This window comes from Vigna unguiculata, chromosome 2 (assembly GCF_004118075.2).
Source record: "Vigna unguiculata cultivar IT97K-499-35 chromosome 2, ASM411807v1, whole genome shotgun sequence".
NCBI lineage: Eukaryota > Viridiplantae > Streptophyta > Magnoliopsida > Fabales > Fabaceae > Vigna > Vigna unguiculata.
In genome coordinates, this window is record NC_040280.1 from 28,544,023 (window position 1) to 28,683,880 (window position 139,858).

Genomic DNA, 139,858 nt, shown 5'->3' on the forward strand with positions numbered 1-139,858 from the left:
TAATTAATTAAGAAATGAAGAAATAGTAATTGATTAATAGAAACATGTAAAGAAAACTAGGAATTTTACTACTTTTCGAATTACATTTTTTCCTTCCTCATAATATTACATTAATTGTATCCTTTTTTTCAGTTTTCACCCACTATCACAACAAAACAAGACTTTAGATATCCTTTTGTCATAAATGTAACTTTAGTTTTTTCATCTAGTTTAATATGTAACTTTGATTGTAAATATATTTGGTTCACGTATTTAAAAAAATGTAATTTTGGCCAAATTCATAATTTTACATAAATTACATTCTTTTATCTTAATTCAATTCAATTTTTGACTTAACATGCCACAAACAACCTTTTGAATCGATTAAAATAAAAGAAATGAAACTGATATGACCGAGAGTGAAATATGGAGTTCGTTGAAGTATAAGAAATAAAACAACATAGTTGAGAATTATACGGGGTTTTGAAAAATAGGAGACTAAATAACTCTGTTCCAAACAATATTGAGAATATTTTTTAGATAATTATTTATATTAAGAAACTAAAATAAAACTCAATTATATGAATTAATTTAAAGAAGAAGATATTATTTTTAAATTAAATATTAAAATCATAATAAACACTTCACAACGAAAGAAATAACTCATGCAGGTTAACTTTTTATACCACTTTATTATTAATCACTGTTAATTATTAATTTATGAGACATATAAATAATTAAAACATGTACTTAAATTCATTAAAAACAGTGACTTTACTTTTAACATTTTTGTGATTATATTAAAATTTTTATCAAGCATAGTAAATTATTCGCTTAATTAATTTTGTATTTTTAGAAAAAAAAAATTGTTAACTCTTAATTCAGACCTATTTACGTTTCTATAATAATTTTATTGCTTATTTTTTAATGAAATTAGAAATATCTATAGAACAAACAGTACTTATTAGTTCAAACATACATGTATTATTAGAAAAAAAAAAATTATCCAATCAGAAACCATCATACATGTTAATCACAAACCAGTAGTCTCTTCAAAATCACATTGAAAATAGGTGTTATTAATTAATAGTATACACTGATAATCATACACACTTAGTTTATACTCTTTTGATTCAATGTAAGTACAACATTACATTAAAAATGAGTACCATGACGTGTTACTGTGGACAAGAACTCAAAGCGTGTTTCGAGACTCTATAGAACCTTAAATAACCAATACTCTTTAAGAAAGTGATTTAAGTTTTCTATATTTATGACACACTTCTCGGTCTTTGTTGGGCTCGTCTGTTCCCACTGAGTTTCTCCCATCCATTCGTTTTCTTGAAGGTTTTTATTATAAATAAAATTTTGACATTTTATATTTTATTATCATGCTGGATAACACATCTTTCAAAGTTCACAACAAACACTAATATGTTCTTACGTACATAAATATAAATATGAATAATTTCGACTCACAAAAATATTATTTCAAACTATCTACTTTGATTTATCCAAATTACAACACATTCATTCCAAATACTATTAATATTTTTAATTGAAAATATACTAAAGTAATGCACTTTCCAAAATCAAGAACTTATATATCTATTCTAAAATAAAGAAAATAAAATCACAAATTGAGAAAAATTGGAGAAATAAAATATAAATTACATCGTGATCTTCTAGTTTAAGGAAAACAAAATATTAAATTTGAATTAAATACTAAATGAACCATATTTAATTTTTCACAAACATAGACGTGACGTGAGGGATAAATAAGTCATACACATCAAATTTTATACCATTTTATAATAATCACTATTAATTATTAATTAATGAAATATACAAACTGATAAGATTTAAAGTTTAAGTTAATTACCAATTATAAATGTGTCATTAAAGAACATTTGGTTGATTAAGCCATTTTTGTTGTTGTTCATTTTAAGAATCAGAAATGATCCCACTGCATTTGGACACATCTATGTTCTTATTTTTATCTAACATCTACACTATACAAATAAAATATATTTTATTTTAAAATATAAAATAATTTTAAAAAGTTAAATAAAAAAAATTAAAGTATTAACTTTTTTGTTAGGTGGAGAAAAATTGAATGGTGTAGAGAGTGGAATCCCAAAGTCTATATAACTATCCAGGCCAACGACACCACCTCAAACCACAACACCACCATTTCGCAGTTCTCGCTTAGAACCAAACACCAAACATGGTTTCTTCTTATGTTTGTCTCAATTCCACCATGCTCAGCACACCTTCACCTCTCTTTTTCACTCCCCCTTCCCGCACTCTCACGCTGCTTCTCAATCCCACCAAACCACAAACGTCAAAACTCTCATCTTTCCACTCTCTCTCGGTCTCTGCTGTGCCTGCTAAGGTAGACACTACAGTGAAAATAGCAGAAATCGAAGATCCCCCAAACTTTGATTTCAAAGTCTACATGCTCCACAAGGCCCACACTGTGAACCAAGCTTTGGACGCAGCCATTGCGCTGCGCGACCCGGAGAAGATTCACAAAGCTATGCGTTACTCTCTCCTCGCCGGCGGCAAGAGGGTCCGCCCCATCCTCTGCGTCGCTGCCTGCGAGCTCGTCGGTGGCGACGAGGCCACCGCCATCCCCGCTGCCTGTGCAGTCGAGATGATCCATACCATGTCGCTCATCCACGACGATCTGCCCTGCATGGACAACGACGACCTCCGCCGCGGCAAGCCCACCAACCACAAGGTGTTTGGTGAGGACGTGGCTGTTCTCGCCGGCGACGCGCTGCTTGCGTTCGCGTTTGAGCACTTGGCGGCAGCAACCGAGGGTGTTTCCCCAGCACGCGTGGTTCGTGCGATTGGAGAGTTGGCGAAATCGATTGGCGGGGATGGCCTTGTGGCGGGACAGGTGGTGGATTTGGATTCGGAGGGGGCCTCTAATGTGGGATTGGAGAGGTTGGAATTCATTCATGTGCACAAAACGGCGGCGTTGCTGGAAGCTGCGGTTGTGCTGGGCGCAATTGTGGGCGGTGGGTCGGACGAGGAGGTTGAGAAATTAAGGAAATTCGCTAGGTGCATTGGGTTGTTGTTTCAGGTGGTGGATGACATTCTGGATGTAACTAAGTCGTCCGAGGAATTAGGGAAGACGGCGGGGAAGGACCTGGTGGCTGATAAGGTCACGTACCCTAAACTTTTAGGGATACATAAGTCCAAAGAGTTTGCTGAGAAACTGTTGCAGGATGCGCAGGAGCAATTGTTTGGATTTGATCCCAGAAAGGCAGCTCCTTTAATTGCATTAACCAATTACATTGCTTATAGGCAAAATTAATTAATAATTCATATTTCCGTTGTTAGTCTTAGTCTTTTATGCTGTGCTAATTTTTCCTATTAATTAGAAAATAACATGAATATTGATAAGAACGACATCATTTGCAAAATTATTAATATCAAAGATACATTAATATAATAATAATAATAATACTTAAAAAATGAACAAAATCAACAACAAAGATTAATTAATTTAATAATCTGAGTGAAAAGAGAGTAGCTTAGCTAGTGTAGTCTGACTGAGTGTGCAAAGTATCTGAAAACATTGGATACCGAGTTTTGTCTCTGGGGACGTGTCAAATAGATTTGTGTTCACCTCTCTGCTTCAATGCGTTACTTTTTTGGTAAGTTGTGTGCATTGTTGAGTGAATTTTTTGCAATAAAATAAAGGTCTGTTTTCTAGTTATGTACGCTTTGGCTCTGTGTGTGACCAGCTTTCGGAATTTTTGATAGGATATATTCTTTACTGGCAGGGGCAACTTGTCCTGAGACTCCTCGAACTACATTGGTTCTTCTTCTACGGGAACATGTGATCATTAAATGGTTTTATCTCTCATATTTACGACATCAATTAATTTTGATTAAATGCTATACAGTTTTTCTGATAAAGATTAAATTGATAGTCCCTAAAGTTACTCTCTCTCCGTTCAAATCTGTATTATCTCTTCTTTCTTTTATTTTATAACGTTTGAGTTACACTATTTATAACATTTAAAAGTTTAATTATTAATTTAAAACACCGTTTAATATATAAAGAAAATTAATTTTGTTAAATTAAAAAAATTATATTAATTTATTTTTTAATTTGAAATGAAAAAATATATAATTTTGCTCTAATTTTATAAATTAAAAATATATTTAATCAATTATTTTTTTACACCATTAAGATGAACCATTAATTATGATGTCACTGTGAGATTTTTTTAAGAGAAATTGTCGAAAGATTTAATACCATGAAGTCTTGAGTAAAATCAGAAAATCACTCCTAGCCCTCAACAATATATTTATGCGTATAGTTTTATATTTTTTTATACTCATTTTATTATCTAAGTGACTTCAAACAACCTTCATATTCCTAACCATTTTTAGCAGCTTTTATTGACAATCAATCATCAAAAATTGGTTTTAAATCTCAATCTTTATATTTTGTTAAATAAAAGAGTAAGTAGTATTTTAAGTAATACTTCTTTTTTTCATTTCATCTTTGCTTTCTGACTCCCTCAGTTAGTAGTTTTTTTCATGAAAAAAAATTATTTGAAAATATTGTTTATAATAAAAAACAAGGGACTTAAATTAGTTAGACAAACTTGTAAATATTTTTTCTTTATATTTATTACTTTCTAATGAAAAACCAAGAAAAAGTGAATAAAATTAATAACACAGACCGAGTTTTTCGTAAGGTTATCTTGGTTTTCATATACAAATATTACTTGTATTATATATTGTCTAAACAATATAAAAGTTCTGAATTCATAAATTTTAAAATGACTTTCCCCAAATAAACTTCACTTAAAGTATATAAAGTGTTATCAAACAAAAGTATATAATAATACCAAACGAAATATTGAATTAAGAAAATCAAATCATTTATTTATTGTAAATTTTTTTTTCGGTAACTCTTCTCCAATGTGAAATTTGTTCAACAAAAATGTATATAAAATAATATAAAATGAAAACTTTAAAATATAATAATATATTTTAAAACATTATGAAGACCAAAAAAAACAATCCACCTAACTTAATTAAAAATTTAAATTAATTGAAAAAAGTAAATCATATATTAGATTATTACAGACAGTTTATTTTTCTTAGGAGACAAGTCTTAAAAAAACCAAACCCGAAAGTTCATGTACTAATTTAGTCAACACATGTACTAATATAGTCAACAGAACCTGCAAAAAGTACAAAAATAACATATTCACAGTGAGTCGGTGACAATGTCCGTTAATTCGTTAACTACCATGGATTTTTTAAGCATAGTCATTGTTATCAACTTCATTAGCTACCCATTATATGAACAATTCCATCTTAAAGGCTATTTTCATTAACTAAAAAAATATTTATATTTAATTAATTTCAAATATATAAAGTGCTATTAAATAATATCATTTCCATCAAATTTGAGTACAATCTCAAAATAATATATAGCTGAAGACAATTTTGAAAATATACTATGTTTTAGGAAATTAAAATGTTTGACTAATAATTTTAATTAATATGAAATTTTATACTTTTATTTACCTTTAAATCCATACATAATATTGATTCAAAGCCCGATATTTTTACGTGTTGGTGATGAGAATTGTCAGTGTGCATGCACGCATAAAAAAAACGTGTACGGAAGGAAAGAGAAACCAAAATCTGAAACAATTTGGGATCACTTAGAAGATTTTGAGGGTGTTGATTGAGTTATCATCATGCATGTGTAAGCCACTCTTGTCGATTTTTTTGGATATTTTGTCGTCTATGTATCTTTTCTATTCATATCGTTCACGACTAGTAACGGTTTAGGAATTTAAGATTATTTGAAAGTTAATAAAAATAAATAACATAATTAATATGTAAATAAAAAAATTTATAAATTTATTATCTTAAAATTTTGAATACAAAATGATGTCTTTTCTTATATAAACTTATTTATTACTGTGTACTAATTTTTCTAATATCTCCTTTAGAAAAATATAATGTAATAAGTTCAATATAATGTATATTTTAAGTATATGATAAAATTTACTTGGTTTCTTATTCTTGTTGTTAAAATTTTAGATTTATTGATATAAATAATTTGAGTAATACAAGAACATTCTGGATAAAGTTAATAATAATGCATATAAAAAACAGTATATATTTGTATCAGGGTGATTATGAATTGAATTTTTAATGATCTAATCTATGTCTATTCTGGATCTGGATCCAAATAATTAGATTAGATTTTCAATCCAAATCTATTTAAAAAAAAAATAGATTAAATTTTTTTAAATCTAGATTAAATACTTGAATATTTGGATCAATTTCAAAATCTAAAATCTATTTTTCATAAATTAAATTTAAATTAAATTTTTTAAAATTTGTATCCATAAAATTGTCATCATAGAATTTGACATATTTTTTATTGGAGCCAACCAAGCTAAATTTTATTTAGTTATATTTTATGCTTTATATCAGACCGTTTTCATTATACTAAAATCATGAGTGGGTAATTATATTTTTTCAGGGTTTCCATTTTTTCTATTAATTGAAAATAATAAAGTATAGTGGTTGAAGACACACGAATTAGATTTGTTCTTATAGACGACTATCTGAAAAGGTTAGAAGCGCGAATTTTCCTAATTTTGAATTTTTGCTTCACCATTAATGCACTAGCAAATCTTAAATTTCTTTAGTAGGAAACTAAAAATTCCTTGTAATTTAAGCACCTAATATGGATTTCATGACACCCCGTGATCCACATGTTACATGCAGAGATAAAAACATGATAGTTGTTGACATTTATTTTTTTCTGTTCTAAGTCGTTGTTGACGTTTACATGTAAAGATAATTTAGGTATTTCCAATACTTTTTTTAAAACATTATATTTAATAATTTAACACAATTTATGAAATAATATGTAGAAACCGTAATTAAGAAGGAAATTTAAACATTCCTCCATCATAGTATAAATTGATTTGTTATTTGTTTACATCTCAATTATGAGCCTAACTTGAGCCTAAATATTACTAGTTATCCAAATAATAAATCTAATTATAAAAGATTTGGAATGATTTTATACAAAATCGAATGGTAAATGAAATTTCTTTCACTTTATCTTAGACAGAAAGTATTTTTTTTTTCTCAAGAAAACTTAATAGTCCCAAATAAATACGCAAATATATATATATATATATATATATATATATATATATATATATATATATATATGGTCATTTCATCAATATAGTGGGGTATTCCCTTCCAATTTTGGTGTTGACCATGGTTCGTTAAACTTCTCATAGAAACAAAAACACTATTTACGTTTCCGTTCAAAAGTATTTTAGAAAAAAAATATATTGTGATTTCATATTTGTTAAAATAATTTATTATAAGATATATGAGAAAAACTCGCATTATTAGTTGTTATATAGTTGAATTAAAGTATATGCATAGAAAACAAAACTCAATTTATAAATTACTTTGGTGATATTGGATTAGACCAAATGCTATATTTTTAAGATGGTAGTAACATAATTTCTTTGAATGATTGTTACAAATTCTTAAGTCACTCATTTTCATGTCATTATGTGATCAAAATTTCTACTAAAAATAATTAATTATAAACAGAGACGGTAACTATATATAATAATACGATTAAAAAAATACCAACTCATTCTCGAAAAGATTTGAAGATAAATCAAAAGAAAATATTCTATTTTTTTTTTCATCAATTTATATTACCGTTAGCACTAAATTTTGAAGAAGTTGTTTTTACTCTGAATATCATTTCTATTCTAATAAAAACTGTCTTTGATTCAATTTTTTTGTTTTTTAACTCACGTATTTTTTCAAAGAGAAGCCTGAGACAAACATTTACTTAAACTGTTTAAATGATGAGCTTAAAAAGTTACTTTTAATTAAGTTGAGAGAGGGACTTCTTTTCAAACTTTATATGGTCCTTATTTGTGTCAGTTTTACCTTTGAATTGTAACTTAACCTAAAATATCATATTTCTTATTTGTTTTATTAACTTGTCAACATTTTTTTAAGTATTGATTTTGCGATTTGAGTAGTTAAAATAAATCAATTAGATGATCAATTAGTTGAAACTTTCATTATCATAGGATAAAGAATAGTCCAAAAGCGAACAAAAGACAATCAAGACCATTGAATTTTAATTAATCTGTGAACAATACAAAGCTCATAACGTAATCTTATAAATAGAGGTGTGTTCTTGCAATATCGAATATACCTTGTACATATAACATTGAACTCTTAACACGTATCTCAAGCAATCACTCTTTTTCCTTAGACTAAGATATTTAGGTACTTGTTATTTCCAAGCGGATAAGGGTGTCGTAAAAGACAGTTTAGTAGTCTTGCTAATTATATTTTTGATATCATCTTTAATTAATTATTTTTCACCATTGTTAATGATTTTGCCATCAAAGTATCTTCTTGATCGATATGATATCATTCAAGCTTCGATATATGTTGGTTGAGTACATCTCAATTCAGATAGTTCAAGTATAGTCGCACACGTGTTGAATTGAGTGTCAAGAATATTTTTTACATGTACTCACTCCTCCCAACCTAAGGGCCGAACACTAATTTGATTGACTTGTCTCACCTAATCGAGACACAAACGTTAAGTGAACAATCAAAGGAGTAAAAAGAAGATGCATTGGTTTCATTTATAAAGGAAATTCGTTAGGTTCATCGTATAGTTAATGATATTTTTGATGTTATCAAATTCTCATAGGAATTGGGAAAGAAGGTAGTGAGACACTTGGTGCCAATAAGGTACCGTGCCTTAAACTTTTGGGGACAGACAAGTATAAGAAGTTTGCGTATAAATTGACGTATTTTCAAAGTCTTTCTCTCCACACTTTCCAAATTGGGGCATTTTTTTCTTGTTGTACTTCAGTTTCTCGGTTTTTAAGCACAAAACTTTTCAATGCAACTACCTCTTTCTTAATCTTCTCAATAAAGTTTACGATAGATGGCAGGTTTTGTTCCTTCTCTTTTAGTCCCTTATAATGAATGATTTTACATTGCAAGTCGCCAACCATTTGCAAGAGATTTCACATTTATTGTTCTTTTTTAGTTGAATCTTAATTAAATTTTTATTGACATTAAACACCCCTTTTTTTTTAAATGAAGACTAATCACAGTGTAAGATGCAAAGTGTTAGTTTAAAACTAAATAAAAATAATTTTGAATTATTTATAATAATATATAAAGTGATACGCTCTTTTATGTCTATATTTTGTTATTTCAGTTTTATTCTTAATTATTATTTTAAAAATTAATTATTTTGTAAATAGTTTATCTTGAACCATTATTTAAAAAAACATTTTTTATCTTTAACTATTATTTTAAAAATTTATTTTATGTAGATATTTTTTTTTCTAATTTTACATTTAACAACTACTTTAAAAATTAATTATATATTTTTTATTGATCTTAACTCAAATTTCTATAAAAATTAAAAAATACAACGCGTGTGACAAACTTGTGTTTTTGTTAGTAAAATATAATTAAAATCATATATAAAAAATATTATTTATTATAACCCTTCAATTATATATAACTTATTGAAAAAATACTATAGTTTGTTTTAATCTTAACTATAATTTTAACTCCTTGATTATCATATTGACTGTCAATTTCCAGTTGATATGTTGGAATTCAGTCCTTCCTTCACCTTCATATATTTTTTTTCCCGCACTTCTTTATTATTTTTATTATGTAATTTGACAATTATTTCATTTTTGAAAAGACTTATGGATTATAAAGTTAAAAATGTCTTTCAAATTGTATAATACAAACTGAAAGTAACTTTCAGATTATATAATTCAGAAACTATTTTTAATTTTTAAATTATGTTATTTTTAATTTTTAGATTGTGTAATTCAGAAATATTTTTAATTTTGGATTTTATAATTCAAAAATATAATTTTTAGAAAAAAATGATTTTTTGTGTGTAGCTTTTGATTCTATTATCGGAAAATCAATTTTGACTGCCAAATTGTATAATAATAATAAAAAAAATATTTTGTTACGTAAGGATGCAGGAAAGAAAAAATTAAACTACAGGAAGAAACTACCAAGAATTCAGAATGTTAATTTGAAGGTGAAGTTAGGCCCATGAGATCATCACGCCTTCGCCCCAAGCCCAACATTATGGTATTAAAACTCTCCAAATTAGAAACTTAAAAAATCAAAAACATCATAATATATACAAGTAAAATATTTAAAATATAAAATATAATTATTAATAAAGTATAATCTATTATTTCATTAATTTTGTAGCACTGCATTATTGTTTATATAATATCAATATACAATTTTATTCCTCGGTACTTTAATATTGCTTATAATACATTTTACACAAACATGAAATTAGAGAAATGGTTTACTAAATTTTATGCTGACACTTAATTTACACAATTAAAAACAGAAAATCAATATTGCACGATCATGTCATGGTAAATAAGACAGGAAAAGTAAAACTTGGCCTTGAAATTCAAAGAACGCGCACATCTTTGGTTGTTCAAGTCTCGTTCTGGAAGGGTAGAAGACCAAAGACGATGAAGCTTCTCTGAAGCTTCAAAAACCGAACCAGAACTGAGACCAAACTCTTTGGTGTTGCCGACCCATTTCTTCGTTCACTTCTTCCATGGTTCGGGAAATCGCGAACCCTCACACTTCTCAATTACGTTCATAGCCTCCTTTGCACAATCTTAACACCCATACAGTCAATGCATCAATTAAGCTTCAGCTCACTTTCGTGTATCATGGTTTGCACTTAATTGGAATGTCCGATTCTTTTCACTCACCTTGGGCGAAACTCAAGTGAGACACTCCAAAGTAATTCTTAAATTTCGACTGAATCCCAGGTACTAAGAACTTCTAATCCGGCCCTTTGCGTTTTTATACTTCAAAATTGCAGCTTTAATTTATCCTCTTTTTAGAATTTCTGTTTATACGTACCTATTCTGTGTTCTCTAGTGAGGATTGCCTTTTGGGTGCTGGATCTTGCCACATTCTGAGCATCTTTCTTGCTCTGAATCTCAAAGCCGGAATCTAATTGGTCAGCCCAAACTATGCCCTTTTTGAGGATTGGGAATATTGGTAATTGATTGTAAGGCGAGAGAGAGAAAGAGAGAGGATAGAGTAAGTTAATTGTAGTCCATTTGCCCTTCTAATTTTTCTGAAGTTGGGTTAGGTTTAATCTCTGTTAGGACTAAAATTATCTATGATGGGAGGTCAATCAAGTAAACCTAGTAGTAGTGATGTTCCAACGCCCATAAAAATGGGTACCCATTCTCTCTATGCGGATGATTTAAGTTCTTATGAAGCGGCATGTGTTGAAGATCCAAACTTGCAATCCCTTGATGCTACCATTCAGGAGCGCACCAACAAGGTGATCTCCTCTCTTGCTAGTGGGATTGAGGTTCGTTCCATATCCATTGAGTCACTAGGGGAAGTTACTGGTAGTTTGCTTGAAATGAATCGGGACGTTGCCAAAGTCATTCTAGAATGCAAGCAAGATATATGGAATAAGAAAGACAAGGAGTTGTTCTCCTTGGTAGAGGAGTTCTTTGAAAATAGCCTCCAGACATTGAAATTCTGCAATAATCTTGATAAATGCTTGAATCGAGCACGCCAAAGGCATGTTATGGTTAAGTCTGCAATTACCTATTTTGAAGAAGAGGTGCAAAATGGGGTTGAAGGGTCTACTTATTTGAAGACATTGCAAGAGCTGAAGGGTTTCAAGGAAGCTGGGGACCCTTTCACTGAAGAGTTTTATTCCTTGTTTCAATCAGTTTATGAAAAGCAAGCATCAATGCTGAAGAAACTGCAAATCAGAAAACAAAAGCTTGATAAGAAATTGAAGTCCCTCAAGACACTGAAGAGGGTCTCAAATGCCATTTTCGTTGCTGCCTTCGTGTCTGTTTTGATTTTCTCAGTGGTGGCAGCTGCAATTGCTGCACCACCTGTTGTGACTGCTTTGGCTGGTGCTTTGGCTGTTCCAGTTGGCTCAGTGGGGAAATGGTGTGACTCCCTTTTTAAGCGATATGAGACAGCTCTGAAGAGCCAAACAGAGTTAATCAGTTCTATGCATGCTGGTAGCTACATTACATTGGTGGACTTGAACAACATTCGGGTGCGCATTGACCAATTGGAAATAAAGATTGAATCCATGTTGCAGAGTGCTGATTTTGCTCTGAGAAATGAGGAAGGTGTAAGGTTTGCGATTGATGAGATTAAGAAGAATATAGACGCTTTTGCAGAGACCATTGAGGCTCTGAGTAAGCAAGCTGACGAATGTAGTCGCCAGATAAGAAGAGCAAGGACAGTGGTTGTGAAAAAGATTATTAATTACTCTGGTTGAGAGCCCCTTGTCATCTTCTTTTGCTCCTGCTGCTAAATTGTACTCATTAAACACCAACAACAACGCCACTATTGTGCTTATGATTATGAAAGAAACATAGAAATGTTAACTTGTGTATAACAGTTGTATTCTATTTCTGTGCTGCCTAATTGCCTATACAAACAGTTTTCCTGCTTAATTTTTTTCTTGTTACTCGTTTGCTAGATGAAACTGAACATCAAGTGAATATGTGTTGGAATGTGTGTATAGTAAGGAAAAGTTGGAAAAAGAATGAATAGTTATTTATCTATTAATTCTACCAACGTCGAACTCGTTAACAACCAATATTAGCTTGTATGTATAAAAAGTTGGAAAAAGAATGAATAGTTATTTAATATACGACAATCCAACTACTCTATTTCTTTTAAGAGTGTTAACTTTTTGGAATAGTGTTTTATTTATCTATTAATTACAAATTTTAAAATTATATTAATTACTTTTTTATGAGTTATACATTTTTAAATGTCTCTAATATTTAGATAATTTAAATATATTTGTTAGAGTAAGGAAAATTTATTATATTTGATTGTATGTATAAAAACAACTAGTCAGATAAAATAGATAACAGAAGGAGTAATGTTATCTGATATAGGATTGAATTAGTTTTCAATATTTAAGTGTTGTATTAATTGGGAAACAAACTACTTAAACTCCATTGCAACTAACAGATACTAGCTGTTATAGCTTGACCTTCTCTGTCAAAATATATCATTAAAACTACATTACAAATCTTAAATTAAATCCAACATTACAACGTCTTAGTGAATTCCATTGTACTATATAAATATAAGATCACGTAACACAATTTGATTTTTAGGTTGTGAAAATATAAAAAACAAAATTAACTTTGGAAAGGTATAATATAAGAACTTATGTTTTAGAAATGTGTATAATTCTTCTAAAAGAATTTATCATTCCCACTGTAGATTTTTTTTATGTAGATTTAATGTCGGAGTATGTATATAAGATGTGAAATGATGATCTTGGATTAAGACATCACTTCTGGTAGAAGGCAAAAACCATAACTTAGTAAAAGTAAAAAGACATTTAATTACAGGGTTTGATCTACACTTAGGAATTGAAAATTCAATGGCTTTAACTGCTGAACCTCTTTTCTAAATGCAACATGCAGCAAGAGATGAGGTGATGAGAATTGAGAAGGCTTAAAGCAATGAATGAATCTATTAAAGAGATGAAGGGTGATTGTATTAGTTACATTACAGTGCTATCGATCAAAAAGAGTACTCCACAAAAAAAAAAAAAAAACTCTAGAGACTTTCCTAAAAACATATCTGTCCTTTTTGGAGAATCTGCATATATGTTGTTAATTGCAAAGTGAGAGTGCCCAATTCCACAAACAACCTTCAATCCGTGATTTTATCTGGACTTCAATTTATTGCTATCTGCTTCCTTTCAAGCGCCAAAAACAGAGCAGGAACGAGCGATTTTATTCTCACCACATCCGTAACCACCCAAATTCTTACTAGGTTTCCTCTTCCTTCCTAAATACACTCTCATGAACAGCATCAGAATAGCACCGTTCAGCACGGAATTCATCACCCACGCGCCAATCCCGTTACACCCCCCGGTGAAAAAATGCAGCAAAAGCACCCCAACGTGGCACACCAAGTTGCACCCAAGCAGCATAATCTGGCAGTTCAACACCAGTGGCAAACGGGCGCCGGTCGTCGCGACGGAGGTCCAGAACCGGTACCCGTAAATGAGGAAAAACGCCAGCGTGGTGAAAAGGATCGCGAGAACTTGAAACGACTGCGAGAACTCCAACCACAGGAATGACATGAGCGTGGAAATCGCGTGATAAAACAGCTTGAAGAAAACCAGCTTGCGACGTCGTAGAACGACCGCCACGGTGCTCAACATGTGCAGGTAACGCGACAGGTAGAAAGCGTAGGACCAGAAGAAAACGCGGCCGGAGGGGCGCGTCCCGAGGGGGAAACAGAGTAGCCACTCGAGAGGGGTCTTGGAGCGCCGCCAGAGCCACCGCGTCTCTCTGATCTCCGACGTAGCCGAGAGCAGAAGGCCGGCGAAGATGGTGGCTGAGATGAGAGACATTGAGAGGCTATGAAGCGCGGGTAACGGCCCAAGCGGAACGCGTTGGCCGCGGCGAAGAAGAACCGCTAATATTAGGTGGAGAAAAATGGAAAGAACGAAGTAGAGAGAGATAGAGTAGAAGAGGAAGCACCAGGTAGAGCCCCATAGAGCGTGGTTCCATCGGAAACTCACGATGACGGGGTGCTCGGAGAGGTAGAAGTTAAGGGCCCGCATCACCGCCGTGGCCTTACCGAGGGTACCGCCGGACGGTGACGTGTACATGCCGTAGATTCTGGTCCTCTGGTCCTCTTCACATTACCCTCGTGCTCCCTGGTTTTGTCGTTGTCGAATGTTGTAAATTGGTTTAGTTTTGGATTGGTGGAGCGTAGAGACTCAAGGGGAGGAGAGAGAGAGACATTAAATTTGTGGTGTAGGCAGTAAATAGGGTTGTCCAAGTTGATACGTGGCGAATAGTTATTGATTTGAACCACCCGCTTCAACCACTACGCGCTAATCGAATAACAACTCTAGTAACGGAAAACTACTACCCTCTTCCAACCCTCTTTCAATTCTCAAAAACATGATCACATTCTTAATCCTCAAATTCAATACTAACTATTTTTATTAATTTCAATTTATTGTTTTCCTATACTCTTTCATGTTGAGGTAACATCACTACTACTTACAATTAAAATAAAAAATCAAATAAAATAAATAATAGTTAAAAAATATAGTTTTATTAAAAGTAAGAAAATTACCTATATGTGTTTTCATCCTCGAGACACCTGTTTATGTCAATGTTGTTATTATGATTATGTTATTGCTTTTATTTATTATCTTGAGGTATTGAGTTAATATTTTTCTTTTTTTATATGATATTTAATATTATCATTTTTATTTAATAGGTGACTTAAACTTAATTAGATTATTCTCATCAAAATGGATTGTCACCACTACTTATCACTACAAGAAAAAAAAGTTATTTAGACACTAGAATAGTGCAATCACATATTTTGACTGAAATAACCGTTGATTTTAACGAATGTAATAACGATTGAATAACTTGTTAATGAAATTAGTTCGTATAGTAACTGAAATAATGACAAAAAATATTAGTGACAAAAATTTGGTTGCTAAATCAATGACTGTGAAAATTATAATAAATTGTTTCATTTAATCATCGAATTAGTCATCAAATAAAGTGATTTTGTAGTGATCGATATGTTACTCGTAGCTAACTTCTTTTTTTTTTTTTTGCACCTTCATTTTTTCTCCTTTAGAAGTGAAAAAAAAAATAGAGAAATAGTTAGTAAAATCTTAACAAAGAACTATCGATAAAATTGTTTGTAGAAATACTTGATCCTTTTGTAAAATTTTAGACCTTAAATAAAAATTTAAAATAATTAAAATCATGAAATGAAGATCGAGATGTTACTCATATAGTTTCAGTTCTTCTTTTTTCACCTTCCTTTTCTCTCCTTTAGAAGTGAAAAAAGAAACAAAAATAAAAAAAAGTTAGTAAAATCATAACAAAGAGCTATCGATAAAGAGATATCGATAAAAGTGTTTGTAGAAATATTTGATCGTCTCATTAAAATTTTAGACCTTAAATGAAAATTTAAAATAATTAAAATCATGATGAAGACCGAGACGTTATTCATAGCACACTTTTTTTTCACCTTCATTTTTTCTCCTTGCACCCCTTAAATTCAAATATCCTCTTTTATTCTAAGGTTAATCTTTAGTCAAATCTTAATTTGCAATCTTCATTTCCGTGGCACCTTCCTCCATCTACCTTATGCCCCTTCCTCGTTTCTTTGCTAGACACAAACTTAATCTGCACATGAGGAATTCATATTACTTTTAATTTCAAAATTAAGAAAATAAATTTATAAATTTTTATCTTTATATAATACTAAATTTTTTGTACTCAATGTAAAACTTAAATTTATATTTAAGTTCTCAGTACATGATTCAACAACAAAATTTCAAAAATAATTATTTCAGAAGTTATTTTTGAATAAAGAAATGTATTCTAGAACAATCATTTTGAAATATTAACAAAATTTGTGAACCAGTGTTTCAAAAATCATTTTTGAATTTAAAAATACGTTCTGAAACATTCAATTGTACTGAGTATTCCAAAAGACATTTTTTGGATCTTGAAGTGACTTCAAAAACACCCAAAATTCGGAAAGTATAAAAAACAGTGAGGTTTAGTGATTTTTATTATAAATTTACTAAGGGTAGTTTGGGGATTACAACTTTTATGGTCGTACAGGGAAAAGAGTGGGGGTGCAGGAGGAAAAGGCCTCTTTAATCGTAATGCACAATGGCCCAAACTGGCAGAAAATGAAATGGGCCAAGTTGCATAGTCACTGTGATCATTTATGGGGCCTTCTCCCTGCACCTCCAACAGTTCTTCTGTACCCCCAAAAAATACTTTTATACCCTTATTTATTATTTGCGCGAGTGGATGAAATTCGTTGGGACGCAGTAAATTTCATTTACTGCGTCACCAACCTCCTGCACCCCCAAAACTTCACTCTTAGTATTTTTCTCGTGTTTCGTTGTTCTCCATCCCAGTGCTTTTGCTCTCATTCTCTTCTCCGTGGTCCCTTAGAGTTTTTTCTGTTTGCTCCGTTTCATAAACAAGAAAACCCGTTTGACGAAAAAAGCAAAATTTACTGGAAACGGATTACAGAATCCGTTTCATACACTATGAAACGGATTCTGTAATCCGTTTCTTAAAAAAATTAATTTTTTTATGAAACGGATTACGGAATCCGTTTCATACACTGTGAAACGGATTCTGTAATCCGTTTCTTAAAAAAATTTGCAAATTTTTTTAGGAAACGGATTACGGAATCCGTTTCACAGTGTTATGAAACGGATTTTGTAATCCGTTGCATAAAAAAATTTGCAAATTTTTTTATGAAACGGATTACAGAATCCGTTTCATAAACACGAAACGGATTCCACAATCCGTTTCAAAAAAAAATTTGCAAATTTTTTTAGGAAACGGATTACAGAATCCGTCTCATACACTGTGAAACGGATTCTGTAATCCGTTTCCTAAAAAAATTTGCAAATTTTTTTAAGAAACGGATTACAGAATCCGTTTCATAGTGTATGAAACGAATTCTGTAATCCGTTTCCAGTAAATTTTGCTTTTTTCGTCAAACGGGTTTTCTTGTTTATGAAACGGAGCAAACAGAAAAAACTCTAAGGGACCACGGAGAAGAGAATGAGAGCAAAAGCACTGGGATGGAGAACAACGAAACACGAGAAAAATACTAAGAGTGAAGTTTTGGGGGTGCAGGAGGTTGGTGACGCAGTAAATGAAATTTACTGCGTCCCAACGAATTTTATCCACTCGCACAAATGATAAATAAGGGTATAAAGGTATTTTTTGGGGTACAGAAGAACTGTTGGAGGTGCAGGGAGAAGGCCCCTCATTTATACGATAGAATAATGGATAGAATAGACTAGAATAAATAAATAAATAAATTAATAAATTAATTAATTAATTAATAAACGAGCAAATAGAAGAAAGCACGTAGAGAACCTGGAACCTTCCACGAGGTTTTCGGTAAGAACCAAATTTGGGGCTTTGAGACGCAGGATTTACTTTTCTATCACAATTCTTGTGCCTTTCCCAGCCATTTGTCATTCCCTCGACCAAATTGTAAGTTCATCTTTTGAGATCTTATTTCAGTGTCAATTCATGTTTATAATTTTCTATTTTCATATTCTGAGACCAGATCTGCATCTCTTCTCTTTTTGAATCCTGTTTCATGTTTTTTTTTTTTTTTTTTTTCGTTTTCTCGTTCCGCTAATTTCCACGTTCAATCTCTAGATTTATCCGTCGATTCTTCTATTGATTAATTTTAGATCTTAGTACAATTCGCTGATTTGTATTTTAGTACGGTCTTGTCGGTGACGATGATGTGATATAGCGTTATGATGATTTTCTGGGTGACATTGTAGGGTTTGGTTGGCATTGTAATTGATTTTATTTGTGAAGATCTGAGTGAGGGATTAGGCAAATGACGAGTGGTTTTGGGGAATCAACGAGAGCGTCTGCTCCGAGCCCGTCATGCTCGGGTAACAGTTCAAACGATGCTGGTGATTTCGAATGCAACATATGCTTCGATTTGGCGCAAGAGCCCGTGATCACTCTCTGTGGTCACCTATTCTGTTGGCCATGCCTTTATAGGTGGCTCCATCATCATTCCCATTCTCAGGAGTGCCCTGTTTGCAAGGCCCTTGTGCAGGAGGAGAAATTGGTGCCTCTTTATGGAAGGGGCAAAACACAGACTGATCCCAGGACCAAATCATATCCTGGAATGGAGATCCCCCACCGTCCTTCGGGGCAGAGGCCGCAAACTGCGCCGCCCCCACCTCCTCCCGAGGCTAACCCTTTCGGGAGTTATGGGTTTGGACTCATGGGAGGGTTCATTCCCATGGCAACTGCCAGATTTGGGAACTTCACACTTTCCACCGCTTTTGCTGGGTTTATCCCATCACTGCTCAACATTCATTTCCATGGCTTTCAGGATGCCACTGTCTATGGGACAACTTCTGGTTATCCCTTTGGTTTTAATAGCTTTCACGGAGGGGGCGCACGGGGGTATCATCAGGCAACTGGTGGCCAAGTGCAGCGGCAGGAAGACAATGTTTTGAAGAATCTGCTTATGTTGATTGGGTTTCTTGTCCTCCTTACTGTTATTTTTGTGTGGTAATGCATTTGTGTCGACGTTACAATACCTCTTGAGGAGTTATGTGTAAATATTTTAGCCGATTGAAGAGGGAATTCTATGTTTGGGAATGCTGCTACCTGTTTGACTCGTATTAACTGTATCATAAGCATCCGGTGAACTTGAATTGTACCTGTTTGATCTTTATGACCTGCCTGCAGTTTTACTGTCTTTTAGTAGCTTCTCTCAAGTCATACCATGTTCTTTGGTAGTAGGTTCACATAGCCGTGAAGTTTAAATAATCTCCTCCTTGAGTATTTTTAGAAGAAAAAATGAAATTAATTTTTCTAGTGTTAAAATTACTGTGTATAAGTTAATATTATAGCCGTTTTCACATATTTGCTTCTCCAATAGTTAATTTTTAACTTTCCCAGAAACTAATTTTTAGTATATGGAAAACCTAATTCCATTTTCCTGTTCTTTTCGTCTTCTAGAAATGTTAGTAAAAAAGTTTATCATAACATGCCCCTTACTAGGAAGGAACAAGAATAGTTGGTAGCTTCACTACTGTAGCATGGTCTTTAGCAGCAAGACTTTTGCTTTTTGTACCACATCTCATTATTTGAGAGTTATTGTGAATCTGTGATTGATAGCTGCAATTTTCCATGCTATTTGCCTCCTTCCTACCGTCAAATTGAGGGTGTCTGGTTTCAAAAAAATGGAAACTGTTGGATGTTTTAAAGATTCTGAATTTTTTTACAAATCTGGGTAATTTTTCACCACAAGCAGGTTTTCAAATTATATTACGAATCTATTCATGCAGCGGGGATCACGATTTTAAACATAGAAGATGTATACTCCTAATGATTTTTGTAAGTCAATTCATCAACATTCTTGTCATATTAGAAGTCGTGTGGGTATACAACTTCCATAGTAAGTAAAATTACCAACATCAAAAATAAAAGATATTAAATTTTAGTCATTAATAATCAAGAAAAGATGATAATTCAATCCCAAAATTAAGACATGATAAGTTATATACAGATAAAAATCACTAAAGTAACAAAAAAGTTATTTCTCTAGTTGTCTATTTCTTTCTTTAATATCCTTTCAGTAGAAATGCTTAACAATAATTTTACTAGACATTTTACTGCCAACAGAAAAAAGTGATATTCTAATTGTTGTGTTTCTGACAACTGCTCCTTGCATGAGCAGATAGATAGTGGCCACTTGGTAGAGATTCTTGCTTCTCTAACAAGGTGTGGTTTGAATATTGATTAGTCATTTAAGCGACTTACTTCTTTGAACTAGAATGTACCACTAGTTCAAGCAAGGACTTGATGTATTAACCTTGGGTTGACTTTGCGACTTCAGTTTGAATGCATGTTGGAAGTCGATTACCTTGCTGGAACAAGTCCACGGAATACATGAATATACATAATATTTACTCGATAGTCACTGAAAAGGATAGCAAAATTTTTAGTGGCTGTCATCTAAAACCCGTCCCCATCAGCTCGCTATTAGTATGCAAAGCATAGACTTTTCTCGATAGTACTCCGTGTGTCTATACTGTGTGGAAAAAAAGGAGGAAAAACATGGTAAGATATTTTAGTGGCTATCATATAAACTTTACCAGGAATTGTCATGGAAATTCAAGCGAAGATATAAAGAAGCTATGCATATATTATAATTTTATAATCAAAATGGTCACTACCATACTACTGCAATTAGGCCATAAAAGGCATCGACCACACAAAAAGTTATTATCATGCAGGAATGGCTCATGTCAAGCCATTTATCTCTCTTTTTAATTAATAATAAAAAGTACGCTATGACTTTTGCAGAGGATTATTTGGTTAAAGGACATTGTTTATACAAATCACTAGGTCTACATTCATGCTTTTCTGTAAGGAAACTTTCATCTGTAATGGCTACGCAAGGAAAACTATACCATGTAAACCATTACAAACCGAAGTCGTACGTCCCTAACGACTTCCAATTGGAAGTCGTATAACCCACACGACATTTTGTGAAAGTTGTACACGACTTCTAATATTACAAAAATGTTGTATAATTGACTTACAAAAATTGTTAGGGGTATACTCTTTTATGTGATCTGAGCATTTAGTTAACTTGCTTGTAAATAATTCCATCAGATATCATTGTTTTTACGTATAATTATTTTGTTTTGGATTTTGGCCAACGAACTTTGGAGGTTCTATGGTTTTTATTGGAATGTTTGGAGAAGAGAACGTAACTGGGTGGGAAAATAGATTAAAGAGAAAGTGGAAAGAAAAGCATACTTTTCAAAACAGGAGGGCAATGTTTTCTTTTCTCTTCTGCATTTTTATTTTTTATTTCAAATTTTAAAATTTCACCTTTTTATTCATGGAATCATAGGGCAAAGCTTTTGTTCTAAGAAGCTTCGACAGACATAAGGTTACTGATACAATGGTGTGGTAGTAAGGGTGAATATTGGTTTACAGATAATGGTTGAAGGTTTATTTAATATGAAAAAAATGAAAAACTGTTAATAAGATGCTAGAGAGGCTAAAAGACGGGTTTATTTTTGTGTAGTTCAAAGTTCCTAATCCCAATTAATTACTTGGGTTAAAGATGGAACTATAATGAAGACAGACTGTTAAAGCAAATCCTTACATTTCAATTTTCATTAGTTCAGAAGTAGATAACTAAGTTTTTTTCTTCACATGTTATGATTGATAATTACAGTATTTAATCTGATGACTTTTCTTGTTTCTTGTTCTTATTATCAGTATCAATCAAATTAATTTTCAGCATCAAACTTTCATTTTCAGATTATTTAATCTGATTAAAGAGTTCATTTTTATAATCATGCTATTGTTATGACTTATTTATTAATTTTGTTAATTAATTTCAATAAAAATCTAACGAGCTCTTTTAGTGATTTTTTTTATACGCAAGATTCGCTGTTAAAGAAGTTTAAGGAAATTAAATCTAGGTTGGCCCATATAAAAAAATATTGCTTGGATTAAGCAGTAATTTTAACACAAACAAGGGTAAATAATCACGTATGTTTTTTGTTTTGTATTTTGTTTGATGTATCTGAAGTTTGTTTGTGATTTTTTACATTTATTATTTCGTGAACAAATTTTCTGATGGTACGTCTGAGTTAACTATGGAAAATTTTCCAACATACTTTTGAAGCACAAAAGATACGCGTGCGATACTTCTAATTGATAACATATGCTAAATTTCATCAATTCGATTTTTATTTATGTAATTTGTAATACTAAATTTATATATTATGACTTGGAATAAAATTAAATTCTGACTAAAAAGTCTATCTGTTATAATTAATGAGTATTGAGACCTCAAACTAGGATATTTGAAGCTTTTGTATCATATGCTCTTTTCTTTTTTATATATTCATGAAAATATATTTTATTAATATTTTAATTAATCCGAACAAAAAAATAAAAAAACTCTATTATATCTTATTAATAAAATATCTTTTGTAGATGATAACTTATTTTATTAATTGCATGATCTTATTCAGTAATTACATGTTGAAATCTAAATTTCATGTTAAGAAAAAAAATGAGAAAGTTGAATAACTTAAATTAGGAACCAAATGTTAATTTTAAAGAGTGACTCAGACAAATTATTGTATCAAAAACTTGATTTAGCTTTATAGTTGGAAAGTTTCATAAATCAATATTTCATAATATACTCAACGTTGCTTTGACATAAAATGGTTGTTATTGAAGAAAAAAATATCTCCACAGTATGTGAAGCAAATTTATAGATGTTGAATTGTAAAAGGAAGTCCTTGGCGTGATTCACATTTAAAATAATTGAGGCTGAAGATGGATTTGGGCCAAGGTTGGCAGAAACAAACAAGACACAGAAAATGAAAATCAAGGTTTTTATTTTTTTGAACTAAAAGTCAATCCTCATTTATTAAGAAGTGGGGCCAATTTATTCTTTGGGCTACCAAACATAATGGTATTACCATGCCTCTTCCCCAATCTTCCACATGGTCAATTTAAGTGTGCGTGCGTACCACACAAACTCTTTATTTTTTAAATAAATGGTATTATAAAATTTAGTTCCCAAGTTTAAATTTTATTGTTTTTAGTAACCAGTAGCAGTTTCAAATTCAAATAATCAGCACTTTTATATTTACGGCCTTTTTAATTTCAAATAAAAATAAAATTCTAAAGAAAAAGTATGATATGTGGTCTTTTTGTCAAATGTACGATTACCGGTCATAAAAGAAAAGTCCAATAAAATGTTCTCCATCAACATTAATAAATATTTTTATTTATTGAAGAAAAGAAAAATGATCAGATAAGAATAAGAATTCTAAATTTAAATAGTAGTCAAGTAAATAAGTTATTTGAATCGTAATATATTACATTTCTGAAACTTCATTATCACCGACAACTACATTGGATGGATAAAAATGGTGTAAGATCTCCATATGTATTTTACTTTTTAAGGTATGTTAAAATTTAAGAATAGCTTTTGGTGGAAATTTGAATTTTACCAAAAGAATATAAATTTATGTTAACAAACTTAAAATCAAAGAAAGGTATCAAACTATAAGAAAAAAAAAACTGCACGATGACCATGTAACGTGAGTTTATATAGTAACCAAATCATTAATCACCGCATAATAAATTTATAAATCATTAAATTAGACTAACGACTACGAAATTAAATTTTTAAGGGTTAAATATGTTTTTGTTCTTTATCTTTTAATGAAAATTAGAATAATTTTTTTTTTGAAATTTTAGTCAAATTTAATCTCTTAGATTTTCACACCGTGTGAATTTAATTTCTTTTTAACCAAATATTATTAAATTTATTTAATATTTCAAATATATTTCATGATAATTTCTTAATTAATATTGAAATAAAAATGTGTTAAACTGTGTAAACAATTTAAATACTACAATGAAGCAAATTTAAAACATTAATTAAACCAAACTTAACCAGTTTGGTTAAAAAGATTAGATTTACACAGTTCTAGAGTTGAAAGACTAAATTGTATCAAAATATCAAATACTATGAAACAACTTAAATACTATAATAAAACACGTTTAAAACGTCAACTAAACTTAAACTGAATTTAACCAATTTGGTTAAAAAAATTAAATTCACGTAATTGTAAAGTTGAAAGACTAAATTTGATCAAAATTTCAAAAATGAATTAATTTTAATTTTTAGCGAAAGTTAAAACATCACGTATTTAACCCAACTTTTAATTACGTACTACCATCAAGTAAACCAATGAATTGATTAAAGAAAAAAATGAAAAAAATAACTAATAGATAATACCTAACTTGTCAATTTATTCATTAACTGTTTCGTAACCATAGATAAATAAAATTATGCTTTATTTAGGACCTTCTTAATTCAAATCCAGTTCCATATACAGGAACCTATCTTATAGGGTTGACCATTAGGATATGGCAAAATGCAAAATTCTTAATCTTTAAACAAAGACTTCATCTAAATCTATAGATTGAATCTCTGCTCCCAAACACCATTTTACCTGAATTGGGAAACTCTATGCACACGTGTGGTGTATCACGTACACACAATTTGGCACCTCAACAATTTACGCATTGCTTTTAAACCTGAGTTTGAATTTGTGCACGTAAACGGGAATTCGGTTTATACAGTTGTATATAGAAAACATGTCACGGTTTACGAGTTCATCCCAAGTTTTGGACCACATTAATTGTTCTTATCGTATTTTTTAAACACGCCGACAAAGAAGTTTTTTAAGACAGACATGTCAATTTTTTTTCACTCACTTCATCTAAAGGGTTAATTTGTGACTTTTCTTTAGTTACTAAAAGTTGACACATGTATAGAAGAATATTGTAGAACAAATTGAATTGGTAACTTGGCCAGGTTTAGTGCAACAAGTGTTCAGATAAAGACAACATACTAACATCATCACTCCACTGCAATACTACAGGTGAAGTTCATACAAATATCAAAATTTGAAAAAAAAAAAGGATTTTTAATTTCTATCTTTGTATCTTGACATCAGTGATTACTATAACTTATATTTTCCCCTTTTGCAGATTTTAATAATATGTGTTTTGTCTTTTTGAAAGTAAAAATTATAATGTTAATTAAAAATCCACTATATGTTTATTTGGATCAGACATGAACACCAGACAGTTTTAATTTTGTGAAAGATTTTCTAGGTGCCACTTTTATAAAGTCTCGAAGAAAATATAAATAGTAGGCTTTCATAGATTTGTTTTTTTTTAACCTATCTAGAATCAAAATATTACGAGAATGAACACGTCAAAAATATATTATTGATTATGAAATAAGTTGTCAAGAATCATAACAATTTTGACTTAAATGTATCGGTTTGTACGAGATTCGTTAGGAGTAATAATAATTTCAATTTATGTAAAAATATAAAAATGTTAAATTGTATGGAATCATGACGACTTAAATGTTTTGAAAAAATATTCTATACTGATAATTTATATGTACATTTAAAGTTGAAGTCGTCGTAACTATAGACGACTTATTACATAAACAATAATATTTTTTCGACTTATCCATTAAAAATGTAGGCAAATTTGTAAAAGATATGCGAAAAAACCTGTACTTGGTGATGGAAGTAATGAAGGAAAGGTGCAGAAATAGGTCAGAATATAGAGAAAAAAGATAAGTGGTTACTGTGTAGTCCTTGCCCTACGATATCTCTAGCTTCCATGTCCCTTTCCCTTTGAAATTAAACAACACCAAAACAACTTTTCTTTGGCTCTTTTTTTCTTAGAAAAAATTCCTTGTATTTTACTTGACATTTGATGTTCATGTGGCACAATGTTGGGGTTTTTTTCACGTAACGTGGCTAGTCTGTGAAGCCATTTGCAATAGGCCCATTGAACAAAAAGGTGGTGGCTAAACTTTTTAGTAATGTTACCAAATGCCCCCTCAGAGGAAGTGACTACTTTTTTGTGCATCCCAATTCCTCAATCACAGGGTTTCTTTTTCTTTTCTTTTTCACTTCTACATGCTATAAGTTGTTTATTGTTTCAAAGTATTGATTAGTTTTAGTTTTATGTTTATGTTTTAATATTTCTTACAAATAAAGTAACATACTGATATAAAATGCAGTATAACCAAATAGCTTTATATTTTATTAACACAAGAATGTTTAATAAGTTTCCTAATAATTATGCAAGTATTTGAAATGAAAGAGCATACATTAAAATAGTTAAAAATAAAAATAAATAAATAAAAACACATAACTAAGGTTTATTACAGAAGGGTTAAACGGATAATCTCCGTTTTAGAAATACCCTTCCTATTGAATGATGAATAAAATATGTAAGTTTTATTTGTTTAGAATGATGAATAAAATATGTAAATTTTCTTCGTCTAGGTGTATTGTTAAAAATTTTATATTATAGGACGATTTCATAATATATAAAGTACGGAAATATTACTTTAAAATTGAACAAGACACTTTAAGTATTCAAATATATCATGGTTTTTATATGTATGGCTTAAATATTTTCGGTCCTCATTTTCATAATATTTATTGCGGATGGTCCTCATTTTGACAGAATGTTTAAAATGGTCCTCATTTTTACCGAATGTTTAAAATGTCTTCATTTTCGCAATTCGTGTTTTATTTGGTCTTTTTCTATGGTGCCGTTTAAATCATTACTAATACAAACTGTGTTACCTATACAATGTTCGGTTAATGATTTAAACGGCGTCATAGAAAAGGACCAAATAAAATACAAATTACAAAAATGAGAACCATTTTAAACATTCGGTAAAAATGAGGACCATTTTAAATATTCTGTCAAAATGAGTATAATCTGCAACAAATACTACGAAAATGAGGACAACAAAAGTATTTAAGCCTACATACATCGATGGAAAATAATTTATCCCAAGGTTCAAAACTTCGAGACCAAGAGAATATCTCAAGTGCATTGAGACTTCTCCACTATACTTCATATTGCTATTATTATATAATCATCGTCATATATAAGTATATGATACAGGTTTATGTTTTGTTCTTGTTTTACACTTGCTAGAAAAAAGAAAATAAACCTTTTCCATCTTCTGTATTCACAAAGTGCGCACAGTGAATATTTCATTTTAAAGTATGTATAATTTCAGCTGCTTTTTAATGGGAAATAAATAAAAAAGTAAGAAAAATACTGATTTCGAATCAATATTTCATAAATAATCACAAGTTTGACCAAAGAAGGAGTAAGTTTATTAATTCCATGGTTAATTTAAATAGAAAAGTTATGTCGAACAGAAAGTAACATTTTTGGGTACACTTGAAAGATGGAGAGTAAAATTAAGTGGGTGTAAAACTATGGTATGGCGAAGGAGAGTAACAGAGAAGATGAATGAGTATGCATAAAAGACAGGTATTTCTGAAGGAACTTCAAATTTGGGTGGAGAAGGAGGCAAGGCAAGAAAGGCATAGAGAGAGAAAATGGTAGTTGTAGTATTGTAGTAGAGTAGAAGAGGATTTGTTATATCATATTCATATTCTCTCTCTGTCTCACACACACACACAGAGTACTTTTTCTCTGTGATGGTAGTTGTGGATAAAACCTTGGATCAATCATCAGAGTTTCATTAAGAGAGATCATGGCTTCTACTAATGCACTCAATTCATCTGCATTAATAGGTTTCTGCTTCATCCTTATCATTTCCACTCATGCCGCTGCCATCACCCAACATCGACAGCAACACTTCAAACAAGCACCCAAATTCTACAACTCCCCCACCTGTGCCACCGCCGAGCCGGAACACACCCACACGTGTTGGGACGCGGCAGTTCACGTGGCCATGACACTGGACATCACCTACCTCCGGGGGTCCATGGCGGCGATCCTCTCCGTCCTCCAGCACTCCTCCTGTCCAGAAAACGTCATCTTCCACTTCGTCACCGCCGCCTCCAGAGTTTCCTCCTCCGCCCTCCTCAACCGCACCCTCTCCAATTCCTTCCCATATCTCAATTTCCAAATCTACCCCTTCAACGATCGCCAAGTTGCCGGCCTCATCTCCACCTCCATCCGCTCCGCTCTCGATTGCCCCCTCAACTACGCCCGTAACTACCTCGCCAACCTCCTCCCCTCCTCCGTCCGCAAAATCGTCTACCTCGACTCCGACCTCGTCCTCGTCGACGACATCGCCAAACTCGCCGCCACCCCACTCGGAAACGACAACAGCAACAGCACCGTCCTCGCCGCGCCCGAATACTGCAAAGCCAACTTCAGCGCCTACTTCACCCCCTCCTTCTGGTCCAACCCCTCTCTCTCCCTCACCTTCGCGGGCCGAAGGCCCTGCTACTTCAACACCGGCGTCATGGTGATTGATTTGCAACGCTGGCGGGCCGGCGACTACACTAGGAAGATCGAGGAGTGGATGGAGCTCCAGAAGAGAATGCGGATCTACGAGCTGGGCTCCCTTCCGCCGTTTCTACTCGTTTTCGCGGGCAACATAGGCCCGGTGGATCACAGGTGGAACCAGCATGGGCTTGGCGGGGATAACTTCCGCGGCCTCTGCAGAGACTTGCATCCAGGCCCGGTGAGCCTCCTGCATTGGAGTGGGAAGGGAAAACCCTGGGCCCGCCTCGACGCCAACCGCCCTTGCCCCTTGGATGCCCTATGGGCTCCCTACGATCTTCTCCAAACTCCTTTCGCTCTCGAAGCCTAGCCCGCCACAACCATTTTTATTATCATTATTAGCAGCGCAGTAGTACAATAGTACATTTTTATTTTTTTTTGCTTTGCGGAAGTAGTTTTGATTTAGCGGTGGTGTCGTATATTGGTTGTCCCCGGGAGCTGGCGCCGGAGTCGCTCCTTCCTCGCCGTGTGCGGCCCCATGCCACGGCCGTGTTGATCTTACACTGTACATGTACAGCCAGGTACATATACCCTCCACTTTTTTTCTTTTCAGCCACTCAAATACTACTTTTACCGTTACGTCTTGTAACTACTAACACCGAAATCACCCCAATGCCAGAGTTTTTATTTTAATGCAGTTTCTTCTTCTTTTTCTTCACTACTTCTGTGCCCTTTTTTACCCCTACATGTGAGATTGCAATTTTTTGTTGTTAGTGGCTGTTTACGAAATTGGTGTTATGTATTACGTGTGTGAAATGGGAGTGAGAAACAATCATGAGACTCGTTAACCAACTTCAACAGTGGTTGCCAGTGCGAGAGGAAAATTGAAAAGGATGTGTTGTGTCGGTGAGGTTGGGTTTATTGTAGCTACGGATCTGAAAAGGATCGTGCCTTGTATTTTGGATATTTTTCTTCTCCAACTGAATCATCACTCTTTCCTCTTCTATTGTCTGCCCAAAGACCAACATTGCTTTTCGAGGTTTTGACTAGGTTGATTATGATTGTCTGTATCTTCTTTTTGGTGGTGCAAAATCTTTAACATGGAATCATCTATGCGTCTAAATTGGAGTCATTTGCTGCTACAAATAAGTAATCACTCAGAGAGACACTCTATTTAGTCAATTATAAAGTTTCACGCACTTCCATTTAGCAATTAATAAATAAAAACCACCCCCTCCCTTTAACCAAAAAAGAAAGAGAAACTATATAACTTGGAAAAATTAACAAAAGAGCATACCAACATTTATTTGACTTACCCCAATATCTTCTAATATTTGATTTTTTATTTTCCACAGTTTTTTCTGCTCATATGCATGCGTCTGCTATTACTTTTCCTCCATGTGACCCACATGAAAACCTCGTAATGTTAATGCTGTTATGATGTTTAGCAGTTCAGCGTAGAACATTGTTTTATTTGAATGAAATCTTACATTTCACTTGGATTAAAATACAAGCATTTTAAGCTTAACTATTACAACTTAAAAACAATAAAACACTTATGTGAAGAATTTCCACAAAAACCAACTAAATTATTGTAGAATCTTTGAGAATAGTAATTAATATATGATATAAAAGATGTCATTCTGATTACATAAGCTAAACTCAACCGTATGCATGAATTAATGTACTTTAAGTCATTCTTTTCACTACTATGATATGAAATTATATTTCTCTGAATTGAAAATTCAGATAACAATTGACTTTAAAACTATAGATGCATAGCCTCTTCATTTACACTTCTCTTAATTACTTGACGTGTGCTGAGAAAAAAAGTTACGTAAATACTGCATTAGAACAAAACTAATTGCAAACATAGAACATGGTATAAAGATAATCAATTAATTAGTCCTATAAACTTGTTTCTACCCAATGTTCATTGATTATACTGAGCAGAGTGTGTGCACCGTGGTGGTTATGCATTCTCTTTTCAAATCAAAAATTGTTGAATAGTCAATAGCATATGAGCAAATCGTACATAGGTGAATAAATGTGAAAAATAGAAACAAAAGTCAAGTTTTCTCACTAAATGAAAAAACAAAAAAGTACTACTATAAATCTTCACACGGAGGAATCAATGTCAGAATGTACGTAAACATTAATTCGTCATTAAAAAGCCTCTACGCGTCTAAATTCCATTCATCTCATGTTTTGGTTTTTGTCCGTTTAAAATGAAAAAAAAATGAAAATGAAATTGAAATTAAAAGGAAAATGAATATAAAATTTATTTTTCCTTGCTCATTTCTTTAACCAAACAAAAAATGCATCGTATTTTCATCGTTAAAGTTATTACTACTGGTGCTTTAAGGGGACAACCTGAAAAATAAGGTAAAGAAATTGCTCACTTGTACGGTACTGAAAAAGGTAAGATAACAGGACACTTGCCAATTTTTTTTTTTTAGGCTTAAATATTTTTTGGTCCTTATTTTCGTAGTGTTTGTTGCGGATGGTCCTCATTTTAACAAAATGTTTAAAATGGTCATCATTTTTACCGAATGTTTAGAATGGTCCTCATTTTCGCAATTCGTGTTTTATTTGGTTATTTTCTGTAACGCCGTTTAAATCATTAACGGAACATTGTACAGGTGGCACGGTTTGTATTAGGGTTTGTATTGGTCTGAATAGTGATGTTGAAGTGGAAGGTGAAATTGAAGTGGACATCCTTTTCCAAATCATTAATCTGCCTCATTTGTGTCATGATGATGACATCCTTTTCATCAACACCACCATTTGAAAAAGTTGCAGCCCACATTATTACAAAACCCACATTATTACAAGCACACACTCTGTAAATCAATCAACCAAAAATTAAAACCAATTTATTATTAACACAAAAATAAAAATAGATTGTACCCAAAATTTTCTACCAATATTCTTTGGAGTTCTTGCCATCCTCAAAGCAACCATCTCTCTGCAACTACAAATCGGGGTTAATTCATTTCTCGTTGAACCACTAATAGTGCACGAAGAAGTGATACAACACGGTTGCCTCCAACGATTACAACCAGAGGTAAAGGAAGAAGATTGGGACCGTAACATACCTATATAATGGGATGGGATTGCAGGAAGAAGAAGATTGCAGCAATACCAATTGGGAATGGAGGAACAAGATTGCCAAAACTCACCAACTGCCCAAACATTCCCTACCAAAACCCTAGCTCACTTATTTATCCCCAAATATCTAATTAAGCCACCTGTACATTACACGTAATACACCCTAATACAGATCGTGTCACATGTACAATGCTCCGTTAATGATTTAAACGGCGTTACAGAAAATGACCAAATAAAACACGAATTGCGAAAATGAGGACCATTCTAAACATTCGGTAAAAATGAGGACCATTTTAAACATTATGTGAAAATGATTACCATTCGCAACAAATACTACGAAAATAAGGACCAAAAATGTATTTAAGCCTTTTTTTTATTACGACGTGATATTATCTCTGGTTACTATTTAACCTTTTTTTCTTCTAAAAATATAAAAAATAATTGTTTTAATATTATTTTATATTTATGCAAATTATCAAATAGTGGTCGAGTAAAATAACATTTTTCTAAGATAGATAATATTTGTTTTCTTTAACCGTTATAAATGTTCCATATCTAAAGACATGTTTTTGTGAAAAGTCACTGTACCTAGATTGAATAATAAAAAATAAAAGTAAAATTAATTTGGTAAGCTTTGCGAGAACATGCAAATGGCAGATAGAAACATTAATAGAAAGCTAATATCTAATGTGCCACGTTAGTCGTCGTGTCTCGTGGAACCAGTGATGCTACCCATGCCTATGTGCATATCTCACCGTCACATTCACTTTAACGGTTGCAACAATTCTAAAATATAAGTAATTATGTAATTTAAATTGCCATATGACTATAACAATTACGATAGTTTGAGTGAGAATAACTATAATAATTTTTTCATTACTCAATATCTATGTTGGAAATTTTATATAAGAAAAGTTTATGTTGAGTTTACATAAATATGTGGTTATGATTCTGTAACATTAATTTTACATATTTGATACAACTTTTAATCTAAAAGCTTACGAAATAAGGTTATGGGCCTTCACTCTTATATAGTGTTTAACTTTGTCTCTATAATATATAAGTATGAGCAAATCTCATCTTAAAAATTAAATTTGCAATATTGAATTAGACTTAAAGTCCACTTCTTAATATGGTAGGTGAACCACCCAAAATCAATTCTAATGAGATTTTCTTTTTGTTTAGCATATTGTGTTACTCATTATCAAAAAACTTATTGTTTATTGGACCTATCATGTAACCGTTATATCAAATATCATTAATGTCTAGTTTCACATTTAAGATGTATATGCATCGACGTGAGATGTCTATTAGATATCTTATATCAATATAATTAGACATAAGATAAATCTACAATATACAAGTGGATACAAATATCATCTTACAAGCTAGTTTAGAAAGATTAATTATGTTTAAACTTTACTTTTTAACAATTTTTTTTTAAACTATAAGAGTATAATACATGTTTTTCTATTGTAGATGACATAATGCAGTCAAAACCATCTGATTCCTTCGCTGGATTATTTTAAATGACGTTTTTACTTTTATTTTTATTTAATTAGTGTTGCAAACTTGGAAGAAGTCCACATGGTATACTCAAAGTTTTCATTAAGTCAACCATACTACTTGATTCAAATCTGCTCTCTTACTTTAACCATGGAAATTATTAGAGTACAAATTTTTGGCGTATTTTTTTTTGTTCTAGATCCTAGATGAAGTAGCATGCTAGTTTCAGCGACCGGACGATGTAAGAGACTAGAAGTTCAAACAAAAGGAAGATGCCGAGACATTAAAAAGTGCAATGAGTCCACAGAAATATTTAGGCATGCCTTATTTTAATTTTTAAGTCAACTCGTTCATGTATCTAAATTTCTACGCAATACAGAACATGGGTTACGCGGATTACTATGGTGTTGTAAATTAAATATGAAAAGCATGGTATCACAATGGTTTTATATTATATGGTCAAATTAATTATCTGTTTTGCATGAACATTAAATACAGATGGAGAAATAAAGGGATCGAGAAAGTAGCACATGACTAGTAAGAGACGGAAAATGAAAGAAAATGAGATGTACCATTGAGATGAACAAACTCCCTAAAATTTCGGTTCGAACTAATGAGGCAAACGAAGTTAAGACACATGTTAATTGAATTTCTCGGAAGCAAATGTGGATTACTTCAAAAACAACATTAATTTTTTGATTACTTTATCGTTTTTTTTTTTTTAATTTCTTTGTGAAGATGTGTTGGGTGGTGGTTCATATCTCGTTTTTTACACCAAAAGCAACAGCGACAGGTGTTACAATCGATTTTGGTTGTTTGTTTCTTTCACCGCTAGAACCAACAATTGTGTTCTAAGCGACTTCAACCTCTGGAAGCTGAAAATTGAATCAAGAGCAAGATTATCACATGAAAGACACACAAACGTTACCAAACCCATTTTAGGTACATGCCAGCGGTTTCTTCTTTCTGACTATCATGGTTGTTTGAACTTATTTTTCATCTATAATAAAAAGATTGCAAGAACAGTTTTATAGTATTAATAAATCGTTAATACGAATACAAGATAATTATAATTAAAGAACTTTAGTGGCACATTCTATAATACACTCCTTCTAACATTTGTTTTCTATTTTCAGTGATAATAAATTTGAACCTCATTTTGGAGTTGGTTGAAAATTATTGGCCATCCTTCAACCTTGCTTCAGGGCTTCAGGGCTCCATCTTTAGGCCCATAAGCACATGGTGTCATTTTGTTAGGCATATGTGTTTGTAAAACAAAATAAGAACCGGGCTTCAACCCAAATTCAGAAGTGGGCTTCAATACCTAAACATAGAGCTGTCAAAATGGATCGCCCGACCCGACCCGACTCAACCCAACCCGGCTCACTTGTAAACGAGCCAAAAAGCTTCGAATCTGACCCAACCCCACCACAGATTGATGAGTTAAAGAAGTTGAGTTGATGAGTTAAACGAGTTGGCTTGCTAGCCCACTTAATTAAAATAAAATATATATTTTTTAAGTCATAAATTATAATTCAGATAAAAATTTAAATAAACTTCAATACAATCTAAGTACAATCCAAAATGATGTTAAACTCCAGTACAAAACAAAATTTTTAAAAAAAAAAACAAATTACTATCTAAGATCAAAACATTCTTGTCACTTATCCAACTATAATATTAGAGTCTTGAATGGATAAATTCAAAACATTTTCATCTCTTGAAGCATTAAAGCATCTTCTTTATCTCCATCTATTTGGAATTGAAATTAAGTTTCCATTTGCCAACCCATTAATGTGTATGATCATACACCAACTCGGCTCAACACGGGTTCAACCTGGATGAGCCGAGTTATTGGTGGATCGGATCAAAAATTTACCTGTACTGACATTTGTAAAAAAATTTCAACTCAAACCGATCCAAATTTGTAGTGAGATAGGTTAATCCACAGGTTCTGACCCACTTTAACAGCTCTACCTAAACATCTTATTTTGATCTTAATCTAAGATTTATAGTAGCAATTTCTTTTAGTAGTTAAATTTTCAAATCAAATTCTTTTTTATCTGTATAATTTACTATATATTTTTTTGTCTTTACACTTGGCCAGTCTAGCTATCCCTGTTCATACATGATTGAATACAAAATTATCAATTCTCTGTTACAGCGACATGAAAGAAAGGTTTTCAATCCGAGATTAGCAATCACACAGTTTGAAGAATGAATTATGATGTGACTGAAGGGTTCATAATTGACAAACTTAAGATAGGATATGAGTAATCAATTCCATCTTAATTTGTTTGCTGTTGACAGTGATTTGGGTGACAAAAAGTTGAATTATCGTATCGTGGAAGGTTAATAGTTCATAAATTTGGTAGCTGGTGTAAGAATCGTGAACGATTCATAATTCATAGACATATTGATAACTTTGACAGCTTCCTATAGCACATTTTAACGTGAAAATAGACACGTTTCCTAATGAGGCCACTTCAATATTCTAACCACGCCTTTACTAATAGCTAAATGTTATGGTCCAATTGAAGTGTTATACGATGGTTTCAGTTTTGGGAAGATTAACATGTTTCGTTACAGTTGGGTATATCAAGACACGAAACTTTTGGTGGCTTCCTTGTAGTTCCCGTAATCAGCATCATCACCACTTCTTGCTTTCTTCCGAATGTATCTATAGTTGGCGTACTGCAAAATTATCTGCCATTGTTAAGGTTTAACAACTCTGCAAGAATATGTTTGATGAGCATGTTCTGGAAAAAAAAGAAGCAATTTCTTATTCACAAATTCGTATAAAGGATACGAATAGGTCCAATGCCACGCAACCTATGGCATCCAAAAGCCATGGCATATTGGCTCTGATGCTTTCCCATTCTGTAGTTCTTACAAGAATACTGCACACATGACAGAACACAGAACAGCAGAGGAGTTAGAATAATGCTTAATTTCATTTTCTTCGTAATAACCTGAAAAACACATGCAAGGGAGGGAAATAGTAACCTTCCAACGTAAGTGGCATTGGCGATCAATGCAAAGAGAAACATCAGAGGATTTAAGCCCTACAGTGATAAAGAGAGAAATCATGAATAAATCAGTGGAAATACAATGTGAGTTATGATTTGAAAAAGAAAAAGGAGATTAAGATCAAACAGTACCTCCACACTCCCTCGTTTAATCTGGCCATGATTACATAGTCAACAACAACTTTATCAGTAATTAATTAGGAAAAAAAAAACACAACTGCAGAAGAAATGAAGAATACTCAGAAATAAATGAAAAAGTTGTGAGACATACATTCAACCATATTTGAGGGAGCCTGCCACCCATATAGATCACAGCCATAAACCATCCTAACCATTGACCCAACGCACTGTGCATGTTTTGCTCCTGTGATGAGTTCTAGAAATTAAGTGCAGCAATGCAACCCTACTCTGTGGAAATGATCATGCGTGTGTGTGAATAAATTAATTAACCAATGCCATCGCCAATGAATATACCTGCAAGAGTAGCTTTCTTCCATTGAATCTTTTGTATCCCTCCTTCAAAGCATTACCCTGGCGGGGCAAGTTCATAGATGCTGCTAGAAATGTTCCATAGCTTGCCTGAAACATCGGAAGTAAATATGTATAAGGAGATCAAGCCATACTACTGTGCTTCTAGCAAAAATTTGATGATCATGTTGTACACACAAAAAAATACATCACTTGGGAAAATAAATTAAGATAGTACTTTGATACCTTAATACAAATCTATTAACCCTAATTTCTTAAAAACTCACAGGGACAGATCGAGGGATGGGTCTAGGCTGTGTTACTGGCTTGGTGGAAAGTGGAGGTGCCTCATCATCAGAAGATGAATCATTGTTCATTTCCATGGCTGAAGGGACACTTTTAGCAGCTCTCAAGTAGGTACCAAATGGTGGAGTATCATTACCAGCCAGAGATCTCGCTGACCTGTTTAATTAACTCAAAAATAAATAATTAGTTGAATAATCTCTTAATCAAACCATTATTTAAGACTTAAGACTGCAAATTAACGCATATGAACTAGGTATTGAAAGATAATATTTACCTGTAGTAGTATTCCCGTTTAGGCGTTGCTTTGGGTTCGTCATTTGGTATTGCAATCCCAGACTGTGGCGCTGGTTTGGGCCTCAAAGGTTTTTTCTCTTCTTCCTGGGCCTATTAATAGTATAATAAAAGAATAAATTAAATTTCAATTTTATGAGCAGAGCCAGGCATAAGAGATTTGAAATTATTACTGCACCTCGTCGATGTCGATATTTCGACGACGCTTGTTCCATTTATAGATATAATCATAATAGAGACTTTGAAGTACTAGCACGATCGTAGTGATTGTGTAAAGCTGCACATCACGTAAACAAGCATGTTAAGAACTTAGGTTTAATTTCTATGTACTCACTCTACGATTTCTAAGACTGTTTATTTTTTATATAAATAAAAACTAAAAGTTTAAAAAAATATAAAGAAAATATTAATATACAATTTTTTGAGAACACAGAAAAGATGAAAAAGGTTAAGAGATGATTTCAGAAGAACGTTCCCGTGGATTTTTGTTTCTGGAAAGAACACAATAACACGTGTCCAATGGGTGGCCTTCAGCCTGGTGACATGTCATTAGCTTTGTTGTATTCTGTAACAAGTGGGTCTACCCTACTTTTGCAAATATTTGTTTATGTTAATGGATATGAATTACTTTCAAAAGTTTTCAAAGCTCATGATAGTCTGTTTCCCGGTGTTAACAGTTACATATATGCTTGATTGTAAAAAATCCAAATTAAGTTTAGTTTATGAAATACGTTTAAGTAAAATTGAGAAATGATTTTCTTGCGTTAGATTAATTTTTTTTATATGAAGCTATTGTAATCTTGTTTTGAAATACAAAAATTTAATCTTGTCAATAAATGCCTTAAATAAATTAATTGTGGACAAGAGTTTCAATACATTTAATTAAATATTTCCTACGGCAGATTTAAAAAAAATATATTAAATAATTTCTTAAAGGGGTTTTTTGTACAAGAAATACTCCTTGACTCTTGCTACTAGAAGCGCAACTCTCTATTGGAAATGCACCCTTGAGAATCTGGAAAATTTTAAAACAACCAATTCCCAAGACTAAACATAATTTAAAGGTTTGATAGCTACATTGCTTTAAGATCTAAAACACCCAAACACCCCAAAAAGAAAACGATAGAAATAGAAATAATATGCAGAGAGGAAATTGCGGTGCAGTAGTTAGTTACCAGAGCTGTGTAGAACTGAGTAGGCAACTGGTTTGGCAGCCATCCAAAAAAGCAAGAAGAAAAACAAAACAAAACACAACACAAGAAGAAAACGATAAGTAATAAATACAACATATTTTATATATATAAGAAACATTAAAGCGTGAAAGGTTATTATGGAACGAAACAAATGTTTTAATGATTTTAATGTTGATGGTTAGAAGTGTGGTACCGTGGCAGGCTCAAGAACACAACCAACGAGATTGAATATGTCGCTGCATAAAAATGGTTGAGCAAAGCAATTAGAGAACGTTGGGTTAAAATTAGTAGAGAAAAGAGAGAGGGAAAAGTTGACGAACCCAGCGACCCAAGTGAGGAGAAAGGCGAGGGAGACACCATGGCTAGACTTAGCTCGAAAGTTGGTGATAATCTGAGGGATTTCTGCTACTCCCCAGCATATGAGACTAACGAAGCCGAGGGCAAAGGAGATTTCATCTTTAAGATCGCAGAGACAATCATCGAAGTAACGCTGAGCCCAACCCACGCAGGGTTTACTCTCCTTCACGCAGTACGAGAGAGGCATTTCTATTTTATTTCGCTCCTTTTGCTTACACTGGGAGAGGGGGTTTAGCGTTGGTGGTTTTAAAGGAAGAGGCTACTCAATTTACCACACTGCATAAAAAAGTGGTGAATTCGTGAAAAAGCGCGTTTCTGAGATTGGACCGTGTTGTCCTTATCGGGTTTTCATTGCACAATTTGCGTAAAACAAAAATTTAGTATTGCTACGTGTGTGGGATATTCTCTCAACAGATGCTATCGACTGAGCTACATGTGATCTCAGTCTTTTCTTTTCTTTTCTTTTGGGTAGTGAACTCCATGTGAGTTTATACGCATAATTTCAATATTTGAGTAAATTAATAATATTCAGTGATTATTTGTTGGTACCCTTATCAAAATTGCCGCATTCAGACTATGCAATACATGTCTTGGTCATCATGTTACCGATGACAACACTAAGCAATAGTTGCTCAAAATCTTCTTGTACTTTCTTCCTTTACAGCGATATTATTATTTTTTGTATGGGATTGGAGAAGTTAAAGGGGACAGATATGTCAAAAAAATGTTGACATTATTTCTACTGTGTTCTCCGTACTGACTTCTTTGTTTCATCATCCTGAACAAGAAACTATGTATCGAAAAATTAAGTAGTTCTGACCCCTAGGCCCTGAACAGTAATTTACATTTGGAACATTCACAGCATATTCTAATTAATTCTCACAACTATTATAGTTTTTGTTAGTTAAAATTATTGAAAATTATAAAATTTTGTGATTTTATAGTTTTAAAATAAGTTTAGTCAATAAAAAATTTGTTGCCACCACTTTATTTTTATAATTTACCCACTTAACAATTTTGCTTACTGGTTTTCCGATTTTTTTTTACCTTTTTTTTCCTCAAAAGGCATATCCAAACAAAATAAATAATTTGCACACTACATCACAGGTTTTGTTTCGTTTTGTTTGAGTGCACCAAACTATTCTCTGTCGAATTTTCAAGATGCTGATTCCAACCTTTCTACTTCACTTTTTTGGGCAAGTCCTCTTAGAAAATTGCATTCGGGGTTAAGTGATCAATTTCAGCTATACGCACAATTTGTTTAGTTGCATTATTGGACAATCACCCAAAAATGGCCAAAAAAGAAAAATTCCCATGCTTGCTGGAATATGCTACTATACTATTTGCATAGGAACGAAGAGTGGAATGTTTTGAATTTAATGCCACATTCAGTTCAAAATCTTTATCATTACATTAATGAATCTTTGTCGTTGGTATATTTCTACATTTGTCCATTTTTATTAACATGATACTTTATATTTGAAATAAAAACGCAAACTTACAATGAATTCATCAATATTTTCAATCAAGTGATTCATTGTTTGGCTTTTTTTTGCAGTGTGAAGTGACAGAAGTAAACAAAAATGTAGGATATGAAGAGTTTGGCAATGAATGATTCCATTATTCCTTCCAAGTTCAAGATAACACTGGTGTTTGGAAGCAGCGGTGTTGAACCTGCCCTCTAAACTCTTCAAGGTTCATCTTCCAAAACCACTCCTCCCACCAACCCTTCTTTCTATTTTAACTAAAATATCAATAAATATTTATAACATAAATTGTTAATGTTTCTCGAAGTTAAAATAAAATTCTTACGACACAGTATATCGATCTCTTCAGATTCCTTGTCTCTTTTGACACCCAACATATCCACGTGGCCGTTATTTGCTCAGGCATCTACATCCAACATTCTTAAAACATCTCCACACAATTGAATTTTAGATATTATTAAGTCTTGTAACATAACTAACTCTGAATGAAAGTATCAAGAGGGTCTTAGATTTAAAATTCAGGTTTTAAATAAAAAGTGAAGTTTTTAAGTTTTTTTTTTCAATTTTAACATATAACATAAGAATAAAATTAATTTTTATGTTGTAACATAAAACAATGAAAAAGAAATAAAAATTATAAAAGTGTAGATAGCATAAAATCTTTATATTTGAGTAAAGTTTTTAAGGAAGTTTTAAAATTGATATGACAAAATAAGATACGTTTCAAAATAAAATAAGACCTTACAAGTAGGTGCTACGAGGCATTTGTGTTGAAGATTACCCTCGTCTAAGTTCTTTTAGATTTAAAGTGCTACGTCTTAAATAAAAGTATGAGTCTTGATGATATCTTTTAATTTTAACATATAAGATTTTAAAACTGACCTAAGATGAGACAAATTCCAATAAAGATATTGTGAGAAAGTTTCGTTAATGGTCAGTAGAAATTCTTATTAACAGATTAATATTATAAGTTTTCTTTTCCTTTTTGGGTTTGATTTTTTTTTTTTAAGTTTTGTCTAACATGTTACTTATTTTGAAAAATTTTGTTTTATTATAGGTAAATAAGTCACTAAAAAAAGTTCTTCATCAATAATTAAATTTTTTGTTTGATGACAAAAAAATTACTAATCACCATGATGAGAAATTATTACTAAAATACTTACAACTAAGAATAAAAAATTATAATTAATTTTTAAACTTTAGTATAATTCGGTTATCAATTATAATTTTCTATTTATAATGATAATTATTTTAATAATCAATATTTTTTATTTTATAAATTAGTATTTAACTTTATTATTATATTAACTAACAATTTTATCGTTAAAAGTATGTAGTGAATAAACAAGTTTTTGAAATTTGATTAATAAACAAATTAAGAAGGTTGGCCGTAAAACGAATAAATATATCTTATTAAAATAAATAAATAAAATATTTTTTATTTACTAGGTGAGATTTTAAAATCATTAAGATATTAAAATTATAATATTTTATATATAAATTTTTATCTTATCTGATTTAACAGACATTTTTATGAATGTGGTGTCGTAGCATATTAAATAAGAATAGGAATGAAGATTTAAAGAAAAAAGATGTGGTCCATTGTTCTGAAAAGGCATTTTCTTTTTGGGAAGAAATGATTATTGAGAAGTAGAAGTGGGTGCAGTGTGTTGATGTATACGCGGTGGAGATGAAGGTAGGTTTGTGTTGTAGTGTTTGGAACGAGTGAGTGAGAAAGAGAAGGTACCAAAATCTGATTCTGAAAGCAGTGACGAAAGGGACAGAGAAAGCGGCGTCTGTGCGTCGCAAATCGGTGATTAATCTGCGTTGTGCAGTTTGTTCTTGTCACATCGGCTTCATCATCTTTATCCTTTCTCCTAATCACCACAAACTACAACCACACTTCTCTTCTTCTAACCACTTGACGTGTACCAAGCCAATTATACTTCTATTTGTTCCCCACTAAAATCACTTGTTCGTGCCGTGCTTCCATTCAAAAGAAGTTATCAACTAGCTAAGTTTGCTTTTTAAAGATAAAACTGTAACAGAAATCCGAAAAACTCATATCCATGTCAATCGGTGAAACGATTTAACAGTATTCTATTCACATTAACTTTCATTAATTCAATAACAACAAAACGAGAATAAAATAACTTTCATTTGACCTGTAAATTGATTCATCAGAAAAATCATGCAGTATTCTGAATGGAAATGGTTGAGCTTTGGTTGAACTCCACTACATGAGTACCAACTGTTAAGAGTTTTTCTTCTCAGTTTTTATACTCATACGTGTTGATAATACATTATTCAAGGAGGAGAATAGATGAATAAAATCAAGTTGTTAGAGTAAACATCACTTAGAAATTAATGAAATTTTTGATAAAAATTAAATTATAAAAAACACAACATATCTTCTTCTTTTTTTTTTTTAATTATTTTTTCTTTCTTTCTGTGCCACCAGGCATAATAATCGTTCTCTTCATCTCTGTACATGCTGACACTATTTTTCTTAGAACTTCATCACAGTAAGGAAAATGATTGTTGAGTGGATTGAATTAATTTAGAGGAAACAATTTCTTTTGAAGTTTATTTGTTATAATTTTTTTTCCTACGGTCGTCATTTCATTTCTTGAAATGAAACAGCACTTGGCTGTGGGTAGGGATAAGAAAAATTTGTATCCGAATGAATATGAAAAAATCTAAGATAATTTTCAGAACACCGTCGGATTTTGATCAAAATAATGTCAAATAATCAAAAGTAAATAAAATAAATAAATATAGTTGAATTCGAATAGTGAAATAAATTTTATAGATACAAAACTTAACTCAAATTTATATTTTAATATTTATAAATTTTAAAATATATTAGTAATTTAAAATTTTAATTTTAATATAATATTTTTATTAAAATTTAATAAAAAGTTATATAAAATATATACTATTATAATAATTATTATTAAAATTATATATATTATTTTTATTTAAAACTTCACTATATTTAAATTATTTATTTAAAACAAAAATAACCTTTTTATTAACAAAATTTTATTAATAAAAATTCATAAAATTTAATTTAATTGACCCGCAACTTCAATTTTATTAATTCAATAAATTAAATCGTGAAATCTATATATATTAAAATATTAAATTTGGTTAAACAAAATCCAAATCCAGTGCAACTACCCCAATAACGCCCTAGACCTGGTTGTGGAAAAGAATACATCTTTCAAATGGCAGAACAGACAACTAAACATGGATGGTACATGTGTCTTTTGTTCCTAATCCACAATTCAGTCTTATCATTTTAAATTTGGTCGTATGTGAACAGATTAGTATCATTGCAACACTGACTCTTTAATAGACAACCTGGCAACCACAGCTGCTGGTCGCCGCATCTTCCTTCCCTTCTATCTAATAATACAACCTAATTAATTGTTGAAAACATCTTACTTTTAAATTAAGGACAATATATGATACAATTGAATAAAAAATATTTATTTTTATTCAATTATTTTAAAATTTTACCAACTATATATTTTAATTTTATATCACTAGCTTTCTGTAAGTACTTGGTTATAAATGCATTGTTAGAGCTATTTTTATCGAGAGTTAATTAGAAATTACTTTTTCATGTCTATATTTTGGTATAATTAGTTTATCCTTTTAAATAATTATTTATTTAAATTTAGTTATTTTTAAATTAAATTAGTTATCTATAATCAAAAAATACATATGTATAAATTTAATATATATATATATATATATATATATATATATAATTAAATATATAATTCTTTTTCTTATCAACGGAACGAGTTTTGAACATATCATGATTATTTTTTCAGAATAATGAGGTAATTATAAATTTAGATTCTTCGCTATATTTTTTTTTGTCTTTGTTATGATTTTAAAATATATTAATTTTAGTTTTAAAATATATTAAGAAAACTCATATATGAAAATTAATATATTTTTTTAATACAGTAGAAAGATAACATCTAGAGAAGAAAAAAATCTTAACTTATCAATTATGAAATTAGGTGGATGATCTTACATTGATTTCTGAGAATGACAAAAATAAATGAATAAAGGTTAAGATAGTTGTAGGAGAAAGGTGCCATTTTATGACTCAAAGTTCTTGGTTGAGCGAAGATAAGATGTGCATATCGTGAATGATTGGGCCCTCGTAAGTTGGGCTTCGGTGTATGAAAGTGGAAATGAGTAAGAGACTGTATCATGTTTATAATTTTTATTTTCTTTCTACCCGTAAAATTTTGGAAACCATTCATTTTCTTTGGAATGGATTTTCCAAAATATACTTTTCTACTCTAGAAAAATAATCGAAGATTGATAAATATGGGGTGCAAAAAGTTTTATCGAAACGCTAGAAGAAACACCACTCGGTTTATTGCAGGAATGTGAGATAAAATGATGTAATAAGTGTATATATTTTTAGTATGTAAATTTTGATGTGAAATGGAAATTTGCATTTATTTGAAATATTAGCTAAAAAACGTGTTTAAGTTATATTCACGTTGTCTTACCATATGTCAAAAGTATATTGCATTTTAGTAAATTAATTAAAAACTCAATGTAAAACTACTTAACTAATCAATTACCAGAGTTAACTAGATTTAACAACAACATTCATTGAGATAAGCTCTAACTCATGAATATAATACCATGTTAAGGAGTGAACTTTAAAACATAATTCAACCTTACAAAACTGGTTTGTAAGATAAGGTTTGTATACACATATATTGTAAATTGTTTTTATCTCTAGTCGATGTGAGACTTCTAACATAACTCAACCCTACAAATCCAGTTTGTAAGACGAGGTTTCCACATACTTATATAATGTATGATGTAAGTTTGTTTTATCTTTAGTTGATGTATGATTTCTTGATATAGGATTTTTAACAATTAATGATAAAGGATACCAGAATTTCTAAATTTACTATTATGGTTGGGAAGATTTAAGTAATTTTGTTACAACTTAAGGTTAACATTTAAAATTAATTAAGCTAACATAGTTAGTTATTTCTATTAATAGTTTTATGTAGAAATGAACAACAATTGACGTAATTTTGGAAAACAAATTAAACTAACTTTTGAAGACAAATTTTTTCTATATAATAACTTTTCATATTACATTTTTTTTCAAATTATACTATCAAACATTCTCTCTTTTTTTTTCTATACTTTTGTTATAATTCACATCTATTAAGAATAAGTATCTTTTACAATGATATCTTACAATATCAATTTTAATTATTGTTATTTTGCTTTAGTTGTTCTTGTTGTTTTCATTCCAAACTTTGGTGTTGCAAAACAATCTAAAATAGATGGAATGACAATGAATGTGATTGATCGATGTTGGAGATTGAATCCTGAATGGAGGATAAATCGACCTCAACTAGCAACATGTTCTATTGGCTACACTGGTAAGATGACAAACAACACTGGTAAAGACCTCGTTCATTATAAAGTTATTGACCCTAATGATGATCCTGTTAGCCCTAAACCTGGTACCCTGAGGTATGGAGCCTCTGTAATTCAACGTAAAGTGTGGATCACATTCGAAAAAGACATGCATATTAAACTTGAAAGACCCCTTCTTATTAGTAGTTTTACAACCATTGACGGTCGAGGCGTTAATGTTGACATTGCTGAAAATGCATGTTTAATGATCTTTAAGGTAATTATTTACTGTGATAGAATTTATATGCACTCACATAATTTAAAGTTTTATTTTTATACAAATTAACACTTTTTGAACAACTACATTTATTTATTTTAATTTTAGGCCACAAATGTAATCATCCATAACATTCGACTTCATCATTGCAAACCTCAAGCTCCAGGGATTGTGATGGGACCAGAAGGAAAGGTGATTCCTTTGGGCCATGTAGATGGAGATGCAATAAGATTGATCACTGCTTCAAAGATTTGGATTGATCATAATACACTTTATAATTGCCAAGATGGCTTACTTGATGTAACACGGGGTTCAACTGATGTGACTATATCTAATAATTGGTTTAGAAATCAAGACAAAGTAATGCTTCTTGGACATGATGATGGTTATATAAGAGACCAAAACATGAAGGTTACTGTTATATACAACCACTTTGGACCTAATTGTAATCAACGCATGCCCAGGTAATTAATTGTTCATTTAATACATAATATAAACAAATTTAAATAAATTTCACAATTTTGTATTTTCTTGTAAATGAAAAAATGTTAGGATTCGTCATGGGTATGCACATGTTGTCAACAATCTTTACCTAGGATGGGTGCAATATGCCATCGGGGGAAGTATGAGACCTAGTCTCAAAAGTGAAGCTAATCTCTTTATAGCACCAACAAAAGGGAGTAAGGAGGTAAACAATTTTAGCTTTTACATTTCAACTACTTGATATTCAATTAATAACATATCACAAAAGTTATATATGTATGAAGAAGTCACTTTAGTAATATTTTTTTATTGATTTAATGTGCAAAGGTGACATGGAGAAAAAATAATCACGCAAATGAAGATGCATGGGAGTTTTATTCCGTGAAAGATGCATTTGAAAATGGAGCTTCTTTCACAATGACAAGAGGAGGAGAAGTACCAAAACCAAAATATAGTGAAGAACAATGTTTTAATGTTGTTAATGTTAAGTATGTGAGATTACTAACTCGTTCATCGGGTGTATTACAATGTACTAAAACATTTCTATGTTAATAAGTAAAATAATTTAACATTAAATAAAATTTTAGTACATTACAGAAATTAATTTCTCCCAAATGTATTAAAATCTATTATATTATTAATTTAATTTTTCATCTATGAATATATGACATATTTTTTTCTTATCTATTTTAATATAGTAAATAATTTTAGGAAGAGACATAATAGTTATAATAATACAAGAAAGAAAGCTTATACATATATAAATAAATTGTTTGTATTTTATCTTTAAAAATTTGAACAAAATGTGAATATTCAAATATGTAAGACGTGTAAATACCCTTTTTATTGCAAGAAATCCATTATTATGCTTAAATTTCCTTAAGAAACACTTTTTAAAAGTTATTTGACCAGATTTCACTAATAACACTATAAATATTTTCTTATAGAATAAATTTTTTGATTAAATAAAAGTTTGTTTTTATATACAAATAATAATTAACGGTTGATAAATGTATTTAAATGACTCGTTATTTATTAATTATATAAGTTTTTGTTCATCTTTATTTGTAACACGAATCATACAACTAAAACTTTAATAGATACAATTCATGATTTGTATTCGATCTAAAACAATGAAGTGATAGAAACAAAAATGTAACCAACCAAATGTATTTGGCTCTTTGTGCAATTCATACGGGGAGTCTAACATTTTTCTTTTCTTAATAAATACTACATATATTAATTAATTATTATACTTACGATTTATTATTCACACAATGAAGTTTAAACGCCCTCGTAGAATTTATTGTATAAGCGAAAAAATATTTAAACTTTTCATATGAAAAAATAATCTATCTTGTCCAATTTGGACTAGTTTGATTTGGGCTTTCAAATTTGGAGATGTAATTAAACTTTAGTAATTTCTTTCTGTACCCCCAAAGTTTTCATGTACATCCCATAACGAGAGTGGTGGAAAGACCAAATTGATTCCCTTGCCTCTGCCACCTCCTTTTTATCTTTGTTTCCTTGCTTTTGGATTATGTAATCTAAAAGTAACTTTACATCATACACAATTCGGAATATTTTTATTTTTTTTTATGAACAAGATGACTTTCAAATTGTATACACCGAAAATAAAAAGAAATATTGAAATTACACAATTTAGAAGTCATATAATTTAAAAGTTTATTCTATAAAAAATAACTTCCAAATTATAAATTTTAGAAATAAGAAAAATTAAATTACATATTTTGAAAGTAAAAAAAAAATTAGACATTGTACACTTTAGAAATCAAAATAACTTTCATGTATATTATGAAATCCTAAAGTAAAAAAAAAATGACTTGCAATTTTAAAACTATTTTTTAAGGACAAAGTGAAAAATGTTCATATTTATGGAGATACATAAAAAATATGAGGATGGGAAGGTAAATCTCCTTAAGCTTCAATGAGGTGTTAGAGCCAATTATTATCCCTCCTTTTCTTCTTATATAATAAAATTAAAATGTAAACTGTACTAAAATTTTGACATATGATTAGTGGTCATTTTCGAAGAAATATTTTGAAAGTGTCAAAATAATGTGTATATAAAAAATTGAGAATGTTAAATATATAAAATACATTAAAATTAACAAATGTTTTTATTTATATATGAAATATTTTTGAAAGCCACACACAGAAATTCCATCACAAAATAAAAAAAATGGTGTTTTAACCAAATTAGTGTACCTTTCTATATTCTAAAACGAGTAAAAGTTAAGAAACTTATGGAATAAAATAAATTATCCTTGAAAAACGACTTAGATCATTTTTGAAAACATAATTTCTATTTAAGAAAAAAAAATTATTGAAGAAATACTACCTCAACTCGTTCTTCTTCAAAATATTTTAGTTTTATTATGATAACTAAAATAATTATAATTATAATAATAATAACAAATAGTTGATGATTTTATTATTTTATGGTAATTATAATAAATGTGTGAACCAATTTTTTACATACCCATAATATTATATCAGGAGGTAATAATGATATTATAATATTATTAAATTAATATGTAAAATAAATTTATATTTATTAAAAAATATTAATTTTTCATATGATTTGGTTTTATTATAATGATGATAGTAAATTAAAACTGTTTTTATTGAAAGCTTTAATTTATTATTGTTTTGAAAAAATATAACGGCCTTTATAGAACTGAAAATGAAATCGCTTTTTATGCACAATTAATTATTTTTTTATAATTTTATAAACTTTATTCATTTTAGTAATTTGAAAAAAACATATTCGGTAAAAATACTACAAAAAGAAGCTCTTAACACAATGCTCTACGAACACGATGAATTACGGTTGCGACTAAAACTGAGAAAACGCGGAAACAACTTTCTAATTTCTTGAGGATATTGATTGTAGTCAAATATTGCTGCTGTGTCTATTCTCAGCTTTTTTATGTTCATTTGTCTGTATAGTCAACCACTGGATTGGTTGATTTTGAATATCTCCTTAAGTTGTGCAATTCCTGCACTCATTTTCTGTGTTTGAATAAAACCATAATAATTACTTTCTCATTTAGTTCACCATTATAATATTGCTATTAAGTTGACCATGAACATCCACAAATAATGTCTCCAATTCTAAAGATATTTCGTGAGGAGCACGAACATCCTACGGAAGAAATTTAGAATAATGTCTTATTGAAGAGTACTAAAATAAGGCTTTAATTTTTATTTTACTAACTATTCAAAAGTCAGAAATCAGACCCAAAATGAAGTTTCTGATTAACGAGATTCTTTTAAGTAGGAGACTAATGCAAATACTTTTATATCATAATAATAAAAAATAAATTTAAGTTGAAAGCAAAAAAATTTATTATAAAGTTCATGCCAAACAATAATTAAATTTATTATATATATATATATATATATAAAATATATTAATAATTATCGTCATTAGAACTAAATTATTTAATAAAATTGAGTTTATTAAGTGAACATATATAAAATAGAGATGACAAAATAGGTCGATCTGTTTATGGTACGTCAAAAACGGGTCGGATCAAGTTGACCTGTCAAACAAAAACGGGTCAATAATCACAACCTGTTCCGTATAAGACGGGATAACAGGTCGGGTCGGGTTGGTCGGTTCACCTATTTTCTTTTACTTTTTTAATTTCTTTTTAAATTTTTAAAGTTTTTTATTTTTAAAATTTGTTTATATATACATATAAATTTGTTTAATCAAATAAAATATTTTTTAAACTTTTAATTGATTAGTTAATGTTTTTAATTAGATAAATTAAAATAATTATTAAATTTATATATTAAATTATTCAATTATAATTAATAATTAAAACTTAAATTTTATGTGTTAATGATTTAAATTACAATACTATTATATATTTACATATTTAAAAATATAATATAAAAATAATAATATTTTTTAATTATTTTTATTTTATTTTATTTTTTTAAAACGGGTCAACGGGTCATAACCGGCTGGCCTGTACTTTGGCCCATCAAGTTGACGGACTGAATGAAATAGATCAGAACGGATTGACAAATTAAAATTTTTAACCTAATACGTCCCTTTTACATAATGCCTTTATATATATATATATATATATATATATATATATATATATATATAATAACTATTGATTTAAACCAAACTCTAATAACATTGATTTACAATTTGCTAAACTTTTAATATACGCTGTTTGTTTAGATTGGTGCAAGCCAATACCTACAGTGATAGCAATTTTTAATAGAAAATTATGACTACAAGTACTGACTTAATCTGCTAACTTTTCAACATACTTTTCATCGTTAATTTCTGAAGGAAACAATTCCTTCAACTCATCAAATATACGTGCATGAGCTTTTTACTTAAGTCTTTCTACACGTAAATAGGAGGTCAATTTTGTAATGCATTCTCATAAATTTAAAGGGACAGGTAACAAACTTTCGAATTAAGTAAAATCAATAAATAAAATTTGTTTATATGAATGAATTCCTTATATTTTGAGCTTTGATAAATTAATGTAATACTGGAACTATAGTAATCAAAATTAGTAGTGCCACCACTCTAATTAAAATTAATAGACTGAAAATGATGTTATAATCTACTCAATTATTTAATTCAGTTCAGTCATAGTTTTCGTTACGAGGAAGTTGCAAAAGAAAAATAAACTTTTGAATTTTGAATCAGTCATTCCTCCTAACCTTAATTTTAAAATGATAAAAATATAGAAAAACTAAACTATACGATAAAAGAAGACCTGGAAGAAACCTAAAAGCTACACATGACTATAATTTCTGATCTTATGAATATATTGATATAGCTGAGAAAATAGTTCTAACGTCATAGATTGGTCTGGTAAAACGAACGAACGATATCAAAATTGAAAGAATAATTCAAATTGAAGATATATTTTTTATATTGTGGAGTATAATTTATTATACTCCAAATAAGTTTAGGTGGAGCTTCACAGAGCCATTGGCGAATTTAGGAGACAAAATAAACTTTTTAAAATATTTAATAATAATTTTAACAAATTAGGAGTGTGTTTATTTATCTTTGGATACACGTAGATCCGTAACATGATGAAACTGATAAACTTGCATTTTTTGGTTTTAATAATGATTAAAAAGTAAAAAATATATTGTTTTATTAAAATTTATATATAAAAACATTATATATTGACTTAATTTTATATCTCATTTAAGTTTAGAATTACTTTTATTATTCTTAAATTAATAAAAAGTTATCTCATTTTATCACGATAAGGTTAAGTTACGTGATATTTAATATGTTTCTGATTGATATTACTCTGAAATCTGATTTAACAAGTAAAAGAAATTAACGTTATTAAATTAAAATAATTATGTTTATTATTTTAAAATTTAAAGATCAAAATATATTAAAATGTAAAAGAATTATAAATTTGTTATGAATTAATGGTCGTCCATTGATTTATACAATTACTCATATGATTGATAATCATATTATTCATTACTCTTTATGATGTAATATTTTGTATTTACTATTTGATTTTATATCCTTTCTGGGTTACCATATTGTACCTATAAATAGGACTCGTCCTATCAGTAATTAGACACACATAAAACCAGAAGTTGCTCCCTACTCTCTCATTCTCTATTCTTCCTCTCCTTTGTCTCTCTTATTACCTTTATTTTATAACACGTTATCAGCACGAGGGTTATCCAACTGAGCGTGAAGGCATATTTTTTTTTCTTCTTTCTCCCTAAGAACAACGCTCTATATTCCTTAATCGAGGTTCTTTCTAATCTTTTTCTCATTCACAAACTTTATCTCATTTTTTTTGTTGTGTAATGATAATTGTTTGATTTATTTTTCTCTGTCATATTATTATTATTATTATTATTATTATTTGATTTTAATAATTTCATACATGAAATTTGATTATATTAATATTTTATGTGCTAGTTCTAAAACATGTCAAATCTTGCAAAGCTTGAATTTGCGGCCCTTGATATTTCGGGGGACAATTATTTATCATGGATTTTAGATGCTGAGATTCATCTAGATGCAATGGGTCTGGGTGATGCTATTAAAGAAGGAAATAAAGCATCTGAACAAGATAAAGCTAAAGCTATGATTTTCCTTCGTCGCCATCTTCATGAAGGGTTGAAAATTGAATACCTTACTATAAAAGACCCTTCTGTACTATGGAAAAATTTAAAAGAAAGATATGACCATCAAAAGACCGTGATTTTGCCAAAAGCTCGTTATGATTGGATGCATTTACGGTTGCAAGATTTTAAAACTGTAAGTGAATATAATTCTGCAATGTTTAGAATTACTTCTCAATTGACTCTATGTGGAGAAAGAATTACTGATGAAGATATGTTGGAAAAAACATTCTCAACTTTTCATGCAACTAATTTGCTTTTGCAACAACAGTATCGTGAAAAAGGTTTTCACAAATATTCTGAATTGATTTCATGCCTTCTTGTGGCTGAACAAAATAATGAGCTCTTGATGAAAAATCATGAGGCCCGACCAACTGGTTCTGCTCCATTCCCAGAAGTGAATGCAGCAACATCTGATCCATATAATCATGGACGAGGTCAAGACCATAATAATAATCGTGGTCGTAATTTTGGCCGTGGTCGTAGCCATGGTCGTGGTCGTGGTCGTGCTATTAATCATGGTCGTGGACATGGTTATAAAGGAAATTTCAAAGAGAAACTTCATCAACAGAAGTGGAACAAGAATGCGAAAAAGGAAAAAGAAAGGGGTGAAAATAATGGCAAAAAGGCTGAAAATATATGTTACCGTTGTGGTAGTAAAGGTCATTGGACCCGTGCCTGTTATACACCAAAGCATCTTGTTGAACTCTACCAAGAATCACTTAAAAAGAAGAATGTAGAAACACACTTTGCTTATGAAGATGGTGATTCTGATTATGATCATATGGATACTACTCATCTTGATATTGGTGATTTCTTTTCTAAACCCGATGGAAGCATTGATCACCTTATTGGTGATGGGAGTGTTAGAAAATAATTTTATTTTATGATTAATTTTTAAGACAATGTTTTATATTTAATTCATGTTGCTTTTATATGTACAAGTTTTTATGTTTTTATGAATAAAATCCTCTATTTTATTTTATTTTTTTTTTCTTTCTCTCCTCTTACAAAGTAATCTCTAATATTGATATTTATGTTTATATGAAGAATGAATATTGGCATTAACACCAATGATGAGGATCTGTGCCTTGCTGATAGTGCAACAACTCATACAATTCTCAAGAGTAATAAATTTTTCTCTACTTTGGTAATGCGAGAAGTCAATGTTAGTACTATTTCTGGTACTACAAATATAATTGAAGGCTCTGGAAGAGCTACAGTACTTCTGCCAAGAGGTACAAGATTGCATATTAAAAATGCATTTTATTCTCCTAAGTCCAATAGAAACTTATTAAGTTTCAAGGATATTCGTCTAAATGGATATCATATTGAGACAAATAATGAAGGAGATGTTGAATATCTTTATATCACTCAAATTGAGTCAAATAAAAAATGTGTATTGGAGAAATTATCAGCCTTCTCTTATGGCTTGTACTACACATATATTAATGCGATTGAGACGCATGTTATTGTAAGCCAGAAGCTTACAAATAAGAATGAATTTCTTGTTTGGCATGATCGGTTGGGTCATCCTGGATATATCATGATGCGAAAAATAGCTGAAAACTCATGTGGACATCCACTTAAAAGTCAAAAGCTTCTTCAGTCCAATGATTTCTCATGTACTGCATGTTCGCAGGGAAAATTGATAATAAGACCATCACCAGAAAAAATTAGAAATGAGTCAATCTCATTTTTAGAACGAATACAAGGTGATATTTGTGGTCCAATACACCCACCATGTGGATCATTTAGATATTTCATGGTATTAATTGATGCGTCCACTAGATGGTCACATATTTGTTTACTATCAACTCGAAATCAAGCATTTGCTAAGTTATTAGCACAATTGATCAAGTTAAGAGCCCACTTCCCAGATTATCCAATTAAGAAAATTCGTCTTGATAATGCTGGTGAATTTACATCTCATGCTTTTAATGAGTATTGTATGTCAATTGGAATTGAAGTTGAACATCCAGTAGCACATGTTCATACTCAAAATGGACTTGCAGAATCATTGATAAAACGTCTAAAATTGATTGCACGACCTTTACTTATGAAAGCTAATCTTCCAATGACTACTTGGGGATATGCAATTCTGCATGCTGCAGTATTGATTCGCATCAGACCAACAAGTTATCACAAATACTCTCCTTTACAGTTGGTTTTTGGTCAACAACCAAATATTTCTCATTTAAGAATTTTTGGGTGTGCTGTATATGTCCCAATTTCCCCACCAAAAAGGACTATGATGGGTCCTCAAAGACGTTTGGGAATATATGTTGGATATGATTCTCCATCGATAATAAAATATCTTGAACCATCAACAGGTGACTTATTTACAGCTCGATTTGCTGATAGTCATTTTGATGAATCAATTTTTCCAACGTTAGGGGGAGAAAGAAAGAAACTGGAAAAAGATATTGGTTGGAATGAATTATCATTATCTCATCTTGATCCTCGTACAAAAGAGTGTGAACTAGAAGTTCAACGGATAATTCATTTACAAAAATTGGCCAACCAATTACCAGATGCTTTTACTGACACAAAAAGGGTAACTAAGTCGCATATACCCGCTGCTAATACTCCAATCAGAATTGATATTCCTGTTGGACAATCTAATATAGCAAATGAATCTCAAACACGCCTAAAGCGTGGTAGGCCTTTGGGTTCCAAAGATAAAAATCCTCGTGTGAGAAAAAGGGAAAAAAGGCAAGATGGCCTAATCGAGGGGGTAAAAGTCCCAAAAGATTCTTTTGACATAATCAATGATTCGGTTCCAGAAGAACCTCAGGTACCTGAAATTGTTGAAAATGATGAGATCTCAATAAATTATGTCATGAATCATAAAATATGGAATCGAAATAAAGTCAATATTGACGAGGTTTTTGCATATAATGTAGCAAAGGATGTCATAAGTGACAATGATGATCAAGAACCAATGACAATTGAAGATTGTCGGCAAAGAAATGATTGGCCAAAATGGAAAGATGCAATCCAAGCAGAATTAGATTCGCTTGCTAAACGAAAGGTTTTTGGACCTGTAGTTCGCACACCTGAGGGTGTAAAACCTATTGGGTACAGATGGGTTTTTGTACAAAAACGAAATGAGAATGGTGAAATTGTTAGATACAAAGCACGGTTAGTTGCTCAAGGTTTTTCACAAAGACCTGGTATTGATTTTGAGGAGACATATTCTCCAGTATTGGATGCAACAACATTTAGATATTTAATTAGCCTTGTTGCACAAGAAGGTTTGAATCTGCACCTCATGGATGTTGTTACAGCCTATTTGTATGGCTCTTTGGAAAATGATATTTATATGAAACTCCCTGAAGGATTTAATGTGCCCAACAAAGCAAATTCTAAAAAGGATTATTCAATAAAATTGAATAAGTCCCTTTATGGATTGAAACAATCAGGACGTATGTGGTATAACCGTCTAAGTGAGTACTTATTAAAGGAAGGGTATAAAAATGACCCTATTTGTCCTTGTATTTATATGAAAAGATCCGAGAATGAATTTGCCATAATTGCTGTTTATGTAGATGACATAAACATAGTTGGAACTCCTAATGAGCTCACAAAGGCAATTGATTGTTTAAAGAAAGAATTTGAGATGAAGGATCTTGGAAGGACAAAGTTTTGTTTGGGATTACAAATTGAGTATTTAAACAAAGGTGTTCTTGTACATCAAGAAGCTTATATAACGAAAGTGCTTAAAAAGTTCTATATGGACAAATCACATTCACTATGCACTCCAATGGTGGTGAGGTCATTAGATGTTGATAAAGACCCTTTTAGACCTCAAGAAAAAGATGAAGAACTACTTGGTCCTGAAGTACCATATCTTAGTGCTATAGGAGCACTAATGTATCTTGCTAATTATACTCGACCCGATATAGCATTTGCTGTAAATTTGTTAGCAAGATATAGTTCTTCACCTACAAGAAGACATTGGAATGGAGTAAAACAAATACTCCGTTACCTTAAAGGCACTATGAATATGGGCTTGTTTTACCCAAATGATTCAAAATTAGATCTAATGGGTTATGCAGATGCAGGTTATTTATCAGATCCTCATAATGGTCGATCACAAACAGGATATTTGTTCACATGTGGTGGCACAGCGATTTCATGGCGATCTGTGAAACAAACAATAACAGCAACATCGTCAAATCATGCAGAAATTTTAGCATTACATGAGGCAAGTCGTGAATGCGTTTGGTTAAGGTCTATAATTCAACATGTGCGACAAACTTGTGGTTTATCCTTGGGAAAAATGAAACCAACAACGATATATGAAGACAATAGTGCATGCATTGCTCAATTGAAAGAAGGATATATTAAAGGAGACAGAACAAAACATATTCTTCCAAAATTCTTTTTCACTCATGATCTTCAAAGAAATGGTGATGTAGAGATCCAAAAGATTCGCTCATGTGAAAATCTAGCAGATTTATTTACAAAGTCTTTGCCAAGGAGAACTTTTGAGCAATTGGTTCATAGGATTGGACTCCGCCATCTTAATGATGTAAGTTTACATGAGGGGGAGAAATTAGAAGATGCAAAGAACAATATTATATAGAATGATGTACTCTTTTTCCTTCACTAGGTTTTTATCCCAAAGGGTTTTTCCTAGTAAGGTTTTAACGAGGCACATTCTTTTATCAATGGACACCCAAGGGGGAGTGTTATGAATTAATGGTCGTCCATTGATTTATACAATTACTCATATGATTGATAATCATATTATTCATTACTCTTTATGATGTAATATTTTGTATTTACTATTTGATTTTATATCCTTTCTGGGTTACCATATTGTACCTATAAATAGGACTCGTCCTATCAGTAATTAGACACACATAAAACCAGAAGTTGCTCCCTACTCTCTCATTCTCTATTCTTCCTCTCCTTTGTCTCTCTTATTACCTTTATTTTATAACAAAATTCTAATTCCAATAGCTTGTTCTCCAACAGATTATAAGCCTGATTAAAAATTATTCGAGTTAATACATTACAATTTTAAGTAATTAAGCGACCTACTTTTGAGATAATTCAATACTATAGTGACATAATTTTTGGAAAATAGTGATGTATTTTATTAACTAAAATATATTTACATATTTATTATTTATAATTAATGAAAACACATGCACCACACACATTGTGTCTATATATTTTTTTATTATGATAACAAGATACTAAAATTATTATTATTATAATAATAATAACAAGTATAAATAATTTTTATGATTTTATTGTAAATAATTTTTATTTATTTCGTAGGTAAGTTTTTAATCATAAAAATTTATTTTAATTTCAGAAATGGTTAAATTTAAAAAAAAATCAAATCAGAAAAAACAGTTAGATTTAAAAAAAAATATTTAAAAGTAAAATTGAAAAAGAATTGTGTATAAAAAATGAAGAATCTCTTTATATTTAGTATAGATATAAATTATGTAGTTTTTTTTAAAAAAAATGTTGATTTTTGTTAAGAAAAATTCAACATATTTTACCGTTTTTTTAATTATAGAGAAATTTATCTTATTTAATTTAATTATGAGTCTGAGGAATGATGATCTTGGTCACGTTGTCTTTGTTTCTTTGTTTCCGATGTATGGTAGGGTGGGAGTAATTATTTTGCTGGGACTTAACTTCAAATTAGATTTCACATACGCAAACCAGTTTCATACCAACTTTCAATCTATATTCGATTTGAAGTCTGAACTAAACTTATGTACCATTGCCTCATTCATATTCATACTATCAAATAAAAGCAGCTTCCAAGTTTTGAGGTTTGGAACGACGCACGCGTTCTTCAATTTTTCAGTTTGAACTTCGTAATTGTTGCTTGAACACAATTTATAATTAGTTAAATTGTTCCAAAACTTAATTTAGAGTAATCAAAGCTCATATCCGCGTTAGCCGGTGGAAATTGCGGTAGTGTACACAAAAATGGATTGCTTAAGATGTTATTATAAGATAAAATATTATCAGTGAGAGGTTAACCAACAATGTCGCAAAGAGAATACATAAGAAAAACTCAGACAACTGATTCAGCATCTCAGTCAATTGAAGTTGTCTTTTTTCTTCCCTTTTTAATTGATTTTTTAGTTTTATTCCCGTGAAGTGATAAGACAGGCAATAAGGTAATCGTATCATCCAATCCAAGTTTTGTTAATACTGTTATCCACTGTGTAGTCAACAACAATCCAATGTCAGAAAATATTTTAACTTCCTAGTCAACTTCAACAAGAAAAAACAATATACTGGTAATTTCTCAGAATTTAGCTTCTCTCAGAAATCATCATCAATCAATCAAATAATTCCAAAAAACAAAATTGAAAATGCACTCCCAAAACCATTTAATAAAAGTCCTACATAATTTCTAGGATTATTAGGCCTGCGTGTGTACAAAAGGAAAATAAGCTGTTCATTATTGCATTCACCGAGAAATCCGTCTGCAACAAAAATGCATCTCTTTCCCTTCACTCCCATAATCCTTTTCACCCTTTTGATTCACAATTTCTCTCTGATTCTGGGGCAGCAACCTTACATTGGTTTAGGCACAGTAGCATGCCCTCGAAGTGGTAACAAAAACTCTATTCGTGGTTACACTTGTAATGGTGCAAACAGCTGCGAAGCATTCCTTACTTTCAGATCTCAACCCATTTACAACTCTGTCTCCACAATATCAACTTTATTGGGTTCTGACCCCTCCCAACTTGCCAAAATAAATTCCGTTTCCCTCAATGACACCTTCCAAACAAACAAATTGGTGCTTGTTCCTGTCAACTGTTCCTGTGCAGGAGGTGAGTATTATCAAACAAACACATCCTATGTGTTCCAGAATTCAGAAACTTACTTCTTGATTGCTAACAACACTTTCGAGGGCCTCACAACATGTCAAGCTTTGCAGAATCAAAACCACAACCCAGCAAACATATACCCAGGTAGAAAACTTCTAGTGCCTCTCAGATGTGCTTGTCCCACAAAAAACCAAACCGAGAAAGGCATCAGGTACCTCTTAAGCTACTTGGTGAATTGGGGTGATTCTGTTTCACTCATCGCTGACAAATTTGGTGTTCGCTCTTCGACCACTCTTGAAGCTAATAACCTCACTTTGACACAATCCACGATCTATCCCTTTACTACACTTCTAATTCCCCTTCACGATAAGCCCTCAAGTTCTCAAACCGTTTCTCCAACTCAACTTACGCCATCACCCTCATCACCCCCCTCTTCTCATCATAAGAAAAAATGGGTGTTTGTTGTTGTTGGAGTTGTTGTAGGAGCTCTTGCCTTAACATCAGCTCTCTGTGCTGTCGTTTTCTTCACACGCTGTCGGAAAAATAGAAACGAAGATGGGTCGATGGTAGTGTCCAAGAGTTTTGAGGAAGGTAAGGAAAAAGCACCAAGGAGTGTAAATGAAAAATTGTCAGAGGTCATGTCTGGCATAGCTCAGTCGTTCAAGGTGTATGATTTTGAGGAACTAAAGCGAGCAACAGATAACTTCAGTCCTAGCTACTGGATCAAAGGGTCTGTTTATCGCGGTGTGATTAACGGTGATTTGGCTGCAATTAAAAAGATAGAAGGTGATGTGACAAAGGAGATGGAGATACTGAGCAGAATCAACCATTCGAATGTTATACGCCTTTCCGGGGTTAGCTTCCACGAGGGGCGTTGGTACTTTGTTTATGAGTATGCTGCTAATGGGGCTTTGAGTGAATGGATCTACTTCAACAACGTGGATGGGAAGTTTCTGAGTTGGACGCAGAGAATACAGATTGCATTGGATGTGGCCACAGGACTCGATTATCTTCACAGTTTCAGTTCTCCTTATATCCACAAGGATATTAAGAGTAGTAACATTCTTCTGGGTGCTGACTTCAGGGGAAAGATCGCAAATTTAAGCCTTGTGAGGCGTGTGGAAGGAGGGGATGACCAGTTTCCTGCCACTAGGCACATTGTTGGGACAAGAGGCTACATGGCTCCCGAGTATTTGGAACATGGTCTTGTGTCTACAAAGCTTGATGTGTATGCTTTTGGGGTAGTGATGCTGGAAATGATGACAGGAAAAGAGGTTGCTGCTATTGTAACAGAAGACGAGACAAACTTGTCAAATGTTTTGCGCGTCATGCTTGGTGAGGAAAGTGGCCAGGAGAGGTTGAAGGAGTTTGTGGATCCTTCTTTGCGAGAAAATTTTCCGTTTGAACTTGGTATGTTTGTGGTTGAGATGATTGATAATTGCATATCGAATGATCCAGCAAGTCGTCCTAGTGTGCATGAAATTGTGCAATCTCTGTCAAGAACCCTGAATTCTTCACTGAGTTGGGAAAGGTCAATGAATGTCCCACGAAGCTAAAGTTTCGGTGGCAGCCGCCTCTTGATGTTACAGCAGTTGAAACAAGATGCTTCTATCAGTCAACGATTTTCTGTATTTCCGTTTACTTCTGTTGTTTTCTTCGTCAACTATGCTGGAGAATAGTAGTCTTCGTGTGTTTGGAACTCTAGTTTTATCTTCAATAACTCAGTTGTATAATTTGGACTAGTTTCAGTAATTTTTGAAATATGAACGTGAATGACAGTGTGGTGCATACTTATTCTTTTATGATATCATAACAAGACAATAAATTCTCTGATATTTTGGTTTTTGTCATGGTCGAAAACAACCAAAAAATTAAAGAAACAACCTTCTCCCTCATCATAGCATGGAATTGCTTCCATGGACACGAGTGAAACTAAAACCAGGGAAGTGGTCCACACAAACTGTGGTAGAGAATGATTTGAGATGCCTTTTTGCTTCAAAATTATTAGCTATCTTAAATAGTGGAATACTATATATATGGGAGTGGAAAAAGCCGGAAAAGGCAATGGTTCTATCATACGGCGCTATAGTGGCAAAACTTGTTATTAAGGTTGTTTACTTAAAGTGTCTTTCTCTTCTCGTTCACCATTTTTTACAATCTCAAGATAGAAGTGCTATGGATTTTAATTTGACAAATGATGAATGGAGTATGATTTTAAACATGATTAAATTTTTAAATAATAATTCTATCTCTAATGAGAAAGGATCATATTGGAGATGGTGATTGAAGCAGGTGAAATAAATATTTTATCGTACGGAATATATAATGTCACAAACGAAATTTCATCGTAGACTATAATATAAATTTTATGTAAAGTTTGTTTGGAAGAATAATTTATATAACTTTCATAAAACATAAAAATGAAATAAATATATATTTAATTTTAAAATAAATTAAACATTAAAAAAAATCTTATTTACTTATATTTATTAATATTAGACCACAAATATTTTAAGTGGTGGTGCTATCAACCAGACAGCAAGAGTCCTGTGCAAGTGAAGTCCACCAGAACAACTCTTGTGGTATAAGATATGTGATAGAGACAACATTGAAGTCGACTTTTTAGATGTTGAATACAAAAAAGTCAAGACTCATCTTAGATTGGTTAATTTGAATTTCCCCAAAATTATGAAATAGAAAAACTCTATTTCCAATTCAGAAATGACTACAAAAATGAACATCATACCATGGAGGGTTCGTCGTCTATGGATGGGTTTCACCAGATTCATGATTTCTCATATATATATATATATATATATATATATATATTAATTTAATTTTTATATTTAAATTTTTGATTCATTTTGGTTTCTATACTTTTGATAAAATTAAGTCATAATATTTATTAAATAAGGTTAATGTGTTCATTTCTGTTAAATTAATATTCATGTTACTTGGTGAGTGACTATGTATTAGTCCAATAAAATATTTAATTAGTAATTTGGTTTTTATATTTTTTTTTTTTACTCAAGTTCTTATATTTTTTAAACAATTTGGTTATTTTTTGTTGGTGTTGTCTTCCACAGACGTTGAACTCAAAAGTCACAACTGGATTCATGTAGTTTTGTCTTCCACGGATGTTGGGAATGAACTCAAAAGTCATAATTGGATGTCCATCTCAGACGATGCAGTAGACAACAATAAAGATCTTGAATATGTTATCTTGGATTTGAAGGATGCAATCTTATATCTAAATGAGATGATATCGGTGGGATTGTGTGGTCGGAAAAGAAGGGGTTGGAGAAGGAGAAATTTTGATTAACATGTGTCACCTCCTAATAATGTTAATGCTTATTTTACATAAGGAACCACGTTGTTTCTATGTGAATAATATAGAAACTTAGTTCACTAAAAAAAAAAAATCCGAACAAAAATGAATCATAGACTTAAATATATAATCAAATTATTAATTAAGACTTTTATTAGATCCACATATAATAATTTTTCAAATGATATTAATGTCAATTTAATAGAAGAGATCATATCAACTCTATTTAATAAATATTAGAACTCAATTGAATTAAAAACAATTATACAAACCAAAATGAATTAAAAATCTAAATATAGAGAGTAAATTACAAATTAAGTCTCCCAATCTATCTTTGTTTATATAAAATATTGTCACAGCCAAGTAAGTATGAGCAGTAATGTCTACCCAAGATTCTCCATAGAGACATGACCCACAACTCTCACTGATTCCTATCGTTGGTACTTTTTTTTTTTTTTTCAACTAGAGTTTGGTAGCTCCGTCTATTATTGGAGCAACAAGAAAACTTTTATTTTTATTTTATAAAAAATATTTATTTATTTATTTAATATGGCCTTCCTGTTACATGAATAACTGGTTGACTTGCAGCAGCATCTTCTAAGGGTAGAGCTAGTCTGCTTTCTTTGGCGCTGTTTTATAAAATATTGTAAACCTAGGGCCATATTATTGTATTGCACAAATTTGCTTAGTCACTTCATGCATCATCTTAAGTTAAAAATGCATCTGTCCCTAAGAAGTACATTTTCACTACACAAATCAACTATGACATGCTTAAGATAAATACAGTCTTTCTAAAGATTCTCAATTGTCTAGCTAACTGTTTTAAGATTGGCCAAAAAGGCAACTACCATTTTAATTTATCGGTAACTTTATTGCATGTAAAAGCCTTTTAAGGTCTTCTTGCTAATGCTAATCCTCCCCAAGTTTCAACATTCACAGTTGGGTCTTGTGTCCAACCTCGTGACCAAACAACAAAAAGAATGGATGAATAAAATCCTGAATTCTGTCTCTGCAATATTGTGATTGAGGTATGAAATATGAGCTTAGTGAAATGACAGAAACATATACTTTAAACTTAATTGTCTTTCTCTCTTGAATTTGTTTGTACATGCAATAAACAACTCCATTGTTTGATTCAATTTCAATTGTCATAAAAAGTACAAAGTACAGAGAAATTAGCAAATTTAGTCTGAGGTGAGCCGCACTTGCTATTCGTTTTGCCAACTCTACCTCAAACTTTAAAGAAGAATAGGGACGGAAAAACTAAATGTTGAACACTCCCCGTAAACCAAGTTCATCAGTATTGACTAAGGTGAAATCATTATGTAAAAAAAATACCATCTTGGATTTGAGAAACTGGATTGGCTTTACTCAATCAACGAGCTGCGATGGAAGTGACAATTTGAGTAGCTTCTACATCTAATCCAGAAGAAGTCAAGGATCTCTCCAGTGTCGAGGGAGATGGTTGAGTTAGAAGGGAGAGACTGAGTACAATTTCTGCTATGGTTGGTCTGGACAAAGACTTGTCTGCAGTACAATTCACTGCCAAGGAGGCCAAGCTGAGAGCATAATCAATAGGATAATAATTATCTAACTTAGGATCCATCCATTTTCTGAGCCTTTCCTCTTTATTCTCTTCTTCATCAAAGATCTTCCAAATGTCCTTCCACAGCATAATCACCTCACCATTTTCTTTGGTTGTCATGGCTTTCTTGCCAGTAAGCAATTCTATCAGAACCACCCCAAAAGCAAATACATCTATTTTTGAAATCATGGGGTTGGTAAAAGTTCTGGCCATGGAAAAATTTGCTATCTTGGCCTTGAAGTTAGAGTCAAGAAGGATATTACTGCTTGTGATGTCCCTGTGGACTATTCTTGGATAAGCATGTTCATGCATGTACTGCAGACCCATTGCAACATCCACTGCTATGCTTATCCTCTGGCACCATGTAAGCGAGGTCCTTGAGTTTGAAGTCTCTGAACAAGACTTGGCGAAAAGCCAGTCATCAAGAGATCCATTTTCTTCATATTCATAAACCACAAAACAATTTCCCTCATTGTCTGATGAGACACCCATTAGTTTCACCAGATTTCCATGATTCACCTTCTGCAGAATTTTCAGCTCCTCCGTGACATCTTCCTTGAATCTTTTTATTGCTAAAACCTTACCCTCTATGTTAGCCTTGTACACTGATTCCCCAATCTTGCACTGCTCACTGAGGTTCATGGTAGCCTCCAAGATTGCACCAGTTTCATACATGGTAGGCTTACTTACGTAGCCTGAAACTCCAGAAAGTAGTTTATCTGCAGTTTCAGCTGATGAGGCACTCCTATTCAAACTCTTCATTTTCAGAGAACATACATACACCAGTAATATTGCTGAAACCACAACCAGTAGTGTGCATCCCAGGCTGATACCAATTATAACTGGAAGACCAATTCTGTGTTTTCTTCCATCTGAAGGAGATTGAATAAGATCTGGCAAGCGTGTAACTGGGATCAAAACTGGAAGGTTGTTTGCGGCAGTGAAGTTTTGGCCATAGTTGTTTTCACTTAATATGTCCTCTGGTGATGCACCAAACTTGTTGCTTACAAGGGAAACATTGTCACTGGGCTGCCACACGTGAGTGATCAGGTACTTTATCCCTCTGTCAAGCTGGTTCTTTGAAGGACACTTGCAGAATAAAGGCATTACAACTTTAATGCCTATTGGCAAAGTAAATGGACTTAGACCGGGGTTTAAATCCATCACTACATGCCAATTTGTGAGATTCTGGTATGAAGTGGTTGAAACAAAGTAGAAGCTATCACCTGGGTTGATCTCATAGGAGATATTGGCGAAAGAGCGGTTTCTCGTGCAACCACAGGTTACTGGTACCAGTAAGGCTTGGCCTGGAATCAACTTGTCTTCCTCATTCTTTAAGTTGCTGGCTCTTGCAATTGACAAAGGACTCGTGTCAAATATATTAGATACGCTTGTCACACTCAAAAAATTTGGAGACTGGGCTATGTATGTCACATAGGTTTCACAAGAAGGAGGTGAATCGGAAGGGCATGAAAAGTTTGTTCCATTGGTTTGTTGTGATTGAGCTGCAATAAAACTGAAAAACATGAGTACAACATAAAGAATCTGAGCACGGAGAGAAAGAGAAACAAACGAGGCAGCCATTGATGTGAAATTGTGATCAAATGCAAGTTATGAGGCAGTCTACTATCAGTGGTTATTGATATGTAGAGTTCTTTGTCAATAAAATTTCCTTTGGCTTAATATAAAAATATGGTCCTGTTTGTTTCATTAGCTTTAACTATATTTCCTTTTGGCTCTCCGAATCCCAGACACAGTGGACACGTCAATATTTAAATTAGACAAATTGTATGCAGTTCATGCGCATGATATATAAAAAATTGGCAATAGGGTACTGTAATGTCAAATCAAAGCTTTGGACGGCCAGTTAATGTTCCTACCAGTTCTATCTATGCACGATGTTAGCCAGCAACCCGACACCAATATACCAACTAAACTTGCTGATATCTTGGGATGGGGATAGGTTTACTTTGACTTACAAGACCATTAGAGAATCCAAATATAAATATAAATTTTATATTGAGTAAAAATGAGAAAGTTAAACACCATACGAAAATCCATAAATTCATTGTCTTGACATTGTAAAACTTAACTGAAAATAGACTTTGGACTAACTAAAATGCTTATCAAATTATGTTATCGTTTAAGGTAAAAGGATAGAAAGCAACAATTTCACACCAAAGGAACAAAACTGATTTTGGGTAGTGTAATAATGCAAAATTTAAGATGACTCCAAAAGAGCTCAAAGGATCTCCAATGGAGACCATTTTATAATATTTTACCACATTACTACCTACCAAATTTTGCTCAAATAATAATCTCTTATAAGATCTATATTTTTATAATTTTTATTTATGTTTCATCTTTTTAAAATTTAAAAAATAATTTCATTATTATAATGAAATACCACTTTTTATTCATATGAAATAAAAAAAAATATATAATCATGACTAAACAAAAGGAAAAAATGTCATTAGCTGCAGTTTACACTCTTTGTTTTGGAGTAAGCATCCTCTAACCGAACACTGATTCAAAATCATATCACACATTTAATTCTAGAGATAAAATCGGAGATAAACAATATAAAATAATGGGATTATAGTTGCAGTAATGAACCTGTATATCATTTTATATGTTCTCCACAATGGAGCATAGCCAAGTCTGATGTAATATAGTTTATCTTGGCAACACAAGCTCATCAAAAAAATCATCCATTTACTCTTGAAAATAAATCACCCATTTCGTCCTCAAATTGTTACCTTCCCTTCTAAACAGTCTTTAAAGTAACAAATAGTTTAACTAATTTTGAATACTTAGTTCACTCTTTAAATTGATGTATTAGAGTAAAGTCCAATAACCCATTTGAATGTTATTTTTTCAACATCTAAGGCATTACTTACATAGTTTCAAATGCTTTTTAAGTAATTTTCCTTACTCTAAGAACCATTGACGAGAGAACAATATTTCAGGGATCAAATTGATGATTCACCCATATACCGTCCGTATCTGTTTCTCTTAACGTTGTTCCGCGACCGTTTCTTTCACTACCTTAGTGCATCCCTTGTTTATTCATAACTGAAATTTGTAACCAAATAGTTTCGTAAGAAAAATAAATGGAATTGAAAATTGCCACAAGAAAACCAATAACAATTAAAAAATGATAATTATTAGATGCCCTGCAAATTGTATAAGTCAGCAGGCGACTCAATGCAGCTTTCCACACGTTAAACAAGAGCTCGATTGAGTGGATACAACGAAGCATTTCGTAGCCATAAGAATAAAGGCTCACTTCTGAGTATCAACCCACGTCCTAGCCTACAACAAATATTTATAAATCTAATAAATACAGCAACCTAAACTTTTGTAGTCAACCTCACCGTCTAAACAATCTCCACTACTATTGTTTTCATGATTTTAAATTATGGTCCAATTCCGATTGCTGTCACCACAATCCTTCACATTGCAGAAAAACACATACTAATGCGTGACAGGAGTTGTTGTCATGGCAATAAAACAATTGCGAACTTTTTTTAAAAATTGTTTGTAACCTGTAAGAATGTGTGCAGAGATTTCATGTACGAAGGAATTCACACCTATCGTATAGGCCGATGGACAACTCTGGCCCCCATTTTAAGCAAAAGAATTAGAATAAATATTATAAAGTCTTGTGAGATCTGCAGAGCTGACAGTCCATTCATGACCCTGCAATGTAAGTGGAAGAACCGTATTTATTTCCTCAAAACTCTCTTCTACTGCTGCAGCCTCTCTTCGTCTCCCCTCTTTCCAGAGACTCTTAACTAACAACTCTTTGGTGGCAGAGTCAGGCACTAAACCAGAATTCTTCATGTCTTCAAAGAGCCTCCATGCTAGTGCAGCTCTATTTGACGTGCAATAACCTTGGATTAATACCTTAAACAAATAAGCATCTGGCTCTAGACCGCTCTGCCTAACCATTGCAAAGAGCTTTTGCACTGTTTTTATGTCCCCAAGCTGTGAAAAGTACAGCATTAGGCCTGAAAATGTCTGGATGTCTGGGCAAATACCATTTAAAATCATGTCATCAAGCATATCCAAGGCATCGGAGTTTCTTCCACACTTAGTCAATGTTCTTAGAAGAGACGAATACAGAAGCATCAGGTTTACATTTGATATGGGACCGCAAAGTATTCGATCGTCATTGAAAACCTTCATAGCAGCATCAGCATTTTTTGAAATCCCATAAAAGTCAATGATCAGCCTGATGGTGCTGAATGGTAGTCTCATTCCCTCCATTCTGATCTTGGAGATGAGTGTATTAACCAAGTCAGTACGTCCATGGCGTGCTAGTAGGGTCATGATTCTTTGTACAGTGTATATGTCATGAGTAAATCCACTTTGATTAGCAACCCAGCAGAAAAAACTCCATGCAGCTTCTGGTGTTTTGAAACTTCTAAGCATCTTGCAAACCAACCTTGTTGTCCACACAAAGTTTGCACCCTCTAGTGCTGCTACCTCATCAGGACTCCAATTCCGCAAGGCACTGGCCAAAGCCCGTGGGTCCAGCCACGGTTTTAAATGAACTCCATCAACAAGATCACATTGACTAGCATCATTTATATTCTCGTCTTCAACCTCAATCTCATTCTCATCATCCTCCCCGTCACCACCATCAACAGAATAACTTACGCTTCTGATTCTCTCATCTGGCAAAATTCCTCGCAGTAATTGCTCCTTATCTTCAAGAATTCCCTCCTCCTTCATCTGCTGCAGCAACAAACTCACGCGTCTACTAGGAAGTATTCCATCAACCTGCATTTCATCAACTAAAATTTTCACTTCATCAAACCGTTTGCTACCTACAAAACCCTCTAGCAGTACGGAATACTGCTTCAAAGTGCGTTTGATCCTCATCAAAGGCAACAGGTTAAAAACCTCCAATGCTTCTGATAACATCCGGGCCTTCACAAGGTGCTCGATTATTATAGTGCAGCTCCTGCAATTCGGCAGAGACCCTTCATCAATCATCCTCTGAAAAACTTGTACAGCCTCCGAGTCCTTTCCCATTTGAGCATAAAGAGCCATAACAATGTTATATGATTCAGTGCAGAGATGGTTGCTCTCGAGTGTATACTGTTCCCACACTTGAAGGACAGTGTCGAGGTCCCCAGCTGCAGCATGCCACTGCATGAGATTCATGGAGCTGATCCGAAAAGTGCCGAATCGGTTGGCTCGGATAGCATCAATGAGAGATTTGAGCTCGGAGCATCTACCAGCCTTGGCAAGAACAGTTGCAAGTGCATGGAGTGTGTGGTCGGTGTGGGAAAAATTGGAATTCTTTTCAAGGGCATGGACAATGGAAAGAGCGGAATCTGCAGAAGGGGAAGAACGAAGGGCATGAGTGAGCACGAAAGAGTCAAAAAGACGGTGGTTTATGAGAGAGGGAAGAGAGGCGTCGGGGTGTTTAGAGCGTAGAGTGAGTCTAATGGAGTCAATGAGTTTGGCACGGTTGAGGTAGTGAGAAACTTTGGTGAGAAACGGTTCACGACGACGGATATATGAACGAGCTTGCACTTGCGAGCTTAACCTGTTCAACAGGTTAACCTCGCAAAAGAACGGCCTCAAGTGCATCCGCATTCACCACTGCCAAGGTTGTTTATGCTTACCATTCATAATCCAGGAACCGTTAAGATTCTTCGTTCGGTGACGCAAATAATCAAACACTTGGTGTGCGAAGCCGTGGATGAGCTGATGATACACGGACAAACGAATTACACAAGCCAGGTTCAGCGGGCTCAAATCTTTCTTTCTCAATTGGTGTGCTTGAAAAATCAAAACCTCTTTTACCAGGCCCAACGATAGTGGGACATTACGTGCATTCTGTTTTGGGCTTGTAAATCCTTGATAGCCCATTGGGCTAAAAAATATGTAGAGTAGGCCGTAGGATGATTAATGAACAAAGGCTGAATGCATTAGAAAGCATGGCTGTTACTTACCTTATCAATTTTCTTCCAACGTTCCATCATATTTTTCGAAATTATTTTTTCCGAAATTGGACGAAAAAGTGAGTGAGTTTCTTCTGAAAAAATATTTTCAGAACTAATTTAGTTTATTTAGATAATAAAATTTGGAATGATAGAGTGCAGGGAGAAATTTGATGGGATATAGAAAGAAAATTTCCGTAAACATTGGTTTTGAGTATGAGAATAAGGGTAGTTTATTTTAAGTATTCTTTTTTGTTGTTTTTAATACGTTTATATTATTTTAATTTAAAGGGTGGGTTAGGATTGGTCTATGATCTGGGTAAACCAGATTCATTCAACAAATCCAAACAATTATTGAGGCTACTGTATTTAAATTCGTATAACTTGCAATGTGCTGCTTCAACAAATGAGTAGAGTTATAAAGTTTGTAGAATGGGATGTGAACAAAGAATGATAAACATTGGATTGTTGATAACATTGGTCTTATCGAAACTTAAGTGTCTGCTTTTTTGAAATCATATAAGCACTAGAATAATTTGCAAACTTGATTGAGTTTTGAACAACTAACACCTTTTTGAAACAACCATGTAGAGATATATTTGTAAATCCTCATGAAAAACGTAGTTTATGCGGAGTTGGTGTAGATGCTAGTTGTTGGTAAAAATTGTAGACAACGAAGCCTTTTGGTTGATGATATTAATAAATATTCTTTTACTTTACATGTATACCAAATATATGTATATCTACAAATCTTTATTCATCAACTTCTTATCAAATTTCTTGTAAAATTGTGTGTTTTTCAAAAGTATATGAAGATGTTTTAGGAAATCATATAAGGAGACATTATGTTAATGATGAGTAACATTTCTAGAAATACAATTTTCCTATATTTAACTAGACAATTTCTCTTGCATCGTGTTTTAACAAACAAAATTGTATTATGTAGCTTTAAAAAAAGTTTTTTTACCATAATGTGTCATTACAAAGAAAATATTAAATTATGGATAAAAGTTATCAACAGGAAAAAAATCATTGATCAAACAAAATTTACTAATGAATTTTAGAATTTTAAAATTTTAATTATCGATGAAAATATTTGTTGAAAATAAATTCATTGGTAATATTCGTTAGTAAATATTTTTTTATTATAGTTGAAAATATTCGACAGTAATGGTTCCATAACATCTATCGATAACTTATAATGTTTATTTCCAATGAATATTTACGTCAGTAAATTTTGTTAGTAAAATAGGCACCAAAATTTTTGCTTTGAGCTTTGACTTTGTTGTAGTAAAATTCATCAGTAACTTAATGTTTTTAAAATCGACCAACAATATTCATAAGAAATTTATCATATTTAACACTAACGAATATTTTTGTTGTGAAACCCCTTACTAACTTATAATGTTTATTACCGATAAATATTTTTGTCAATAAATTTTGCTAGTAAAATGGATGCTAAAGTTTCTGCTTTGGGCTTTGCAAAATTTGTTGTTTTTTTTTAAATCTCTAAGTAATTTTGTCAATAAATTTACACTAATTTTTTTCGTCAAACTTAGACAAATATTTGTTATAAGTTAATTGGAGATGTCCGAGAAGGAAAAAAAAAAGAATAAGAGAAGAAAAAATTGGAGGAAGATGAAGTGACTATTGTCACAGAGGTAATGACATAGGTAGATGTGACAATGATAATAACGAGGAGGAGAAAGAGTAAGAGTAAGAGGAGGTGGAAGAAGAGATGGTTGCAACGATGAAGGAGGAGGATGAGAAGAAGAGAAAAAAAGAAAAATACCAAATCACAATATTTACTCATAAATGATTATTGTCAAATTTTTATATTGATTAATTAAATTTATCAAAAAGTATATTACTGGTTGATTGATTTTTTATCGTACAAAATTTTAAGGATTAAGTATGTTTTTAGTTCCCAAACTTTGACTCAAAATTGAGATTTGTCCCTATCTGAAACTTTGATACATATTGGTCCCTAAACTTTAGAAATAAATGAATATAATCATTTTAACCCAATTATGTTAACTTTTTTTGACGTGTCGAATGCTTTTCATATTAGTATTGGAGTTTTTTTACACTGTTTGACACATTCTTGGTTCAATATCGACTGAGGAATATGTTCGACCCTTAAAAAAAAATTAACGTAATTGAGTTAAAAGAACTATATTCATTCATTTTTAAAGTTTAGGGACCCAAATATATTGAAGTTTCGGACAAGAACGAATTTCAATTTCGGATCAAAGTTCAGGGACTAAAAACATACTTAACCCAAATTTTAATTTATCAAGGATTTTAATGATAACCCATATATTTTGTTTGTTGTTAAATCTAATTTTTTTAATTGATGAATGACATTGTTAAATACCTTTAAATTAATTGTTTATTTATATTTATATCGTTTTGTATATAAATGTTAAAAATAATTATCTTTTGTTTTTATTTGACTGCATATTCCATATGCTATTTTTTTATAATGATTTTTTTATTAAAATTGGCATTAAAATTATTCTAATATAGTAATATAGGATCATGTTAATATATTAATAAAGCAAATATTTTTATTAATAACTTCGACGAGAAATAAAAAAAGTAATTAAATTTTTAAATTTATACAGTTTTTTTATAAAAAAAAGCTTATTTAAATAAAAGAGTAAAGTAATTTTTGAAAAGTACTAGACACTTTTTTTTTATATTTGTACGAAGAATGACCTAAGGCCAAAGTTGTTTACCATTACATTGTACTTATCCATTCAAATTTTTAAACCTAAATTTTGGAAACATAACCAATCGAAATAAATTTAATCAGAAATCAAACACTATAATATATTCGGAAGTTCAAACTATATTTAATAATCAAAATAGGAAAGTCAAACGTCAAGTAACCACTAACTTACGGCCAAAACCACGGCAAGAATATGTTTTTTATTCTATATCTTCTCTCTCATCTCTTTTTATTCTTTATTCTCTCGCTTCTCTGTCTTCTTTCCTCCTTCTCTGTTACTTCATTTAAACACGAAAAATTAAAATGATTTATAAAACAAGTTAAAAAGTTAATAAATTTTAAATAAAAGCAATTCAAAATACGCATTTCAAATGTTAAATTCAGTATCCAGACCTATCCAGACCCAACCACGTATTTAGACGAAAGCATACTTAATAAAATGGATGATTAAAAAAAATTATAATCTTATTAAAAAGGCAAACATTTCCAAAGTCACTTTTACTTGAGATAAAAGAAATGATGAGTCTAATTTTATTTTATTTTTAATGTTGTTAGTCTTTCCACATTTAAAAAGCCATAAATTATGTTTGCGTAAAATTGTAAACAAGTTTGCTAAATATTAAACAATATGCATAATTTATTAAATAGTGATACAGTAGAAACTAATATTGTTTATATGATCACTTAATAATCACATATCTTATTAAAATATTACTTATATTGTTATTATTATATTATTATAAAATAATTGTGCAGGGTGGTATATAAAGAAGTTAAAACCGTCATTTTCGTAATTTATTTGTAAGAAAAAAAAATCAGCATGAGAAGATGAATTATTTATCAAAGATAATAAAAGTTATACTAGAGTTGTCACCTCTACACAACTACAGTAATTTTGAATTTTGGAAGAATTTGGTTGATATCTTCCCGATTTTTGAATTTTGAATTTTGGAAGAGATATGTTTCTCGATAGTACTTTCTTTCCAAGATCATTGATATCTTATTCAACACAAATAGACTCTATCATGTTCCATTCAGTAAGGACCAATCCTAACATTCTCCTTAATTGGAGACGCCAAAAATCATTTCATATTTATTTACATGTTGCAAAACATATTACTTTTTTATTTTGTTTTTTGTTTTTTTTTTCTTACGTTGGTTTATATTTTTTCAGCAAACAGTTTAAGGTACATATGTACAAGGATGACAATAAGTGAGATGAACGCTGATTTGACTGTTTCCTAATTATTTCTGAAGTAAAATTTTATTCACATCCCTTATCTGCATCATTAACGGTTCATTGTATAAACGACATATTTCCATTTCAGTTTCCATTCCATTCAAGAGAAAGAGTAGCTTCGAATAGAAAGAGTGTAACACAGATGCTTAGACGACAAATTATTATTAATAAGATGAATATATGAAAAAATGTATTTTGTTATAGAATCGTTAGAAGAAAATTAATTACATACTGCCACTGGATATTTCATCGGAAAAATAATGCATTATTTTCATTTATTTCCTTTCATCCTTTATTTCTTGACATACGTAAAGAAATAAATGATAAAAATTAAAAAATATAAGTCATACTATTATTCTATTTCATTTTGTTCAAAAGAGAAGAATACTCTAATGACAGTTTCTACTTTTACTTGGTCTTCAAGCAGACCTTGGACTGCAAGTTGTGATTTTTTTATCCCAAAATGCATCATGATTTACATAAACTATTGCTGGTGGCATTAATTTCTGCGACCTTACACAAAAACAGTAACCGTGAATTTTCACTCTTGAGACAGAGAGAAGAAGAAAAAATTAGAGAAAGATTGTATAAATAGGAGGAGCTCTGGGCAAAAGATATAAACACTGAAGAGGTCACACTCTACAAAGACATGGAGGTTCAGTTCTGCTTCTTGGTTATTGCCTTCTTCTTCTTGCTACTGAGTTGGCTTAAAAGATATTACAAGCTAATTAAACCTAATTTCGCTCACAAACTTCCCCCTGGCCCAAAGAAGCTACCTCTCATAGGAAATCTCCATCAACTAGCAATGGAAGATTCATTTCCACACCGTGCTCTTAGAAAACTCGCTCACAAACATGGACCTCTCATGCACCTTCAACTTGGTGAAATTTCTGCAGTGGTAGCATCCTCCCCCGAAATGGCCAAGGAAATAATGAAAAATCATGATGCTGCTTTTCTGCACAGGCCACAATCTATTGCTACAGACATTTTTACCTATGGGGGAATGGATATCGCTTTTGCTCCCTATGGTGATTACTGGAGACAAATGAGAAAAATATGTGCGTCAGAGCTTTTAAGCGCTAAAAGAGTTCAGTCTCTGTCTCACGTTAGAGAAGACGAGGCAGCAAAGTTTATAGACTCAATTCGAACATGGGAAGGTTCAGCAATCAATATTAGTAGTAGGATTTTGTCGTTGATAAGTGGTTCTGTTTCCAGGGCAGCGTTCGGGGAATACGAGGAGCGAGATGAATTTGTTGCGTTGATGCGAAAACTAATAGCAGCTTCGGGAGGATTTGACCTTGTTGATTTGTTTCCTTCAATAACATTCACGCATTTCATAACTGGGAAGAGGGCCAAATTGGAGAAGTTGCAGAAGCAGGTTGACATGGGATTGGAGAACATTATCAAAGAGCATCAAGAAAAGCACAGAAGAGCAAAAGAAAGTGGGGCTCAAGTAGAACACGAAGATCTTGTTGATGTTCTTCTCAGAATTCAACAAAGTCACAGTCTCGACGTCAAAATCACAATGATAAGCATCAAAGCTTTGATATTGGTTAGTAAAATCTGCAAAACTTCCTACTTTTTAATTAAATCTATACACCACATGAATTTTTTTATTTTTATGAAGATGGATAACTATGTTTTCATGAAAACTTTGCACCTTCTATTATTTGTCTGTTCGAAAAATAAAACCTTTTTTGTATAACAAAATTTAAACTATTCACACGCTGTTTTCTCAGTTATCTCATCAAGTAGCATGCATGAGTTACGTACGATTGCGATTTTTACTTTTTTTTAATTACGTTTTTGTCTTTGACTACTTCATATTTAATCATAAAAATTTAGTAATATTTTAATGTTTAAGAATAAAATAAATTTGACGAGTTCAAATCCTAAGTTTTAATGATCACGCGTGTTATCATAATTTCATTGTCACTTCATATGTTCTTCAGAAAAAAATATACGTTCAATTTCTTCTAATTTTATTTATATCTAATTTCCCTTTCTTTTTCTTTTTCATATATATTACTTGTTATCATTTATTATTTTCACTCTTCATTTATTCTATTTTTTCTTACTCTCTATTGCTGTACGAATTATTTTAAAGTAAAAAATAATAATAATCTCGTGCCCCAAGTGTACGTGTGTTTACTTTTCTTTCATAACAAAAAATAATAAAATTATAATTACAAAAATAAATATAAATAAGTTTTACAATTAGGTAGTTTTTATTTATTTTGTAGATGATTTTTATTTATTTAATTTACAAAATTAATTAAATTTTTAAAAAAGGGTCAAATTTGAAAAAACAGTTAAATTTAAATAAATCTGTAACTTAAAGATTAAAAATGGAGAAAAAAAGTGGATGGAGAATATTCCCTTTATATAGACATAGATAAAATATGTGTATTTACTTACAAGAGACACTAAAATTCCCTAATCCTTATACAAAGTTTGTGTAGTTGGTCTCATTTCCTAATATGAACTTACAGCTTTTACAAGTGTATTAATCCTCTGACAAGATTGTAAATAAATCATTACCAAAAAAAAAAAAGCTTACAATTTAAATTTAAACTCCCTTATATAATTTATCATTAATCGAATAGCGTAAATTATACACGTTAAATTCCATTGAGAATTTTATTGACCGAAGATAAACTTGTCCTACAATTTTCATATAGGAAGACAACAAGTGAGAGCACTAATCCTAAATATATACTTGACTCTTTTTTTTTTTGTTTATGTTTACTTTTTATATAAAAAATAGGTTTAATTAGTCGGATGTTACCCACTTGTGTTCATATATGTTAGTTTAGTACTCGCTTTAAAAAAAGTGTCAATCGAGTCTTAATTTTTGAAAAAGTATCTCAATTAGGTCCTCTGCAGATAAAAATTGTTAACGCCGTTAACTTTATTCATGACTTTTACCACTGAATTTTGATATAAATATCAATACTTAATTTTGCAAGTCATTTAAGTTATTTTAAATATCAATATTGTTACTGTCGTTAATAATTTTTTTTGAGAAAGAAACGTGATTGAGACATCTTTTTAAAAGTTGGGACTCAATTCACACATTTTTTAAAACGGGTATCAAACCGACACATTCAAATGAAAGTGAGTATCATCTGACTAATTAAACCTAAAAAGTAAATAACACTGTCTAATTTAATACAAATTATTCATCTTATTACCAAAAATTATACGAAAACTATTTTTTGATTAGGATGTATTTAGTGCCGGAACTGATACTTCAGCATCAACACTGGAGTGGGCTATGACAGAAATGATGAGAAATCCAAGAGTGAGGAAAAAAGCACAAACTGAGTTGAGAGAAGCATTTAGAGAAAGGAAAGTAATTCATGAAAGTGATGTTGAGCAACTAACTTATTTGAAGCTGGTGATGAAAGAGACATTGAGGTTACACCCACCTACTCCATTGTTGCTCCCTAGAGAATGTTCTGAACTAACAGTCATTGATGGGTATGAAATACCTGTGAAAACAAAAATCATGGTAAATGTGTGGGCAATCTGTAGAGACCCGGAACATTGGATGGATGCTGAGAGGTTTGTTCCTGAGAGGTTCGAAGGTAGTTGTGTGGATTACAAAGGGAATAACTTTGAGTATCTCCCATTTGGGGCAGGAAGGAGAATGTGCCCAGGCATAACATTTGGTTTGGCCAGCATTATGCTTCCACTGGCTCTGTTACTCTTTCACTTCAACTGGGAACTACCAAATCAGATGAAACCTGAGGATATGGATATGGCTGAACGCTTTGGATTGGCTATTGGGAAGAAAAAGGAATTGTATTTGATTCCCTCTGTTTATGATCTTTGAGTGCGTCTTTATCAAACTCACTTTCATGAGTCATATTTTAAGATCAAATTTTAGGTGTTTTGTGAACTGGTAAGTGTGTATCGTCTTTCTTTTTTCTTTCAGCGAACGGGTATATATACAATGGTATAATAGCTACTGCAGTTATTGTACAAACAAATATTTACATAATTTGAGTTAAATATATTTTTGTTTTTAATTTTCGGTAAAAGTTGAATTTTTTTTTTAATTTTTGTGTACTTTAGTTTAAAAAAAAAGTGTGGATTGAATTATTTTATTAGATTTTGTTACGATTCAAATTTAATTTAAAATTACGTTTAAATTATTTATATTATTTGACACATTTTTTTACTTTTATATTAATTTTAAAACATGTTTGAAATATTAAATAAATTTAACAAAAAGTTTCAATCGAAAAAATACTAATTTTAATTTATAATAAAAATTAAAAAATTAAAAACATATTTAACCCAAATAATTATTAAATATTTGATAAAAAAATCATTTTGTCCTCCCCTCATTTTATATCTTTATCTCCAGTATTTTTGTTTCCTATTTTTTATACTTTTACTTTAATGAAAAGGTATATTAAAATTCAAATAATTTTTAATTGTCTCATGACTTAAATTTTTATATTCACCAATATATATATATATATATATATATATATATATATGCAATTATTAAATATGGTTCATATATAGTATTTTTATAAAATAAAAAACATGAAATTTAAACTTAACGTATTGTATTCGTGAAACTGAAATTTTTTCCATATTTAATATTTGATAAAAGTAATAAACAGAGAATTTAAATTTACCCTGTCGTATTCATGAACTTGGAAGATGTAGTTCTTATTCAATATTTATTAAAAAATATATGTAAAGGAAACGTAAACATTACCTAATCCATGAAATTGGAAAACGTGTTGGGAATTGTCATGGAAAAGTCATCTATTAACTGTTAATTGACAGGAGCATTTTATTCCACAATAGAATCTCTACATTTTTCTTATTTTCTTTAAAGAATCTATGACTTGAATTGATTCAAACGATGGACTCCATAGTTTTAATACCTTATATAATGTTCAAATTTAACATATATAAAAGAACTTAGGGTTTATGTATTAATTGATTTTACACGCCTTAATGCTCAGTTCACTTTTACTTATTATTCATTTAACTTTCAGAAACGAGATTATTATTCAACTACATAATTTAAATACATATTTTATAATTTCACCGGAGAAAGTTTGTTTTTGCTTTCAGAAACGAGATTATTATTCAACTACATAATTTAAATACATATTTAATAATACAACCACAAATTAAATATATTTTTGGGATACTGTGATTAATTAAATATATAACAGCAATGAAATGAGTTCAGACCATACATAAAAAAACTAACACCACTTTTGACTCAAAATTTTAAAATAATAAATTTATAAACTTAAACTCATTCATACGTTTTCAACCCAACGTTACTTATACATGGTAGAATACGGTATAAAGCAGTAGGTTTTATTTTCCTAGCACCTAATGATTTAAAGCTAAAAAGTGAAGTTGATAAAGATGAAGTCAGGGATGATAAAGAGAGGGAATTAAACGCAACTCGTTTTCCCTGCTAATGACCACTCCGAAGTGTTCAGACATATCCATATCCTCAGCTTTCATCTGATTTGGTAGTTCCCAGTTGAAGTGAAAGAGTAATAAAGCCAGCGGAAGCATAATGCTGGCTACACCAAATGTCATGCCTGGGCACATTCTCCTTCCAGCCCCAAATGGCACATACTCAAAGTTATTCCCTTTGAAATCCACACCATTACCTTCGAACCTCTCTGGTACAAACTTTTCACCATCACTCCAATATTCAGGATCTCTTCCAAGACTCCATGCGTTTATCATAACTCTCGTCTTTTCTGGTATTTCGTATCCACCAACCTCGCTTAATTCACTGCATTCTCTCGGGAGCAACAAAGGAACTGGTGGGTGTAACCTCAACGTTTCTTTCATCACCAACTTCAAATAATTAAGCTCCTCTACATCACTTTCATCAATTCTTTCCTTTTCTCTAAATGCTTCTCTTATCTCACTCTGTGCTTTCTCCATCACTCTTGGGTTCTTCACAATTTCTGCCATGATCCACTCTAAAACTGACGCTGAAGTATCAGTTCCCGCCACAAATATATCCTACAGTCAAAATATTCAAATCTTTTCACAAACATTTTGGTAAGGAGATGAACACGTGTGACATATATTAAGGTAGATTTAGGAGACAAGCGTTTTTCGGTATTTATTTACTAACCAATATCAAAGCTTTGATTTGTGTCGTCGTCATTTTGAGGTTGGGATTGTCATTTTGTTGAATTGTGAGGAGAACGTCGACGATATCCTCATCCTCCACTTCAACGCCGTCTTCTTTTGCCTCTCTTCGTTTTTCTTCATGTTCTTTGACAATGTTATCCAATACCTCGTCAACCTGCTTCTGCAGCTTCTCCAATTTCGCCCTCTTCCCAGTTATGAAATGTATGAATTTCAACGAAGGAAAAAAATCTACTAAACCAAATCCTGTTGCTTCTTCTATCACTCTTCGCATCAAAGGCACAACATATTCTTGGTCCTTGTATTTTCTACCAAAAGCTGCCCTGAAAACAAAATCACTTATCAAGGAGTAAATTTTAGCAGTAAGATTGATGGGTGAACCTGCTGATTTTCGAATTGAATCTATGAACTTTGCTGTCTCCTCTTCTCTAATGAAAGAGAAAGACTTGACCCTTTTGGCGCTCAGAAGCTCCAACACAGATATTTTTTTTATTTGTCTCCAGTAATCACCGTACGGAGCAAAAACAATATTCATTCCTCCATAGGACAAAATGTCACCGAAAACAAATTGAGGCCTCTGCACAAAAGCAGTATCATTGGTTTTCAATATTTCCTTCGCCAAGTCGGGGGAGGATGCAACCACTGCAGAAATCTCACCAAGTTGGAGATGCATGAGAGGTCCATATTTGTGAGCAAGGTTGTAGAAAGCACGATGTGGAAGTGAACCTGCTCCTGATAGTTGATGCAGGTTCCCTATGAAAGGTAGCTTCTTTGGACCAGGGGGGAGTTTGTGAGACTGGTTAGGTTTTAGCTTCTGATATTTTGCAAGCCAATGCCACAGAAAAAAGAGGGAGATGATGATAACCAAGAAGTAGGTTTCAGCTTCCATGGCTTTATAGTTCATTGTCTGTTACGTGTTTCTATTGTTTGCCATGACTGCTTTCTATTTATAGAATTTTCGATCCGCTCCGCTTCGACAACAATTTTCTTATTATAGCTGAAAATATTTGACATAATGGATCCATAACATCTATCGATAACATATAGTGTTTTATTGGACAAATATTTTCAAGAGTAAAATCTAGCGGTAGTTTATAGTGTTTATTTTCAACGAATATTTACGTAAGTAAATTTTATCAATAAAATATACACTAAAGTTTTTGTTTTGACATTTGACCTTGTGGTAGTAAAATTTATGAGTAACTCAATATTTTTAAAATCGACCAACAACATTTATGAGAAATTTATCATATTTAATACTAACAAATATTTTTGTTGTGAAATCCCCTACTAACTTATAATGTTTATTACCAATAAATTTCGTTAATAAAATGAATGCTAAAGTTTATGTTTTGGGTTTTGCAAAATTTGGTGGTTCCTTTTTGTTTTTTTTAAATCGTTGATAACTGTATTTTATTTTAAATCTCTCAATAATTTTGTCAGTAAATTTATACTAATTTTTCCGCCAAACTTAGAGAAATGTTTGTTATAAGTTAATTGGAAATATCTGAGAAAAAAAATAGAAGAAGAGAAGAATAAGAGAAGAAGAAATAGGAGGAAGATGAAGTGACTACTGTCATAGAGGTAATGACAGAGGCAAATGTGACAACGACAATGACAAGGAGGAGAAAGAGTAAGAGTAAGAGGTGGAAGAAGGGATCGTCGCAACACGAAGGAGAGGATGAGATGAAGAGAAAAAAACAAGAAATTCAAATCATAATATTTACCCGTAAATGATTACTGTCAAATTTTTGTATTGATTAATTAAATTTATCAACAGGTATATTATTGGTTGATTTTGTATCGTAAAAAAATTTAATTTATCAAGGATTTTAATGAAAACTGGTATAATTTGTTTGTCGTTAAATCTATTTTTTTTTATTGATGAATAGCATTGCTAAATACCTTTAAATTAATTGTTTATTTATATTTATACCGTTTTGTATATAAATGTTAAATAATTATCTTTTGTATAATTCTTTTTATTTGGGTGCATATTCCAATTGCTATTTCTTTAAATTTGGTTTAATTACTTTTTTGTGTTTGTTTTTGTTAAAAAATGTCAAATTCATCCTCCAGTTTTTTTTTAGTCTAAATTTGTTTTTGACTTTTGAAAAATTGATGAAATTTGGTCATTTTCAATAAATTTATTAAAACATATTAATGAATTTTCATTAAAATTAACATTAAGATTATGTTAATACACTAATATAGGATTATGTTAATACACCAATAAAGTAAATCATTCTTCATTAACAAGTTCAATCTTAATTAAGGATTATTGATCCATTTTAAAAAATTTAATGAAAAAGACAAAAATTACATATGTTTTTTGAAAATCGAAGCCAAATTGAATGATGAGAGGACCAACTTAATTTTTTTAACAAGAAAAATCAAAAGAGTAATTAAATTTTTAAATTTATACAGTTTTTTTATATAAAAAAATGCTTATTTAAATAAAAGGGTAAAGTGATTTTTGGAAAGTACCAGGCACTTTTTTTATATTTGTGTGAAGAATGACCTAAGGCCAAAGTTGTTTACGATTACATTGTACTTGTCCATTAAAATTTTTAAACCTAAATTTTGAAAACATAACCAATCGAAATAGATTTAATCAGAAATCAAACATTATAATATATTCGGAAGTTCAAACTATATTTAATAATCAAAATAGCAAAGTCAAACGTCTAAGTAACCACTAACTTACGGCGAGAACCACGGCAAGAATCTGTTTTGTATTCACGGTCTATTATTTATGTTCTCTCTCATCTCTGTCTTCTTTCCTCTTTCTCTGTTACTTCATTTAAAAACGAAAAATTGAAATGATTTATAAAACAAGTTAAAAAATGAATAATTTTTAATAAAAGCAATTCAAAATACTCATTTCAAATGTTAAAATTCAGTATCCAGACCCAACCACGTATTTAGATGAAAGCATACTTAATACAATGGTGATTAAAAAAAAAATTCTAATCTTATTAAAAAGTCAAACATTTCCAAAGTCACCTTTTTACTTGAGATAAAAGGAATGAGTCTAATTTTTTGTAAATGTTTTTAGTCTTTCCACATTTAAAAAGCCATAAATTATGTTTGCGTAAAATTGTGAACAAGTTTGCTAAATATTAAACAACATGCATAATTTATTAAATAGTGATACAGTGGAAACTAATATTGTTTATATGATCACTTAATAATCACATGTCTTATTAAAATATTACTTACATTGTTGTTATTATTATATTATTATAAAATAATTGTGCAGGATGGTATATAAACAAGTTAAAACCGTCATTTTCCTAATTTATTTGTAAAAAAAAAAAAAAATCAGCTTGAGAAGATGAATTATTTGTCAAAGATAATAAAAATTACGCTAGAATTGTCACCTTCTACAAAACTTCATTAATTTTGAATTTTGGAAGAAGTATATTTCTCATCTCAGGATTTTTCCAAGATCATTCCAATCTTGATTCAACGCAAATAGACTCTATCATGTTTCAGTAAGGACTAGCTCCAATATTGTCATTAAAAATTTGATTGCAGACATAAAAAATTATTTCGGCTATTTGGCCACGTGCCGAAGAACATGGTTAGCAAAATAAAAAATAATTGCAATGAAATTTGGGGACTGGGAGAAATTTTATAATAACTTGCCCAGGATGTTTAGCAAGTTGTCCAAGACAGTAATCTAGGAAAAATTTCCCGATGCACAGGTTTTCCAGTGGGTTAATGTTAATGGTAAGAATGACGCATCAAACTATACTATATTTGTGTAAGGTGTGTAACGTGAGTTATTTTGTTATTCAACTTATGCATTTTGTAGCACCCCATTTAAATAATAACCTTAATTAAATGAAATATCATACAGATTTATATAAGGAGCAAAGTTGTGGAGTATAGACACTACTCTTTATAATATTTGAGGTACTAAAATAAAATACTGAGACACACTATGATGTCATAGACCAAATCAGATAGAAGTTGAACAGTACTTAAAATAAATGACCAAAGAACATGGCAGTACATGGGCTACAACTCTAAAGAAACTCAGACAAGCAAGATTTGATCCAATATCAACTAGGCAGTGGAATCTCCATTATCCTGTTGACCATAAGGAGTTCTCGCATCTGCTCACGTCAATAAATTGATGATCATCGCAAAAAGAGAAAACCACACACAGAGATCATACAACATGCAAAATGGGTAAGCTAGAGTAGAAAATGATTTATCATACCATTACATGCAATTTGATATCCAAGGATTCATACCTCAACCAAACATGTGATGACTCGCAACCAATACACTAAGACTCAAGACACGATTTATCCGGATACATATAAAATTAGTTGGATTCAGCAGATGTTTGCACTTGTGGTGGCCTTTACTGCTCTAATGAGCTAATAGTTATCGTGTTTCATCCCCCACACAAAAGGTTAGCCTTAAAGTGTTCCAGGCCTCCTACTACTCTCACCACTTGAGTCAGTACGCTCTACGTGAGACTAACTGACTCTTTAGAGTGTCAGGATGCAATCCTTACTAAATTATATAAATGAGGCACAAACTCCCACTAACAAGGCTCATGGAATTATGTCCTAGTCAAATGAGGCACCACCATGAGATCTCACTTAGAGATTCACAGAATTACGCCCTGACCAATGAGGCACCACCACGAAACTATCGTGGAATTACGTCCTAACCATACTAACATCATGTTCCATCAATCAATATAGAATCATTTTTCATGCCAATTCCATGCCACTTTCATAACCAACCATTCCATACATGTCACATGCCAAGATCATGTTAAATTTATCCATCACAGACCAAGCATCATTTTACTCATACATATTCACCTAATTCATGCTTTACAAGATTACTCAATCCAAACATATGGCAAACATCCAAGTATAGAGGAAAACAGAACTAAACACATTCTCGCCCAACTTCTCGCTTAGGCTGACAGGTCTCGCGAGAGGTTTCCCTCGTTCAGGCGAGCTCCCTTCACCTAGGCGAAAGCTCGAGGAGTGGGAACAATTGCTTCTTGTGATTTCTCGCTTAGACGAGTCCTCCTCGCCTGAGCGAGACTGCACCTCGCTCAAAACAGAGATTCGTCGCTTAAGCGACAGCTCGAGTAGGAAGCCTGGGCGAGCTTCTGTTAGTCTCGCCTAGGCAAGACGTGCTCGCTTGGGTGAGAAAACTAGTGCTCACCATTATTCTCTCGTGCAACAGCCAAATATTCGAATCAAATCATGCTTTAACATATTCCAAATCAAACACAACGATAACCAATACATACAAACACGAAACAAAAGTAAAGCGAGCAAAAAATCGCAAGAAATAGAAAACCATAGTTTCCCTTACCTGGAAAATGCTACCCAAGCTAGTAAGTACGACAGACCTCAGAGCAGATTCACGAACTAAAAAAATGGCAGAACGGTTCAAAACGGGTTACTAAGGTGAACCCTAGCTAGAATCATGACAATAGAGCCAGAAACAAAAAAGGTACGATTAGATAATCAACTTACGTGAGTAGGAGATGAGTTTTGAGTTGGCGCGACCAAGAGAGGACCAAACCCTAACAGAGTTTCTGTTGAGGGGAAAAGGGAAGAGAAGTAAAGCATTCTTTTTGCAAAGTGAACAGGAATGAGAGGGTTTGGTTGCTTTAGGGATCAGGACACTCTATGTAGGGATGACAACGGGGCGGGGCAGGGACGGGTTTCGCTATCCCATACCCATCCCCACAAAAAAATTCATCCTCATCCCCATACCCAAACTCAACGGGTATCAAACTTTTGTCTCATCCCCATCCCCACCGGGTAACGGGTATAATCTCGTACCCATACCCGTACCCGTGTTCTAACAACTTCAATATTAATTTTTATAAGAGAAAAAAATTACGGTAAAGAAAACATAATATTATCAAATATTCAATATTAGGAGGATGATTGTTTTTTCCATATCAAATACTTTGAAATAAATTATAATTGTCTACATGTTATACTTGAATACCAAATAAAATTTCATGAGAACCAAAACATTTATTAAATTTGCAAACTACAACATTAATGAAACTTAGTTTATAAAATTAAAAAATATTTCAAAAAAATATAAAAGGAAAACAAATATTCAAATTAAAATATATTTTAAATGTTTGTTTAGTTCAATTTTTTAAATTCTAATGAATCTCTTTTTTATACACTAATAAAAGTTATAATACATCATTTAATCAAAATGACACAAAGAACAAATAATAAACACAATAATAAAATTTTGACATAGATTTTGTATCTTTTAAACTTCAATATATGTTGGATAGTGACAAAAAAATATTCATAGCAATTACATTAAATTTTTATATCGTAGTAAATAAAAGTTGTTTATACAATTAAAGTGAAAAAATTACAATATGATTAATAATGAGTTATAAAATAAATAAAAATTAGATAGAATATATCAAAATATTATTCTATATGATGAAAATAAACAATAAATAAAAATATTAAAAAACTAACAAATGTGTGTTTTAGAAATAATTTGAGAGACTATCGAAAGAAATCGCACAAAGGAAATCAAATGTATAATTAAGGTATGATAAGATGAAAAATATCTTAGAGAACAAATTATTAAATTATGTTTGAAGTGGTTAAAATTAAATAGAAATATCATTAGTGCCCAAAAAATTTGTCACTAAATTACAAATAAATTAGTAATTAAATTGGTCACTAAATCAAGTACCGATTTAATCATTGAATCGGTCACTAATTTAATCACTGATTTAGACAATAAATCAACTACTACCACCAATGACGAAAAATAGTGATTGATATGGGTTAATGACTAAATCAGTCAATATTTCATGTTTTTCTTGTAGTGAATTATCATATATTATTCCTAAATATCATTATATATATATATATATATATATATATATATATATATATATATATATATAATTTTAACCACTTCAAACATAATTTAAAGTAAAAAAATTACAGTATGATTAATAATGAGTTATAAAATAAAAAATAATTAGATAGAATATATCGAAATATTATTCTACATGATGAAAATAAACAATAAATAAAAATATTAAAAAAACTAACAAATGTGTGTTTTAGAAATAATTTGAGAGACTATCGAAAGAAATCACACAAAGGAAATTAAACGTATAATTAAGGTATGATAAGATGAAAAATACCTTAGAGAACAAATTATTAAATTATGTTTGAAGTGGTTAAAATTAAATAGAAATATCATTAGTGCCCAAAAAATTTGTCACTAAATTACAAATAAATTAGTAATTAAATTGGTCACTAAATCAAGTACCGATTCAATAACTAATTTAATCACTTATTCAGTCAATAAATCAACTACTACCACCAATGACGGAAAATATTGATTCATATGGGTTATTGACTAAATCGATCACTATTTCATGTTTTTCTTGTAGTGAATTATCATATATTATTTCCAAATATCATTATATATATATATATATATATATATATATATATATATATATATAATTTTAACCACTTCAAACATAATTTAAAGTGAAAAAATTATAGTATCATTAATAATGAGTTATAAAATAAAAAATAATTAGATAGAATATATTGAAATATTATTCTACATGATGAAAATAAACAATAAATAAAAATATTAAAAAACTAACAAATGTGTGTTTTAGAAATAATTTGAGAGACTATCGAAAGAAATCGCACAAAGAAAATCAAATGTATAATTAAGGTATGATAAGATGAAGAATACCTTAGAGAACTAAGAAAACTTTTCAAATATCAACATATATACTCAATAGTTGAAAAATAACAAAAATTATTTTAATGAAACAAAAGAGTTCTTCAAATTAAACAAAAATTAATAATAATAAGTAAATAATTTTTTTTATATTATCTTAAATTGAGAGTATAAACATTCTCATGTGAAAGGAAAATATATAATAAATAAAAATATTAAAAAATAATAGAAATATTCAAATGTGAGGCATAAAAAAATTTTAATTAACATAAATCATTTTAACATAATTACATAAAAGTTATGATAAGATAAAAAATATATTGAAGATGCGAATGAGTTTCATGACAAACCAAATAATTAAAAGAAATAAAAAATAGAAAGTATATATATATATATATATATATATAGTTAATTAATTAATTATGAATATTTTAATAATTTAAATGGAGATGGAGATACGGCGGACACAGGTATTATGGCGGGAATATGTACATCCCCATACCCAATTGAAAAAGTCGGGGATTCCCTATACCCATACCCATACCCAGTCAATGCGGAGATTCTCCGTCAAAACGGGAACGGGTTCGGACAATACCCATGAAGACGAGTTTATTTGCCATCTCTATGGGTCAGCTTTAGACCCACCAAATTTTGAGGCAGTCTTTGAATATTGAAGCTGAAATAAGAGGACCTTACACATTTAAGGATTTAAATATTGCAAATATGTTGTTCAAAATATTCACTGAATTCTTTATTTAATCATTTTTTTTAATCCAAACATATTTCCAATTTTCTCAAATATTTCATTTAAAACTCGTATTTCTTAAAACAATATTAAATATAATGAGATATTTGCAAATTTTTACGAATAAATATAAGTTTAAAAATACTTAAATTAAATTTTTATATTTAAGTCATATTTTTATTGCAAGAGAAAGAATATTTATTTAAATGTTTCAAAACATATTACTTTTTTATTGTTTTTTTTTTTCTTACACCTGGTGTATATTTTATCAGCAAACAGTTTAAGGTACATATGTACAGAGATGACAATAAGTGAGAAGAACGCTGATTTAACTGTTTCCTATTTATTTCTGAAGTAAAATTTTATTCACATTCCCATCATTAACGGTTCATTATATAAACGACATATTTCCATTTCAGATTTCAGTTTCCATGGTCGCATTCCATTCCATTCAAGAGAAAGAGCAGCTTCGAATAGAAAGAGTGTAACACAGATGCTTAGAAGATAAATTATTATTAATAAGATGCTGAACATGGGAAGGTTCAGCGATCAATATTAGTAGTAGGATTTTGTCCTTCTTTGTCGATAAAAATTAGAATTAATTTTTCTTTTAAAATTTTGTTCAATTTATTCTCTTTAAAAAATGTGGATTCATTATTTTTGACCAAATTTTGTTATCTTTTTAACCTATTTCATAATAACATTTAAATTGTTTATAATGTTTGATATCTTTTTGTTTGAATGTTAATTTAAAAACGTGTTTGAAACATTAAATAAAGTTAACAAAAATTTCTATATTTTGAAAAATGACTAATTCTAATTTATAGTAAAAGTTAAGAAATACAAACATATTTAATTCAAATAATTATTAAATATTTGAAAAAAAAATCATGTTACCCTCTCCTCATCTTATATATTTATTCCCGGAATTTTCTTTTCTATCTTTTTATAGTTTTACTTTAATAAAATGGTATATTAAAATTCAAATAATTTTTTATTGTTTCCAGTGACTTAAATTCTTATATTCACCCATATATTTATGACAATATATAAAAAAATTCTCTCTTTTGTGTTTACATTTCAAAATATTAATTTTATCCTTTAAAATATAATTATTTATTAAATTTGTGAAATTTGTGAAATTTGACCGTTACTTTTATAATTTTTTTATAAAATCGTCTATTTCTGCTATTCTCTTTTTCTTTATTTATCAACAGTTATTCTCTCATCTTTTATGATATATTTTACTTTATTATTAATAAATATAATTTTATTTTATATATTAACTTAACAACATTACATTATCATCACCTACTATATCATGTATATTTAAAAAAATACGTACACACAGACACTGTATGCTAATAATAATAATAATAATCATAATAATAATAATACAATTATTAAATATGTTTCATATATAGTATTATTTTTTAAATAAGAAACATGAAATTTAATCTTAACGTATTTTATTCGTGAAACTGAAATTTGTTTCATATTTAATATTTAATAAAAGTAATAAACAGAGAATTTAAATTTACCCTGTCGTATTCATGAACTTGGAAGATGTACTTCTTATTCAATATTTATTAAAATATATATATATATAAAGGAAACGTAAACATTACCTAATCCATGAAATTGGAAAACGTATTGGGTATTGTCATGGAAAAGTCATCTATTAACTGTTAATTGACAGGAGCATTTTATTCCACGATAGAATCTCTACATTTTTCTTATTTCTTTAAAGAATCTATGACTTGAATCGATTCAAACGATGGAATCCATAGTTTTCATACCTTATAATGTTCAAATTTAACATATATAAAAGAACTTAGGGTTTATGTATTAATTGATTTTACACGCCTTAATGCTCAGTTCACTTTTACTTATTATTCATTTAACTTTCAGAAGATTATTCGCAAGAGGAGGTACTGGAAACGAGATTATTATTCAACTACATAATTTAAATACATATTTTATAATTTCACTGGAGAAACTTTGTTTTTGCTTACACCTCTTCTCCGGTGACTATTCAAAATAATAGCCTAATTTCCACCATCTTGAATTCGATTTTGTAAAAATTAATGTTGATAATGCAATATCTTATCCATACAAGATAATATATTTAACCAAAATGAAAGAAACTGAGACTATGTTTGATTAAAATATATATATATATATATATATATATATATATATATATATATATATATATATATATATATATGTCTGGATGACTCTTTGAATAAATGTTTTTGATATTGTTATAGAAAACGAATTATAATATAAAATTATTTTTTAGTGAGATTATTGTCATGATAATGTTTTTTGCAACATCATATTTAAAACAAAATGGTATATTGTTGTCATTTGTCTCCATTTTTGTATATATTACTTTATGTATGAATTGAAACAACCTAATTGTCTTTATTTAATTTTTTTTTTTTACTGATTAAAGAAAAAAATGCAATATCTTGCTCCATACAAGATAATATATTTAACCAAAATGTTGGAACAACTTTTACTGATATAACTTTTAGTTAGTAAACTTAAAAATATCAACATAAATACTTCAATAAGAAAAGTCGCGAAAGCAATTTTAAGAGAAAATAAAATTTAAACAAACTAATTTGAATAAATAAAATTTTTTTCATTTTTTTACTCGATCCAAACTTGAACTCAATCATAGATGGTTTAAATCAATAAAAAAAATTAATGATATACATAAAATTGTACTTTAAGGGGGATAAAGCCAACATACTTTTATCTAAAAAGTCAAACATAAGGGAAAACGGTATATTTAATATCGAAATTGTCTTGTTTATAAACAAAAAAACATATAAAAAATTATGGGCAGTATCTCATAAAACTTAAAGCACAACAATTCATGAATACCTTTAACGTCAATTATATTAATATTAATTTTATTTATTTATAATTAGTTTTAGTTAAATTTGACTAATTTTGATACTAATTTGATATTTTACTCATTAAAAATAGTTAATATCAACTTAAAGTAAAGTCTAACTCTATTAGTTTCTAACATTAATTGAATTCTATTAACTATACTAATCTAACCTAACACGCGTATTTTTTTGAATATTCTAAAAGAAATAATTTTAAATTAATTAATATTTCACTGTAAATATAATTGAAAATAAACTGAAGGATCACACTCTTGATAGATTTTTCATTTTCCCACTTAAACCTATATGCAAAAGTGAGGGAGTATACCGAGGAAAAAACTAAAAATCAATTCAAAATCCTTCTTTTAACGAGAGCAAATTGAATATATTAATATTATCTTTTAAAAAACTTTATGTTTAAGATGTTTAAATGTACAACAACAATATATCCACGATGTCATATTAATTAACAATACAACCAAAAATTAAATATATTTTGGAGACACTGTGATTAATGTTTTGAGAAAGGATAAGAAAAAAATATAACACCAACGAAATGAGTTCAGACCATTAATAAAATTTTAACACCATTTTTAACTCAAAATCTTAAAATAATTCATAAATTTTTATCTTTATAAGATATCCTAACTTTTTTTACTTTTTTAATGTGAAACTTAATCTCATACATATATTATCTCAACCCAGTATTAAGTTGATATATCAGCGGAATATAAAAAAGGAGAGACAAACAAAATTATATAAAAAGAAAAATTAAAAATAAATAGGTTTTATTCCTGTATATGCAAAAGTATACTAATACACCCAAACATACATGGTAATACATGTTAAGTATTAAAAGACTCGAGGAATACATATACAGGGTACAATACGGTATAAAGCAGGAGGTTTTATTTTCTTAGCAGCTAATAATTGAAAGCTAAAAAGTGAGCTTGATAAAGATCAAGTCAGGGATGATAAAGAGAGGGAATTAGACGCAATTGGTTTTCCCTGCTAATAACCACTCCGAAGTGTTCAGACATATCCATATCCTCAGCTTTCATCTGATTTGGTAGTTCCCAGTTGAAGTGAAAGAGTAATAAAGCCAGCGGAAGCATAATGCTGGCTACACCAAATGTCATGCCTGGGCACATTCTCCTTCCAGCCCCAAATGGCACATACTCAAAGTTATTCCCTTTGAAATCCACACCATTACCTTCGAACCTCTCTGGTACAAACTTTTCACCATCACTCCAATATTCAGGATCTCTTCCAAGACTCCATGCGTTTATCATAACTCTCGTCTTTTCTGGTATTTCGTATCCACCAACCTCGCTTAATTCACTGCATTCTCTCGGGAGCAACAAAGGAACTGGTGGGTGTAACCTCAACGTTTCTTTCATCACCAACTTCAAATAATTAAGCTCCTCTACATCACTTTCATCAATTCTTTCCTTTTCTCTAAATGCTTCTCTTATCTCACTCTGTGCTTTCTCCATCACCCTTGGGTTCTTCACAATTTCTGCCATGATCCACTCTAAAACAGACGCTGAAGTATCAGTTCCGGCCACAAATATATCCTACAGTGAAAATATTCAAATCTTCTCAGAAACATTTTGGTAAGGAGATGAACACGTGTGACATATATTAAGGTAGATTTAGGAGACAAGCGTTTTTCGGTATTTATTTACTAACCAATATCAAAGCTTTGATTTGTGTCGTCGTCATTTTGAGGTTGGGATTGTCATTTTGTTGAATTGTGAGGAGAACGTCGACAATATCCTCATCCTCCACTTCAACGCCGTCTTCTTTTGCCTCTCTTCGTTTTTCTTCATGTTCTTTGACAATGTTATCCAATACCTCGTCAACCTGCTTCTGCAGCTTCTCCAATTTCGCCCTCTTCCCAGTTATGAAATGGATGAATTTCAACGAAGGAAAAAAATCTACTAAACCAAATCCTGCTGCTTCTTCTATCACTCTTCGCATCAAAGGCACAACAAATTCTTGGTCTTTATGTTTTCTACCAAAAGCTGCCCTGAAAACAAAATCACTTATCAAGGAGTAAATTTTAGCAGTAAGATTGATGGGTGAACCTGCTGATTTTCGAATTGAATCTATGAACTTTGCTGTCTCCTCTTCTCTAATGAAAGAGAAAGACTTGACCCTTTTGGCGCTCAGAAGCTCCAACACAGATATTTTTTTTATTTGTCTCCAGTAATCACCGTACGGAGCAAAAACAATATTCATTCCTCCATAGGACAAAATGTCACCGAAAACAAATTGAGGCCTCTGCACAAAAGCAGTATCATTGGTTTTCAATATTTCCTTCGCCAAGTCGGGGGAGGATGCAACCACTGCAGAAATCTCACCAAGTTGGAGATGCATGAGAGGTCCATATTTGTGAGCAAGGTTGTAGAAAGCACGATGTGGAAGTGAACCTGCTCCTGATAGTTGATGCAGGTTCCCTATGAAAGGTAGCTTCTTTGGACCAGGGGGGAGTTTGTGAGACTGGTTAGGTTTTAGCTTCTGATATTTTGCAAGCCAATGCCACAGAAAAAAGAGGGAGATGATGATAACCAAGAAGTAGGTTTCAGCTTCCATGGCTTTATACGTGTTTGTATTCTTTGCCATGGCTGCTTCATATTTATAGAATTTTCGATCCGCTCCGCTTCGACAACAATTTTCTTTTCTATTTTTTTAATCGAAGAACAACGGTTTGGGCGTTGAAGAAAAACAACAAGGAAATCAATTTTCTGCTCTTCCTCTTGAAAGTCAAAGCAAACCCTTTCATTTCTACACTTTACATAATATCTACACAATATATAAAATACATTAAATACTTACTACGAAAAGAAAAATAGAAAACTCAATAATCAATTTATATTTTAAGTTCGATATTTTCACATTTTCTTTCGATCGCTATTATAGGTGCCTTATGTGCATTGCATACATATGAAATTTTTCATTAGCACTATTACATAATATATATATATATATATATATATATATATATATATATATATATATATATATATATATTTATTGATCGGAAGTATCACTGTTAGTTTATACAAATAATTCAAAAGTTTATCCTAAAATTACATTAAAATATATACTGATTATATTATTATTATACTGTTAATGTCACAATTTTATTAAATAATATTTTGTCTTAATTTTTGTTTTATAAGCGAATGAAACGAAATGATATAATTTAAGAAATAAAAAAAAAGTAAAAGAAAAAAGAAAAACAAGTTGTTACCATTTTCTAATCTCGTGAAATAACGTCAGACCATTATAAAGTCTTTTATTTCTTATTTTCAAACATTACTTACGTACAACATCCTCCCTTTTACGCTAGTAGAAAAGGGTTTGATTTTCTACATAGGTCGAGGGGCTTTAGCCCCATTAATTTTTGCAATTTAATTATATATAATAGAAAATAATTTATGCTTTGAAATTAAATATAATTTTTTTTATAAAATATTTATTTCATTGTTACTATTAATATTATTATTGTTGTGAATATAATAATATATATTGTTTGTACAAGTGCACTATTTTGTTTTATAGTTTTTCATGTTTGTGATCCAGTAGCCACTACAACGTGGTTAAGTCTCTTATTGTGTCACTTGTTACTTAGGCTCTGTTCAAATGCAATATAGAAGCAGAATGAAAAGTGATGAATAAGAAAAAAAGAGATGTTCTTTTTATGGAAAGACAACCATAGAAAAGATGTTAATGGGATTAGTAGATAAATAAATCTCTCTTTTTTGAAGAGATTTGAAGGATAAATGTGACAAATTACCACAATGTCTTTATGAAAAAAAATCATTTTTCAATAAAAAAAAATGGTTGCATCCAATTTCATTTTTGCATTTATCATTTTATATCCGGTTACATGGTTGAGTATCTAGATACATGTTATTTTGTATCCAGTTACAACTGGTTCAATATCTGGATACATGTTACTTGTATCCAATTACACACCACATTTATAATATTTTTATTTATTATATAATATATGAAAAATTAATTACAATTTATCTAAATATCATTTAATTATATTTTTTTAACACTAAGGACAAATAGGTCATTATATATTTTCATCTATTAAATTAAATATCTTTTACTCACATCAGTCAAATCTTTCACAACCGTTCACAAAAATTATTCTTAAATCCCCTCTACTATCACTCCCAAATCCATACAAAGAAAAAAACAACATAAATATCACTTTCTAATCAACCCAAATCAATTTTCTCCCTCTCTCTCAATTTATCACTCCCACAAAAACGCACCCTTAGTCACAACTTATTGTTCTAGTTCAGTTTAAAAGTATGTGTCGTGAAATTAATAATTTAGAGACATTCTTCATCTATCCCACAGTTTTCTTCCTGGACTCCCAAATTTTACGGTTATCCCTTTTAACCCTACACATTATATATTATATATTAAATAAAAGATTATATACTATCTCTACCTAGTTCCTTGAACATTATTTATCGAAATAATGATATTTTGATCAATACTTTTATTTATTTTTAATTTATTATTTCAATTCTTACATCACATCACTATAAAATAATTAAAATAATAAATTAAAAATTAATAAAAAAGAATAAATTAAAATATCATTAATTTTTTAGTATCACCATTTTCACTCTAACATCATTTATTCCCCAATATCTATACCAAGTAACTTATTCCCCTTCTTTCCCCACTAACATGGCAAAGAATTAAACTAAAAAATAATAATAAAACAGAATTTTGAAATCTCGTGTAATGCTTTAATTGAATTTTGAAATTCGGTAACCAAAACAAATCAAACAAAATCATGTGACCAGAACAAATCAAACAAAATTGGATTTTGAAATCCGATTTATAGATATATTTAACCAGATTCTAAAACCTAGTGCATAAAATCATGACACCAAATTTTAAAATTTAGTATCATGCACAAGATTATCCTTAATCCAATTTCATATTTGATGCACTCATCCAAATTTGAAATCCAGTAAATACTCCAAACGAACCGGATTTCACAATCGGATAAATACATCAATTCCCAAAAGAAATCTAGTACATTTCACCCAAAATGTCAACTCATTCTTATATATCTCATCAAGCGGATTTCTAAATCTTAATTTCTCTGAAATTTAATATCTTAAATACCATTTTAGTAATTGATGACACTGACAATGATTTATTAAAATAAATCAATTTTATAACATTTGATATATATATATATATATATATATATATATATATATATATATATATATAATATTATTTTATAAAATTGATCTCATATATTTGTTTCTGGCTCGTCCATGTAAATGAGCACGCTTGTGACCACGTAGTTCATTTGACTTAAAAAAATTAATAAAGGCCTTCATGTATTACTTAGATAGACACATTATTACAAAAGTAATATTTTATATATTTCTATTTACATGAATTCAAGTATCTGATATTGAAAACAATAACTGACATTTTTATAATTATTTAGTAAATATTTTCATATTTATTACACCTAATCTACGTAAATCTATGTAAGATTGTTATTTTACATCGATTAAATTTTCAATAGAAATAAACAAATTATTTATACACGGGTTAAATGCTAAATCAATGTTATAATGAGAAATTTGGGTTGAATTCTCGTCTGGTTCGAAAAGTCATCTTATCGACTAGAGTGGACATGGAAAAACTATGTTGAATAGAAAAAGAAAAATCTTTAGCCAATGTTTACTCAAGAAAAAAATAATTATTTTGTAAAGTGTTGTTTATCTTCCTAATAATGTTGAATATTTTTTTCATTTTTTCTACTGTTCTATTATTATACACTTGTGATAAGAATGGTTGAAATAGTTTTTGAAGATTTGTAGTTTTTTTTTTTTAGATTTGATTATTTAGTTTATGAAGTGTTTTTTTAGTCTTTTGTTTAAAGTAATTAAAGTGACCATCATTAATGTATTTATTTGGATGATTCAAGGTTGAGAAAATATAGTAGATTTTAGAATTTAATTGTTTTTTGTTATGCTATTCTTTAAATTAAGGAGTTCGTGTATATGATTGGGAATAAATGTAAGAAATATATGAGTAGTATTGAATTTGATTCTTTGTTATTGTCAATTTTCTATATTCAAACTAGGAAGGTTACGGTGGTTTCATTTATGGACATAATATGAGAAATTCCATTTGCTAATTGACTTAAGTCATATATTGATGGTGTAATTAGAGGTTGTCGTAATTTAACTTCATATGCTAATATTTTTTTAGAGATAATCAAGATAAATATGTCGATAATTTTTTCAACTTTTTAAGAGGTACAAACTTCTATTATAAGTTTATAGAGATCATATATGTTTTGAAAAATACTTTCAGAAACTTTAGTTGAAACATAATTTTTTTTTTAGTCTATCATGATATATATATATATATATATATATATATATATATATGCGTGTTTGTTTATATGTACACAAGATATATATCAGGATGAATCGACTAAATTTTTAGTTTTATTTTGTTTGAACGCATATGTTGATTTTGGAAGGGTGTTTGATGAAAATTTTTACAAAACTATTTGAGCTTATACGTAATTTTTAATAATTTTTATTATGAGTTTATTACGAAATTTACAGTTTTTAGCTTATATGTAATATTTGATAGTTTTAAATTTTGAATACTTTCTAATTGTAGCATGAAAACATAGCAATAGACATTTTTTTTAAGAAGTCAAAATATATTTATTAACACGAAAATAGTGCAGTTACTAAGAAAGAGATTGGTGTTATTAGTAAATAGACATAATAAATAGACATAATAGAGCTAAAGGAGTGTTTGGCATGGTGATATCAGCAATGTAGAAAACGTGAAATGATAGATGAACCATTTTCTAAACAGAGGCACATGACTTCAAATCCATAGCTCCCTTACAAACTTTTCAAAACATGTGCTGTTGACATTCATGAAACCTAACTCAGCTTCCTTCTATGAAAGTGAAATATTGGTAGATTCTTTTAATTTTGGATCATCAGCCCAATCAGGTGGCTGATCAAAAAAAAATTCAGCCCAATAAGAATATCTATGTATCGTTCAACAATAACACATATTTGAAAATATACTTTTATACTTCATTCTCAGTACATAACATATGTACACATGTTTGATGTAAATATAATTATATTGAAATATTTTATTTTGATAAAATTAAAAATATTCAGACTATAAACGTAATAGAGTAGTTAAACAAAATACGTGACTGTAATAATTACAAAAATATACTCTAACAATTTTGATCATATCATTTTATTTAGTGGAGAATCGAAACTTAATATCTTTAAAAATTAAATATTTTTTTAAATTAGAAATGGATTAAACTTTCGTTATCAATAAAACTGAAGTCTAATATTTTTTTTCTATTTTACATTATTTATTTTTGGTTTTCATACCGAAACTTAATATTAAAGTTTATTTTTCAGTTCATAATCAAAGTTAAAAAGTCGTCTTTTTTTATCTTGTTTGAATATATTTTTGTTGTCGAATTAAAATACAATCTAAAATAATCGGTGTCAAAAAATTTTGTTGCATTAGTAATTTTCTTCTTTTTTTTTAAATAAAAATTTATCATTATTCTCATTTTCGTATTTAATAAGTATAAAAATTTTGTCTCGTTCTTAGACACTCTACCCGCATGTCTCTTTGATATTTAAATATTAATAAAAAGAATCTTTCAAAAAATAAAAAACTACAACCAATAAAATATGATACTATTTATTAAATATTCAATGTGAAAAACATATATTAAATAAAAACATTAAATATACCAAATTATTGTATAAAAGTATAAAATAATGAAATTTGTGCCTTGGAAATAAGTTATGATAAAAAAAATTTAATATAATTATTTTAATTTGAAATGAGTATCAACATAGTAATTCATATCTAATTTAGAATTTTTCAAGACGGAGTATGAAAACGGAGATATGAATACAGTGATTCATATCTAATTTCAAATAATTGGTACTATCCATAAAATGCCTGTACATAATCTATGCTAAAAAAAATTATAAAAGTTTGTAGATAATATCTCCAAAGATTATTCGTACAAAATAAAGGAAGAATAATTCTTTTACAATTCCTATCTTGAACATATTCCCTTTTTACCACTGGCTTTTCCCTTTTCTCTAACTCTTCAAGCAAAACAAATCATCTCATCCTCCTTCATCTTAATTGATATAATAATATATAAAAGTCAAATACGAATGCATTTATTTGTTTCAAAATCGCAATCAATCTAATTCCAAGTTTATCACTGACTATTTTTAATGCAAATTTCAAAGATTGGTACAATTAAAGAAAGTGATAGATAACTTTAAAGTGGTTTCGTGAAGTTCCGAAGGGGATGAAAAGGCTAAACTTGTATAGGTAGCAAAAACAAGAACTCTATTCACATTGGAAATCACTAAAGAGAAATTGCTTACAGAAATTCAGAAAATTTTCTTAAACTGTCGTAGTCTCAATATAAAATGGCTTCGTTTTCCTGTGTTTCACGCATTCAGATTGATGACTTCCTTGGTTTGAAAACCAGGGATGGCCAAACAACAATGATGAAATTATGCACATCACATATTTTGAGAAGACCTGAAATAAATCAGACATAACATATTTTTCTTTATAAATTACAATTAATTAAGCAACAAACTTGAAAACTTAGGGCCACATCTCAAATATTCCTATATTTAATCTTTTGGAAATATTAGTATAAAATTAAAAATAACAAGTTTTTATCGTATTCTCACCCTACTTCTACATGTCAATGCTTTTTAAAGTTACCTTTACAAGTAAATGAGTGAAAACCTAGCTCCAATTCTTTGTTTTAACATGTAAAATAAACAACTCCTACAAAAGTTTTCGTCTTTTATTTACTTTTTTTAAAAGTTGTCATTTTGTTTATAAGATTTGAAGACCTTTCATTTCAACCGACCAATTTAATTGATTGTTGTATCTTGAAAAAGAATGCATATTATTTTATTTTTGTCGTATGTGATGAAGACGTTTATCTAAAGACAACATTGTGTAAATTTCAATCAGACTTTTTCTAATCCCTTCAAAATTAATAACCAATAATATGTAAGTAGTATTTTATAAATAACCATTGAAAACAAAATTGTTTTCTATTTTATTTTTCTTATTAATAGGTTGCAAGATACTCCCACACTCCTATACTTTACGGTTCTCTTTCCTCTATACTCAATAAGAATTCTATCGTAATATTTATAAAGAAGATTAATATAACAAGAAAAATATAAAGTTTTACCGCACATCTTTCTACCATCAAAACTTATAAACATAACATTCATCATATAAAATAAGGCTATATTTTTTTAAAGTTTCACAAAAATAATAATTTTTAAGTTTATATATATATATATATATATATATATATATATATATATATATTCTACATCCATCATAATTTAGGGTCATATTTTTTTTTCTAATTGATTTTCTACCTGCTTCAAATAATTCATGTGTATGATTTATTAAATATATAATAATATTTGGAGAAGTCATCAATATATTTTGACTCATTATTACAATTCTATACATCACTGTATATGAATTAGGTTTTTTTTTTCATGTTTCTTTCCTCACGGTATAGAGACTTGTTGATATTATTTCATAATCTCACAATTAATGTTCAGAAAGTAAAAGAGTGATTATGTATAAACAACTTCATACATCAACATTTATCATAATTTTTCTATACTATATCACCTATCATTGTTATATTTCCCTCTTTACCTCTATAGGTGTTAAATAGTCTATTTTTCCAAAGCATAAAACATATATGACACTTTTGGTAAACATGGACGAACTCAAGGATCATAAACAATGGGGATCAAACACAATTCGTTTTTCCTCCCAATGGCCATTCCAAAGCGTTCAACCGTGTCTACAGTCTCAGGTGTTATGCCATTTGGAAGTTCCCAGTTGAAATGATAAAGTAATCGAGCCAGTGGAAGCATGATACCTGCTAAACCAAACGAGATTCCAGGGCATATTCTTCTTCCTGCTCCAAATGGCAGATACTCAAAGTTATTCCCTTTGAAATCGATAGAACTTCCCTCAAACCTTTCTGGCACAAACATCTCTGCATCACTCCAGTATTTGGGATCCCTGCAAATTGCCCATACGTTTATCATGACCTTAGTTTTCACAGGTATTTCATATCCATCGATGATGGTTCGTTCAGAGCATTCTCTGGGGATCAACAATGGAGTAGGTGGGTGTAGCCTCAATGTCTCTTTCACCACCAACTTCAAATAAGTAAGTTGCTCTAGATCCCTTTCATGGATTATTTTCTTCCCTCTTAAGGCTTCTCTTAACTCAGCTTGTGCTTTCTTCATCACTCTTGGGCTTCGCATCATTTCTGTCATTGCCCACTCTATTGTTGATGCCGAAGTATCAACGCCGCCAGCAAATACGTCCTAGTCAAACAATATAAACATTTACATATATATAATTTTGGTAATAAAATTGTATTACTTTCGGGAGAAGAAACAAAGACTAAGATGGAGTCTTTAAAAATGATGTTATAAAAGACTGAGACAACGTAATTTTGAGAAGTTTTGACTGTTTTATATATACCCGTCAACTTTTTAGTGCTGAGATTTTATTGTATCCTTCTCTTCTTTCTCCATTACGTTTGTTTTACTTGTTACATTAATCATTTGCTGTGTCTTTTCCTTTTGAATATTATATATATTTATAGCTGACTCACCTCAACATTTTAGTTGGTTAAATGAGTTGACCAAAAGGAATCAATTCAATTCTTCAATATAATCAAAATTTAATATATGAACATTTAATTTCCCACTCTTTTTTCAATGATCAGACATATATGCTCTTTGTAAAACAAACCCCACCTGATCGACTAGGTTCAAACTTTGTTTACTGCAGACAATAATTTTTTTTTTTCTGTAATTGAATATTGAATTGGCGAAGAAGAAACGCATACATATCTTCAATTACTTTCGTACTAGTATACTCTTATGCATTTTTTTTTTCAATTACTTAACCGGTTCATGTTCGTACGTAACTTGGTAAGAAAAAAAAGCCATTGAAGGCAGTTATATATATATATTTCAACATGTTAGAAAAAGGTGTTAAATCTTTTTTGTTACGCAAGTAGTTTTGTGCGTAATTTTGTAACGTTGGAAGCCAAGAAAAAACAAAGAAAGCACATGCATATGCATATATGCAAAGGAGATTTAAAAGACAAGTATTTGTCGGGATTTACTAACCAATATCAAAGCTTTGACGTTCCTAGTGGTGATTTTGATGTCGAGAGCAGCGTCGGCTTCTTGGAATCCGAGAAGAACATCAACAAGATCTTCGTCCTTTATTTGAGTTCTCCCTTCTTTCGCTATTCTTTGCTTTTCTTGATGCTCTTTGACAATATTTTCCAAGACCCTGTCAACCTGATTCAGCAGCTTCTCTAGTTTGGCCTTCTTCCCAGTTATGAAATGTATGGATTTCATCGAAGGGAACAAATCAGCAAGGTCAAATCCTCCGACCGATCCTATTACTTTCTTAATCAAAAACATAAATTCATCCTGGTCCTTTGATTTGTTACCAAATGCTGCCCTGGAAACAGTCGTGCTTACCAACGAGAAAATTCTGCCAGTAACATTCACCGGTGAACCTGCTGATGTTCGAATCGAGTCTATAAACTTTGCCGTCTCGTCTTCTCTAATAAAAGAGAAAGACTGAACTCTCTTGGTACTTAGAAGTTCAGAGACAAATATTTTCCTCATTTGTCTCCAGTAATCACCGTATGGAGCAAAAACAACATCTATTCCCCCGTACGACAAAATTTGTCCGGAAATAAACTGAGGCCTCTGCACAAAAGCGACATCATGTGTTTTGGTTATTTCCTTGGCCATCTCCGGGGATGATGCAACAACTGCAGAAATCTCACCAAGTTGGAGGTGCATGAGAGGTCCATATTTATGAGAAAGTTTTTGGAGAGCATGGTGTGGAAGTGAACCTGCTACTGCTAGTTGATGGAGGTTCCCTATGATGGGTAACCTCTTTGGGCCTGGGGGAAGCTTGAGAGAGATATGAGATTTATGCTTGTAATGTTTTGCAAGCCAATGCAATAGAAAGAATAGGGAGAAGGCAATAACCAAGATGCAGGTTTGAGCTTCCATGGTTTTGTACAGTCAGCTCTCAAGTGTTTATATTGTTTCCCTAGCGCTACCTGCTCCTATTTATAGAATCTTCAATCCTCAAGGACAACAATGGATCCTTTTATTTAATCTCAAATCCATAACTCTTATGACTTATCCTTTTTTGAATGGATCCTTTTATTCTACATGTTTTTTCTATTTAATGCATTCAAAATATAAAATGTGTTGAATGTTTACTTTTAATATTCTTCTACATATTTATATTTTTAGTATAGACTATATTTTTTTTAATGACAATTTGGTTTAAATTTAATATAACTTATTTAATATTTAACTATTCATGTTTGATATACTCATATACATATATATATATATATATATATATATATATATATATATGTTTGTGTGTGTGTGTGTTTTTGATCTTGTCTATTATTAATTATGAGATAATTAAAGTAGTATAGTATAATATGTCTTGATTAAGTTCGTTACACATTATATGCAAAATTATTTCTTTTTTATTATAAGTATTAAAAGATGGCAATGCGGGTTAATTGGTTTCACTTTGATCAATTTGACGATTGATTTGTAAAAATTGGGTCAGGTTGCCTTTCCTGCAATAGAATTGCGAATTACTGTTTTTTTTTCTTGTCCTACATAACGATTAGCTATGAGGTATGCTAACTCTCGCATAAACAAAATTTTAAAAGAAATTTTATATAGTGTTGTGATAATAATAATAATAATCTTGTTTTGATGTTCCTATCTTTATTGTATTGTAGTAGTCTACCTCACAACAAAAAACCAAGTAAGCATACACATCAAATGAATATATCAAAATTAAATCTTTCTTGAACAAGAAAATATAAAATAAATCAATACTAAATGAAGAGAATTAACTTAAGGATTCACTATTATAGTTTATAAGTTATTTTAGTGTTTCTCATGTCTAACATTCACAAAAGGAATTTAATAATAAGTTTAAAACTTAACTCGTCATATAAATTAAAAAATGTATTTCATAATTTATATTTACTAAAAATTGTCAAACATATAAGTAAACATATATTATCATGTTCTTAAAGTAAAAAAAAGAAGTGTACTTCATATTTAGTATTTGTCAGAAATGGAAGACATGAAGTTAAAAAATAACCTATACAATATTTACGAAATTAGAAAACGTGTTTCGTATTTTGTCGTTCCGTTAATATAGGTTATGACGATGTCATTCTCATAACGTTGAAAGTAAACAAGTACGTTGATTTAAAAAACAATAAATACGACGAAAAAGAAAAGAAGTTCATTCACTAAAAAAGTATATTTTATAAATTTCGAGTGTATGATTTTTAATAAATATCAAGCATGTGGTACATTTCAAATTTAAATTTATATTTGTCTTTTCTAAAGAAATATGCGACTAGAAACATTGATTATTCTAAGTTTTTTTTCTTCTTTTCATTTATTAGATTGTACGAAATCCTACCTTACACTAATACGATGTCGTAAAAGGATAAGGTTTGAATCTCTTCAAATTGATAATTTTCACACCATAAAGAGAGGATGCAGTTCTTAGGCCAATTGAGTTCATACTTTATTATTTTCGCTTTCATGTTTGAAAATTCATATAAGGAATAAAATTATCTTATAATGTATAAATAGAAGCAAACGTTATTTTATTCTAATTTTATAAAATTGAGTTAAAATTAAATTTTTTTATTTTAATAGAATATTAGTGTCATAAAATTTTATCATTACTAAATTATTTTAAATGATTATGTCTACTACTACGATAATGTGTAGGCGTTTCTACATGAAAGTTCTTATTTTCCCAGATGTATGCAATACGGCTTTTGTTGTATAATAAAAATCAGCATACTTTGCATGTCGTTTTTAGAGTCTATATTAATCACGAACGAGTTTCTTACTTTATTGTTCTATCAAATCATCAATGTCGGCTATGACAATACCATTCTAGAAGCATAATGTAATTTGCAAAGTATGTTGCTTCTTTCTATCAAAAAAAGTTTATGTTGATTTCAGACCGAGTAAACACTAGCATATTTTTGGAAAACAAGAACTTTCTAATATCATGATATTTAAATTATATTTTAATTAATTTAAATTTATTTGTTCAAAAATATTGATATTTTTAATTAATTGTAATATTTTCCATAGATTCATATCGTTGAAATATGATGTTTTTATTTATTTATTTTTATATAAATTCAACTTTAGGATTTTAGACATGTATCTTGTCTGTTATAAATAAATCAATAAAATATTAACGGTATAAGTTTAAAATATTATATTTTTTCCATCTCATTTATCTAAGTTGGGACGAAAAGTTCTAGTCATCTCTATCCATGATTTTTATATGTCATTTTTATCGTTGTCATCATATATCTTTTCGCCTAGTTAGGATTAGGTGCGTCTCAAGGAGTTTAATCTATCTCTAGTAGTTGTTGACTCATAAATATATTTAAAATGTTGTCACTCATCGTCTATTGTTGGCTCTCACATTAGGCGTGTGTCTTCCATGTGTCACTTTCTCGATGTCAAAATTACACCAGACCACGATTGTTCGTTTTGTTGGCAGCTCCTGGACTTGTTTTTGTCCTTGTCCTCAGTGGTAATAGCTCTCATGTAGGGTTATTCCTTCAAGGCTAGTTTTTTTTTCCTCTTCTCTTCCGTGGTCTTATTGATGAAGTAGATTCTTAAAGTTCATTTAGAAGATAAGTGATACACTCAAGTTTATGATTTCAACTTCTGTGATATTTTTCCTCTTGTAGCTAAGATCAATATTGTTTATTTTTTTCTTGCTACGATTGTCATTCGACAATGGTCTCTTTATCATCTGAACATTAAAAATGCCTTTTTTTTTTGCCGATCTACAGAAAGAGATTTACCTGGAGCAACCTACTAGATTTGTTGTTTGGAGGAGTCTGGTTGGTTTGTAAATCATATCGTTATATCTATGATTTTTCAAACATAGTTTAAGTCATATAGTGTAGATTTTTATATTGAAACAAAGTGAAATAGATATTTCAATTTTTTATTATTCTAATTATCTTGACAAGTATGTTTATTTTATGGTTTATGTTAAAGGTATTGTTATTACAAATTGAAATATTGTGGAACCTTGGAGATAACCTTGTATTTTAGAAAAGTAAAAGATAAAGTATTCATGTTTGACCTAATGCAAAAATTTAAACATGATCAATGACTCTAATTATATGTGAACTTGTGCGGATTAAATAACTCTTTAAAAGTTAAAATTTTGTAAAAATAAATATACCAAATTGTTTTGGCAATCAAACAACTCTTTATACTACCTTCAATTCGGTATTTTATAAAAAAACAAAACATATAGATATGTAAGAAAGAAATTATTGTTCAAATATCTTATTAATGGATTTGCTAGCTCTAATTACCGACTCTCAAACATTCTAACTGAATTTTTAACAGTACTTAAATTCTTTTTATATGTTGTAAATTTGGTACATATGATCTATGTGCTTCAATTTGTGAAGAAATATTGGAATGTAATGTTTTTTTTTTTATTCTTATATGTAAACCCAACTTTAGAGTAAGTGTATTGACTATTATTCTATAAATTCATCGATAAAAGTCTGTAAGTCGAATAAAATGTATTTTCTCATCTCATTTATCTAAGCCATGTTAAACACGAGACTCCTCGGTCCAACTTCTTACTCAAATTTTTAAGGTTCCATAATATAATTAATCTATATATTTTAATTTGTTTTTATTATTATTCTTTTCACAGCTCCATTGGTTGTTAAGAATCATAGTAAGTACTGATGAAGTCCACTTATTATGTTTGGTTGTTCTTTCTGGACCAAACTCGAATATGTCCAAACGATTCTGCTTTTATTTTTATTCTTTTTTGACATTCCAAATGAGCCCGTAGCTTTCGTTGTGGACTATAACATCAAATATATTGCATATTAAGATTTTAGAAAAGGACTTCTTATTCAAATTCTAATTGAAATGCTTTTGGATGAATTTTTTAAGAAATACGTCAAGAGGAAAGGATAATAAAATAATTTATGAAATAAAATTGATTTATACAGAAATTAAAAATTAAAAATTAAAAACTATACAAAGGAACATATTAGCTTATTTGTAAACTAATTTTAATATATAAAAATATTTGTATTTTTCTCTCCTAAAATTACATTAGAAAAAATTATCTACATGTATATGAATTAAAAATTTTGAACTAACTAGCTTCATTTTCTTTTATTTTGTTATAAGGATATATTTTCTAATTTGTCTATCAAAATAGTATAAGTTATTTTTATAGATCATTGAATTCAACGTAAACTTTACTTGTTCGATACCGTTTTTATCTGTTAAATTTTTTGTAGAATTATATATGTTAAAAATAGAGCTAGTTACCTTAAAGAAATAAAGTTAATTAGTTGTATATTAAATATAAGTTCGAATTAGTTGTAACCAACAACTATTTTGTTTTTATATAAAAAGTTATTAAAACTCCCTTTCTTGCCTTTGTTTCTATTCATGTATAGTTCTAATCCTCTCTCTGTATGACCATAGTTTTTCATTTTCTATTCTCTTTACTCTCAGTTTTGTTCATATATTTCAATAAACTAATATTAATTATTTTTGTAATTAAGACTTTTCTAAGTAATATTTATGAATATATTTTTATAATTATTTATTAAATGAAAATGAAAATTTTCATAAAAAAATTAATTTTTTAATAAAATAAAAAATAACCACATTTTGGAAGGAATTGGCTAGAATTAGAATGTTATTTTGTTTGAAGCTATTGTTACTTGGTAAGGTGAACGATGCTATTCAAATCTATACAGAACGTGGGTCTACGAAATTAACTTTTGATTTTTCATTTTTTAAATTTATCATAAACAGTTTTTGAAATTTTCATAAAAGTTTTTAATTAATTTATTAAAAAATAAAACTTTTAAATAATGTCAAATTAGGTATTACAATGAACTTTATCATCTCACGGATTTCAAAACTCATTAATCATTTATTAATATTATCACATAAAAATTTATTAAAAAACTAAAATAAAATAAACAAATATAACGGACGAGAAACCACGTCATACTCAAGATAAAAATTACAAATATAAACAAATTATACCTATTATAAAAAATATATAAATAAATACATTAAGATAAAATATTAAAACACTTATATTTTATATTGTTATTTATGAACAAGGATTAAATTAACTAATTTATCCACACGATAATTTTCTTCAAAATAAAATGAAAAACTATAAACTATATATACTTATAAAAATACAAATACTAATGTCATTATCCTCTAAAATTCTAAAGAAACCCAAAAAAATCATAACATTAAAAATAAGTACTCTAATAAAAGTTTTTGAAAATCTTTACTCTAAACATACTCCAATATATAAATATACAAATGATCTCATAGATTTAACATGAATAGAATTTGGATATTAAAAAGCTGATACATTTATTTATTTATTAATCCAAGATGACTTTAAGCCCGGTTGATTCTTCAAAAGGAGTTGGATTCTGGAAACGAGGTTATTCTACCATAAATATTACCCATCTAATGTAAATAAACCATTTATACTGTATACTAAAAAGTCAGGTGTCAAAACGTCACCTAACGTTACGACCACGTCATAAAAAAAAAAAAACAATCACGTCATGGAGTTTTTATTCCATTGTGTGAATGGTGCTATTTACCAAGTCCAGTCAATTATTGTTGATCTCATAATGCACTATCTTTCTTTATTCACTCACTAATCCAAACTAAAGAGAAGATAATATATTTAACCAGAAAATATCAAAATTAAAGTTACAGCCACTTTTCTTGAAGCAGAAAAGCCACTTTTTTCTTCATTCGAAAAAATAACTAGACTTTACAACGAAAATAAATTTAGACAATAAAAAAAAATAATGAATATAAAAATATGATTTAAACATAAAGAGAACATTTTTTCAAACATGATTTAAAAATTATCATAAGTAATATTAATATAAATATTGTTTATAAAAAATATAACTAATTCACAAAAATATGATCTAAAATATATTAAAAATTAAAGTTTTTAAATTAGAAATATTTCTTTTTCTTTTTTATTAAAAATGCAAAATTCAATTCTAAAAATGTGAAAGTTTGAATTTTCTTTTTTTTATTTTTAGATTAAAAATGCTAAAAGCTCATACATGTAAAAATGTAAAATTTTAAAAAACACGTATATCAAAATCAAAATTATTGTTTGTTATGAGAATTTTAAACAATAATATTAAAATTATTATTGTATTGAAAATCGTTATTTATGACTACGTCCACATATATCACACTTAAAAGAATTATTATCTACACTTTAGTCCAAATTTTTATGATGTGAATCATAATTTTTTGTTGTTGAAGCAATTTTTGTTGTAATGAGATTTTAATGTAATAAATATCACATGTAACTTAGAACATGCGATGTTACATTGACTGTAATAAGCTGCTGTTATTTCTACTTTATCCACATCAAGCTGCAGTTATAATAGCCAGTAGATCATTTTGTGTTGTTATACCCCAACATAACGATTTTATGCTGATGAATTCATCTTCACTCTGCCACTCACACTGTATCGGTACTTCATAATTAACTGAAAAATTTTGGACTATGGAGCCTGTTATGTGGTGCATTATATTCTGTTGAAAATATTATTTAATATTTTTTAAAGTTTAAATATCTTTTTCGTCCTCATTTTTATAGTATTTGTTGTGGATGGTTCTCATTTTGACAGAATGTTTGAAATGGTCCTCATTTTTATCGAATGTTTAAAATGGTTATCATTTTCGCAATTCGTATTTTATTTGGTCATTTTTTGTGACGTCGTTTAAGTCAATAACGGAGCACTGTATAGGTGACACTGTTTGTATTACGTTGCATTAGGGTGTGTTACGTGTACTATACATATAGTTCCATTACTGATTTAAACGACATCACAGAAAAGACTAAATAAAATACGAATTGCGAAAATGATGACCATTTTAATCATAGGGTAAAAATAAGGATCATTTTAAACATTCTGTCAAAATGAGGACCATCCGCAACAAACACTACGAAAATGAGGACGAAAAAAAGTATTTAAGTCTTTTTTAATTAACTTTTATATAATATTTTAGTTTTAGAAATTAGTTATTATTTTAGGTTAAGAATGCAATATTCTGAATATTTTATACTTAATATTCTGTTATATTTTTCTCTATATAGTATATCTTTCATATTTATATATATATATATATATATATATATATATATATATATATATATATATATATATATTTTAACTCTTAATTCAATTTCGTACAGTATTATTTTATTTTATTTTTTTTAGTGTTATCCATTAATTGGGTCAGAATGGAATTAATTTTGTGGCACTTAAATTATGCAAACATCACACACGCATGATGTGTTATATATTAATGACTTCTTTTTGAAGGAAATGACTTCATCTTTAACAAATTTTAAAATGCAACAGATATGATTGCATATTATCCAGGCATTTAAAATTAATGTTTTCGTGTCAACGTTTATTAACATCTGTTTTGCTTTGTGCTGTGAACATACATATTAATTTTTAAGAAATATATTGCAAACAGTTCTACCCTTCATTGTGGTAGGGACTAAAAAAATGAATTTTGCGGCAAATGTACCAAGCGATTCATATCACGACTTTCATGTTTAATTTTTGTAGTTATTTGGATCTCGTTGCTGCCACTTTCTTGGATTCTCAAAGAGATGTTCTTGCTCTACTTCACTGTCACCTTCTTTTGCTCTTGTTCGTTCGTTAATCTTTTCCAATGTTTTTGTCTGCATACTTTTGAATTTTGTCCAATTTAGCTTTCACCCAGTAAGCATTCATGAAGTTGGGACCTCTACACAAAATCACTGATTTTGATTTTGTTAAAATTTAAGTGTGAATTTAAATTTTATATTAAATAAAAGTAAAAAAAGTTAAATATTATAAAAATTTATAAATTTATTATTTTAAGATTTTGGATTAAAAATTATATTAATTTTTTATATATGAATTGATTAGTATTTTATTAGTATTATATTTGTTGAGTATTCAATAAATTCATGACGTGAAAGTGAATCAACTAATGCTGGTTGATGTGAAGTGTCTCAGGAGTTCACTGCTGGCTGCGAATCCTGATATACCGGTTCTGATGGAATTTTAAATCTACTAGGAAAATGGTCAGTGTACATACATTGATCTTGAAAACAATTTATTATTATTTTAACGATGACTCACTATTTTTAAACGTAACACACTGATTAATTTACATATTCAAGTTATTAATAGTACTATTGTCTTATACCTTTACGTTAGATTGAATCTGTAAAACTAAATTGATTTATGATTTGTAATCTTAGGAATTATTTTATTATTTGTCAATTTCACATATTAATTTAACTAAGGATTATAATTTAGTGGTTAAAATAATTGACATATCGAGACGTCTATAAAGTAAGTTGCTATTGTATTAATTATATAAACTAAATGGTAGACTAATATAATTTTAGGGACTAAATAAATATTAAGTCAAAAAAATCTATATCCGATGCAATGATTTGAACGAGTCTTGGTATTCCAGTGTTATATAAGTCAAAATAGTAGGGTTTGAATGTATAGAAGTGGGGCAGATTTTGAATGTAGGTTCGATATGTATTCTTTCTTTATCAAATACCAGTGTCTTTTCTTAAATTTTTAGTAATTAGATACATTATATACACACCCTGTGCGTTAAAACATGTTGAATTTTGTGCCACATAATCGATGAGCTCTAGTCAACTATAAATGCATATTGTATATAACAAATATACAATAAAATAGTAATATCAAAGATTTACCATGAAACCTCTATAAAAGATTAAAATACCACTTTTAATTTAAAGTCTTAAGACAATAAATTTATGGTATTTTTATTTATATATTAGTCATGTTGTTTATTTTTAATCATTATAAAAGTTTAACTCTTTTTAAACTTTTAACAATTTCTCCTTCAAGCATAAATCTCTCTGGGACACCTCCCTCTCAAGTGAGTATTCAGTGGTGATTATTCTTTTGTACTACTGTTCTATAACAAAACATACTTTCTTGAAATGGAAACTTTTAATATAAGAAATCCTTAAACTTTAGAATCTTTCACCTATTTTATATTGTACTCGTCTGAATTTTTAAGATAACCATCAATTTTAATATCATTGTTAGATTTTCTTATGAGAAAAAATATTGGGAGATTTAACGTCAATAAGTCGTAAACAAAACCTATATAAGAAACTATGATATCCCTTTCAATCCAAAACTTTGACACAATTATATAATGTCAGTTCACTTAAAACTATTAACACAAACACTACCTAATTGTACTCTATGAGTAATCAAATCATATGTGCATTAGGTTTAAAATTAATTAATTGAATTGATATATATAATAAAAAAATACTGTTAATTAAGTTGTATATAAAATATTGTTAAGAATCTAATATCATAAAAAGGCAATTATAACATGGTTTATAAAAAAACTAGTGAAGTTTGAATAATATGGTAGCACCACGACACAAGGAAATCTAATCGCAAATTTTATAGTATTTTGAATTAAAACATTTTCCTAGTAAGTTAAAAATTTTATAGGCGTCGTTCTACATATGCTGATAATTATTTATAACTAAATTCGTTTTATGTTATTTAATCACGTTATATTTTGTGTGGAACCATGTTGTCATTTGTGATGATGTAAACACTGATGATTATAAAACAAAGATTATATATTATTAAATTTCAAAACGAAATTCACAATCTTACGGTAAATTTAAATAAACAATATAATTAGAGAATTTTTTTTTGAAAGTCAATAAATAAATTTCTCACTTGCTTATCTGTAGTTAAAAAAAAAGTAAAAAAACAAAAACAAAAATCAATTTTTCACCTACCAAATTATGCAGCCGTTAAAGTCGTCACGTGTGATAATTACAAATTCATTAGGTTTCATCGCCATTAATGTTATTTTTTTTTATTGGTTTGATTAAGATTGTTTATTAATTAGGAAACGTTATAATATACTTCTATAACATTAAATTACGAAAATTACAAACATCCAAAAATATTCTAAAAAATAGAATATTTAGTAAAGCAAGAGGTTTTGTAAAGCATACTCTTTAAAGTATATGCAATCGTCTTTTGAATTAGATTATATTTCTGTATTTATATATTTTTAATCAAGAAAAGTTGAAATGTTGTATAATGCATATAATAATTAAAAATCATAAATAATATATATTACTAAAATAACTTTAATAGTTTCACGTTTTCAAATTTACTGAATATAAATAGTTAAAAATTATCGTAAATAGTTAACTCATATTTTTTAAATGTAATTGTCAAAATTATTTTGGGTTGGATGGTAGAACATGTTCAATGGGCAGGTTTGCAATTCAGCTTCTTTTTGCTTTTACATCTGACGGTCAATCTCAATAATAATAATAATTTTTTTATGAAATAAAATTATAGATTAAGTATGTTTTTACTCCTTAAATCTTAATTCAAAATTAGAATTCGTTTATGTCTATAATTTTGATATATTTTGGTCCATATATTTTGAAAATGGATGAATATAGTTCTTTTTATATAATTATGTTATTTTTTTTACGTGTCGAACGTGTTTCATATTAGTATTGAAGTTGTTTACACAATTTGACATATCTCGGTTCAATTTCTGTTGAAAGATGCGTTGATATCTTAAATCAAAGTTCAAGGACTACAAATATACTTAATCCTATAATTATAATTAAAATTATACCTTATAAAAGAATCGAGATTCCTCTTTACCGATAAATCATCTTCACAATTCGAAATTCTAAAATCATAGACATGTACCATTTATAACACTAATTCAATCATCCTCATAATAAATATATATTATCACTAAGTCAGTTTGAATTGCTTTGAAATTCAATGAAGATGACATGAATTTAATTTTCAATCGATATCTCAACTGAAAATGTTCATTGTAATCGTTTTATGAGAATCCTTGACTAACTGTACCAATATAAATTAATAATGTATAGTAGATGTTCAACTATCTGTCACGCTCCACTATTCACCCATTTTTCTTTTTCTTTCTTCCAGGATTAATTTTCAATCCATAGTCATAAGACAATTTCTTCGACTTTATCGAAAAAAAGACCATTTCTACAAGTTAATAATGGTGGCCAATTTAAATTGAGGGGAACTGAGGGTTAGGGTTTATAGTCTAAACCCTAAAAAAAGATGACCAATATTAAATTGAATATGTAAAAAAAAAATATTTGATCTTTTAAAATCGTCTTTCAAAATTTTTAAAATAATATTTTATTTTTTCAGTTTTAAGAAACTAAAAAAGTTTTCTTTTTTCAAATTTGAAGGACCTTTCAAAGTCAAAATTGAAAACTAGCTTCTTTCAAAACGTAAAAATCGTCAAAATTGTTATGTTGTCTAAAAAATAAAGTCTTCTTCTTACACATTCTAGAACCAAATTTTGACTGCATATTAAAAAGTTAGTTATTTTGTGATAACATTTAATGTTGATTTTCCACTATCTTGTGATGTTTGTCAAGTTCGTAAAATTATTAAATTGATTTATTTATTTAGAGACAGTTAGAATTTTTCATACCATGAATAGAGAAGACTTTATGTTACCCAACATTTTGATTACGTAAATGCTGGAATCCAAATCAAATTGATTACGTATTAAATGCATCATTGGTAAGCTGGATATTGCATTAACTTTTGTAGTTGAATATTACGTTAATTTTGTGAATGCATTGAAGATAATTATGTGAATTGGAGAATAATAAGATGTTTGTGACCCTTAAGTGCATCCCTCTGTTATTGGATATTATTCCCAAAATTCTTCATTTTCATTCAACCAAATTAAGTTAAACTTCACTTTAATCATTAAATTAAAAAAATATTAAAGTTTATTTTAAATAATTGGTTCATTCTCTAAAATATAGTGTGTATAGAGAGGAGGTGTATGTGTTAGATAAATTTTTCGGTATTATTAGCTAGTTTCTTTCTGTAACGTCCCATTTAATTTATAAACGCAATTAAAGGAAACGCCACACATAAGATAGCACAACAACGCAGTCCTGGGATTCTCAACATCATCTCTACAAAACTAGGCACACCACGATGCCAACAAAAGTAGGATAGCTGTTTAACTAAAAGTTTACAATCTAATAACCACGAATACAGGGGCCATAGCCCTAAAGAAAACACGAAAGAAAGAAGTGTGAGATTCAGTCCTGATGGCTAAGTAGCGGAGTCGTCATTCCCTTGTTGACCACGAGAATCTCGCCCATCTGCTCCCATCAACCAAGTTGATGATCATTGCAAGAAGATCAACCACATACATCACAACCATGCAACATAACGGGTAAGCTAGAGCCAACAACATATTCATCATGCAGTCAAATATATTTTCATCATCTCATATCCACACAGCAACCAAACATGTTATGACTCTTCATTCAATACACTACGACTCGACTCGACTCATCCGGATACGTATAACTTAGTCGGATTCAGCGGATGCTTGCACTTGTGGTGGATACCTCTGCTCACCCCCAAGCTATGTGTTACAAGTGTTTCAGTGAATCAAATCTCCCTCACCACAAGGTTAGCCCTTAATGAATTACAGGCCTCCTGCTACTCTCACCACAAGAGTCAGTCCGCTCTAAGTGAGACTAACTGGCTCCTTAGAGTGTCAGGATGCAGGCCTTACCTTGAATCCTTACCTAGTTATACAGATGGGGCACCACCATGGACACCCACTAACAGGGACCATGGAATTACGTCCCGACCACTGAAGCGCAGCCCTGGGAATCTCACCTAGAGATCCCCAAGGACTTATGCACTGACACAGACCCAACAAGCATAAAATCCACAAATAAGAGAATAGCAATCATGCTCACAATCCCACGTCAATCTCAACAAAATAGCACCTCTTCCGTATTGCATGTTGAATCTGTACCATTTATCACCACTTCCCCATGAGTATAGGGCCTCACCTCATATCGATAACGTGCCCCATAAGTTCCAACTCACTCATAAATTTCACATGCCGAACTTCCATAATACCCATCATTCCATTCAAGAATCATTTCACACACACATGGCGGTCCCTCATATATATATATATATATATATATATATATACATACATACATACATCTCAACGTACAAGCAAACCCAAGTAATTACCACTCAATCCAAGGTAACATAACAAGCGAACCATACTCTGTCTCGCCCAGCCCCTCGCTCAGGCTGAGGGGTCTCGCTCAGGCGAGCCTCCCCCTCGCCTAGGCGAGGGCTAAAAAGGGGAGCAGGGGCACATGCGGGATCTCGCTTAGGCGAGACCCCTCTCGCCTGGGCGAGATGCTCGCTCGCTCAAACGTTGAGCTGGTCGCCTGGGCGACCTTTCGCGCAGAAGCCCTAGGCGAGCTCCCTGTTTCATCTCGCTTAGGCGAGACTGACTCGATTGGGCGAGATTAACAGGTCTCGCCACTGTTCTTCACTGCAACAGCCATGTTTTCCGACCAAACAACACATGCAAAGTACCTTCACACATCAAAACGACAGATCCAACCATGCAATCAACTATCAGCGCATAAACAGTTCCAAAAAGACTCGAAAATAGAACCCTAACTTTTCGTACCTGGAAATGGGTTCGTACAGACCTCGGCACTGGACTTCGGAGCATAGCAGTTCGGGAGATGGGTCAAGAACTGGTGTAACAGCGGCACAAAAAGGAAGAACAGAGTCATCAACCAACATTAAACGGTGGAATATGAAGAAGGAAAGTGGAGACAATAGGTTTTAGGGTCACTTACGTCGTGCAGGAAGTAGGACTGAGTTTGAGCTTGAAGGAGGGGGGACCTTAGGGTAAACCCTAACAGAGCTTTTCGTGAGAGGTAGTAAGAGATGGCGGCTGGTTTCTGAAAGAGTGAGTGTGAGATGGGATTAGGGCAACATAGCAGGGCTTATATACATTGGGCCAACCCTTAGACCCACTTACAAAGGCAGCCCACCAACTCTAGGGCAGAAAAGAAATGGGGCCTTACACTTTCTGCACCTCTATATATTTTTTCTTCACTCCATCTAAGAAAAAATACAATTTTTCTTTTGCTAGATTGTGGAATATATAATTAGGAAATTCATTTTTTTCTAAAAATGTATTTATAGATTACATAATTTAGAAGTGAAAAATAATTTATGGATTATGCAAGTCAAATAATTTTTAAATTATATAATTCAGAAACTACATAATTTTTGGATCGTGCAATTTAAAAGATAATTATTTTTTATTTTTATAATTTATAATTCATAATTCATAATTTACTATTGTATAATATTAAAATCATTTTTTATCTCTTGAATTATATAATCTAAAAAAGACAATGTGAAAAATATTTTATAAGAAAGTACAAAGAAAAGAAAAAAAACTAATAGAAGTGGAGGAAGAAACTAGCTTATTATTGGAATCAATACATTAATTTGGACGGTATATGGCGAGACTAAATAAACAGAGACTAAATAAACAGAATGTGAAACCAGCTGATAAAAAATGTGAAATCAATCTACACCAAAGGAATAACAAATTTCGCTTGTAATATGATTAACGTGGCAATTTTCAGTATATTTACAATATAACGATTCTAACAAATAATTAATTCTTAGCACTTATTTAAAAAAATAATGTAAGAAAAGTAGCGTCTAAGTTTAGTTTGAATTCATCCTAGATCTTGTTTTGATTGTCATTCTTTTGGAATGACACTATAAAGTTGTTAAGAATATTTAGGTAATATTTTTATTTAAATTATTTTTTAAAATTAATTTTTATATAAAGACAAAATATATTTAATTATTATTTAAATTTTAAATATCACGATTAATAAATTATAAGTATTTAATGTTTTATTTTATATATATATATATATATATATATATATATATATAAAATAAAGTAACAAGCTATTTCATACACTTTTTTTTATAGAAAGGCAAGATGTCATAAAAGAAAAAATGTCTACTCGCTTTCTTTCTGCTTATTAAACAAAGGATAAGAATAAGAACATGAATAATAATATTTTAACTCTTGTTTTTTTTTATCTATTCTTAACCTACAATTTCAATCACTCTTCAATTATTTAGTTTTGTAGATTACCTTTTTCAACAATGTTATGCTGTCTACTTTTATTTAGTATTCACACCAGAGTTCTATTTCGTTCTTTCAGTATTATTATTCATATAATACCATTATGATTTTGTGTATTTTTCATATGTTTATTCATTACGAAATACATCAACAAGACACATTCCGAAATTTTAGTTTCTGAAATGTAATTATAGTAATGTTCTAAACTTTTCTTGCAACCCAAAAATATTTTCAGAGTTTAACTTTTTAAAATGTAAAATTATATTTCGAAACAAAGATTTTAAAATTCGTGTTAATATCCACAATAAAGTTACAAAAATTATTTCTGAAAAAAGATATATTTGACAAATTCGCATGCAACACTGGAATAATAAGATTCTATATAGCTTCAGCTACTCTAAATTCCTCAGTAGTATTTAGTTTTACATATAGAACATGAGGTGCCACATTTGACACAATTAAGGAACTGCAACGTAAGAGGAGCAATTTTATTCCTTAGTGTTGTTAAACTATATGATGTTTGAAATCTTTGAGCTATATGGTTTATATGACGAAGCCGCAGTAATGATGAATATATAGGTGAGAAAATTATACCTTCTTTAAAATTTTCAATATGGAAAACTACCTGTCATATGGATATGATCAAGGGTGCTTTTGAGCCCATACTTGAGCATTGCTTGGTTACCCGATCTGAATCCATCTCCATAAGCTGAGGAGGTATCTGACTCAATCTGGTGTTTAAAAAACTCACCAAGTTTCTTCTCAAATTCGGAACGTTTACCCTTCTTTGATGATGCAGAAGAGGAAGGTGATGATGAAGACGAAGATGAAGATGATGATGCACCGCTATTCCCAGATCCTGAATACAGCTCTGAATCTAACCACATATGAGCCAAAACTTGGCAGATTCCTTCTTCAACTTCTGGGCTGAGGTTAGGGTAGCCTGTCAAAAAACCAGAAACTTTGTCCAACTTGGCATCATGAGAAAAGAAAATATAAACTTTCTGCTCCATGTTAAAGGCTCAATACCTTTAAGCCTAAGCCATGCATGCATCATCTCGTGAGCTAGGATTGATCCTGTTAACAACCTATAAATATAAAATTCTTGAATTATATATGGGGAATGTCATACACAAGTGCTGTAGAGTGCGAAAGTAGATTGCATACGAAGGATACCTAGGAAGACCATACAAAACTAGAATGGCTGTCACTTCACAGCGACGGATCAGCTTAAAAGGTTCAGTTATCATGTCGGTGACTCGGTAGCCGGCTCCAATCCTCGGCCTCCTTGAAATCTAGTATTATATGAAGTATATTAAAGTAATAAAATCAGTATTTGATAAACAGATCTTCTTCAATAGCAGAATTAGATGTGTGAAGATTCAGTTTGCAAGGGAGAAATCCTACAGTAGTGACAGTTTGCTCTTCTGACAAGCAGAGTCCTCTGGTTTCAGGTAAGTGGTGATGACCCTACATTCAATAGAGAGAAACACGTGAAGAATGGATAGTAATAACATTCCATGAATGAAATTGAAAGTTGAACACGTGAAGACTTGCATTCTTTTCTCCCTCCATGGCCTCATTCAGAGCTTGTCTCTCAACTAAGAGCATAGGAATTTGCTGCTCCAATTTCATATTTAAACCTTCATAAAATTCTTGTATTTCAAGGTAGAGAGGTTGGCATTCATGAGTATCCATAATTGATGAGTCTAGACACTCTAAACATAGCTTTCGACCATCATCAAGCAAAAGATATTTAGCATCCCTTGGCTGCACTGATTGAAAAGACAAAAAAGGCAGAAAGGTGGGGAGAGAGGAAAGGAACGGATCCATCAGTTATCTCCTAATTGTTAATAGTAGGATGAAATGTTTTCGGAGCTAATATTACTGACCTCCATTCTTTCACAGCTACAGCAACGAGGAGTGCCATCAAGCTCATGAGATGGACAGTATTTTTGTAGCCAGAAAGGATGAGCTCTATATTCAATGAGGCCAGATGAATTAGTTGGGATCTGCAAAGAAAGAACCAATCATTTTAGTTCACTCAGCAATATATATAACACTTATAAAAAATAACTTAAAAGCCAAGACTTAGGGTCTGTTTGATTCTCTTCTCACTCTTACTGTTTTAAAAACTGGTCTCTAAACAATTCTATACTACCCAACAATCAAATTGCTCATCCAAAATCTATGGAATTCCTAACATTGATTCCAAAACAAGTTTTTTAAGAAAAAGAAAGGGAGATGTTCTTCATCCTCTTCTGTTTTCTTCATCTGCTCAAGAGACAGACTTCAGAAAACAGAAATGCGCTAAGGGGGCAAACAAATTTTAGAAAACAGAAAACTGTTTTAAAAAAGTAGTAAACAAAACAAAGACTTCGCTCTTTTCTTTTAAGAGGAAAAATAGCACAAAAAATTTACCCCTGGGGATTGCAGACTTTAACTTACACCTTTTCTATCATCACACAAGGAAAAATGTTTGATGTAGATTAGAAAATTAAGGTTTGGTTTTAAATTTCCTTGAAGATCTCAGTTAACTATGCAGGATGATGAGATCGATCTTGTAGCTCAAGTATGACAGTAAATTACTATGATTATCAGTTAACATTTGTTAGCTTAAGTAGCTGATCCAAGAATTCCTGTAAAGTTTAAAGCTCCCGTTAGATTAACTTTTCCACTTAAATCATGAGTGAAGAAAATAATAAAGTAAAATAACATTTGAAACATTGGATAGAAATTTCTAAATTTCTAAACTTGAAAGAGAACAAGCACAGAGTTGACAAATAGACAACTGTTAGTGCAAAACAACTGTCAAGATACTTACAAAGTTCTTGCAAACATCACATCTGGGGTGATGCTTCTCCCTATAGCATGATTTGTGGTAAGGGCGATTGCTAGACATGGAAAACTGTAAAGGAACAAATTCAGCATAATCAAATGAAGATTGACCAAAAATGATATTTGAAGACCTTCATTTATGAAGCTAAGATTAATTTTCACCTTTTTTTCTTGAAAAAGAAAAATGAGGTTTCAACTAATTGTTTTTCTAAGCAAGCAGCAAAAGCAAAAGGACACTCTTAGCCTCTAACCTCATAATCAGTGATTGGCCGACGACATGCGTTGCAGCAGAAGCATTCTGGGTGCCAGACACCTCCCATGCAACTTAAAAATCTTCCATGGCCAATCTCAGCCTTGCACCCAGCACAGATTCTGAAAGCAGGTTTACCAAAACCTATTAAATCTATATTTTTAACCATTAAGAAAGTTTCATGAAACCTTGAAAAAATAATCTTTACTATATAGATCCATAATATTGAGATAGAGGAGAGAACTTCAATTTTAGTAGGTGACGAGTAAACTCCAAGATATTCCTCAGGAAGTGCCAACGAATCACCATAAACAAAACTAGCTAAAACATTACAGAATATGTTCATTTTAATCACTACCATTTTCTAAAATTTTCATCTAAGTTAAAGGTACTTAATAATACTCAGGAAAACTAACAGACACCAAGGTATCATTCATAAAATTCCAATCCAGTGCTTAGCCCAGTTCAACGATCCAGATGAGAATCTTTTAAAATAATACCTAGAATGAAGTCCAGATCAGTTAATTGTATTACCAAACACTCAAACCAGCAAAACTTAAAACTGAAGTTTCAAAACATATTCTGCTTGAAATGTCAGAAAATTCAGCATAAACGTACAAGGAAGGATTTGTTATATAGACAAAAGATGTAATTATACACACAGTTACCTATATCCAGGGGGAAAGAGGTGAGGATAAGATAGAAATGAAGAATCATTGTCAGATCGAGGAGGAGAACCAATGGTCAAACTTTCTTGAATTGCCCGAGCAAGTTGCTCGTCTTCCTCAAGTTGAGCTTTAGCCAGACGTTCAACTTCATCTTGTTGAATTTTAGCCAGACGTTCATCTTCATCTTGTTGAAGTTTAGCAAGACGCTCATCTTCTCGTTGAATTTTAGCAAGGCGTTCATCTTCTTCTTGCTGAACTTTAGCAAGACGTTCATCCTCTTCTTGTTGAATTTTAGCAAGATATTCATCTTCTTGCTCAATTTTAGCAAGATATTCATCTTCCTCATCATCAATTTTACAGAGTTTATCATCTTCAGACTGAGAATCATCCTCTAGGATATTATGAGACAAAAACCATTAGACATTTTGGTTATGCTTTGGTGTGGAAATAATAATTGATTAATGCATTATTATCTGAACACATAAACCATACGGAACAACAGAATTTCTTCAGTTGACATTTTTTTGTACTTTTTTGTATAAGCTATTGAATGGACTCTTAACTATAAGAAATATAATTTGAAAACTTTTGAGTAGCAACTTAAGTGAAACACCAGAATCAGAATATCATCACAATTATTGTATACATATTATATTTATATTTTTAAAAAAATCAAGAACCTGATTCTAATAATCTACTTTGATTCGGATGTAAATGAAAGAATCAACAGATAGCATCATAGCCTTTGATCAACAGAGTATAATTTACTTAAACAATAATGAAGACTCTGAAATAGGCATAAACATGCAGGAAATAATACCGGTATTTAAGAACTTGTAATAAACCAATGAGCATTTTGGTTGGGTTCAGATAAGTTTGGGTACCTCATGCAGTGTGCAGAATCATCATGGTATTAAATTTGAGCCCAAGTAGCCAAACTAACCAGAAAATTAACTAAAACTACCGATATGCAAGAGCATAAATCTTACCAACAACTTTTTTCCCTTTAAGATGATCCTCCTCTGACAGAGAGAGTGCAATCGCACGGTCAATGTCTTCTTTCTCTATATCCGTTAAGTCATCCTGCATTCGTTTGCAATTATTACAAATTAAAATTATCAGCTTACAGCTCAGAGGAACTAGTACCTTGTTAGCTCTTGCTAAAGTAAAAAAAAAAAAAAAAAAAAAAAGGCTACCTCAATGACATGATAAGTTGTAACTTATGACAACGATTTTAATTCTCAAATAAGGAAAACTTTGATTACCATTGAATTACGATGGTTATCCCAAATTCTGTCCTCTCCATATTTGCCTTGGTATTGTCCACGTGAAATATGATCAGAACCTTTAAGCAACTTTCTAAACCAACCCATTTCATGCAAAATTATTCACCTTCAGGTTGGCAAACTTTTTGTCAGAAAATATGTCCATCGAGTAGGCACAAAAATATATTCCACGATTTATATATAGAAGGAAGCTCTACCGACTAATAAGCTCCTTTTGAAAAAAGTAAATGTTATGCCTTGATTCCAAACTTCAAAATTCAGACGAAAAAAGTATGTTATGACACTAAGGTAAATAGTAATGACAGAAACAGTCAGACAACTAGAGATTGGGAAGACATACATATGTAGGAAATGTATCAAGTTCGAGACCAGAGTTTGCGAAGAGAAAATCTCAATCTTGGATAGTTAAGATTAGAAATAACCGAAACAACGTTGATTTTTTTTGTGTGTGTGGCTGCAGGAGTGAATCTTGGCCATATAACTGAAATGGATGAATAAAATTTAGTTTTGATTACTCGTCTGGTTTCTATAAAAATTTCCTTTCTAGTTCCTGTAAGCATCTCTTGTAATCCATACATATACCCTTTTTAATTCGTGGTGGTCTTATAGGGACTAAAATAGATTAAAATGATACAGATTGAGACTAAAAGGGATTAAAAATGTTAAGAGCAGAGACTAAAGAAGAGGCTTTTATGTATAAAAACTGAAAGGAAAAGTTTACGTAAATATGGGGACAATGAATAATTAAACCTTCAAATTAAAATTAAAACAATCGCCATCACCTATATGCGATTGTACGACAATTTATTCGTCCCTTAGCACCTCTCACTCCCGTTAGATATGCCAATATTGTGTGTGTTGCAGGGAAAGTAAAAGTTAACGAGAATGACAGAGAGACTATCACACGACCGATATATATGGTTTATCAGAAAAACTTGCAATATGTGTAAGTTCAAAAGGAAAAACTCTTAATGAAGAAAATATAACTGCAAAAAAGATGAAAAGCAAATTTCAACATCTAATCTTTCGTGTAAAATCCCAACGATAAGATATAAATACAGCCTCATTCACGCACACCAGCATCGTCAAATCTCAAACTAAGCAAACATGAACATCTTCGAATTTCCGGTTACACGTACCTGTTTGCCGAAATCTCTTCACTTCCGCAATACCCAATATAACGTTTGATGAATAATTCAAACCCAAGTCAAATTACTTCAGAAAAATAAAATACTGCACCACACCCACGATTAAAGATAGCGAAATCAAGAAATAAAAAGGAAAAATAGTGAGTTAGCAGAATGAAGTGAGAAGTGAACTGAACGGGAAGAGATTAAGAATCTGTGGAACAACGGATTCTGATGAATCAGAATTTAATTAGTAATGGAAAAACAATCACAAAGGGACTAGAGTAAAGTAGTGTATATACCCTGGAACCCAGTGACTGTTGGAACCAAAAGAAAACAAAGAAAAAAAAGGAGGGGTACTTAGATTCTACGCAAAAAAGGATAAGAAAAAAGGTAAATAGGAACAGTGGAATCTTTTTAAGGTAATATTATAATTAATAACGTTTCTTAAAAGACGAGTTGGGGTTGAAGACGGAGAGAATCGAAGAGAGAAGAGAGGCAGCTGAATTTCAATGTCTAATAAAGCATGTGGGTCCTCTTCCTCTGTCAATAACCCAGTAAGTAAAGTTGCACCTTTTCTTGTTCAGGGAAAGAAGAAGAAGGAGAAGAATGAAGTAGAATATCGTAACTGAAAATGGGTAGGAAAATAGAACCGTGTGATCAACTTTTTTTTTTCTTGTTCCTTACTCATTAATAATGTATGAGGAATTAAAAAAAAAAACTTAATTTGTTGTGATTCATATCAACAATAATGATACAATTATCGATTTCCTGTTTCCTCGTATCAATTTACGTTATACTTTATTTTTTTTAATTTCATGCTTTTTTACTTTTTATTTGTCTTGTTTCTTACTCATTAATAATGTATGAGGAATTAAAAAAAAAAAACTTAATTTGCTGTGATTCATATCAACAATGATACAATTATCAATTTCCTGCCTCCTCGTATTAATTTACGTTATACTTGTTTTTTTTTTTAATTTCATGTTTTTTTTCCTTTCTCACACTTGCATTTCTTCCGTTTATTTCGTATACAAAATTTTATGTTGTATGATGTACTATACGTTTAACAAGTATTTGACATGTGATACGTTTATTTAAAAAAATAATAAATGATACATTATATATAAATATCAAAAAGTGTATTATAATTCTTAAAAATATAATAAATATATAGATCGGTATTGTGTGAATGCAAAATAAAATCATATGTATTAAAATTGTCAACATAAATTATTATTATCATAAAAATATTACTTTTTGTAGTTTATATATTGTATTAATAAATATCAATGAAGTAACTTAAAGTATTGGATACTAATACATTTCTGACATAAATACATGTCCGATACGAATATGTGATCCAAATTGAAGTATCGTACATAATAAATGTTCGTATTATTTTATAATTATTTGTTTAACAAAAACATATGTCATAACAATTTGTATATTATTTTAAAAAATTATTTTCATAAATATCATTATGATTATCGATGTAGATGATGAAATAAGATTATGTACATTATGTATCTCGGCTAAACAATATTTCAAGCTATTATATCATTTATGAATAAAATTTGTTGTATATTATGTTAATTATCTTATAATAGGCATAAAATGGATTAAGTTATAATTAAATAGTAATGTTTGGACAATTAAGTTTAACTAGAGAGATACCTTTTAAGTTAATAATAAGTAACTAATCTAACAATTAAGGTAAAGGATTATCAATTCAATTCTTAAAACTTTCTTCTGTAGAATAAAACACTTATTATATAATTCTTTTATAAATGTAAAATAGAAGATGTAGTTAATTTGAGAACATATAATTTGTTATTAAAAAGTTTAAAGGTTATATATAAAATAAAATATAGGTTAAATTACTCTTTTGGTTATTGTATTTGTCAAGTAGTGTCAATTTGGTATTGTTTTTTAAAAATGATTCATTTTAGGCCTTACAGTTAGTTTGACCAAACGGTATAAAAGTTAACGTCATGTGTTATATTTGTTTTTAGTTTTAATTTACTCCCCATTTTTATAAAAATGAAACAATATTGTCCCTCCTTAAATTATACTCATTTTACATTTTGTATAAATCTTATAGTGATATTCTTACTAAAATTATCATTTTTATTAAATATTTCTAAAAATATTTTTAAATTAACTTTAAATTTTATACAAAACTTTAAATTTTGATTTTGTTTTGAATATAGTTCCTAAACTTATGTGTGACAAGTTATTTGACTTTTAATCTTCACTGAATTTGTATATTATGGTACACTTGATGCATTTATATATGATGACAAAATGGTTAATTATTTAAATTAGATGTGAGATTTAACTTTGTTTAATAATAAAACTAAAAAAAAAAGTTTGTTTAAAAATATTTTTACAAATATTTAATAAAAATGTCAATTTTAGTAAGTATCATCATAAAATTTATACAAAAAATAGATTGAGTTTCAATTTAAGGAGAAACAATATTGTTTTATTTTTACAAGAATTAGGACTAAATTGAAACTAAAAACAAATATAGGAACCAAATTGAATCATTTTGACATTTGACACAACTGTGAAGTGACATGTAAAAAATTAAAAATTAAAAATTAAAAAAATCAGAAATTGATACATGGTATTAACTTTAGTACCGTTTGGTCAAAATTGAAGACAATGACCAAATTAAATCATTTTTTAAAAAACAAGGGCCAAATTGAGATAAAAGAAACTAAAAAATCAATTTGACACTACTTGACAAATATAAAAACCAAAAATTTATTATAGGTAATTAATTAGTTAGTACAAAAAAGTATGGATAAATTTCACCTTTAATATAATAAAAAGATTAAAATCTTGGTATAAAACTTTTTAATTTCATTAATTTTATTTAAATTTAATTGATATTTAAGGTAATTGAACACGTGACCTCTAGTAATTGTTACGTTTATTAAGGAAAAACAATATTATTATGCAACTTAAGTGTTTTACTCTTTATTTTTGTCTTGTACATTTAAAACTATTGGTGATTAATTGAAAGTTATGTTTATACTAACGTTACTTTTCCTCTAATAAAGCATGTGACAATTATAAAAGACTAAATATATGTTTAATTACTAATAAGTTCAAACAAAACCAATGGAATGAATATTAGTTGTTGCATTAACACTGCAATAATTTTATTCTTATTATAATAAAAATTAAATATTTCAATATTTATTATATTGAAACTATTTACTTGTTTATTATTCACCCTATGAAATATTTATCTCTCTAAACTCAAAACGTTTTAATCAAATTGACGCGATTATATCTTTTTAGTAGTTTTTTTTTTCTTCATATTTTCATTTTTTTTATTTGTTATTGTCGCATGTATTTACAATGAAAATAATCTTGAATGAGATTTGAGTTGAATAAATGAATTTCTATTAATCTTGTTCTGTAGTAAGATGTTTAATTTGCAGATAAAATGTTATATCAGTAGGTTCAAACTTCTATAACTTTTCTAAGTTTTGAGAATAGTTTAAGAAAAGTACAACAATTAAGGTAAAAGAAGTTAACTTTATCTGTTGGTTTGAAAAAAAAAAATTATAACTATAAGAATGAAATTTTGATAAGATAAAATTCTATAAGAATGAGATTATATAATACATTAAAACCAAGGGTAAATTATTTATGTCAATTGATGGTTAGAAGAGAGAGAAAACCATATCGACTAATGTAATATAAATATTGAGTTATTTTAAGTATGATACAATTTCAAATTCCACTACTGATGATAAGGTATTAGATATCGAAAAATAAACCAATATTTTAATTAGATATACAAGATTTAAATAAGTCTAAAGTCTTGTAAAGATTTTCAAAAACAATAAAAGTATGGGTTGCCCACTTGGTACTCTTGATTTGATGAAATAAGTTAAATTAATGTCGTTGATGATGTTCTGAATGAGTAATTATTATTGTAAAATTGTTGATTTTGAATTATGTAGAAGAGTTGTACAATATTAATATTTTTTTATATTTAGCAAAAAAATTTTTTTTTTTATATATCAGATGTAATATTTCCAAACAATTATGTCAATATTATGAAAAATAGATTCAAAAGATTGATATAACGAAAACATAAATTTATTCCTTTAAGGATTTTGTTTTTTCAATATTTGTATTTGGTGAATTTTGTTTTAAATTTGTTAAGATAAAAGAGGTCGAAAATGTCTTTAACAGACCGTTAAAAGTTTATCCACTGTCTCCAATGTCTATAGAAAAAATATCTACCAACTATGGTATGAAACTATTTAATTAAATAGGTTAAATTATATTTTGGTCCTAATAAAATATTAATTTAGTTCTTTAATTTATTTTTTATCTCAATTTAGTTTTTATTTTAAAAAATGAATGTAATCAAATCTTTTAGTGATATAGTAACAGTGTTAGATGGATATCATTTGTCAATTTCTGGATTTTTTATTATTTTTTTAAATTAATTAATTAATTAATTTTTTAAAATTTTTTAAAAAAATTAAAAATTTGTCACGTGTATCACTTAAAAAATTATGACCAAATATATAATTTAACCAAATAAATAATATTAAGTGATTAAATTATATATTTATTAAAATTGTTTTAGAAATAGACGAAATTAATAAAAATATACGAAGAAATAAGGACTGGTCTAGCAAATGGGCCAGACGTGTACAAGAGCCCAAAAATCTAATGGTGAACCCAAACCAAATTAAAAGAGGAAAACACATTTAAGCTAAAAATGAATTTATTATTATTAATTTTAAAGGGAAATTAAGCTAAAAACTAATAGTAATAGAAGTAGATATTTTACCTTGCTTTTTTATTAGAAAATAAAAAAATGGACGAATAAAAAAAAAAAGAAAGGAAGATAAATAAAGTGTAAAGAGAGATTCTTTTGGATTAAATAAAAAGAATTATGAATGATTTAATTAATACAATATAATAAAAATTGATAATTTAATTAATTATCAGAGTATTATTTTATTAAAATTAAAATATAATTAAATATAACAAATATTTAAACATTTTCGTCACATCAACTTAAAAATTCTGCTTAATTATTAACTGATATCTATTTATAATATTATCTTATATAACTTTATATTGAAATTAGTCCCCTAATTTTGAAAAAATAAGATCATGTAAAAAATATTTTTTAAAAACAAAAATTAAAGTAAAATAAAATAAAACTCTACCATAAAATTTGAATACAAATAAGCTATACTGTTTCTACAAAATTAAATAATTTACCTTTACAAATTTCCTAAGTTTAAATCATTGTTTTTGTATATTTAATAACTTCATATAATTTTATGTATATGAGGTGATGCAGATCCGATAATCATATAATATATTACAAATTAGTTAAATAAAAAATTATCATTATTTTTATATTTAACCAGTATGTTTTCTTTTTATTCTGATTTCATTGAGGAATAGATATATTTACGCTCGCGTATACTTACGGTTGTCTTTTTACTGCTCAAATATTAATATTAATTAATGTTTTTTTATAAAAGTAAAAACAAAATATATAAAAAATGTCGCCATTAAATAATATTTTCTGAATGTCTCTCGTCAAGTATTTAACGTAAGGAAAATACATATTTTTTTTCTATTTTTAAATATAAAAAATTTACATTTATATAAACATCAAATAAAAATATTAAATGATAATTTAATAAATGTTCAGTAATTATATAAAAAAATTCAATTATGTATTTTATTTAAATAGACGATAAGTATAAAGACTAAAAATGTTAAAATAGATCAGGTTTAATGGATTAACCTGATAACCTGACATAAAATGATGGGCTGAATCACGTATTTTAACTCATCGACCTGTGTAAACTTGTTATTTTAAGACGGAAAAGAAAATTAAATCAAAATAATATAACAAAAGAAATATATATTTCCGTTAACATAATTTATATTTTATTTAAACTATATTATATTACAACATTAAAAGTTGTCTAACCTATAAAATAATGATTATATTTTAGGGTTGATTAAAAATCCAATCTAAATTACATTAAAATTCATATCCATTTTAATTGGACAAATTAAATTTTAATTTTTTTTCAATCTAATTTAAATTAAAATAAATTTTATCTATTAGATTAAATTTAATAGAATTGATCTAAAACACTTAACTATTAATCTATTTAAATATAATTAAAATCAACTCGAATCAAACTTACCGACTCAACGAACCTTTCACCCGGGGCATACAATATCATATCACTTTGAAAAGAAGATGTTTAAGATGTGGATCAAACAGTTTTTCTTTTCCGTTTTTTTAAAAATTTAACCATAGCTTGAATTGTTTTTTGATAAAAATCCGATTTAATGTAGTGATATTTCCATGTATATGTCCCATCTGTGTTCCTATTGAAGTAAGCAAAAATAAAGATAATTGTAGATTGAAGGGTAATGAATTTGAGGACCCCTCCCTAGTTTTTAGGTCATGTTAACTCATAAGTCACCATCACAACGTGTCTCACTGCTCACCACATCATGCATGCCTTTTCAACTACCTCACATTCTTTTATGCACATATTTAAACTTCATTTCTTTTATTATTCTATCAAACAAAAAATATTCCAGATACATTGCATTTCTCAACATTCTGCGTCTTTTCTTCTACAATATTACCCACACCATTTTTCACCTATTCTATACTACTTTTCTTTTTTCGAATTATCAAGCTTCTTCTTATGTTATGTCTTTTGAAAATTCTTACAAGTTAAACAGAAAACAACAAAGTAAGTATTTGTTTCTGAATCTTATGATTATCAATGCTTCACGTCAACTTCAAAACCAGAACACCTCGTTTACTTTCAAATAACTATTTTTAGTACTTTTTTAATTTTAGTTTTTAGTTTAAAGAAATTAAAATAATAAAATAAACTTTTTTTTTTAAATTTAGTGAATTATAACAAGGATTAAATATGTTTTTAATCCCTTAACTTTCAGAAAATTTTAGAATTAGTCTATTTTAAAACTGTAGATCTTTAGTCCTTCATCTTTTTAAATACGTGGATTTAGTTTTTTTAATCAAATTTTATTAAGTTTATTTAACATTTCAAACGCGTTTCGTAATAATATTTGACTTAACATTAAAGCAAAAATATGTCAAATAGTATAAACAACTCAAATACAATTTTGAAATGTATACAAAACATCAAATAAATCTAATAAAATTTTATTAAAAGAACCAAATTTACGTATTTCGAAAGATAAATAAATAAATTGGTCCAAAGCTTTGAATTGGACTAATTCTAGAAGTTAAGAACCAAAAATATATTTAACCCTTGTATTAATACCATTTTTCCATTAAATTTTTTTCTCCCCAACGTTTATATATAATAACACTTTTTCACAAAGTGAGTCATATATTTGAAAATTGCACAGCATATAATATACTAGTTATGCAATCATTTTCAGTAAAATATATTATCTATCATCCTCGTATTTTTAAAACATTTTTTTCCGAAACTATATACTCAATAATTTGAAAATTTTATAATTATAGATGTGTCCCAAAATTATTTTCAAAATGTCTTATATGCATGAAAATCTAATTTATTTTTCAAATGTTTTAGAGACGTTGTGGGAGTAAATTTTCAAAATTATGCAATTTCTTAAAACAAACAAGCACACTAACAAAAAATTCAAATACATAAACAATAACAAAATTACTAAATCAGAGTATCTTAGAGTAGAAAATCCGTAGAACTTAAGCCCAAAATGTAAACAATGGGCTACGTAGCCCATTGTATAGTTACAACTTTGGGTTAGTCGTAAGCCTCAGAAACCCAAGCCTGGTTAAGGTCTTTAATTAATCAATCATCCTCCTTTGCCTACAAGCATATTATTGGGTTGCTTACAAATGAAAAAAAAATATCGTACCTTCTTACAATGTTTTTTAAACAAATTTTTCAATAATTTACCTAAATATTAAATAAAACTATACATTAATTTCAAAATACATTTTTTAATATTTTATATTTAATAATAATAATAATAATAATATTGCATTATATTTTTTTAAGAATCTGGCATATTGTTAAAATACAAGCTACAAACATAAATATAAGTTTTTTCTCAACTATAATTTTCATCAGAATCTTCAAGAAAATAAAAGGGAATAATATGTGATCTTAATTTTTACATGTCATGGGTTGGGTAGTCATTTAGACCCTATTTTGTTCGGATGAGAAAGTAAAAAAAGAAAAGAATTAAAATTAATAATGTATAATTTGAATCGAAAAGAAATAAAAGTAGAAGAATCGAATATTCCATCCGACTTTTTAAGTCCACCAATGTTTTTCAGCAGGTTTATAATTTGAGATAGTATTTTTAAGTGATTTTTTATTTTTTATATTTCAATTTTTTTTAAAAGATGTTATCTCAAGTTATAAAAAAAATTATCAAATTTTAATTGTAAAAAATATAGTTGTCCTTTAAATATCATCTTTAAAGTTCCAACAATACACGAACAACAATGTTCGAAACGTACAAACAAAAACCAATTAAAAGAAAATACTCATTCAAAATCACAATTTCAATTGTCCATTCTGTCATGAAGAGAAAATACAAACAATGTTTGTTCCATAAATATTTATGCAAAATTTTCAAAAGCGTTTTAAAAATGAAGTTTTGGCATTTTGTTCTTGTCTTAGTTATCCCCACGGAAGACAATTACATGTGCAGCTTCATATATACATTGATTTAAGTGGCCCCTCAAAGAAAAAACCAGTTGATTAATTGGTGATTATTCCTTCCATGAAACACCCAATGTTCTTTCCAATTGCTTTGTTTCAACTATATAGGATACAAATCATAACCTAATTTCTGTATTTAGTCAAACAACCATGCAAACTAGAAAAAATTAGATTTTCATTTATTGTCCTCGTCTGAAATTTTATAATCTATAGCTGTTAATCAAACCGTTAATCAGTTTTATATTGTTTATCAGTTAATTGTGTTTGTTTACTAATATATACGATAACTTAATAAGAAATATTAAAGTAATATCTATTATTCGTGAAACAAGAGAAATTTATATTCTCTCAAAAAATTTGTAAATTTTTAAATGGAAAACATTTTAAAAAATATATATATGTTGTAAATGGATTGAGTTTTTATTTTAATTTATTAATACTTTTTTCTTCGATAGAATCTTTTTATTTTTTTAAAATGTGAATTTTGATTTTATCCTATAAAATATTCTCTTTGATTTTTATCTCCCAAAATATGAAATCCCTTCCTTCTATTGAGAAGGCTTATTAATTATTATGTTTTGAGGGTGATTTTTCAAAAAAATATTTTTAATATATATATATATATATATATTATGATAATTTTTCACGTGAAACTTAGTAATTATGTGTGAATACTTATCAGAATAAAGGTGCTACCAATTTTCCTTTAATAGCATAGACAGTTAGGGTACAGCCATGTGCTAATTTCCATGTGAAAATAAGGTGATGTTGATACCCTAAATTCTTGTACACTTGAATACAAAAAACCTTTTTTTGGTAGCTGTATACCCATATTCTGTTTTTTTTATTTAATTAAAAAAATTAGGTTAATGAAACTCTGGAGGTTCTCCAATATTTAAAAGTTTAAAAAGTGTTTACAAAAATAAGTATAGACAGTTTTTCAATAAATTCATATATCTATAATCAGAATCAAACTGACATCAAACTGACATCACTAATATACATGATTTATCAATTAGATGGTTCACCATAAAGCTTGGAAACCCATTCAAACATATGGCTATCTTAGACACGGAGTTATGGAAATACAACATCACTTGATTTACATAAACTTTTTATTAAGTATATCATATAAAAAAATAATATTTTTAATTAACATCAACTAACATTTTTATGAGGAATACATTTAAAAAATCATGTATATAAATTTATTTCAAATTGTATGAAAAATATTTTACCTCTATTGAGTAAATTGTTTATTTTCACAGTTTCTTATTCAAAATCTTACTTTAATCACACTTGAATAAATATAGACATATGTCTTGAAAATTGTAATTAGACAAAAGATGCATAAATATTAATCAATTCAACAATTTGTATTATTTAATTATATGTATGATACAGCAACCCTCTTAAAAATCATATAGCCAGGATCCCATGTTATTGCAAATCAACCAAGCAAAGAGAAATTTGTGTCTTTATTGAAAATATATTATCAGTGTTTAAACAAAACACGGTGTATATAAATATTGTGTACACTTATATATTAACTTGTCCAACATCACTAATACGACTTCTTTCTTGTCTACAAGAATATTTTAAAGACTAAATTGAAAACAATATATGGTGAAAAATTCAGAGACGACCAAACATTTAATATACGAAGATATTAAGGTAGAAGAAACCTAGTTTTTTATAAGTAGAGAAAATAGGTCTCGCATTAGAAAGATGAATAATAAAAGTTTGTTTGTTAGGGTTTTTAGATATAGGGAAAGTAGAGAAAGTGGGAATTGTTGTATTTAAAATGTAACTAGCAAGTAACTAGGTGTGGTTAGATTGGGTAACAAGACTTCAGTTTACAACTAATTACTCAAACACTGAATTGAGAAAGGAAAAGCAAAGACTTTGCGTTTGTTTCTCCAACTGCAATTTAAACCAGAAGAACAATTGACAGCTCAACTTCTTTTTGTGCAGTGTTCTCAGCCATAGTCTTTTGTGATGGGTCACGTGATTCTCACACTCTCCTCACACGTACGCTCCCTGGTCCCTTTGCTTGGGCAGGGACCATTTCATCATTGCGACAACCTAATTATGTCTTATATCCTCCACTCACGTGCCAAAGTCGGCTACGCACGTGTCTTTAATTTATGGATGCTAGTATTGGTTAAACATTTATTTTTGTCCACTCTCTCCTACTTTTTCAAGTTTGATTACTTTCATATGCTTATTATAAAAACATTTTTAAAGTTCACGTTCCGAGTTGCAAGTGCCGCACTGCTTTGGGAAAGTTAGAAGGAACAAGAGCCACCCCTTTGCTTTAATTTTAGGTGCCTAAACTTTTTAAAACCCAAGCGTCACAAAATATTAATTTTCCCTGTTGGCATCATCACTGTGATTTTGATTCAAACACCACAAACGTAATCTCAACTACAACATTTTGAAACAGCAACGACATTTTTTATGATAGAGAAAATATATAGACAGTACATAGAAACATCATGCAATGTTCCAAGGGCTGTTGTCATTTCCATGTTCACTTATTTAAATATTGCTCTTGCTAGCTGCTTCTACGTGGGACCCAAACCGGATGTTTGCTCAATTTCAAGCACATTCTGATAGCTAGAGCTGTCTTTAATTTCACAGCACTACTTCGATCATCGCTTTGTTTATGGATGACGATGGGGATACCAACACAAATAACACCATCCCGCACACTGCACACGTCAATGTTACTATAATGTCATCATTATTGACCAAGTGTTCATGCATTTTCGCCTTGTTATATTTACATTATTTTTTGCCAATTAATGGGTAATGAAGTTTGGTAAACATTCATTTAAATTCGTATTCATTTAAGTTCGCATTCCGTCTAAATCTGCATTTGGAAAGGGAGAATTTTTGGATCAACAATTTTGTGACTTTATTTTTAGAAAAGATAACATAAAGTCATATGACAATTATTTTCAATTTGTTCATAAGTGGTTGTCGATTGACAATTGTGTAAAATATGATGAAGGGTGAAGAACCTTTAGCTTGATTTAACTGATCCAATGAAACATAAAGAGAATCTTTCAACTTACTCGTATACATAACATCAAATAACAAACTAACAAGTTCCTCCTATAACATAATTCTTATATCTCATATCTCATATCTCATATTTTTACAACCCTTACAAATTTTCGATATTCATAATATTTGATAATGTAATTATATGTCCATAATATTCCATATATAACTCATAAAACTTTATAAGTTCGCATCCTAATAAAATTTGTATCAAACTCCCAAGATTAAAATGCAGACTTAAGTGAATGTTTATCGTAAAATAGATTTTTTATTTTGGATATACATTATTTCTGACAAACATATGTGAAACATGTTGTAGTTGTAAATTTGGTAAAATGAATTTTGCAAAATATATATATATATATATATATTGCATTATAGTATGTTTAGATACTCTATGTTAGCAACTACCTCTTGTTAGTGTTTTTATTTGTTTGTATTCATGTTGTTGTTTACTAATTGAAACGGGAAGGACCTTCTTATTTATTGATGTTGACGAATTCTTATTTGGAATGAAAGAAAGACGTGAAATGTACTATCATGAGTAAATAAGATGAAAGAAGAAAAAATATGACCGACAATTATTTTTTTTTTTATGTATTTGTTTGCTTTTGAAACATAACTATAAATGATATATTAAAGAATTCTTTTTAACTGTCAGTTTGTATTTCATTACATAAAAATAAAAATGTTAACATATAAATTTATATTATCTTAAGATGAGATATCATGATATATTTATAACTTATCCCATGGTTTATTAGTATCCAATTTTTGTATGTGTCTTTTCGAAAAAAAATAATAATTATAGTATTACAGTTTGTTAATAATTTGTCTTGCTGATCAATTTGGACGAGTATCCAAATGAAAAATCTTAACTTTTGTGAATTTTTGTATTAACAATTTGATAAAAATACATAAAAAAATATTGTTAAAAATTTAAGGATGAATTTATATTAATTAAAAACGAATTAAAGAAAAATAATAACAATATTATTTACTTAAATATAGGGATGGCAACGGGGCGGGGCGGGGACGGGTTTCGCTATCCCATACCCATCCCCGCATAAAAAATTCATCCCCATCCCCATACACAAACCCAACGGGTATCAAACTTTTTTCTCATCCCCATCCCCACCGGGTAACGGGTATAATCTCGTACCCATACCCGTACCCGTGTTCTAACTACTTCAATATTAATTTTTATAAAAGAAAAAAAATTACGGTAAAGAAAACATAATATTATGAAATATTCAATATTAGGAGGATTTTCTTCGATGCCAAATACCTTAAAATAAATTATAATTATTTACATTTTATATTAGAATACCAAATAAAATTTCATGTGAACCAAAACATTTGTTAAATTTGCAAACTACAACATTGATGAACTTAGTTGATAAAATTAAAAAATATTTCAAAAAAATATAAAAGGAAAACAAATATTTAAATTAAAATATATTTTAAATGTTTGTTTACTTCAATTTTTTAAATTCTAATGAATATCTTTTTTATACACTAATAAAAGTTATAATATATCACTTGATCAAAATGACACAAAGAATAAATAATAAACATAATAATAAAAGGAAAACAAATATTCAAATTAAAATATATTTTAAATGTTTGTTTACTTCAATTTTTTAAATTATAATGAATCTCTTTTTTATACACTAATAAAAGTTATAATACATCACTTGATCAAAATGACACAAAGAACAAATAATAAACATAATAATAAAATTTTGACATAGATTTTGTATCTTTTGAACTTCAATATATGTTGGATAGTGACAAAAAAATATTCATAGCAATTACATTAAATTTTTATATTGTAGTAAATAAAAGTTATTTATACAATTAAAGTGGAAAAAATTACAGTATGATTAATAGTGAGTTATAAAATAACAAATAATTAGATAGAATATATCGAAATATTATTTTACATGATGAAAATAAATAATAAATAAAAATATTAAAAGACTAACAAATGTGTGTTTTAGAAATAATTTGAGAGACTATCGAAAGAAATCGCACAAAGGAAATCAAATGTATAATTAAGGTATGATAAAATGAAAAATACCTTACAGAACTAATTATTAAATTATGTTTGAAGTGGTTAAAATTAAATAGAAATATCATTAGTGACCAAAAAATTTGTCATTAAATTACATATAAATTAGTAATTAAATTGGTCACTAAATCAAGTACAGATTCGATCATTGAATCGGTCACTAATTTAGTCATTGATTCAGACAATAAATCAACTACTACCACCAATGACGAAAAATAGTGACTGATATGGGTTACTGACTAAATCAGTCACCATTTCATGTTTTTCTTGTAGTGAATTATCATATACTATTCCTAAATATCATTATATATATATATATATATATATATATATATATATATATATATATATATAATTTTAACCACTTCAAACAGAATTTAAAGTGAAAAAATTACATTATGATTAATAATGAGTTATAAAATAAAAAATAAATAGATAGAATATATCGAAATATTATTCTACAT

General features: G+C 29.9%; 15 protein-coding genes and 1 long non-coding RNA gene across 20 annotated transcripts; 7 read left to right on the plus strand and 9 right to left on the minus strand.

The window, feature by feature from the left end:
* Positions 1–2,130: 2,130 nt before the first annotated feature.
* On the plus strand, positions 2,131–3,396 carry LOC114173016 (geranylgeranyl pyrophosphate synthase 7, chloroplastic-like). Its single transcript, XM_028057206.1, has one exon. The coding sequence runs from the start codon at positions 2,207–2,209 to the stop codon at positions 3,302–3,304; it is 1,098 nt and encodes a 365-aa protein (XP_027913007.1). The 5' UTR covers positions 2,131–2,206; the 3' UTR covers positions 3,305–3,396.
* A 7,112-nt stretch (positions 3,397–10,508) lies between these two features.
* LOC114173879 (UPF0496 protein At2g18630-like) lies at positions 10,509–12,572 on the plus strand. The gene is made up of 2 exons (XM_028058538.1): positions 10,509–10,895; positions 11,008–12,572. Exon 2 carries the CDS (start codon positions 11,255–11,257, stop codon positions 12,392–12,394), a length of 1,140 nt encoding a protein of 379 aa, XP_027914339.1. The 5' UTR covers positions 10,509–10,895; positions 11,008–11,254; the 3' UTR covers positions 12,395–12,572.
* An 887-nt stretch (positions 12,573–13,459) lies between these two features.
* LOC114173882 (elongation of fatty acids protein 3-like) lies at positions 13,460–15,027 on the minus strand. 2 transcript variants are annotated; one of them, XM_028058541.1, is made up of 2 exons: positions 14,637–15,027; positions 13,460–14,513 (listed from the first exon to the last, which is right to left on the minus strand). In XM_028058541.1, the coding sequence occupies exons 1-2, from the start codon at positions 14,765–14,767 to the stop codon at positions 13,847–13,849; spliced, it is 798 nt and encodes a 265-aa protein (XP_027914342.1). In that variant the 5' UTR covers positions 14,768–15,027; the 3' UTR covers positions 13,460–13,846. The 2 variants fall into 2 exon arrangements, with proteins under 2 accessions (XP_027914342.1, XP_027914341.1); XM_028058540.1 differs by having other exon boundaries at positions 13,460–15,024.
* Positions 15,028–18,021: 2,994 nt separating this feature from the next.
* LOC114173883 (E3 ubiquitin-protein ligase RNF185-like) lies at positions 18,022–19,424 on the plus strand. The gene is made up of 2 exons (XM_028058542.1): positions 18,022–18,173; positions 18,476–19,424. Exon 2 carries the CDS (start codon positions 18,535–18,537, stop codon positions 19,228–19,230), a length of 696 nt encoding a protein of 231 aa, XP_027914343.1. The 5' UTR covers positions 18,022–18,173; positions 18,476–18,534; the 3' UTR covers positions 19,231–19,424.
* Positions 19,425–27,485: 8,061 nt separating this feature from the next.
* LOC114173881 (probable galacturonosyltransferase-like 1) lies at positions 27,486–29,635 on the plus strand. The gene has a single exon (XM_028058539.1). The coding sequence runs from the start codon at positions 27,832–27,834 to the stop codon at positions 28,900–28,902; it is 1,071 nt and encodes a 356-aa protein (XP_027914340.1). The 5' UTR covers positions 27,486–27,831; the 3' UTR covers positions 28,903–29,635.
* A 5,843-nt stretch (positions 29,636–35,478) lies between these two features.
* LOC114172427 (seven transmembrane protein 1-like) lies at positions 35,479–39,054 on the minus strand. 2 transcript variants are annotated; one of them, XM_028056911.1, is made up of 12 exons: positions 38,757–39,054; positions 38,630–38,672; positions 38,419–38,445; positions 37,422–37,520; positions 37,227–37,336; positions 36,934–37,108; positions 36,653–36,757; positions 36,450–36,554; positions 36,311–36,331; positions 36,156–36,214; positions 35,959–36,049; positions 35,479–35,855 (listed from the first exon to the last, which is right to left on the minus strand). In XM_028056911.1, the coding sequence occupies exons 1-12, from the start codon at positions 38,978–38,980 to the stop codon at positions 35,748–35,750; spliced, it is 1,167 nt and encodes a 388-aa protein (XP_027912712.1). In that variant the 5' UTR covers positions 38,981–39,054; the 3' UTR covers positions 35,479–35,747. The 2 variants fall into 2 exon arrangements, with proteins under 2 accessions (XP_027912712.1, XP_027912716.1); XM_028056915.1 differs by having other exon boundaries at positions 35,640–35,855; positions 36,450–36,542; positions 38,757–39,051.
* A 6,558-nt stretch (positions 39,055–45,612) lies between these two features.
* Positions 45,613–47,013, plus strand: LOC114169197 (probable pectate lyase 16). The gene is made up of 4 exons (XM_028054237.1): positions 45,613–45,978; positions 46,087–46,442; positions 46,531–46,666; positions 46,789–47,013. The coding sequence occupies exons 1-4, from the start codon at positions 45,631–45,633 to the stop codon at positions 47,011–47,013; spliced, it is 1,065 nt and encodes a 354-aa protein (XP_027910038.1). The 5' UTR covers positions 45,613–45,630.
* Positions 47,014–58,982: 11,969 nt separating this feature from the next.
* Positions 58,983–61,261, plus strand: LOC114167257 (lysM domain receptor-like kinase 4). Its single transcript, XM_028052286.1, has one exon. It carries the CDS (start codon positions 59,120–59,122, stop codon positions 61,010–61,012), a length of 1,893 nt encoding a protein of 630 aa, XP_027908087.1. The 5' UTR covers positions 58,983–59,119; the 3' UTR covers positions 61,013–61,261.
* A 2,620-nt stretch (positions 61,262–63,881) lies between these two features.
* Positions 63,882–66,315, minus strand: LOC114166773 (serine/threonine receptor-like kinase NFP). Its single transcript, XM_028051594.1, has one exon. It carries the CDS (start codon positions 65,951–65,953, stop codon positions 64,160–64,162), a length of 1,794 nt encoding a protein of 597 aa, XP_027907395.1. The 5' UTR covers positions 65,954–66,315; the 3' UTR covers positions 63,882–64,159.
* On the minus strand, positions 65,786–70,139 carry LOC114166762 (pentatricopeptide repeat-containing protein At5g66631). Of its 3 annotated transcripts, none has more exons than XM_028051573.1 (3): positions 67,963–70,139; positions 67,305–67,444; positions 65,786–65,874 (listed from the first exon to the last, which is right to left on the minus strand). In XM_028051573.1, the coding sequence occupies exon 1, from the start codon at positions 69,980–69,982 to the stop codon at positions 68,000–68,002; it is 1,983 nt and encodes a 660-aa protein (XP_027907374.1). In that variant the 5' UTR covers positions 69,983–70,139; the 3' UTR covers positions 65,786–65,874; positions 67,305–67,444; positions 67,963–67,999. The 3 variants fall into 3 exon arrangements, with proteins under 3 accessions (XP_027907374.1, XP_027907363.1, XP_027907382.1); XM_028051562.1 differs by having other exon boundaries at positions 67,918–70,139; XM_028051581.1 differs by having other exon boundaries at positions 65,799–65,874; positions 67,270–67,444; positions 67,918–70,139.
* Positions 70,140–74,815: 4,676 nt separating this feature from the next.
* Positions 74,816–78,349, plus strand: LOC114172996 (cytochrome P450 71D8-like). Its single transcript, XM_028057177.1, has 2 exons — positions 74,816–75,855; positions 77,530–78,349. Exons 1-2 carry the CDS (start codon positions 74,953–74,955, stop codon positions 78,139–78,141), a joined length of 1,515 nt encoding a protein of 504 aa, XP_027912978.1. The 5' UTR covers positions 74,816–74,952; the 3' UTR covers positions 78,142–78,349.
* Positions 78,350–79,581: 1,232 nt separating this feature from the next.
* On the minus strand, positions 79,582–81,408 carry LOC114174063 (cytochrome P450 71D8-like). Its single transcript, XM_028058805.1, has 2 exons — positions 80,446–81,408; positions 79,582–80,330 (listed from the first exon to the last, which is right to left on the minus strand). Exons 1-2 carry the CDS (start codon positions 81,364–81,366, stop codon positions 79,719–79,721), a joined length of 1,533 nt encoding a protein of 510 aa, XP_027914606.1. The 5' UTR covers positions 81,367–81,408; the 3' UTR covers positions 79,582–79,718.
* An 11,260-nt stretch (positions 81,409–92,668) lies between these two features.
* On the minus strand, positions 92,669–94,472 carry LOC114174085 (cytochrome P450 71D8-like). The gene is made up of 2 exons (XM_028058834.1): positions 93,564–94,472; positions 92,669–93,448 (listed from the first exon to the last, which is right to left on the minus strand). Exons 1-2 carry the CDS (start codon positions 94,467–94,469, stop codon positions 92,837–92,839), a joined length of 1,518 nt encoding a protein of 505 aa, XP_027914635.1. The 5' UTR covers positions 94,470–94,472; the 3' UTR covers positions 92,669–92,836.
* Positions 94,473–101,579: 7,107 nt separating this feature from the next.
* LOC114172982 (cytochrome P450 71D8-like) lies at positions 101,580–104,169 on the minus strand. The gene is made up of 2 exons (XM_028057160.1): positions 103,187–104,169; positions 101,580–102,370 (listed from the first exon to the last, which is right to left on the minus strand). Exons 1-2 carry the CDS (start codon positions 104,093–104,095, stop codon positions 101,759–101,761), a joined length of 1,521 nt encoding a protein of 506 aa, XP_027912961.1. The 5' UTR covers positions 104,096–104,169; the 3' UTR covers positions 101,580–101,758.
* A 12,047-nt stretch (positions 104,170–116,216) lies between these two features.
* LOC114174679 lies at positions 116,217–118,341 on the minus strand. The gene is made up of 3 exons (XR_003602697.1): positions 118,011–118,341; positions 117,836–117,905; positions 116,217–116,480 (listed from the first exon to the last, which is right to left on the minus strand). It is a non-coding gene; the product is annotated as an uncharacterized LOC114174679 (long non-coding RNA).
* Positions 118,342–119,690: 1,349 nt separating this feature from the next.
* Positions 119,691–126,142, minus strand: LOC114174260 (protein DA1-related 1-like). The gene is made up of 12 exons (XM_028059069.1): positions 125,517–126,142; positions 124,357–124,483; positions 124,081–124,174; positions 123,092–123,482; positions 122,425–122,545; positions 122,160–122,243; positions 121,228–121,347; positions 120,893–121,105; positions 120,743–120,805; positions 120,512–120,630; positions 120,365–120,423; positions 119,691–120,278 (listed from the first exon to the last, which is right to left on the minus strand). The coding sequence occupies exons 2-12, from the start codon at positions 124,462–124,464 to the stop codon at positions 119,944–119,946; spliced, it is 1,707 nt and encodes a 568-aa protein (XP_027914870.1). The 5' UTR covers positions 124,465–124,483; positions 125,517–126,142; the 3' UTR covers positions 119,691–119,943.
* Between the last annotated feature and the right edge of the window lie 13,716 nt (positions 126,143–139,858).

Bases quoted from the DNA above. Each gene is read 5' to 3' on its own strand.
- LOC114173016 (XM_028057206.1), top strand. From the start codon at position 2,207: ATGGTTTCTTCTTATGTTTGTCTCAATTCCACCATGCTCAGCACACCT.
- LOC114173879 (XM_028058538.1), top strand. From the start codon at position 11,255: ATGATGGGAGGTCAATCAAGTAAACCTAGTAGTAGTGATGTTCCAACG.
- LOC114173882 (XM_028058540.1), bottom strand. From the start codon at position 14,767: ATGTACACGTCACCGTCCGGCGGTACCCTCGGTAAGGCCACGGCGGTG.
- LOC114173883 (XM_028058542.1), top strand. From the start codon at position 18,535: ATGACGAGTGGTTTTGGGGAATCAACGAGAGCGTCTGCTCCGAGCCCG.
- LOC114173881 (XM_028058539.1), top strand. From the start codon at position 27,832: ATGGCTTCTACTAATGCACTCAATTCATCTGCATTAATAGGTTTCTGC.
- LOC114172427 (XM_028056911.1), bottom strand. From the start codon at position 38,980: ATGCCTCTCTCGTACTGCGTGAAGGAGAGTAAACCCTGCGTGGGTTGG. The intron at 37,521-38,418 runs GTAACTAACTAC...CGTGATGTGCAG, and splicing joins CTCAGTTCTACACAGCTCTG to CTTTACACAATCACTACGAT. The intron at 37,109-37,226 runs GTAAATATTATC...TTAATTAAACAG, and splicing joins AAACGGGAATACTACTACAG to GTCAGCGAGATCTCTGGCTG.
- LOC114169197 (XM_028054237.1), top strand. From the start codon at position 45,631: ATGACAATGAATGTGATTGATCGATGTTGGAGATTGAATCCTGAATGG. The intron at 45,979-46,086 runs GTAATTATTTAC...TTTTAATTTTAG, and splicing joins CATGTTTAATGATCTTTAAG to GCCACAAATGTAATCATCCA. The intron at 46,667-46,788 runs GTAAACAATTTT...TAATGTGCAAAG, and splicing joins CAACAAAAGGGAGTAAGGAG to GTGACATGGAGAAAAAATAA.
- LOC114167257 (XM_028052286.1), top strand. From the start codon at position 59,120: ATGCATCTCTTTCCCTTCACTCCCATAATCCTTTTCACCCTTTTGATT.
- LOC114166773 (XM_028051594.1), bottom strand. From the start codon at position 65,953: ATGGCTGCCTCGTTTGTTTCTCTTTCTCTCCGTGCTCAGATTCTTTAT.
- LOC114166762 (XM_028051573.1), bottom strand. From the start codon at position 69,982: ATGCGGATGCACTTGAGGCCGTTCTTTTGCGAGGTTAACCTGTTGAAC.
- LOC114172996 (XM_028057177.1), top strand. From the start codon at position 74,953: ATGGAGGTTCAGTTCTGCTTCTTGGTTATTGCCTTCTTCTTCTTGCTA. The intron at 75,856-77,529 runs GTTAGTAAAATC...TTTTTTGATTAG, and splicing joins GCATCAAAGCTTTGATATTG to GATGTATTTAGTGCCGGAAC.
- LOC114174063 (XM_028058805.1), bottom strand. From the start codon at position 81,366: ATGAACTATAAAGCCATGGAAGCTGAAACCTACTTCTTGGTTATCATC. The intron at 80,331-80,445 runs GTTAGTAAATAA...TTTTGACTGTAG, and splicing joins AAATCAAAGCTTTGATATTG to GATATATTTGTGGCGGGAAC.
- LOC114174085 (XM_028058834.1), bottom strand. From the start codon at position 94,469: ATGGAAGCTGAAACCTACTTCTTGGTTATCATCATCTCCCTCTTTTTT. The intron at 93,449-93,563 runs GTTAGTAAATAA...TTTTCACTGTAG, and splicing joins AAATCAAAGCTTTGATATTG to GATATATTTGTGGCCGGAAC.
- LOC114172982 (XM_028057160.1), bottom strand. From the start codon at position 104,095: ATGGAAGCTCAAACCTGCATCTTGGTTATTGCCTTCTCCCTATTCTTT. The intron at 102,371-103,186 runs GTTAGTAAATCC...TTGTTTGACTAG, and splicing joins ACGTCAAAGCTTTGATATTG to GACGTATTTGCTGGCGGCGT.
- LOC114174260 (XM_028059069.1), bottom strand. From the start codon at position 124,464: ATGGGTTGGTTTAGAAAGTTGCTTAAAGGTTCTGATCATATTTCACGT. The intron at 120,631-120,742 runs GTAGGATTTCTC...ATATAATACTAG, and splicing joins AAGAGCAAACTGTCACTACT to ATTTCAAGGAGGCCGAGGAT. The intron at 120,279-120,364 runs GTATTGAGCCTT...GTTTTTTGACAG, and splicing joins TGCATGGCTTAGGCTTAAAG to GCTACCCTAACCTCAGCCCA.